Source organism: Heterocephalus glaber, unplaced genomic scaffold (assembly GCF_053883595.1).
Source record: "Heterocephalus glaber isolate CG9 unplaced genomic scaffold, H.glaber_assembly_v1.0 deba00001606, whole genome shotgun sequence".
In the NCBI taxonomy this organism is placed as follows: Eukaryota; Metazoa; Chordata; class Mammalia; order Rodentia; family Bathyergidae; genus Heterocephalus; species Heterocephalus glaber.
In genome coordinates this window covers 29,523,127-29,627,225 of record NW_028258377.1, presented here as the reverse complement: position 1 = coordinate 29,627,225, position 104,099 = coordinate 29,523,127, and the positions used below count along the sequence as shown (strand labels likewise).

General features: G+C 38.9%; 2 protein-coding genes and 1 pseudogene across 5 annotated transcripts; 2 read left to right on the top strand and 1 right to left on the bottom strand.

Moving 5' to 3' along the window:
* The first annotated feature begins 28,892 nt into the window (after positions 1-28,892).
* Positions 28,893-29,621, top strand: LOC110345538 (large ribosomal subunit protein eL30 pseudogene; annotated as a pseudogene).
* A 6,334-nt stretch (positions 29,622-35,955) lies between these two features.
* On the top strand, positions 35,956-73,061 carry Ublcp1 (ubiquitin like domain containing CTD phosphatase 1). Of its 4 annotated transcripts, none has more exons than XM_004836471.3 (11): positions 35,956-36,108; positions 39,127-39,323; positions 40,117-40,208; positions 40,653-40,738; positions 40,818-40,933; positions 42,028-42,126; positions 44,649-44,686; positions 45,110-45,208; positions 47,704-47,820; positions 53,191-53,318; positions 54,955-56,043. In XM_004836471.3, the coding sequence occupies exons 2-11, from the start codon at positions 39,170-39,172 to the stop codon at positions 54,980-54,982; spliced, it is 957 nt and encodes a 318-aa protein (XP_004836528.1). In that variant the 5' UTR covers positions 35,956-36,108; positions 39,127-39,169; the 3' UTR covers positions 54,983-56,043. The 4 variants fall into 4 exon arrangements, with proteins under 4 accessions (XP_004836528.1, XP_021096056.1, XP_021096065.1 ...); XM_013078651.3 differs by lacking the exon at positions 35,956-36,108 and adding an exon at positions 36,316-36,492; XM_021240397.2 differs by lacking the exons at positions 53,191-53,318; positions 54,955-56,043 and adding an exon at positions 70,889-73,061.
* Positions 73,062-81,725: 8,664 nt separating this feature from the next.
* Positions 81,726-91,950, bottom strand: Il12b (interleukin 12B). Its single transcript, XM_004836470.3, has 7 exons — positions 91,804-91,950; positions 88,862-89,137; positions 88,189-88,306; positions 86,468-86,685; positions 84,857-85,014; positions 83,354-83,485; positions 81,726-82,790 (listed from the first exon to the last, which is right to left on the bottom strand). The coding sequence occupies exons 1-6, from the start codon at positions 91,889-91,891 to the stop codon at positions 83,354-83,356; spliced, it is 990 nt and encodes a 329-aa protein (XP_004836527.1). The 5' UTR covers positions 91,892-91,950; the 3' UTR covers positions 81,726-82,790.
* Between the last annotated feature and the right edge of the window lie 12,149 nt (positions 91,951-104,099).

Below are 104,099 nucleotides of genomic sequence, written 5' to 3'. Positions count from 1 at the left end.
TGAAAATACTACTTTATGTTCTGTTTAAAACCCTACCTCAGTTCTTGCCTCTCCTTTTTTAAAGGGGTAAGAAAATGGCTTCAAAGCTATATTACCATCGCTGTAAGTCCTCTGGACTTGTAAAGGTGGGAAAACGTATAGGACTTTTTAACTTTGAATTTTACAGCAGCTGTCTGTAATGCTGAGGTCCAAAACAACATATAAAGAAAGTTATTCTGGTAATGAAAGGGTTACTGTTATTATATTGCTACTAATCCAGTTTGGGGAAAGCCAGAAACAGGTAATCAAAGTGAACTCAGAAGAAGCCAAGGAAAAAAAGAATTGGGGGGTGGGGGTTGGAGGGAAGGCAGCTCAAGAATGGAAGGCAGCCCCAAAGTAGAGAAAGTACTTCCTGAACGCACCTAAGCTCACCCAAATCAGGAAAAACCAGGAACTAAGCTTACCGTAAATGCCTGGAACAAACTCAAGGAAATGCCCAAATGCTACAGATTGACCAAGAAGGGGCTGGCCTTATGTGCTAGAAGGAAAGTAATGTTTATGACTGGGAAATGGCAGAGCATGAAGATTCTAAAGGTCACCTTCTTTTCTTCACGTGTCCAACTTTAAGCAGGAATTCAGCATAAAGTTTAATGCAGTGCCTGTTACAGTTCTAGCCATTCCAAAAGACTTGCTCTTGAATTCCTTATGAATCAACTATTGCTAATAAATCACACAGAAATAGCCTTTTGTTTCAAATGTGCAGATGATTGATGTCCGGTTCAGTATATAATGGGTTCTAGATCCAGAGACAGGATCTCACTGAACAGATTTCACATGATAAAGCCAAAATGCAAAGACTGTGGATAGCGTATGTTGGGATTATATCTATCCATTTTTTAAAAGTACGTATTCAACAATATCCAATTCAGTATTCAACTGTCTAGGTTGAATTGAAAATTCTGTTCAACCTGGCTACCTCCACAGTTTGATTTGGGAAGCCAGTTCTACAAGGAAAACTCTGGTTTTGTTAGGCAGCTTAGTGCATTAAGGAGAGACTCCCTTTTTTTCTTAGATATGTAACTACTTAGCTCACGTACCATACAATCCCCCTATTCTAACCTGCCCAATTCAGTAGTGTTTAGTATGTTCATTGAATTGTATGACTGTCATCACAATGAATTTTTGAACAGTTCATCATAACCTCCTCCCCCAGGGGAAAAATTAATGTACACATTAGCAGACACTCTTTCTCTCCCCACTTAGCCCTAAGCAACCACTAATTCTTCTTCTGTCTTCATAGATTTGCCTGTCCAGGACATTGCACATAAATGGAATCATACAGTATATAGTCTTGTGCCTGGCTAGTTTTACTTAGAATAATGTTTTTGAGGTCTATCCACGTGTAGTATGTACTGGCACTTAATTTATTTTCCTTACCAAATAAAATTTTATTGAATGGATATTCCACATTTTCATCAAGTGGTGGATATTTTGGATTTTGCACTTTGAGGCTTTTATAAATAATGCTGCAGTGAACATGTACATGTAAACTTTTGTGTGGACAAATGTTTTCATTTGTCTTGGGCATATACTTATCAGAATTGCTAGGATATATGCTAACCCTACATTTAACTTTTGAAGACCTGTCACCCTGTTTTCCAAAATGACTGGTCTGATTTACATTCCCACCAGCAGTATGGGAGGAAGGGTTCCCTCAATTTCAGATGGCTTCTACCCATTCACTGTGGGGCTCTATGCTAAATGTGCATAACTTACAAACAACTCCATTTGCCATCTATAAAACAAGAAAAAACATCATACCTACTTCAGAGTTGTTATGAAAAATAACTGAAGCCACCTGCCTCGCAAGCACATGGACCCGAGTTCGATCCCCAGTACCAAAAATAAATAAATAAATAACTAAAGTGAGACATGCTAATATTTCTGCTACAAAGTAAGCCCTCAATAAATGGTCCTAGTCCTTCTCCTGTCTTTTATATTTAGTTGATATTTATTCCATAATAAAGTCAGATAAGGATGAAATTATAGCACCCTATTAACAATAAGAGATGTTACACATAGCAGATGCTGAATATTTTTTATAGATAATTGGAAAAGCAATTTTTTGATCTTTCAAATTTTCCTGAAAACATGTTGTTTTCCCATTTTGTTTACAGAAGAATTAAAAGAATATTATAAGGACCACACATATATACACCATCTAGACTCAACAATTGTTAATGTTTTTTGTATTTGCTTTATCTATATGGGTATGTGTTGCTAAACTGTTTGAAAATAGGCAGTATATGTCAACACACTCCACCTGTAAGTACTCCGGCTTTCTTCTAAAAATAAGAGCTTGGCCGGGAATTTAGCTCAGTGGTTTTGCCCCCTGCTCCGCAAGCACAAGGACCCGAGTTCGATCCCCGGTACCAAAAAAGTAAATAAATAAATAAATAAATAAATAATAAAAATAAGAGCTTATGCCAGACTTGGCGTTGGATGCCTGTAATCCTCACATTCTGGGAGGCTGAGGCAGGAAGCTCAAGGATTTGAACCTAGCCTGGGCAACTTAGGGAGACCTGTCTCAAAAAAATAAATAAAATAAAATTTTAAAAGGTTGAGTATATAGCTCAGCATGAAAGCCCTGGCTCTCTCTCCAATACCAAAAAAAAAAAAAAGCTTTCTCCAGTATTACCAGTTATCAGATTATCATTACCTCACCTAAGAAAATGAAGCATTCCTTAAATTCCTTCTGCTCTCTGTATAACTCAAAAATGTCACTTACAGATAGCTTTTGCTTCCAGTGAAGAGACAATCAAGTTTTACTTATTGCCTTGGCTCTTAGGATGGATAAGACAGTTTTGCTTTTTTTTTTTGAATTCCAAACTCTATTGTGTGGCTACAAAGTATGCAGATTGGTTTTGTGAGTCTAGACTTGGCATGAAAGACATGTTGTCCATTCCCTGGGCTCTTCAGTGTTTTTGTTGGTTTCACAGTGCTAGGGTCTGCATCCTTTATCTTACACGATGAGTTTTTGGAAATCAAAAAGTTCCACTGGTTTCAGCCACTCTGATAGAAGAGGCAGACAGGAGGGAAGACATCTCAGTGACAAATGGTATGGATCAGTGACTGAGGACCAGACAGGATGTTGGGCATCTCAGAAGATTCCTTTCTTTCTTTTCTCCATTTATTCTTTTTCTCTCCTTTCTTTTTCTTGTTTTTTTCCTTTGGTGGCATCTTTATAACTGGCAGGCCTAGTATCTTCAGGACTTTTTTGTGTGGACTTGTCATCCATGTCTATAGAACCTGCCTGCCATGTTGGAAGCCGCAGGAAAACAACTGTTCTGGCCTGGCCTCACAGCCCAGGGTGCTTTTCCTTTTTTAACAGTGCTACCATTGCTATTTCTTTTTCTTTTTTTGGTACCGGGGATCGAACTCAGGACCTTGAGCTTAGCAAGGCAGGGGCAGTGTCACTGAGCTAAATCCCCCGTCCTGCTACTCATGCTTAGCGTAGACTAACACTCTACTGCTAAGCCACATCTCCAGCCCCAAACTGCTTTTAATTAATGTGAGCACTTCTGACTATCTTGAATCTCTGACATCAGCAGGAAAAAATTATAAATGCATTTTTGTTGTTGTGTTCAGATTTAAGCTCAGTTGGTGTACTCTAACCTACTTAGCCAGATTCTTTGTCTTGGTTCTGATTAAGCCCGAGACAGAGTGGTGCAAAACTGTGTGTTTCTTTTCACACATGATGAAATTTGACTAAATAGAATAGACCTTGTTTGCCAGACATATTTTAGTTGCTTCCCTGTTACTATGATTCTTCTTCCCCTTTTTCTAACAAATACCTTGAACCTGGAAGAGCCATGTGGTAAACTGGCCACTGACCATGAGTGGATTAACCAGTTCATCTTATCTCCCTTAATGGTTACTCTAAGGAAGGGCTGGTGCCTCATATCAAGACAATCAGAGTGGGACTAAACAACAGAGCTTTTGATCAAACTGTTGGGAGAGCAAAGTTCTTCTTTCCTGGTAGACCTGAAAGAGGAAACCTGCACTGATGTTCCACGTGTTATGACGAGGTTACATACCAATAAACCCTTTGTAAATTCAAAATATTGTACTACGCTTAATCTATCAAGTATTCTAGCTTAGCAACACAGTACGTGTAGAGTATTGGCTGCTCCCCATCTTGAATGGTTGACTGGGAGCTATGGCTCACTGCCACTGCTTACCACCATGAACACTATTGTATCTACCGCAAATCACCAGCCCAAGAAAAGATCAAAGTTCCAAGTACAGTTTCTGTTGAATGTATATTGCTTTCATTGCATCATAAAGTCAAAAATTATAAACTGAACCATTTTAAATCAGGTACTGTCTGTAATCTTGAAACAAAAAAGAAGCCAAGTCCTGGTCACAGTTACAAGTCCTGATCTAAAGCCAGCATGCCCACTCTCCTACTCTGATTGTATTAGCTAATAAATTACCTTTTTTCACTTATGCTGGTTTGAGTTGCACTTTCTGGTATTTGCAGTTAAGACTCCCAAGGCATTCAATCCTTTTAATTTGCTTGTCATTCATTCTTGAACATAATATGTTACAAAGATGAAGAAGTGGTAATGATAATGCTAAGTGCATAAAAAAATTGTACAATTTAAGATGCTATTATAAAGCACAGCCATGTAGCCACTATCTAACACCCTGAGACTCCCCCCACACATAGTCCCTTTTCATTCACAACTGTTTCACTAATCCCCAAAATAACCATTTCCCTGCATTTAATAGTTACTCTCGTTTCTTTGCTTGACCACGTAAGTATGAATTCTAAAATACTGTAGTTTTGCTATTCTTAAATATATTAATGGAATCAAATATCATATGGTGTTTTGTGACTTTTTTCTTCTTTAATGTTGTGATTCAGTTACGTTCCTATGTGAAGCTACAATTCATTCACTTTTATCACAGTATAGAATTCATTGTATGAACATAACAGTATTTATTATTTACTGTATTCGTTTTACTATATATGAACACTAGGTTCATCAACACAAAAATTCCACTTTTGAACTAATATAACTCCTGTTGTTATCAACACTTTTGGGCTTGTCTTCCTGCTGTGTGGTCATGTGCACAGGTTTCTCTTGAAAAGAATTGTTGGGCCACAGAGCTGCACGTATTCACCTTTCTTAGATAACTCCAAACTGTTTTCCAAGGTGTTTGCACTAATTTGTACTCCCTGCAGTAATCTCTGAGAGTTGTTGCTGCTGTACCCTGTGACTGGCATTTTCAATCCTTTTAATTTTAACCATTCTCGTGGTTTTTAGCTTGCATTTCTCTAACTGCTAATGAGGTTGAATACTTTTTTATGTTTACTGGCCTTTTAGATTTCCTCTTTTGTGAGTTCCTCAAGTGTCTTACCCAATTTTCTCCTGAGTTGTTTCACTTTTGCTTTGTTCTGTAGCTCTTTGTATATTCTGAATGCAAGACTTGTCAGTTATAAATGCTGCAAAATCTTCTGTTCTATAGCTTCCTTTTTCATTTTGAAATGGTACCTTTTTATGAACACACATTCTTAATTTAAGTGTAACATTTTAATTTTTTAATGATGCTTGTTTTAAACCGCTTCCCTCCTTTTTTCACAGTGCCATCTTTGTCATGTCAAGTGTGCAGACTTGATTGAATCTACTTCTGAGCTCTTTATTCCACTCCATGGTTTGTGTCTATCCTGTGCCAGTGCCAAACTATTTCAATGACTCTACTTAATCATTTTTTATACTGCTGGATATCAAGCCCAGGGCTTTAGACATACAGGCAAATACCGTACCACTGAGCTATATTCCCAGCCCCTAAGCAATCTTGATCAATGGCAGACTACACCCTCCCACTTGGTTTTCTGGGTTTTTGAGAGGATTTTAGCTCTTTGCATTTTCATATCAGTTTTGAAATCTGCTTGTTGAGTTTCCCAAGATCCTGTTGGGTTATTTAGTTTTCTACATAGAGATCTTGCTCATCTTTTCTTACATGAATACCTATTAACTTGATTTTTTATGCTATTGCTAGTGGTAATTAAAATTTTACCTTATGTGAGACTTTGAGGATGTAATAGTAATGTTCAAGAGTCTTTGATCCCAAGAACTTCCAACCTCTTGGAGTACAGGGACAGATATATATGTGGTATGAGTTGAATATGATAAGTATACTAGTAATGTGGATTGGTTATGATAGAACTAAGCAAAAGTTACCATTAAAAAAAATGGTGTGAGTAGGGGTATTTGCCCATTCCGGTGGGGGGGGGGGCTCATGGAGTGGAAAGGCAGAGACACTCTGAGTGTTAAAAAAAAATACAATGAGTCAGCAAAGTGAATAAAGAATAGGCAAAGGTGGGGGTGGGCTAAAGTGTCAGCATGGCTGTGAGCCAAAGGCCCCAGGTGGACAGAATTTACATAGAAAATGAGGGAATGTGGACAGACTTGTTCCAAGATTCTTGGACACTTTAACCACATGGAGTTTATAAAGTAGCGTGAAAGTATAAGCAGGGAGAAAATTTGGGAAAAGGTTTCTTTGAAGGGAGCTATTGCTGTCAGTACTGCCAACCAAGGGAGCAGTCATGGTAGATGCCGCCTCCTTCCGTTCCAACCTGACTTCTAGGGTCACATGTGATTATTACATGCATTCACCCTGGCTCTAGATACAAGAGTTAAGAATCATTAGACAACCCATGAGGGCCACCAGCTATAGTTAGTTATGAAAGGTCACCCACTGAGATATCAGTAGCAAGGGGGTGCTGATCAAATTCTGTAAACTAAGTACTTTGTGCTATATGTTCTACAATATAGAAGCAACCTGTGCAGCCTGCCAATAAGGATCCCTTCTCAGTCACTATGTGGAGTGTGTTCATGGAACAATCAGAGAATTGTGATGTTGTGGGTTCTCTGAACCATCTGTGTCACTTTCTACTACATATTCATATATCCTTTTAAATCAATGGCCATGAGAGAGGAGGGAGAGAGAGGAGAGAGAGAGAGGAGAGAGAGAAAGAGAGAGAGAGAGGGAGAGAGAAAACCAAGAGAGAAAGAATAAAGGTTAGCCAGCTGCCCTTTGTGAACTTCCTGCTGCTGTGATCTGATGCAGAAGTTGCTAGTACATAGGGAGAAATGAGTGGGGAGAGAAAGCAAACGCCCACAACAGGCCTCCTCAAAAGAAAGAACTCTTGAATTTTGAATGGAATTCAATTGATATCTTGACAAGACAAATTCTAATTACCAAATCAAGACCATGATTTCTGACTTAAAGTGAGGAGGACTTTCCACTGGTTAAGAATTCTTGGTATCTGTCCCATTTTCCATTAAAATTCAGGGGAAACTGACCCCCTTCTGAACAAAAGTGTGAAGAGATTGGGGATGACAAAATGAGGTTGTGTTTTGATTACATCACACATCTTGCTAGTTACCCCAAAAAGTAAAGTACATACAAGAAACTACAAGCGATACAGTTATGACTGGGGGAATGGCAAGAAAGGTGAAGTACACTAGGGTCTTTTAGCGGTCAAAGAAAGACTTTCCAAACCATGCCAAAGAGTTTAGACTTTAATAGGACGTGGAGAAACACTAAGGAGTTTATTCAGAGGAGTAATCTTTTTTGGGCATTCACCATGTTCTAGCTTCTATACTAGGTGGTTTACAGGAACTATCATATTTAATCCTCACTAAAAGAATAAAAAAACCTATGAAAAAGATAATATAATTATCTCCATTGTAGGGTACTGTGTTCTTTCACACTAGTTGGCTCTAACATTGTAGTATACTACTTTTCTTATTTTTACTTGGCCCAAACTCGCTCTGCAGAGCAGGTCCCTTTTCCTAACTTTAATAAATGTAAAACCTTCCTACTTTTTGTGCTTGTTTTTTTCAATTCTTTGTTCAAGACAAGAAGAACCAAGAAACTACCTCTGAAAGGAGACCCCAGAACCCCCAAATCCTGTAACATATTTGTCAAGCCAACCAGGAAAAAATCAGGAAATCTAGAAACATGTGCCTGTCAGCCTGAGCAGAACAAAAGAACAGCCAGTAAAGATCAACTCAAGTAGCTGGGGTTTTTTTCTTCAACCCAGCTGGTGAGCCACAACACCCCAAAGAAGTTAGGAAGCACAAGTAGGTAGGGCCTTCAGCCCTTTAAGCAGGAAATGGCTCCATCAAGATGGAGACCTTCACTCCCTCAACACCCCATAAAGAATTATGGGGATTTGTGTCTTTCAGAGGGAAATGAGGCAGGAGATGAAGGCAGCCTTCTGAGAAAGAGGGCGTCATCAATTAATAGCAAAGTTCCAGGACACACGCACAGAGCAGTTGCCAAAGCCCTGCATGTGGACCTCCTGTGAGAACTCAGTTTTGGATAAGATGGCCTAGACCTGAGGTCAGCCTGACAAGTGACAGATAGAAAAACACATCTCCATTGAGCTCTGGGCTGCTGTGTTCTTTCACAATAGTCCTCTCTCGTGCTGTAGTGTACTCGTACACACTCTGCAGAGCATATTTGTTTTCTTACCTTTAATAAATGTAGAACCTTGCTGCCAAAAAATATTATCTCCATTGTAAAAGTGAGGAAACTTGGGTGTAGAGAGGTCAAATAACTTGCCCAGAGGCACAAAGGAGCAGTACAGATTCGTTGCAAATGTCCCTTAACACTCTCTACCCAGCTTCCTCTCACAATGACCGTCAGAAGAACTGATGGGTTTGTTCACAGCGCCACAGCTCTGAGTCTAAAACTCAAACCCCACTAGTGTCTCCTTGATAATGTATAGAATGTTATTTGACCTGACATGGCCATATAAACCCCAAGGGCAGTGACACCTGGGATCTTTCGTGTTTCTGCATGGTTCCACAAAATGAGATTTGTTCTGCCTCCTAAGCTTCAGAGTACAGCATGGCAAAATGCCTTTTCCCAAAATGTAAACTACACTTATTTTTAAATGATAACATAAAACCATAAAATTATACGTATTAATGGTGTACCGTGTGATGTTTTGGTATATGTATACATTGTGTAATATTTAGATTACATTTAACATTTGCATCCCCTCAAACATTTATCCTTTTTTCAGTGGTGAAAACATTCAAAGACCTTTCTTCTAGCTTTATGAAATGTGCAACATATTATTGTCATCTAAAGTCACCCTACTGTACAAAGCAAGATGCTTTTTCCTAAGTAGGGAATAGAGGTAGCGGCCCAGAGTAGAGTCCAGAGTGACTTCAACTGAGTTCAAAGCCTGTTTCTTCCACTTTCTAGCTGAGTGGCCCTGGCAAGTTACTCAATCTTTCTTTCCTTACTTTCCCATTCTGTAGCACCTACTTCACAGAATCTTATGAAAACTAGATGAGTTACTATACATATAAAGTACTTAGGAAGATTCCCGGCACCAGGGAGGCATGGTTGCTATGGTCTGAATATTTATCATCCCCAAATTCATGTTCCAACCTAATCTCCAAAGTGGTAATATTGCAAAAGGTGGAGCTTCTGGCAGGTCACTAGGTCATCACAGATCTGTTTCTATAAATGGGATTTGTAAAATTGGTTTGAAGGACCTTGTTCACCCTCTCTGCCACGTGAGGACACATAGAAGGTGCCCTCTGTGAGGAACAGGATCTCATCAGACACCAGCACTGCTGGAGCCTTGATCCTGAACTTCCCAGCCTTCCAAACCCTAAAGAATAAATTTCTATTGTTTTTATATTACCCAGTCTGTGGTATTTTATTTTAGCAGCCCAAACAGACTAAGATAAGCATCCACTATCACTATTGTTATTACCATTGTTATTTGGGCTTATCACTCTGATATGTTTACTATCTAGAGATACTAATGGTATTAAATGTCAGTCAATATTTATTAAGCACATACATTTATCAGTGCTTAGGTGCTAAGTACAACGTAAGTGAATTGGAATACACAATTCCTGCAGATGCTCAATGTAATATAATAAATGAAACAACATAACATCTGCCTTCAAGTCTCATGACTCAGATACACTAGCTTATGCTGGTTTGTGTAAAACTATGTTGTACAGAGGAGGTGTGATAAAAAAGTATGGTGAATGTTTTAAAAATTTTTAAATTATTCCAATAAAAGACACATTACCATTAATTCCCTTCAAAATACTCCCTCCTCACTTCAAACATACGCCATCATTCTTGCCAGTTTCTGAAGCAATTCTGAAGTCCTTTCATGACTAATTGTACTGTCATGGCTGCCTTGATGTAGTAAATCAATCCAGTTACCTTTCGTGGTCATTTTAATTTTGAGGAAGAGCCAGAAGTCATGCAATGACATCTCTTGTGAGTAAAGCAGATGAGGACACATGGTAATGTTTTTATTTAACAGACATTGCTGTAAATAATTGATCAACAACGGGTGATCAACAAAAATGGTGAATGTTTAAATTTTAAAGTTATTACAGTAAAAAACACACTGCCATCAACTCCTTCAAAACAGCCAAAATACTCCACCTTGCTTCAAATTGAATCATTCTTATTGAATCATTCTTGGTAATATGTATTTTGCTGTAATAAGATTTTAAAAATGCAAACATTCACCATAGTTTTAATCACCCTTTGTATTTTCCCCCTTGATTATCAACTCTTTATGATATGAGCCGCAGTTTATTTTTCTTTGAATTTCTCACTGCCTTTCCCTTCCGTGTATATGGTAAGTCTTCAGTGAATTTGGTTGAGTGTTCATGAAGTAAATGAAGAATGAATTCACAGGACTACACATTGGTGCATGGTACAAATGGAGCACAATCATGCTAGTCACTCTCCCTCATTTCCTGTAGCTTTACCCCTGCCACTGATGCCCTCTCCACTCATGCTTATGTCCTCATTCTTTTTTTTTTTTTTTGGTTAATTTGTGTGATATAAAATTAACAACTAGGGGGTGGGGAATATCAGGGATGGAACTCAGGCCCTTGCGCTTTCAAGGCAGGTGCTGGAACCACTGAGCTAAATCCATGGCCCAAAATTAACAATTTTTAAATGAATAGTTTTAAAGGATTTGAGTGGGATTAATTCACAAGGTGTATCCATTCCTGCTATCTACTTCCAAAAACATTCTCATTATTTAAAAAAAAAAGAATCTTGTGCCTGGAAAGCAGTTGCTCCCCATTCCCTCTTTCTTCCCTTAAATGATCTTTTCTTCCATTCTACTTACATAGCCACCTCTCAAACTGCCATCATCAACTTCTAAATGCCTCATTTTCAAGCATCTTTCACTCCGACCACCCACTACAAAGATTCTGCCTCTTCATTATTTTCTTTTTAGGGCCTATACTCTTGAGTTTGCCACATAAAGCTTCTAATCCACTACCAACTCTGCCTATTCCCCTGTCCTTACAACTGCCTTTACCCACCACAGGTTTTAGCCTCTGTCATTTAAATGTGTTGCATCTAAACATTTTTAACTCTCTTTCTCCCTTATCTGTTCAACACCTGGACCTGCCCTTGAGCAGCTGATATGGTTGCACAAATGGCACAACCAACCAACCACAAATCATAGTTTGTGGCTGTTGGCACTACTCCACAAACCCATTGCATTATCCTGATGTTTGCTTTCTACCACCCAAGTGGCCAGAATGGCATGCCCTGCTTACTTCTTAACCCTTCCACACCACCATCTTGTTTCTCCTCCATACATTATCAGCTCTGTGAGTAGCTGAGAAAACAGAAATGCTCTGTAACATTCCTCACATTTCCACGATGAAATGGCCAACTGTTGTGATATTCTGGGCATTATTTTTTCTTATACAGTGGGAAAGTTTACCATACTCAGACCAAATATCAGATCTGTCATGAGCAATCTAAACCTCAGCCTCCCTTGCTTTCTCAAGGATTTAGAACTTCCAGTAACACTTTTTCTATCATGTACTGTGAACTTTGCCTTCTACTGGATAATTTCCAGTATCACACAAACATGCTTAGAATGGCAATCTTTCTTTTTAAATCCTCACTTAGACTTTATGCCTTAAAATCATCACCCCCAACACTGCAAAAGCCTTCTGAAAAGTTGTTGACAGGCCGTGTCTCAACTTCTTCATCGAACACTTCCTCCTTGCCAGTATCACTGGTCCCTTGTCAATCCTAATCTTGTTCTACTTCTCAGCAGCATTTTACCCTAATCCCAAGGGTCAATCGTTTCCCGCCTTCTAAAACTCTCTGCTAAACTGGGCATGATGGCGCGTGTCTGTACATCCAGTACTCGGGAGAGTGAGGCAAACAGATCACAAGTTTAATCCCAGCCTAGAGACTTAGCAAGACCTTGTCTCAAAATTTTAAAAAAGGCTGGAGATGTGCAGCTCAGTGCAAGGGCCTTATGTTCAGTCCCAGTACCACAACAAACAAATACCTCTCTGGGTGCTGTGTGGAGAATTCTGGACAGGGTTTGGGAGTGGTGGTGGTGAGCAGAGCAATCCTTTAAATGGCTAACACAATTTCCAATAAAGTGACCTAATACAATATTTGTGGTGAGAGAAAAGTAGAAAGAATGATTTTTTTTTCTGTTTCTATAATAGGCAGTAGAGGTTCAAATTGATTTCTGAATTAGAAGGTAGGCTGATTTAGGTGGTACTTGAGAAAAATTAATTTTCCAGCCAGTGAGGTGCTGGAGCTGACATCCTGCAGCTGGCATTGGCTCATGAAAGCCAGTGGTATCTGCCTTTTACCAATTCCCCATTCAGTGACATCAAGTTGAGAGCTCAAACTCTGCCTCAGTGGCATTATTTACACCATGGCAATTGGCAAGTGATACTAACAAAGCTTTCTCCAGAGAGTCTGGAGGCTGGGATTAAACTTGTGATCTGTTTGCCTCACCCTCCCAAGTACTGGATTTACAGGCAAGCACCATCATGCCCAGTGTAGCAGAGAGTTTTAAAAGGCGGGAAATGATTGACCCTTGGGATGAGTTGTGAAACATTTACCAGCACACCAGTACTTCTAGCCTTTCCTGAAATTTCAGCACTAGAATACTACATAAGAAAACACTGCGAAAGACATGACATGGTGTGATGGGACATTCAAAACATTGTTATAATTAAAACAAAGGAATGGTTATGAGAGACACTGGGAAGAAAGTATCTGTAAGACTTGGTGGGGGGTTGTAAATGGTGGTGATAGGAAGAGAGAATCAGATTATATTTTCCCTGGAATGGGAATTGTCTTAGAGTACATCTCTTTGGTGATTTCAGAGAGAATAATTCACAATTTGGTTCCCTGTCATGGGTATTTTAAATGTCCCAGCTTCAGCTGTCATGAATTTCAAGTGCCTTTTTAAAGTTCCGATTATTTTAGCTCAGATTTCTGAATTCCTTCACTATTAACTGGCAGAGGTAAATGAATATAATAATAATTGAATCTTAGGTTCTGTCATTTTCTTAATGAAACAAAACGCCCTGCAGAGGTTCGTAGAAAGACATTGTTTAAAACTCAAAAATGTCTTCTACGTTGTGAATGTTGCAGAATCAAGGTGGAGACCAACCTCCACATTAAAAGATATGTGGAAAGTTCACAAGAGTTTCTAAAGGGCCACAGGAAAGAAAAAAGGAGGAGGTACTAAAGGCATGCTCCATCCAAATATTATTTTTCCATGAAAATAAATGTTTTTTAAGAATTTAAACTTTATGTCCCAACACAATGTAAATACCTTTGCCATCAGGTCATACTGTTGTAACAAGTACAGATGGTCTCTGACTTAAAATGGTTGGCATTGCCAATGGTGCAAAAGCAGTACACAGTCAATAGACACATACTTCAGATTTTGAATTTTGATCTTTTCCTGGCCTAACAATATGTGGTAAGATATTTTTTTCATGATGCTGGGCAGTGATAGCAAACTACAGTACCCACTCAGCCACTCTGTTACAAGGGGAACCACCTGATACTCCACAGTGTACTGTGTTGCTAAGCTGTGCTATTCTGTAGGCTGAGTGTGTTAAATCCATCTTTGACTTCTGATATTTTCAACCTATGATAGCTTAATCACAGTGTAGCCCTGCTGTACATGGAGGAGGATCTGTATTTCCCTAAATTCTGGAAATATGAAACTGAATAATACTGCTTTGCACACAGTAACTGAGAGAGATAGACTCATGAACAGAGTAGTGGCCAATGCAGGAATTCAGTATTTAGGAGAAATCCAAGGAGGAGCACATGACTCAACCTTAAGTGAGAAGAGGAGCTTCCTGGGGAAGGCTGTACTGGGCTGAATCTTAAAGGGAAGAAGTAAACAAGATAAAGTATGGTATGGTGTGGGAGGGATTCCAGGCAGAGGGAACAGCATTAGAAAAGACAAAGAACTGAAAAATAAGAGTGATTTGGTCTTTGACTTTTGCCTGAAAGGCAGCTGAGATTAAAGAGAGGATGCTGGAGATCTTCAAGTTTTCAGTGGTGTACACGGAAGTAGGCAATAGTGCCTGGTACAGGCAAAAGACAGGTGTGCTGTCAGGAGGGTATTTGAAATTAATAAAAGTGACAGGATGGAACAAGACACAACTCAAAAGATGTCACTGTCAAGGGTAGGAATATTGCTGGGTTTCATCCCCAGAATTGAAAAAAGTCTGTCATTGTCTTAAGACATGAGATATATAGATATATCCCTCATGTATTCAACATCGCCTTAAGATACGAGATTTATAGATACAGCCCACATGTGTTCAACATTACGTAAGCCTCCACCTGCCCCTTCCTCCACTAAAACGTCACTTCAAATAGAAAGCTCACAATGTTTGAGGCTGTTTTTACCACTGGGAAGGATAATAAAAATTAAATCTAGACATAGAAAAATAAAGTAATATTTCTTGCATATTTTAGTTTGAACTGAAATCTACAGAGTTTATTGTAGAAAAATAATGTCACCTCTATAAATCCTAGTCATTTCTCCATGTAATGTGGCATTCAAAGAAGTATAATTCGAACAGGTAAATGTAATAAAAAATGAAATTGTGCTTTAATTTGGATTGCTCAAAAATTTTTTTTTAAAAAAAGAATCCCCCCCCCACTAGGAAAACCTTTCCTATGCTAATATTCTCTTTCACAATTCTCTTATACCCTATATCATTTTGGAGCATCTCTTTCATAACTCTACCTCCCAACCCTTTTTCTTAGAGTTCTCATTGGTATTTTGTTTTCTAAATTCCCTAATATTTTTTACCCTAGTATCTTTATAGATCAAATTAACTTCCTTTTTTTCCTCTCCTTCCTCCTCTCCTCTGACTTTTTCTTCCTCCTTCACCAGGTAAGAGGGATTGTGAATTTCATTAGACATTTTGTGGGGAGAAGGAAAACAAGCTACACTTACAGGTTAGTTTTTTAACCACATCTCAAGAAAATATGGATAAGCAAAACTGTGAATTAACTAAAATTCTACTCTTGTAAATACATTGATATACTTTTAGACTTTTTCTGTGCATTTATAACATACATAAATACAATCTTCCCTAAATAGTTTCATAATATATACTTGTCACTGTTTTGTAGTCCCTTTTAAGTACGTTAAGTATACTGTAAATATCTTTCTTCTGCTTTATGCAGACATGATTATATTGAAAGCTAGGTGACTTTCCATTGCTGAATATACTGTTATATATATGAACTTTGTCTCCTACTATAAAAATGGCTATTTCTCCTCTTGTACGATCATAAACACTATCGCTGTCAACGTCCTTGCATGAACTCCTTTGTTCTCTTGAGCAATTATTTTCATAGGAATTATCGCTAGGTGTGAAAATTCTGATCAAAGTTTGTATATTGTATTATTCTCCTAGGGCTTATGGAACCACAACCTACAAACTGAGTGGCATAAAAACCAGAAATTTATTGTCTCAGAGTCCTGGAGGCCACAATGTATTAGAGATTAAGGTGTCAGCAGGGCTCTGCTTCATTTCCCCAGTCTCTACCTTCATCTCCATGTGGCATTCTCCCTGTGTGCATGTCTGTGTCCAGATCTCTCCTTTAGGTAAGGATACTGGCGATACTGCATTAGGAGCTTAACATACTCTAGTACTACCTTACCTTAAGCTAACTACATCGACAATGACCCTGTTTCCAAATAAAATCACATTTTGAGGTGCTCCTCGTTCAACATGTGAATTTCAGGGAGACACAGTTGAGCCAATAACACATATTATTAACACTTTAAGATGTGTTGCCAAATGTTCAGAATGTATCTTTAAGAGATGTGACTGAGGTAGCATTGACAGGGTGTGATGTGACTGACTATAATTGGGGAAGGGTCAGAAGAAAGAAATAGTTGTGGGAAATTTCTAAATACTGGCCATGGACAGCTAAGCAGAATACAGGAGAAGCTGCTGGGAAGGGGAAATTGGGTAGGTGATGAGTTAAGTTTTTGACATGCTGAGTCTGAGACACAATGGAACATGCAAGTGGAAATGTCTGATCAGTAGCTATATACATGGGTCTGAAGTTTCGGAAAGACACAAATTTGTGAATCATTACCACTGAAATGGAAGTTAAAAATCATGGAAATAGATGAAATCACCTGCTGAGATCATCCAGTAACATGAGATATGAAGAGGGCCTAGGATAGAAGCCTAGGAACCCAAATACTTAAAGGGTGGTTGGCAGGTGAGAAGCTCACAAATACCACATAATTAAAACCAGGCTTCATGAAGATAACACTGGGAACAATAGTAGGGAGTACCTGGAATTGGAAATAAAAGAGAGACATGTCCCATCTCCCAGCTGAAGAGAAAGATTGCCAATAGCCCTGAAGCATGTTGTGTGTCCACTTCTGACTTGATATATCTCCTTCCTTCCCTATGATAATCACTGCTTTGAATTTATTATTAACCATAGTCCTGCTTTTCTTTACAGTTTAATCACATGTACATGTATCTATAAGTAATATATTATTCAATTTTGTCTATTTTTGAATGTTGTAGAAATGGAAGCATACTTATGAGTTCTATAGCCTGGGTTTTTTTTCTCAAAGTAAAATGTTCTGGAACAATTTATTGATTTGGACATGTGTTGCTATAGATCTTTTATTGTTAATGCTATATGGTATGCTATTTTAGACACACATACCAAAGTAATTTCCCACTATATTACTCATGGGTATTAAGGAGCATTTCCAGTGTTTTGCAAATAATGTTCATACATTTCTCCTAGTTCATATGTCCAAAACTATCTTTCTAAAACATATCCCATAGAGTAGAATTGCTGGATTTCCTACCTCCAGGCTTGTTTTACATGAGAGATAAACATAGATGAAAATGAGTTTCTACCTCACACTGTATTCAAACTTAAAGTCATATAGATCAGACATTTAAATATGAAAAGTAAACCTTAGAATTTTTATAAGAAAATATAGAGTACTTTTATGACCTTAGGTTAAGGAAAGATTTTTTATGACACAAAAAGAATCCCTAAAAAGATAATAAATTAAACATCATCAGAATTAAGAATTTCTGTTCCAAATGCATAATAAAAGGAAGAAAAAGAAAAGTTATTACTTGGAAAAGATACTCACAACATGTATACTGTACAAAATATTGGAGTTCATAATATAAAAGTAAGTCCTACACACCAATATGAAAAACACTTCAATTAAAATTGGGCAAAAGGATGCTTCACAGAAGATGAAATTAAAATCCCTAGAAATATAGAGGAAAAAGATTCAGTATCATTAACAATCAGGTAAGAGCAAATTAAAGCCACCATGAGAAACCAATTCAACTCACCAGACTGACACCAAGGTAAAAATAAGACAATAGCTTTAAGGAGAATACGGAGCAGTGTAGATCATATATTCCTGGTAGGGCTGTAATTTGCTACAGAAACAGGAATGCATTTTGACACCATCCAATGTTATGGCTTGAAAGTCTCCTCCAAAACTTATGTTGAAATTTAATTACTGTCATGACAGAATCAAGAGATTGCACCTTTAAGAGGTGATTAGGATTCATTAATGCCATTATCTCAGAAGTGGGTTACTTATGCTGAGTAGGCTTGAGAAAAAAGGATAAGTTCAGCTTCCATCCTGTCTCCTGAGCATTTGCTTGCCCTTCTGCCCTGTTATGAAGCAGGCCAAAGGCCATCACCATATGTTAGCACCATGCACTTGGATTTTCCAGTCCCCAGAATTGTGATCCAAATAAACTTCTATTGTTTTTAAATTACCTAGTCTGCGGTGTTCTGACATAACAGAAGGAAGCAGACTATGACACCCAGTAAAGTCAAACAAGCGTGTGTCCATGATAAGCAATTTACTCCCAAATTTTAACTAAAAAAATAATTCTTTGCTTATGTGAGGTGCTAGATACTTAAGAAACTTCATTGCCAAGTAGCTCTTAATAGGTTGTAAGATGAAAAATACACTGATAAAATGGAAATTTCTGTTAACATTAAAGATTAGAAAATTGCGCTCTATTTGTATCATGGGATTTTATACTGCTGTGAAAATTAAGACACTATAATCACACATAATTAATGGATGAATCCTGAAACATGGAGGGAAAACTAAGAAATCACAGAAAGCCACATGCGACCTAATTTAATTGACATAATTTGAAAAACAGACAAAATTGAATAATATGTTGTTTAAAGCTACTGACATGTACAGTGAGCTCCAAAGAAAACAAAGACAGCCTTAACACCAGGTTCAGGATAATAACTACCTCTGGGTGGAGATGTGATTATAAACTACGTCTTTGAAGGGAAGGAGCAGACCTCTTTGGAGTTCATAATTAAGGAGCTGACCTAGGGTGTGGTGTTACAAAAGCCTCCCTGAGGAAAGGGAACTTCCGCTGGTGTCTGGGCCTTGAGAGAGTGAATTAGAGCCATACCTCTCAGACCTTTGTGTAGGTCACCACAAACTGTTCTGGATACAAGGATATTTTCAGCCATAATAAGGTTATTAATTATTAAATCGAACTTTAAACACAAAGAACTGGCCGTTGGAGTTTCTGTCTTCCTCCAGGAGAAGAATTCACCATACAAATACAATTTCAAAGATTTCAGTCTTTAATGTAAGCCAGATTTGAGAACAATGATCATAAATGCAAAACTAGTGGTATTTAACAAAAATATGCAAATATCTAATCCTTTACTTGAGGGCTAAAAGAAAGATTTTGAATAGAAATCCATTTATTTGGAATAGGTTGAGCTGATGATTGACAAGATGACACTTGGTATTTGGAACTAAATAGTCTTTAGTTGCAACTAAAACAGCCTTAAAATACATATCAGATAAATGAAGTAAAACTTAAGATGACCATAAAGGATGGTTTGAATAAATGCAAATCTTCATGAAAGCACAAACCTGCATTCACAGGAAGCTAAAGGATGAAAAGGAAGTGAGTAAACTGTATAAACAAACAAACATGGCTGGGGATTAGCTCAGTGGCACTGCACCTGCATGGTAAGGTCCTGAGTTCCGATCCTTGGTACCGGAAAAAAGAAAAACAACAACAAACAAACTTACAAGAAATGAGAGGCTGCTGTTTTTGGCTAAGAGAATATGAACAGAATCTTGGATCAGGACTCTAATTAGTGCATCAGAAAAGGGATATTGTGTAGAAAATTAGTAAAATAGAATTTTTCTGTGGATATAGGCTGTAATTATGTAATTCAGGCTGGCTTTAAACTCATTGAGATTCTCTTACCTCAGGCTCCCAAGTGCTGGGATTACAGACATGCATCACCATGCCTGGCCATAAAATAGAATTTTTCTTACTGAGGTGAAAAATTCATCACTTTAACCATTTTAAAGTAAAAAAATCAGTAGTTTTTAGCGCATTCACAGTGTTGTGCAACCATTACCACTAACTGATTTCAGAACATTTTGTCACCCCAAAGAAGCTTTGTGCCCATTAATCTGTTACCCCTCATTCCTGCTTTCCTCCACCACCTACTTTTCTTTGTCTCTGTGGATTTGTCTACTCTAGACATTTCGTATAAATGGAATCATGCATTCTGTGGTTTATTTGTGTAGCTTCTTTCATTTAGCATAACGTTCTCAAAATTCATCCATGTTGTAGCATGGATGTACTTCATTACTTTTATGGCTGGATAATATTGCACTGTGTGACTCTGCCACACTTTGTTCATCCACACTCCTCCACTCATGGATTTTTGGCTTGTTTCCACTTCTTGCCTACTATGAATAATGCTATGTTAACATTCCTGTGTTAATTTTTTGTTTGAACACATGTTTTCAGTTCTTTTGGGTATATGCTGAGGAATGCAATTGCTGAGTCATGTAGTAACTCTTTAACACTTTAAGGAGACTTTTCCTCAGTGGCTGCACTATTTAACATTTCTACCAGTGGGCTATGAAGATTCAGTGTTTTCACATCATTCTAATACTTGTTATCTTCTATTTATTAAAGTAATTATTGTGACAGCCATCCTGAGTGAGCATCAGATGGTGTCTCCTTGTGGTTTTGATATACATCTCCTTGACAATTGATGATGTTGACAATGTTTTCATGTGCTTATTGATCATTTACATATCTTCTTTAGGGAAATGCCTATTCATCTACTTTTTCCATCCTTAATGAGTCTTTCTGCTGTAGAGGTGCAAAAGTTCTTTATATATTCTGGATACTAGGCCATTATTAGATCTATGATTTGCAAATAACTTCTCCCATTCTGTGAGTTGTCTTTTTACTTTATTGATAAGAGTCCTTAAATATAGCAAAGTTTTTACTTTTGATGAAGTTCAATTTAACAGTTCTTTCATTACTTACACCTTTGGTGTCACACTTAAGAAAGCATTACCTAATACAGGGTCATGAAGATTTATATCTATTATTAAAATAGAGTTTTAAAGAAATTGAATTAATGTGGCATAGGAAAATGTGTCTTTGAAGACTCTTATAGGAAAAAAGCAATCAAATATAGGCTAAATTATTGAAGAAATTAAAGTAACAAATAAACTTATAATATTAAAAGTCTCAAAAATATTCTAGCTTCATTGCAATCAGAAAAATTCAGTTTGAAAGTGAGATCCCAAAGCTTCAGCAGAAACTTAAATTTATTACTAAGCTGCCTTATTAAAATAAAGTTTTGGGGCTGGGGATTTAGCTCAGTGGCATTGCACCTGCCTTGAAAGTGCAAAGTCCTGAGTTTGATTTCCAGTACCAAAAAAATAAAATAAAATGATGATGTAATACTCAATTTAAAGTGATTTATTATGGAAAGAAAGAGAAGAATTCTGTCTTGGTTACTTTTTTTTTGTTGCTGAGACAAAATACCTGGCACCCAAAGTTAAAGGAGGAAAGGTTGATTTATCTCACAGTTTGTAGAGGTTTCAGTTTGTAGTTGGCTGGCTCTAAGGCAGGGTGGCACGGCAGAGGGGCATCACAGAGCAGGCAGAAGGCACCAAATAGCGAACAACAAGCAACAAACAACAGCATCCCTCTTTCTGTCTCTTATATTTTATCCATTCTACCTGCCCTCCAGGGAGCCCTCACACCCTTAATCCTGGCATCACACAGTGAATCAATCCCAGCATCACTTCCTTGATCCCAGCAACATACACTGTAGATCCTGTCAGCTCTGAAAAGTCCCACATAGGACTATATGAGGCTTTGGGGGGACATCTAGACATAAGTCATAACAAATACCTTCCAGGCAGATAAAAAAACATTCATGGTTATGAAGAACTAGATACCTTCAGAATATAAGCCAAAATTGTTCCAGAAAAATCAAAACAAACCATTGGGACATACTCATTTTCATGAAAAAAAAATGTCCTTGACATTTGGTTAAGAATGCTACTAGCTGAGAAAAATTTCGATTACTTAAGGAAATAAAATTCATAGTTCAGAGAAATTGTGATTTAGGAAGAATTTAAGTTTTAACCCTGAGAAAAGTATCTTTAATGTTCCTGATATTTCAGAAAGGCCATTTGGCAAACGTTAGAGAAATACTGGGATTCCCCACATACAAAGGAAGAGGAGCATGAGCATGGGATGACTCAGGGATTCAGGATTCAAACTGGGTGAAACCAGACTCCTCTCTTAGGCTATTTCCATTCCAACACAGAAATACCTCTGCAACAGCAAGACAGAACTCTTCGTGCTCCTCAGGCTGAAAGATGCTCAGGACCTTCCTTCAATAACCCTGAGACACACACATCATCAGAATGGAGGGTAATAGAAATGACATCACTGTGATCTTGATCATTGAGTTATGATGGATTCAATCCTTCCACTTGGATGGGAGGCAGCTGCCTAGGTTCTGTTCTGCTTCAAGAGACCAGCTTGAGACTGAGCTGGGCAGATTATAAAATATTATTGAATTGGCTTATAAATTTGCTATTGATTAATTTGTGAGTCAATTCAAGGCCTATGTGACTTGACAGATGAGCCTTTGGCTGGCATATGGAAGCAGAACTCCCTATGCCAATGGTCACAATTAAGATCTCGATGATCAGTGATACTGTGATGTCTCTGATGGCAAGATGACACTACAGCTAAGGACTTATGACTTGTGCGGTTGCTCTCCCACATCAAATGTTAGCTAAAGATACCACAGGTGGCTTGTTAACTATGACCTGTCCTTTACAAGAATGCACAAGCCTGGCCTTACCCTCCCCTGTTCCCTGCATCTGCCTTTATGCCCCTGCCATGTTGTGTGATCAATAAATACTAACAAGTTTGGAGCTCATGGTCTTAGCCAGGAAGAGCTAAGATCAAGTCCTGGACCCTCATTTATGTAAGCCTTTTGTCTTTTATGTATTATTCTTTCATCCTCTGCTGTACCCTCAGTCAGGTGGTGAGGCATCCCCTGATATTCTGCCTCATATTCCTCCTAGGAATACGGAGTTGCAAAGAATATGGAGGTCAGATGTCACAGATCAGTCCTTGGAGGAAGGTTTCTGACAGGAGGACCTCCTATCATGCTCTGTTCTCTAAAAAGCCAGTATGGACTCCCCAACAATTCTTTCCTCAGATGATGTCGATGCCCAACAATATATCTTCACAAGTGCTGGATTTTGTCTTTTGTTCACACAACTTGAAAATAGAAGTGATGCATCTTCAGAGTTGATCCAACTTTCCAAGGAGCTTATTTCCAAAAATCAGAATCATAAGAAAAACTACATTTTTGTTTTCTTCTAAAGTAATTCTGATATTTTCTCTCAACTTCATTGCCATTAGGTGATCATTTCATGCAGCAAATGAAAGGTAGAATTATAATTCTTAAAATACTGTTTTATAACTGTGGATTACTTCAATGCAAATTTTAAAATTGTTTCCATTTTTGTACTTATTGACAGAGCAATTACAGTATTTTTATTCTTATGGTTACCAACAAAACAACTTAAGTTCACTGAAAGAATCCAGCAAGAAATTTGTCTTCTAAAATAATTTTGAACATTATTTTTAGTTTTTGTTGTTTTTTTTTAGTTTTAATGTGACTAGTTGAATGATTATGTCAGTGCTCAGATGGAAACGTGATACAATTGTAATTATAAATCTCAGGATAGTATTTTACAAACATATAAATGGAAGTTTTATTAGTAAATTGATTCCATTTTATTCAATTTCTACATAAAGTATATTATTTTGATGTTGCTATTTAACAAGTCTCTCCTATTGATCCAGAAAAATAGCAACAATTTTGTCTCCTAAAGTGTTTTTCAATTTCTCCTCTTTAGTTTTTCTGCAGTATTTATTTGATAACTCAATTGCTCAAATAAAAAAGCCTGATATAAAAATTTTAGAATAGTTTTTATAATTTTACTTGAAAGTGAATTTCACTTTCTTTGACCTCTAAATAACATAAAGATAGGATTTCAATTGCTGGTGTTTGACAAGTCCTCAGTAACAAGAACTGTAGTGGTAGTAAGAGTAGTACGTGAGCAGTTATAGCATGTGCAGAGAACTGGAATTCAAAGTCCATTTCTGGATCTAGGGGCTGAATTTACTTAAGGATTAGTATGTTTACCTAAACAAATTTAACTTGAAAAACTTGTCAAAGTAATTTTCTCTTCTGGATGTCTTAAAAGAGACAATCTAGAAGAAAGATGCATTCTTAATTTTCTTCTGTTCAACATGTTATAAATCTTTAGAGATATGGGCTTTCTTTTAGACGTCACTATCATACACCTATTGAAGGTAAAACATACCTTTAAACTAAAGGCCGAAAAACCCCACACCTGCCTACAATCAATCTACTTTAAGTCTTCTGTGAGGTGGTATGTACAATGACAAATAAGACTGGGGTTTCAGTATTGAAGGCAACTGGGAAAAGAAGGCAACTCTCACATATATAGATGGCCCTTGATTTAGGACAAGGTTCCCTAACAAGCTCATTGTAAGTTAAAAAAATGCATTTAATACACCAGGGGACATTACAGATTAGCAATCAGTACAGAGCTCTCCTGTATGATACAGTGCCACCAGCCCTGTGTGGCCACTGAGCATTTGAAATATGGCCAGTGAGCTTTGAGTATAAAGTTCACAATGGATTTAGTAGGACTTTCTATGAAGAAAAGTGTTTGAAATCTCTCTCTTCATTAAACTCTTCTTTCTTTTTGGATTCCCAGAGGCAGGGGATGCCTCAAACTTTGGGAATGCCACAATTTAAAGCAGTCACGTAGGCAAGAACTTAAAGGAAGCACTACAGGAAAAGATATTCAGCAAGCCCTAAAAATTTAAATGATCAACAACAATATTAACCTTCTCTTTTCCAGGAGAAGTAGGAAGTAAGAAACAGGAGGTACTGAGACAGAATATATCAAAAACTGTGTCTTGAAAAACTCCAGGTTTTATGACTTTTTCATGACTGGCAAGTTTTCCTTGATTGCCACAATATCATGCCATTATTGGAGATCAGGTGATTCTTAACTACTTGTCTTACTTTCCAGTCTTTGAAGATAATTTCAAATATATGCATATATATTATTTTATGCCTCTCATGTAAAAAGTCAGAAGGACTAGTTAGCCCATCTCTGTCAACTTGAAAACTCTTCTCCACATCCACCCAAATCAGTCCAGTCAATAAGGTTTGATTTGTTGATATCTGAAAGAGACTATGATGACTAAGGAGCTATAGATTTCAAAACAATCCTTACATAGTGACGATGAAGGTTCTGCCCTCATTCTCCCAATTGTATACACAATTTTATGTATACATACCATCGGGGCAAAAGAGCTGCTGATTGAATGGGGTGGGGGGAGTGAGGCAAAGTGGAGAAATAATCAGCTGTTAAAATAAAATAAATTGTCTCATCAACTGTTAGCCCTAGGCAAGAAAACCCCCCAGAAAACATTATGGAGAACATTCTTAACCACTAGGCATTTCTAGGAATTTTAGAAAAAAAATATTGAGACATTTTTTTGTAGACTCTTTTTGTAGAACAGTTTTGGGTTAATAGCACAACTGAAAGCAAGGTACAGAGATATCTTGTACATCACTTCCTTCCTCCCATGCATAGCTTCTCCTATTATCAATGCACCCTACCAGAGTGGTACATTTGTTAGAACAGATGAACTTACATGGACACATCATTATCACCCAAACACAATAGTTTTTACCAGGGTTTATTTCTTATGTTCTATAGTCTATGGATTGAACAAGTGTATAATGAGACGTATCCACCATTTCAACATCATGGTGAGTATTATTGCTGCCCAAAAGTCCCCTGTGCTTTTCCTATTCATCCCCCCTCCCCAACCTAGCAATGATGGATCTTTTTACTATCGCCATCATTTTTCCTTCTTCAGGAAGAAAGAATCATACTTGGAATCATACAGATGTGGCCTTTTCAGATTGGTGTCTTTCATTTAATAATATGCGTTTAAGTTTTTTTATGTCTTGTCAGGGATTGATAGCTTATTTTTTACTCTAAATATTATTTCATTGTCAGGATATACCACAGTTTAGCCCTTTGCCCTGAAGGGCATCTTGATTGCTTTCAAACTTTTAGCAACAATAAAGGTGCTATAAATAACCATGTTTTTGTGTGAACATAAGTTTTCAACTCTTTTGGGTAAATATCAGTGTGATTGCTATATTATATTTCAAGAATATGTTTTGCTTTGTCAGAATCTCACTAATTTTCATATTAATCAAATATTGAAATATTTTAGGCATACTTGGCCTGAAGATAATATATTATTAATTTCTCCCGTTATTGTTTTTATGGGCTACTAGAAAAATTTAAATTGCACATACATGAATTATATTTCTACACTTGATCTTAGCCAAAAGACTGATAAGCAATGATGTCTTGTATTCCTGTTAGACAATGCTACCCTAGAATCAAATTACTTGGGTATAAAATCCTCTACCAACTGCGGTGCGACCTTAAACACTTAACATCACCATATCTCAGTTTCCTTATGTATACAATGGTTGTAATGATAATATTCCAGCTGAGTGAAAAGCATTTCTTAGACATATTGATCTTAGCACATGTCAGATTAGCAACTTGAAGCCAAGATAACCCCAGCAAAAGGATCAGAGAATGAGCCTATTCAGAGAGAGAGAACGAGAGGAATACAGTTGAAAAATGGAAGGATAACTGGAACAGTTTATTAAAATGTATACATACAGTAACCTAAGGCACAAAGCAAGCAGCTGGCTAATGAATGATTGCAGTTTCATTTCTCATGCTCATGAAAGCATCATGCCCATGTCCATGACTACAGAGAAAATTAGGAATTACCACTGATTGGAAATAAAATTCAATACATCTATTATGGACCAAGGGTCCATGGGTTAGAAGCATGTAACTCTGGGTGGTGGTGGTGAAATGGTGGATCTTTAAGTGGCGGGCCTAGTGGGGAGGTCTTTAGGTCACTTGGAGGGCATGTCCTTGAATTGTATGGCCGGATGCTAGACTTGGCCTTCCTGTCTTCCAGGAATGTGATCACTTCCTCCTGCAAATCCCATTTGCCACAATGTGATACAGCCGTCAGGACCCTCACCAGAACTGAGCCAGTGCCTTTGAACCTCCCAGCTATGACCTAAATACTTTTTCTTCAGAAGTTAGCCTGCCTAGTATTTGTTGTAGTCATGAAAGGCTGACTAATACAATGTCTACAAGGCAAGAATAGTAATACATCTGTGGTTTTAGTAGGAGTCTTAATATTTTATTTTCCAGGCTTTGAGAAGGCAGAAACGGAATTATACTGACATCAGATGCAGAACAGCAAGGAACAAATTGTAATTTTTAAAAGATGGCTGCCAATGATGTTCTCAAACCACAAGGAAAACAGTTTGCCTGTTCTTTTTCTTTTGAGCAACAAACATCATTTAATCTGATTTCCATAATGTTGTTGTAAAAATAAAATGAAGTACTACATCCATGGTGCTAACTGTAATTATTCATATTAATTAGGAATGTTATTATGAGGGTGTCATGAGGAGAAAAATAAGTTTTGGGTTAAATTTGCCATGTCAAAAAAAGAATATTTGTGACATGTAAAAATTGGAAAAGTATAAGGAGCAATTCTAAGAAAAAGATCAATGTGGAAATCTGTGTTAATTTAAAATATAGTACATTGTCTTCCAGATTTGAGTGTCATGAATTATTTGGCACTGCTTGATACTTTATATATATACTAGTAATAGGGACACCCAAAATACATGTCCAGGAGGTAATATTTATTTATCTTTGAGACAGGGTCTCCCTATGTAGTTCAGGCTGGCCTTGAACTCACTATATAGCCCCAGCTGGCCTTGAACTCACAGAAATCCCCCTGCCTCAGCCTCCTGAGTGCTGGGATTACAGGCATGTGCCACCACACCTGGCCAGGAGGTAGAGTTTAAAATCAATGTAAACCCAAAGAGCTGAAATATGGATGGAGAAGAAGAAAATGAGTGATTTGCTTATGGATAAAATATGGCAATAATTAAAAAATAGAGGGTGCAAATGAATAGCAAATTAAATAAAATATTAAGGAGAGAAAAAAGAATAATATTGACACCTGTCAGAAAGAGAATTAACAGTCAGTGTAAAAGACACTTAAGAGTGGCTTTTGGTCTACAGAGAGGCTGTCATCCCTGAAGTCCCTCTGCAGGACACACGGCAAGCTCAGGCAGGAAAAGATCGCCCTGTGGTTCAAAAATAGACATGACCTGAGTTCAGGGAACAAGACTCCTTATCAGGATTTGAGGATCTGGAACTAGCAATACAGAGTTTGGGAGTCAGAGTCATATTAATGGTAGTAGCCTAGTGTCTTACTTTTCTCTCATTACTAAGATAAAATACCTGACACCCAAAGTTAAAGGGGAAAGGGTTTATTTAGCTCAGTTTGTAGAGGTTTCAGGCCACAGTCGGCTGGCTCCAAGGCAGAGTGGCACATGGCAGAGGGGCAGGCATTGCAGAGGAGAAACAGTTCATGGCGCCCACACAGTAGCAAAAGCAACAAGAGAAGATAAGCCTCTTTCTGTACCTTTTATTTTATCCAGACTCCTGCGATTAGAGTGGTGCCAAAACAATCAGTGGACTGATTTAGTAATCACACCCTTAACCCCAGCATCACACACTCTAGATTCAGCCACTTCTGAAAAAGCCCTGTGACTGCATGGGGCTTTGGAGGGACATCTAGACACAAACCCTAACACCTAGGAAAAAGATCTATGGATTTATTGTTAAGAAACTTGAACTTGCCTTGGTTTTTTGGTTCAGTGACATTCAAAAATAACCTGTGGCAAGTCCTGTGTTCTTCTCATATCTCTCCACTCCCCTTATCCCACTTTTTGTGTTAAAAATAGCCGGATCAGATTCCTGTCATTTAAAACTACATACAAGTAGAGCGGGGGATTTAGCTCAGTGGTTCTGCTGCCTGCCCTGCAAGGGCAAGGTCCCGAGTTCGATCCCTGGTATCAAAAATAAATAAATAAATAAATAAATAAATGAATGTAAAGGAGCATAATTTAAAAAAATAAAACTACATACAAGTAATAGTTCAAAACAAATCACTATAGTGTCCTGGTGTCCTGGCTCTGCCATGAAGAGCTTCTTGCACTGTGAGAATGAACTTCTTCCTTTCTCGTTCCTTGACCATCTTGGTGGCTACTCTTGATTGGGGGCCATCCTGCACTGAAGACAGAAAGATGGTGGCCACGAAGAAGATGCAAAAGTCTCTGGAGTCAATCAACTCTAGGCTCCAACTTTCTATGGAAAGTGGAAAGTATGTGCTCGTGTACAAACAGACTCTGAAGATAATCAGACAAGGCAAAGGAAAATTGGTCAACCTTGCCAACAGGTGCTCAGCGTTTGAGGATTTGAGGAAATCTGAAATAGAGAACTATGCCACATTAATCAAAATTATCATCCATCGTTACAATAGCAATGGCATTGAATTGGACATAGCATGGGGGAATACAACAGACTATGAACATGAGCTGTCACTGATCCAGGTGATTGTGCAATAATTAGAAACATGCCAGAACAGACTGGTGAAAATCAAACTCTGCAAGATTTTTCCTTAATAAAACTTGCCAGGACTTGTTTAGAAAAAAAAATCACTTGAATATTTATGCAGTGCCAAGAAAAAATTTACCATTTTAATGCTAATGATATAATTCTAAATACTTAATATAAAGTCTCTCGGAATTTTTTTTCAGTATGAACTAAGCTTTAAAAATTTCAGGAGAAGGCCGGGGATTTAGCTCAGTGGTTCCGGCACCTGCCTCGCAAGCGCAAGGTCTGGAGTTCGATCCCCGGTACCCCCCCAAAAAAAAGAATTTCAGGAGAGATAAATGCAGATATCAAGAAAATGAAAATAATTACCAATAGAAAGGAAGAATATGATTTTCCATTTGGCTTTCTGAACAAGGTACTATATGATCCTCATATATCTTGTTTTGCAAGTGGAAAATTGATGGAAACTATGTCAAAATAAAGCCTGAGTTCATAGGCTATTATTTGAGAACTACTAAATTGAATCATAAAGGTTCTCAAGTACAGACTTTATTTAATTTTTATCTTTTTGTTATTCAAGTAGTTCATTTTTACAAACAGAAATTGAAGTCAGGGGTAATTGATTTCCTTAAGATCAAAAAGATCATTTGGGGCAATACTGGTTTTAGAACCCTGCCAAGAGCCCTTTGGAAATAAATGCATTGCTAAAGAAAAGTCTCCTGAAGATGGAAGTACTATGAGTAAAACAATGGTAGCCTATTCATTACCAATAGCTTATTAGTGTTTAAACTTGCTACATCATGTTATAATGTGTAGATTGCTACTGTCTAGACATTTCATTAATGTTTCTGGAAGCATGGAAGTTATTAATTTATCCACTTATGGCTCACTGTGGATATAAAAAACAAATGAAATTGACCTCATAATGTGAAATGCTGCACTATAATAATAACTTGTTGTTCTGGTTTATTATTTCAAATTGTATGTTGATTAGGCAGCAATATATTATGACAAAATTTTCATTTCAGAAATATTTTCATTGGTCTAGAATTTGTGGAAAGGGACATTTGTAATTATTACTCCTGTGATTAAGAAGATACTATCTCCAATATACATAATTTTTGGACATAAACAAGAAACACAAGCTTAGTGAACACTGTGCAGGAGTAACTGCCTATAGGGCCATCAATGGCAGGGGATGAGTGGGTCCTGTTCTACTTCTAAACTTCAACTGCAGGAAAATTTCTACTGTTCTTGGTATTTTCCCTATAAAATGAAGGTGAAGTTAAATGAATCTAGATCTTCTGCTACCCTGAAGTCATTATGAACTTTGAAATTTTCATTCCACTTAGCAAAGAAAACTAACATATTAACTTTGGTCAAAGTAATGTAGAATCATCTTTCATAATGAGTATATATTATTTTTATAATTGGGGAAAATGCACTTATTTAGTACAATCAAATCATGATAACGTTTTGTTCTCCTGTTGATAATGTGTGGACCCTATACTTAAGTTAAGCTTGCTATGTCATATATAGGTTTTGTTTTCAAAGTGAAAATTTAAAAACTACTTGCTTCCTAAGTATAAAAATAAAAGTAATAGAAGAATCATACCACAGTGCTATATGTGCACCCATATTTATAGCGGCACAGTTTGTAATAGCGAAAGCTTGGAAACAGCCCAAGTGCCCATCAACTGGAAACTGGATAAAGAAGATGTGGTTTTTTTATAAAATGGAGTACTACTCAGCCATAAAGAATGAGAAACTAGAGACATTTATAGCTAAATGGATGCATATTCAGGCCATACTCTTAAGTGAAATAAACAGGACACACACGTGTAAATACTGAATAGTTTCTCTAGTGTGAGAAACTGATAGTGTAAATAAGGATTAAAATGAATAATTGATAATGTGAAATAGGAAGAAAAGGTCCAAAGTAGTAGGGGAAGTAGGAGGGGTAGAGGAAAGGAAAGAAGGGAAAGGAAAAATTATGAGAAAAGGAAAAAATGGAAACAAAATCTTTGTAAATAGGGAAGGGTGGAGGGGGCGAAGGAAGGACAGGAAATGGGGAAAAAAATAAGAACCAAGATGCATCATGTACAGGTACAAGCACCCAATGATAAATGTAAATGTATTGTATACCTAAAATATACCAATAAAAGAATTTAAGGAAAAAAATTTTAAAAAAATAAAAGTAATAGAGAAATTTCCAGTTCTGGGACAAGAGGGAGTAGTACTGCTAAGTACAAGTAAAAACCCTGGATAGCATATGTAAAACAATACAAAGGAGACTTGGAAAGGTAGGGATAAGACAGACAAGCTACTTATTAGAAAAACATCGTAGTAGGTACACAGGGCTTTTTATTTGCTTCAAATAGTCCATATACCTGGGTGCTGGAGACACAGGGAGCCTGGAAATACCAGTGGGCTCAGACAAAAAAGCCTCTCCCACCCAAAACACTCTCTCTCTAGATCAAGGAGCAGCAAAGAGACAGTCTAGCAAGGGAGAAAACATTTAGTTAATCTGATGGTTGAGGAAGATTGTCAACTTGATTGGTTTGTGATCTGCCCACAGGATTAGCAAAAGACATGTCTGGGTGTGTCTGGGCTGGTCACAGAGGTGTGACCTCAGGATCTGTATCTATTCCCTTGTCCCTTTCTCTCTGGTGTTGTTTCCCTGCTGTTTTCCTGCTCTTCTTCCCAGGTGCTATGAACTAAGCATTTAGCTCTGCCACAATTTTTCCATGATGTTTATGCCTTGGAGCTAGCCAATCCTAGACTGAATCCCCTGAATCCGTGAGGAAAAACCTTTCCTTCTTTAAATTGTGGGTGTCAGGTATTGTATCCCAGCAACGGAAAAGCTAATAGTTAACAATTGCCTTTGCAGTAAAGTTAACATAGGAGGCTTACAAACTCATGCTTTCAAGTTGGTCTTTGTCTGGCATCTGAGAACTTTCTACAGTTCCTACATAGGTGAGAAACTATCCCTAAAGTAATAAGAGTGACTCACTGTACCTAGACTGCTTGCAAACAATATGATTTAACCACACACCTTGATTCCTTCTGGGAATCTGCAATTTTGGTACATGCAAGGGAGCTTGTACCCACATGACGAAAAAACATTGAGCACTGAGTCTTTCATGAACTTTTTCGCTAGACACATTTGGTAAATGTTGCCACAATTTACTGGTGAAGAGATTAAATGAATCTTGTGTAATTCCACTAGGAAAGAACTCTTAGAATCTTGTTTCTGGTTTCCTCTGGACTTCATTCCATGAGGCTTTTCTGTTTGCCAATTTTGTTTGTAACTTTTTGCTGCAATAAATCTTATCTGTGATACAACTGTATGCTGAGTCCTGGGTGTCTTCAAAGAAAATCACTGAAGGTGATCATGATATTGGAGACCCCTGACACACTGCCATACTCCAACCAAATAACTGAAAAAGTTGTGGCCACTGTCAGGTCACCCTGTTTGTAGTACCTGAAAAAAGTATACAAAGAGATATACTAACAAATAAAACTGGGGTTAAAATGAAATCTTAAAATAATAACCAATCACAATGCCAAAAAGTTTATTTGAAAAGTGAAGGGTGAATGGGTATGAAACTAGCTCTGCAAATTGAATTTGGGCAGAACAAGAGGAAAAGAAGGCAAAATAAAAAATGAAAGAACACCCTGAGTCTGAGAGACACAGTGTGGGCTACTGTGGGAATTCATGACAGTGGCTTCCTGTGGCATCCACATGTCATGGGAGCTCGTGAGAAGTTCCACATACAGGGTCTTGAGAATTATTTGGCACTGTTCTGCGATCTTTTAATTGACAGGTTCCGCTCATTTCCCCAGCCAGCTTTGCCAAACCCTATCTCCTATATCATTTCCTCACAAAACTTATACTGAGAGACTGTTCCTCCACTAATACTATCTTGATGAGATTCATAATTACACAGTACTTCAGATTTAGACAACTGTAAACAGTGCTTTGAAATATTCACCTGTGAAAACAAAGGCTGGTAGCTACGATGGCAAAATATCAAGGCACATTTATCATTAAAGGAAATGAACCAGTAGAATGAAAAATGTAAGAGCAAGAGGAGGGGAGACTGAATTTATAGAAAGCTTCTTGAGAAGGAAAAATCCAGCACACACGTATAAGGGTTGGCTTCAGGTGGAAGGGAGCTGCCTCAATTGAAAGAGGAGCAAAAGAAGGGAGGATGAGTAAAGATACAGTTTAGTGACTAGATTTAGAAAGGTTTGAAGAGGAACTGCAAAAATACAAGACAATGTCATCTGCCTAGAGCAAGGAGGTAAATTCTACGGTTGGTCTGAGGTTTGAAGAGAGTGGAAGTTTTAAGTAGTTGTTTTGGGAAAGCAAATGGAATAGAGAAAGCCAGGCTCAGTTAAGAGCCTGTAGAATCTGTCCTCTGGGACAGACAGAGTATTTTTAGCTCATTCATTGGAGGCAAGAAAAAGGCAAGGGAGTGCATATAAAAGAGAGAAATACAGTGCTATAGTGAACTAAATTAAAAAAACAAAAATAAAGGAGGATTGTTTTCCAACTGGGAAAAAGAAAGTTTTACAAGAGAAGCAGATCAGAGTTGGGCAAGAGAAGGTGGTTGCTAAATGAAGAAAATGATTTGAGAAAAAAGAATAAACAGGTGTGGGGAAATAAAGATAAAACCATGGTAGCAGTGAATTCCTGTCCCAGGACTAGGGATGGCCTTTTGGTTTCTAAAACAAACATGGTCACACTGCTAACTGCAGTTGATTATCTGAATTTATGAGATTGGTTCTATATGTCTTATCGTCTCTTAGAATTGGCATCATATCTACCATGTCTCCCAGGTATCTTTAATTGCTGCCAAGACAGGAGAGAAAGACAAGCATAATATTCTCTGTGCCTTAAAAGAATGGATCCAGAGAGCAAAAGGAAAGAAAAATTTAATTTTTCTCTTCTTTTTGGCAGTTTTGCATTGCCATGAGTCTTTCCTAGGTCTATTTTATAGTCATTCTTAGTTACTGCGTCTATTCCCTTCTTAATAGCTTTTGATCTACTCCAAGTGTTTTCTCAACATTATTTTTTATCCCATGAATGTTTAATCAAATAGAAATTGACCTGGAGGAACTGAGATATGGGGAAAAGAAAACTTGAAATCATCCTTTAGATGGGCTATTTGTTATTCTGCTACCCTAATTCTTTGAGAAACACTGTTCAATGCTTGGCAACTATTAAATAATTTACACTGAGATAATACCTAACTTACAGATTCCCTGTCGCATGGCTTTTCTACCATAAACGATTGGAACTTCTGCATGATCAGTGTTGTTATATCAAAATTAGTGAAGCTGAAGAGTCTTAGTTGACTACAGTGATCAACATACACAAGCTTCTCTCATCACAATAGGAAAAATACAGAGTAATGAAACACCTACTATAAAGTGAATAAAGCAAAGAGAGATCGGGTTGAAAAAAAAAAGGCCATTGTTCATTCTGGAGACCAGTCCCTTGTTTTTTGACCTACAGTACTACAAACGTGATTTTTGTACATTTTTAAAATTTACTATTTCCCCTTTTTTTGTTGTTGTTGTTGTTGAAGCGGGCAAGACATTTGCATTTTTTTTGAATGAACAGATATTCACACATAACTGGTGCAGCTATAAATTACCAAAAGAGGGAGAGAAGGATGTAAAATAGTATGCCTTTTAACTAAAGGACTGCTGACTCTTTGCTTTCTGTTACTTTCAAAAGGGGAACATGAATCTGTCACATTGCTGTCAAGCAGAAGCAAGAAGGACTGGTACACATTCGATGCCGCTTTTATTTTTCCTTCCTTTTCAAAACCGAAGTTTTATAAGGCATCATATACACCAATCCAGAGGGCAATGACTCTTTAAAATTTTTATTATTTACAATTTTTTTTTTGCATGACAGCAAGTGTTATCTTAGGAGCTTCCTGTGCGGACTATTGTGAATTTCCATTAAAAACCTAAAATTCTTTCGTTAGGGCAATTGGCTTTCCTTGTATTCAGAGGGAAGATGATGTAACAGAAGTGGGGCTGGGCAGGTGGAGATATGATACAGTGCAGTAATCTCAATCGCCACCTCTCCTATTCAGATTTGCTTCCTGGGCTCTCTGACTCACTTCGCCTTGCTCCTCTTTCCCAGCTCCCAAGGTTCCCCTAACCCCCTGAAATTATTAACGGTGGTGGCCTCTGCAGCAATAATGCGGTTTCAAGGCCTTATTTCTTAAAGGTCATCTTTTAGGCCTCATTTGGAACATGATCCAGTCACATCCTCGAGGCCCAGGAAAACCTCGGATCTCCGGGAGAAGCCAGCGCCCACACCTCAACCAGTTCCCACTTTGGCGAAACAATACAAGCAACGTCATGGGGCCCGAAGACCCGCCCCGCTCCAAGCCCATCAGCATAGGCTCAGAACAGACAAATGGATGTTCTGGGATCGCGGGCATCTGCACAATCTCACAGTCTCGGAAAGGACTGAGTTCCTCCTTGCCTGGTGGAGATCGCTGGCTGTAGCTAATTAGCATTACCGCCTAATTCGGAAAAAAAAAAAAAAAAAGGATATAGTTGCTCCGTCCCCAGCGGGTTTCCGTTTCAAACCACCCACTTCCGGTTAGCCTGCCGGTTCCGGCCCCGCCCATCACTTCCGGTCTCCTTAGGTTCCGCTGCAGTCGGTTTGTGCGTCCGCTGCAGCCGGTTCCACCACAGTCCAGGTGAGGGGGTGCGGGTCCTCCTGGCGCGCTGCCCTTGGACACGTGTCCGGGCTGGGGGACGCGAACGCCCGCGGCGGGATGGGGACCTTGCCTGTCGGTCGGGCGCCCAGACCCTGGCCCCGGCCGGGTACGATGGGGCGCAGCCTTCCCGCCCGGCCTTCTGTCCCATTTCGAGGGCTTCCCGCGCCCCTGTCTCTTCTGGGTCCCCAGCTTCACACTTCCTTCGTCTTGCTTGCCTGTCTCCTCTCTCTCCTTGTTGAAGACCTACCCTCTCTCTTGGTACCGGCCTTCCGAAGCTGCCCCATACCAGTCCCTTTGTACAGATCTCTCTGCACCCTTTCGCAGTTCCTGTCGTCGATGTGCTGCCCCGGCAAGGAGTCCACGGTACTTCACAGTTACTTTTCGATAGACTTGGCGAAAAGTTAACCCCGCCCCCAGACCCATCCTTTCAATTCCAAAAGTTAAATATTTGCTGCTGTGCTTTCTCAGTCCGCGTGGCAGCAGGCACTTCTGGCTTGTGGCTGTGCTTTCAAACTGCCACCTTTGCTACTTTTTAGTTGTACGTTCTTGGCAAGTTATTTAACTTCTTTTTTCAGGTTTCTGGTCTGTATAATGAGGATAGTTGTTGTTAGTTCAAGATTGTGAAGAATAAATGAGGTGATTCAGTTAGCGTGGCACATAATTCTGTCACTACCTCCATTGTTTAGCTCTTTCTGGCTTATCAAGTGCTGTCACAGTGTTGTTTCCTACCTTAACGCTGTTCCTATCTAATAAATACAGTATCGATTGCCTCACCTTTCCTCGAGAAGACTGAGGCCCAGAGTTAGGAATTGGCTAGCAAAGTCAACCCAGTATGTTAGACAGTTATTCTTTGGGTTTGGGATCCCCTGCCCTACACCCCCATCATTTTTCATATATTTATATCGTACTGCACCATTAGTGAGCATGATTCCTCCTTCCTTCCCTCCCTCCCTTTCTCTTTTTCCTTTTGTGCTAGAGAGTGAACTCGGGGCCTCAGGCATGCCGGGCAAGCACTGAGCTGCCTCTCCAGCCCTTTTTATTTTGAGACAAAGTCCCACTCGAGTTACACAGGCTGACTTGTAACTTGTAATCTTTCTGCCTCAGCCTCCCAAGTAACTGGAATTACAGGTGTGCAACACTACACCTGGCTATGCATGATCTCAACAATGATGAAATAAGGTTCAGTAACTTAAAAATTGTCTTAAGGACTATTTTAAGACTGAGAACACTAAACAGTCTAGGGAAGTGACTCTCAAATTGTAGCACGTATTAGAGATGGTGGGATGAAGCCAGTTAAAACACAAATTGTTAGATTATTCTCTCGATCTTTGATTACATTTCTAACAAGTTACCAAATAAGATCGATCAATTCTGTTGATTAGTCCAGGGCCACACTTTGTGAAGCACTAGACTAAAAGAGAAATGTCTTGTCCAAGGTCCTAGAACCCAGGTAGTTTCACTCCAACCTGCTCTGCCCTGCCCATCACAATGTGTATTCGTGCTGGATGCTTTCCTACTTCCTATAAATAATCATTTTTATTCCCATCTCTTACTTAAACCATATTTCAGTTTGACTCCAAAGTCCATTTGTCTTTTTATTGAAGACCATAACATTTGTTAGAGCTTATTCTAAAATGGAGTATGTTATCTAAATTAACATACTGGTTTTAAACCTTCAGTAGAACAGATTATAAACATGAGAGTAAATATAAACCAGTATATAAATATGAAACATGAGTAAATATAAATATGAATTATATGAGTAAATACAAAAGAGAAGTTATGGTACTCTCTTCTACTAATGGGCATGTGGGTAGAAGACATTGTTCCCAAATTATTCTTGCATATTGAGACTCAAAATTTGCCTTCTTTCTTAGCAGTGGGTGCAATCAGTGCATGAATAGTGCAGTCAAATGTTTCACCAGATAATTGAAAGCGTTTGGGAAAAGCAATAGTTCAAGATTAGGAAACTCAGATTTCTAACCTGTGGTGAAATGAGCTTATGAAAAGTAGAAAGCTTTGTGGGGAATAAACTCACATTTCATTGTTGGTAAGAGAATCTGCTGTGTAAAATTTGTATGCTTAGAACTGTGCCTGTGGGTTTTGTACTTATTGAAACTTTGATGCTTTAATTCCTGTAGGTCCAACTCAAGAGAAAAGACAGGTGTGGGAGAGGCAGGGTATGCAAGATTTATCCGGAAGACCTGTTACCAACTATGTACCTACGAGCAGTTTATGTATTTTCTCAGATCTTGTTTCTTTAAAGAGGGACACTCTTATCAGACAACCTTGTTAAATGAGAGTGTGTAAAACTGGCCAATTCTTAAAATAATGAAACATAAGGCTTATTCCGTATTCAGCATAGAGCCTGGAACATAGTAAACATTCAGCTTTAAATTTATTTAACCAATACTTACTTACACAGTATTTACCATATGCAGGGTACTCTGCGACTTCCAGACATTAACAAATTTGATCCTCATAAGATGCCTGAGAAGTAGGCATCATCCCTATTTTACAGATGAGGAAATCTAGGCTCTAATAGACAAGTTAATTTCCCAGAGTCAAACAGCTAGTAAATGGGAAATCTGAAATCTGAACCCAGGTGGTCTGGCTCTAGTCTGTGCTCCTCCTAGTAATTAGAACACACTGCCTGTCAAACATGAAATGAAAGAGGATATTCTGCCATGGTGGAACTTGCCTATAGTCCTGACCAAGTAAACCAGGGGGGAGAAGTAGCTCATTACTGTACCTTCCCTGATGAATAGCAGGGAGAGTCTGATAGAGTATTAGGAAGTAGTAAGTGTAAGCCAAAAATTGAGATGGTGGGATAATTTTTAGTCTCAGTAACTTGTACTGTTTTGGGGAGCCCTTCTGTAAGGAGAAACTTCCGTTTCTATACCATCAAATTGTAAAATAGAACTCATGAGACAGTTACAAGTTTGTCTTTGATATGTCAGTTTTAACTTGTTTCTTTGTGTATGCCTGCCATTCTAGGTATTTTTTCTGAAGGAGAGCTGCCTCTTCCTATGCTTCCAGAATGGCTCTCCCTATCATTGTAAAATGGGGTGGACAGGAATATTCAGTGACCACACTTTCAGAGGACGACACTGTGCTAGATCTCAAACAGTTTCTCAAGACCCTTACTGGAGTGCTGCCAGAACGCCAGAAACTACTTGGACTCAAAGTAAAAGGTAATTCTCTCCCCACTGTACATCTTTTGCCTTGATAGTTATGAATTTTTCTATTTGCTATTACCTGTTTTAAATAGTCTTTACTTTTTTTTTGAGATTTCTTTGGTAGGAATTTTTCTCAAATCGATTTAGTGGTAAAAATGGTAATGTGAAAGGATACTTGAGAACACCACCAGTAAGACTACTTATTCCTCTGACAGTTGATGTTTGCTTCTTAAAGCTTTGGCATAGAAATCTCAGGTGAAGTGTCATTTATTTTCTAACATCTGCATTGTAGTGCAGTGTTTTCATTACAGCTTGGGCCTTATACTCTCCATGAATAATCTCTCCTGTTTCAAAAGTAAAGGTGATACTTAAAATTCATAGGCAGTTTCATATCCAGCTAAAAGGGATTTTTGTGTTGCCTACATTTGTCTTACCATGAAGGGTGAGTTTTGAGGAACTTTAAGTCTGTAGTTTCATTTTAGGCATTTGATCTTCAGAGCTTCACGACAAAGCATTTTCTTCACCCTGAACCACAAATTAAAACATGAATTTATGTTTAGTTAGTTAAAGGTGTTCTAGGATAGAACAAGGGAAAGCAACCCTTGTATTAGTTGTGGCTTCTTAGTATCCTAGATGTGACTAACTCAGCAGTAACAGTTTATTAATGTAAGAAAACAAAAAAAAAACAAAATCCCAAAACTACTGTGACATCTGTACCAAACCTTTTAATGTTAGGGTTTTGTATAATGGAATAGTGAAACTAGCACCTGAACTTTAGTGAGAAAACAGTCATTTGCTTGTATTGTAGGCAAACCTGCAGAAAATGATGTTAAGCTTGGAGCTCTCAAACTGAAACCAAATACTAAAATCATGATGATGGGAACTCGTGAGGAGAGCTTGGTAAATGTTTACTTTTGTTACCATTTGTCCCATTGAACATACTATGATTTATAATTTTAATTGTGGTAAAATTAATCAACCTCCATGGTCAATGAAAAAAATAAAAGCTGTACAGTGAATATGGTATTGACTCAGCAGAAAATAAATGCCCGGGAGCTTTTTAGTATGTAGTTAACTAAGTGTAGTAGTAGCCCAAATGGTCAAATTGAACATGGAAAATCTGTCCAGGGGACACATGTAATAAGTTATTAATTGGGGAAATTTTCCCACAGTTTGTGTTTGAAAGATTCTTGAATTCAAATTGTACTTCATGTGATTTTTATGCTGTGCATGTATTTGTTATGTTAAAGTTAGTATGGTAAAACTCTTTTCTGTGATTTTTATGCTGTGCATATATTTGTTATGTTGAAGGTAGTATGGTAAAACTCTTTTCCGTCTTAATAGGAAGATGTCTTAGGTCCACCTCCTGACAATGATGATGTTGTTAATGACTTTGATATTGAAGATGAAGTAGTTGAAGTAGAAAACAGGTAAGTGCCTTTTCCTTTAGAAGGAATTGTCACCTGAGAAAATGTGAGTGCTTCATTTGATTTTATTTTTTTCCATTAGGGAAGAGAACCTGTTGAAAATTTCTCGCAGAGTCAAAGAGTACAAAGTGGAAATACTGAATCCTCCCAGGGAAGGAAAAAAGCTGTTGGTACTAGATGTTGATTATACATTATTTGGTAAGTCAGTTAATAATGCCTTTGATCTTCTGTTGCCCACAACTTTTGTTTTTCTTTTGTTTGTTTTTTTTTCCAGCAACTCAGGGTTCACATGAAATATTTGAAAGCTTTTCTTATTATTACAAAAATAAATCATTCATTGTAGGAAATACAGATGAGGAAAAAAAAGTCATTTGTAATTTCAAGACCCAAAGATGACCACTCTTAATACTTTGGTGTGTATCTTCTAGTGTGTATGTATGTATGTATGTCTTTTTTTTTTCTTTTACTTAATTATAGATGGAATGTCATTGCAGTCATTAAATATTTGTTGTGAATATATATATATATATTTACACACACACACATATATACACATATATACCATACAGTATTCTACTTTGTGGATGCATCATAATTTAACTTAGTAGTTTCTGATTAACACTTAAATTTTTATGAAGAATATTTAAAGTGTAATTTTGGATAATTTATCCCTTGTTTCTGTTTAATTATATTCAGGCAGTTTCTTGAATTTGAAATTTATTGTGTCAGTTAAAGAAGAAAGATGTTCATTTCATCCTCTGCTATTGGCAAGAAGTATTTAACACTGATAACGGGAGTTTATTTACTTCTATTTCTAGTCTTTAAATATATTTCATAACTTGACGTATACTTATTTTACGATTTAATAAGTTAATTGGTCTTGTCATTTTGGTTGAGTGTGATAATATCTGCAAGGCAATGACTAAATGTGAATGTAGGAAGCCTAGTTTTTCATTTTCATAAATAATATCTAAACTTGAGAGTAATGAGAAAAAAATTTACAATATAAGCCAGAATTCTCAGTATTGCTCTTCATACTTTGAGCAAAACTGATTAATAAAAATTAGACCTCAAGCCAGGGGTGTAGCTCAGTGGCTCTGCACCTGACTGGCAAGCGGAAGGTCCTGAGTTCGATACTAGGTTGTGTGCTTTGAAAGATATATCTGTCAGCCAGTCTATTTCAGCCTGACGCAGTGTGCAACTGAATGTTTATGTTACATTTCATAATAATTTCATCGTCAATTTGTCCACAGTAACAAACTAATACTCATGTATGATCAATTCTGTTTTAGACCATAGGTCTTGTGCAGAGACTGGGGTAGAATTAATGCGGCCATATCTTCATGAATTTCTAACATCTGCATATGAAGATTATGACATTGTTATTTGGTGTAAGCTATATATATATTTTTAGATTTCCATGTAAATAAAGTTGTTCCTTATATTCTGCTGTATAAAACATGAATTAAAAAGACTTAAATATATTTTCTTTTTTTAAGGAAAATTGACTTTCTTGCATGTGTATAAATATACTGATATTTGTCACGTAACACTGAGGTAGTTTTAGTATAGGACAAAAATAGATTATGGTGTCAGAATGAAAATGGCCTTATTTTCTTAATGTCCTAACTTAGTAGAAATTTTTCTGATCTTTACTGTGGAATCCTTGATACCTCAAGATATTGTTGTTTTCTTTCTTCCTCACTCCAGTTTCAAAACACTTGGAGAAAGATAAGTTTTTTTAAAACCACAGTGATGTAACTCTACAAAAATAAAGGGCAATATAAGTCACATAAGGAAAATTAATATATAGACTGAAGCAGTGTTACTCAAATTGTGCTCTGTGGGTCACTCTAAGAATTTATAGGTCTGTGATAAGATAATGCTTGTTCTCCAAAATGTAAATCTACCGTATTACTGAGGGCACCATTTAGTTCAGTTGATGTTTGTTTTTACCAAGAGTTTCTTGAAGAATGAAGAAATGTATTGATTTACATTCCATGTTTGTACAAACATTTAAAGTTGCTTCTTGACAATGTCGTAAACAGAGTTGCATTCTTATTGTGAATTAAATAAAATACCATCCATTAAAGGTGCTGTACTCTATTTAGTTGTATGAGGTCTTGATGAGAAGCCAGATAGTAGGTAACAGTCTGTAAATTTCCTTTGTAATTACCCTTATGAGTATTTTTATTGTCCAGTGATAATAGAAGTTCACAGCTGTTAAGATTAAAAGCATGTTAAAATTTTGATAATTTTATCTGAGCCTTGTGGTGCATGTTTGTAATCCCACTTGGGAGGCCCAGACAGGAGGATCAAGTTCTAGGCCAGCCTGGGCTAATTAGTGAGTTCAAGGCCAGCCTGAACTACAAAGTAAGAGCTTGTCAAAAACAAAATATTGATAGTTTTCTGGTTTAATATGATAAGAGGGAGGAAGCTCCCTGCTTAGCAGATTTTTGTCCTGTAACTGATGTCTGAGAGGACATTTGAGAAAGAGTTTATCTTAAAAGTTTAGAGAACCTTTAAATATATTTAAATAAGTTATTTTTCTAAATTATGGTATTTTGTGGCAGTATGTTGACAAGGGCACTTCATTTGGGAACTAAATACAGTAGGATTTTAGTTCTGGCTTTGTCTTTACTATGTGACATTGACAGGTCACTTACTCTGTCAGAACCCTAGCTTCCTCACTTAAACATAATGATAAACCCAAAATACAAATAAAGATGAAAATAAAGACTAGTAGGAAATGTGATGTAGACTTTGTAGAGATGGGAAGGGAATCTGGGGAAGAGAGAGAGGAGGGTAGGAGGAAGGGGAAGTAAAAATGATTGAGATACAATATGTACCAGTTCCTCAAGATGAATGTGGTTATGTATCTCCAAGCTATACCACCATTAAAAAAATAATCAGTATTGCAACTAGTTCCTTATCTGACTTCTAGTAGTTAATAATGAGAAACTGTTAGTTGAGTCTCTTTCATCTGGGAATTGTAGACACAGAATAGATAGTAAATTGAAAAAAATCTTTCCCTCTTTTGTTATCTCTTTTGATTGTAGATAACAGTCTCTAAAATTTTTGTTCAGTTGATCAGTTTTGCATGTCAAGGTAATTCTCTGGCTTTTCATGTGTATGTGTTAATATTTTTTTCTTGAGAACTCAGGTTTCCCCTTTCACCTTTACATCTATATGCATACACATACTTTAAATAGTTGAAATACTTTTTCCATCTTCTTAAACACTTTTCCTGTTAGTATCTATATAGTTTAGTCCAGTAATTGGGACCAGGAGAGCACACAGAGATGGTTAGAAATTTAGTATCAACAGCTGCAAAACTGGTCATTGTCCGTCAGTGAGCAGATACGCAACACAAGTATACTTTGTACATTTGTCTCTTTTTTTGTTATAAGCTGCTTCATTCAGTGAGCATTAAGTGTACTACACCTGACAAATGCAGATTTTCATTGGACCTCGCTAATCTTCAGCATAAACTTTTGACACCTAACCTTAATGTGCTTATATTGACATACATACACACACATGTATAGATATATGCATTTCCTGAAATTAGGACCATGGAAGAAAGTTAAAATCCAGACATCTCAAATTTAAGTTTGGAATTGGTAGAAAATAGTGGCAGGGCTGTTTTTAAAAGGGAGTTTGGGTCTTACCAGTTTCCTAGGTTCAGAGTTCTTTTGGGTGCTGGTTACTTGTATCTTGTAGGTAAAAGTTGTTTAAGCTTTTTCTATCCAGTAGACAAAATTTATTTTTTAATATTTATAAGAAGATTACCATAAATATAGTAAGGATATTATTTGTGATACACTTGCTTTGCTTAGAAAAATTTATTTTTAAGGATTTTAAAAGTAAAATTTAAACTTTTCATATGTATTGTATATTCCTCATATTTTAGCTGCAACAAATATGAAGTGGATTGAAGCTAAAATGAAAGTAAGTGTTAGAAACAGCCATTTTTAAATGATTTGAAAGTTCGAAACTAAATCAATTTCATTCTTACCAGTGGACATTTAGAAGATAAATAAATGCAGATATCAGGAGTAGAAATGTCTTAAAAGTCTGTGTCATGGTGGTTTGTAATGAGTACCTAAGCTGTTTTCAAGAAAAAGTAGAGCTAGACTTTCCCTTTTTTTCCTCTCCATTTTACAGTAACACTTCCTTTGTTTCTGGTTTATTTTCCCTGGACCACCATTTGTTGATTTAACTAAGTGAAATTAAAACACTTGGTAGTTGTTTAGTAAGATGAATGCCACTGGTATAGAAAGTTGACATTTTTGGGAAATTGCGTCTGGAATATTAAATCTTTGAATTTTCCATATTATTATATTTTAACCTCATTAACACTTATGTTTACAGGAGCTGGGAGTGAGTACAAATGCAAATTATAAGATTACCTTCATGTTGGACAGTGCTGCTATGATAACAGTACATACCCCAAGGAGAGGACTGATAGATGTAAGAACTTGTTTTACTTTTATTTAAAGACATGTTCATTTTCTAGTGTACTTTTTGTGTTTATACTGATGGAATAAATTACAGAGTTTAGAAATCCATCTGAGTGGATAGTAAAGTGACAGTTTTGATGTTAAAATGAGTATTGTCATATAATTTGACATAGAAAAATGAATTTAAGTTTAAAAGATGTAAATTTTAATGAAGCAGGACTGTCAAGAAAGCAACTGGTGGTCAAGGATAATTGTTTTGTGATGATGACAGCACAGTTTTGCCTGAGAGTAGGTGAGAAAAATACTGAATATCATCAAGGAAGGTACTAGAAGCAAACCAAAACATACTTACTTTGCCCTGTATGAAAATGCTAATAAAAACAGGTGCTTCATAATACGTGTGCTTTGGGGTGATGTTTGTGTAGCCCTATCGAATAGGAACAAGAGCCATCCCAGAAAAGGATTGGGCTAAAAGATTAGGGGTTTTCACTTTGTTTGCTCCCCAAGTAACTATTTGTAGGCTTGAAAACCAACTATCTGCACAGCTGCGAGAGGCACTGTTGGTAATAAAGAGACGAGTGAAATACAGTCCCTGCCTTTTGGAAGCACACAAGCAGCAACTGTGGAGAACTTAGCGTACTCGAAAAGCTTAGGTCAAAAAGACAGTATTAACGTCATGAAATTTATAAACAGTGATTTAAGTGCATGGAGATTCGTTCATAAAAGAAATAATGCATACATCGGGAAAATATACTTTATTACTTACTAAAGTAATATATTTCCAAAATCTAAACATCAAAAAGAAGTTTAGACAGTGTTAAGCATAGCAATGTTTGGAATAGTGAAAAATTACAGTAATAATCTTCAGTTTCCAGGGATAGGGAATTAGATGTATAAATTGTAGTTACCCTTAGAATAAAATGCGTCATTTGGTATAGATGATAGCTATGTTTTAAAAATTTTATAATTTTCATGACAGTGAAAAGTAGTTTAGATAAGAATGTCTACAAGCTGTTAGAACATGGTTTGGTCCAGGATTTCCTACTTTAACGAAGAATCTGTGAACTCTCCGAAGCTACTGTTTAATCAAAAAGCCTGGGATAAATACATCAAAATACCTAGTCATTTTTGGTGCTGACTAGATTATAAGTGATTCAAAATTTTCCTTTGTGCTTTTCTGTATTTTAAAATTATTCTGAGAGGGCCGGGGGTTTAGCTCAGTGGTTCTGGCATCTGCTGCGCAAGCACAAGATCCTAAGTTCAATCCCTGGTACCAAAAAAAAAAAAAAAAAAGAGTGAAAATTATTCTGAGAAATCAGTACTTCAGGTTTTGAGATAAAAGAGTGCTTGACCTAATTACCAAATGACAGCATTTTTTAAGAGGATACAGAACTTCTAATCATAGGTGTCAAAGACTGATCTCTGAGACTCGTTAGCTAAAAAAACACTCAACAGTCGGGCTTACTGTGTCAGTTCTGATGTATTTGCCTTCAAAATAATTGGCAATTTTTTTTCTAGTAGCAAATAGTGAAAAAATACAGGCAGTAAAATTTTAGTAAAATGAGGACATTGAGAAGGAATAAGTCCCCTTCATATTAAAATAAATTATAGAAAAGAGAAAAATAAAAATGACAACCTTTGTCAAAATTTATTGCCATTTCTTCTCATATACTTATTATCATAAATGAAATTCGTGCCTTCAGCAAAAAGTAATTTTCTTTAAAAATTTTATTGATTTAGAAAAGTTTCTGAGCTTATAATATAGTGACACAATTCACAAAATCATAATGAAAATTTCATCCCAGTTGGGCCCCTCAGCCATTTATTATCCATATAAGGAAGTATTGTTACTTCTTGTGTGGTCTCACAGAAACTTAACACAAGCACCAATAAAAGCAGCTATATAAGGAATCATCTCTTTGAAGCCTTGACTTAAGAATTCTGAAATAAGAGCAGGAATTTACAAATTATGGTGCTGTTGAAGATAAGTTATCAAATGCTCTAGAAAATAGAAGCTTGGGCCATTAAATTTGAGACAAAATCAGTTTCTTCTCAGTAAAATAGTTAAAGTACCAAAAGAGCCAGGGACATTTTCCCTCACTATGTTGTTTGGTTTTGTAAATAGATCCGCTGTAACTCTTAAGCTCTGAGTGGATGTTCCCTAGCCCAGGAAGTCACGTGACTGCTTAGCAGACATTAAAAAATGGCTTTAGATCTTTTTAAAACTAAATAACTTCTCTTGTCCCATAATCTTCATGTTAAAATTATAGAAAGTCTTAGAATGTGTTTAGTTCAATTACAACATGAACAGACTTTTCAGAAATGTAAACATTGCAAGTTGACATCATGCTTTGAAAGTGTGCGGTCCAGGATCAGTTCACATAGTCATCAGTGTCTTAGAGGAAGGGAACTCTGGCTTTGTTCTACCATTTTGTCGTAGCTCTGCTTTTAAGAAAGGATTAACCATTGATAAAATTGGACTTAAATCTAAACTTTTATTCTAAGGTAAAGCCTCTTGGTGTTATTTGGGGAAAGTTTTCTGAGTTCTACAGCAAGAAAAACACCATTATGTTTGATGACATAGGAAGAAATTTTCTAATGAACCCACAGAATGGACTAAAGGTAAGCCATACCTTTATATGCTTTTGTCATCTGGACTTTGTGGTAGAACTTTCAGCACTGTTAAATTTCATAAAAAAGCTCAGTGGTGCCACCACCTGCCTCGCAAGCACAAGGTCCTGAGTTTGATCCCTGGTACCAAAAAAAGAAAAAAGAAAAAGAAAATGCAGTCGAGTGCCATTGCATAATTGTGTTTTTAGTCATTGATTGACCACCTGTCTGAGGGTGGTTCCATAAGATTATATTGAAACTAAAAACAATGCCTTTCTCTTAGTATTTTTACTGTATCTGTCTTTGTTTAGATTTATACTGACCATTGTGTTACAGTTGCCTACAGTATTCAGTATAGTAACACGCTGTACAGGTTTATAGCCTAGGAGCAATAAACTGTACAATAAAGCCTTGGCCTGCAGTCGGCTGTAAATCTAAGTTTGTATTAGGGTGCTCTGTGCTTTGTAGTATTCAAACAGTGGTGAACTTGCTTAAGGACAAGTTTCCTTGTTATTAAGTGACACATAGTCACAGGTAAGAAAAATTTAAGTATTTAGAGAAGTTCATATGAATGTGAACAGTCTGACTTCTACATTGATATCTCTTTAGCCAATACATCCAAGTGTTTTTTTTTTTAATTATCTGTTTATTTATTTTGGTTGCGACAGGGTCTTGCTATGTAGTTCAGACTGGTCTCCAACTCAAAGCGAGCGATCTTCCTGGCTTGCTTCCCAAGTTCTGAGTTTACAGGTGTCCACCTCCTATAGGCAGCCCCAAGTGTTTTATTTTTAGTTAGATTTGTGGGAGCACCCTGAGCTTACTGAGTTTTAGCATCAGAAGTGAAATCATTAGATGCTTTATAAGGAATACAAATCTTATAATTTCTGGTGTTCTGGTTAACTGGATAGCTGGAACTAATGGTGTTTGTTTTTCTTCTTAAACTGAAACTTAAGAGGTTTTCAAAATTCATATGGGCCAAGTACAAATTCTAAAACTGTAAAATGTCAGCGCTAGAAGGAACCTCAGTCATCTTGTCTGCTTTCCTAACTTTAGAAACAGACAGAGGGTGAGAAATTCATGACTGCCCAAAATCATGTATGTAAGGTTAATAACACAGTTTGGGTTAGAGTCTAAGTGACTTGCTTCCTGGTTCAGTGATGATCTTGGCATCCAGTCACATGAAACTTGTGGAGCTACGATAGTGACATTCTAAACCTGGTAGCAGCATCATATTGGGAAGAGATAAACTTGAAAATTAAAAATTTCTGGTACCCATGGTTGGTTATATGTTGGGACAATACAAAAATGGAAAAGATATTTCTATATCATAATACTAGTGTGAATGGAGCCTCCATTTGAAGTGAAAATCTTAATGCTAAAATATTTTAGTTTCAGTCCTGAACTTTTCTGCCAGTTAAGTTCTTTGGTAGTTTTAAAAGACAAGAGAAAAACTTTAAGTTCATTTTTGAGGACTTACAGATTGATTTGGTCTTTAATGTATGGCGAGTATAATTTAAGGGACAAAATGCTAATTTAGGTCCTGATTTGCTACAAATATAAAAGCTTGTTGACTTAGAGGGAAAATGGTTATTTTACCCTAGCAAAATGTTTTCTGTTGGAGGCTTTGGGAGAAGTGGCTTTCCTGTGTGTAATTCACCAGGTTGAGGGTACAGAAAGGTACACTTGAGTCTGGACAAGAGATTTGATTGACTATTGCCAAATTTTTATGAAACTCATTGCTATTACCTGTTCGTGCAAGGAGGGGTGATAATGGTGTTTAAGAAGTGATCTTTGTGGAAACTTTTAGCTTTTAAAAATGTACAATTTTTTTTTATGTGTTTAGAAGACACTTTATGTTCCCAGCCAATATTTGGATCCTATTCATCTCTCTTACTGCAGGGAGAGATGATGTTAAACATTTTTAATTCTTTATGTTACTTTACAGCAGGGTTTTTAAAACACTGGATTACTCAGATTCACTGAAGGAATTCCTAAAAATACATAGTTCCCACCCTCAAAAATGCCAATCAGGAAGTACTTTTAAGACATGCAGGTGTGATCTCTTTCATATGTCCTTTTGAGAACCTCTTTTAAGGTAATTATTGATGATCTGCCCACATTGGCATTGAAGTTTTGAAGTTGAGGAATATTCTTAAATACTGTGCTTTGTTATCACAGTTTTATAATATACTTAGGAATTTCAAAAAAGATTCATGCAAATTTGGCTAAAAATAAGTATTTTTTAAATAGTTAACTTATAGGCTTGCCGCCTTAAGATTTGAGATATGTTGTAAGGGATTGTGAATATGAATATAAAAATGAACTAAAAATGTGGATGTTGGAATTATGGGTAAAGCAATTGGTGTGAAAGCTTCATTTTTGTTATCTATATAAGGAAATCATGATATAAGAGAATTCAGCTAATCTCAACAGTGTTAAGTTTCTAAAATATGTTTCTTTGACATGAAACAAATTGATTATACATGTTGCCTGCCCTGCTGGTTAGCAGGTGGTTAGATGGGTGGTAAAAATGTTACACTGGGCAATGTTTATGCTGAAACAGTGCCAGGTAAAATCCATTTTTTTGCCCTTAATTAGTTTATTTTATCCTGTCTGAAACGGAATCATTGGAATCAGTTTTGTTGCCTAATAATGCTTAAGACCAAATGTTTAGAATGTAAAAATAGCTCAGCGGGGCCTTGGGTTGAAAATCTTTTATACCAGCCATGGAACTTGTACTTTCTCTTTCTGTTCTGAATCCCTTCCTGCTCTTTAAGCATAAAAAAATCTCTTTAATGTATTGTATCTTAATAGTTTAAAAGTGAACACATTGCTTTTACATTCTTCAGGAGTTGAAGGAAGGTATACTTTAGCACTTCCCCATGTCACCCAGGAATGTGCAGAACCCCGTTTCCCTGTGTCATACATCACACCATGCTTCTGTTCACTCCCAGCCCTGCGCCTAAGCAGGGTGCAGGACAGCACCTTCTGGATCCCCACAGTCGCTGCTGCTGCTGCTGGGAAATAACATTGTCTGTGATGCTTTCCCTAAGGAAAGTCTCCCACAAGTCCTTGCATCTGTTTGGACTTGTTCTGCTGGCCTGCCTCAGGTTCCCCCAGGCAGCAGGGGAGTTCAGCTGACAGTTGTGAAGATGTCTATCCAGATGTTTTGGTTTTTTTGTTTGTTTGTTTTGTTTTTGTACCGGGGATTGAACTCGGGTCCTTGCACTTTCGAGGCAGGCGGCGGAACCACTGAGCTAAATCCCTGGCTTGTATCCAGGTGTTTAATGAGAGCAGAACATTTGGGAAATTTTTCTTCTATCCACTTAAGGATGGTAGTCTGCTGTTCTGGTGACAGAAGAAAAGTATATTTAAAACCTCTACTCTTGATAGATATAGTAGTGAACTCCTTTGAGCTCAGTGTTCCTGCTTTTTAGTAAGTGGCAGTGATTAAATGTTACCTGTCTTTTGATGTTTTGTGGTGCTGGGGTCCAATCCAGGTCTTCAGGCATCCTAGGCAAGCACTCTACCACTGAGCTACATTCCTAGCATTACTGTGTACAGTAATTGATTGTTTCCGTAAAGAATAAGAATAAATTAGTACTTTACTAAGTATGACTTTTCAATTCTTACATCATGTGTGCTTGAGGAGAATGTGTATTTTTGTTTGTTTTGAGATAGCCTCTCACAGTCCTCCTGCCTCAGCCTCCAGAGTACTGGGAATAGAAGGATGAACCACTACACAGCTGTGTGACTTTTTTGTAGTTTTGGGGGGTTTTTTTTTTTTTGGTATCAGGGATTGAACTCGGGTCCTTCTTGCAAGACAGGCGGCAGAACCACTGAGCTAAATCCTTGGCCTCCTTGTTGTTTTGGTTTTTGATAGTGCTGGGGCTTGTACCCAGGCTCTACCACAGAGCTACATGCCCAGCCCTCTGTGTGTGTGTGTTAAAGAGATGAAACTCAAAAGAAAAAAATATATTTATATCAAAGTAGAAACTGGATGGGAAATAGGGAGAAGTTCTAAATCCCCAAAATGTCTATTCCATTGTTTCAAAAATATTTTATAATGCATGTTGTTTCATTTATGCTACTAGTTTCTTTGTTCATTGAGAAGAAAGTTTTGTCCTTTTGTTTGTTTCTTATTTGTAGGTCTTTTTTTTGTCTGTGACTTGTACTCTGAGTAATATTTTGACCATTCTTTTAAGATCATGATACCAATACAAAATACTACCTTTTGTTATTCTCTAGTTGTTTTGTTGTGAAATTTTGTTTTATTTTTTCATAGAAGAGTGCCTTTTTATATTTTTAATTAATATCTACTTGTATTATAGTAAAATAAAAATATTTTTTAAAAGACAATTCATAACTGAAAAATTTGAATTATATGCTACATAGTACTATATAGTACAGTGAATCCTATGTATGCTTCATCTAAGTAGCTTATAAATTCATGGATAATTTTGTTTGCTCTGTCCCTTCTTCTGTCTCCTGAATATCTGAAAGCAAATCCCAGACATATCATTTCATTTAAAATTAATTAAAAAATTTGAAAGACTATCTTAAATTGTATGAAGATATTTGAGTTGATGTCTTTAGAAGAAAAGCAACACTCTTTATTGAGGTGCTAACATAAAATTTACTGTTTAACAAACTTGTAAAGATAACTCATGTAACTGCCACCCAGGTCATCATATACAGAATCCTATACTTTCAGTCTCCCCACTGTTCTGATGTATAGTTTGAAGTAATGCTTCTTCAGAAATTCTTTCATTATAAGGTATATCAACCTTAAAAATTTGTAAAATGTGAGAAACTTGCATAATTAAATGATTTCTATGGAAACTTGTATAATTAAATGATTTCTGTGGAAATTTAATGACAGAAAAATGCTTATGATTATACATGGCAGAAAACAGGCAATTTATGAATATGTATAATGATATTTCAGGTATGTAAAAATTTCATGGAAAATTTCTAACATGAGAATTACCATTTAAAATTTGTCTTACTTTCCAATTAGATCAATCTTGTATTTGGTTTAATTTTTTTTATAACTGAAATAATATAAATGAAATTAATTAGTAAAAAGCACCTAAAGTGGTAGATGGGAAAAAAGTGTAAACAGTTTTGCAAAGTAGAGTAACCATGTAGGGTTTCAAGTGCTGTGAGAAAACTGGTAGCTTCAGTTTCAGACTGAAAGGATGTAGATAAAGTAGGTAGAAGAACTCTTAATTTGTTCTATAAACGTTTTATCTGACTTTCTGTTCACTGTACTTAGGCTAATATAAAAGTAATTTTTAGTATTGATGTCTTTGGTGATATTTTAGCCTTAAGGGTTTTTTAGTTTTCCTTATCACGCTGTGAAATTTTGTTTCCGAATAGATAAGGCCTTTTATGAAAGCACACCTAAATCGTGATAAAGACAAAGAACTTTTAAAATTAACTCAGTACCTCAAAGAGATAGCAAAATTAGATGACTTTTTGGAGCTAAATCACAAATACTGGGAAAGGTAAGTGCTTGTTGCTTTTTAGTTTCTCTGTACACTAATGAGGGAAAACATTTAGTGACCCTAGAATATATATGTCTTTTATTTAAAATGGTAAGTTCTAGAAATATTTTCCAATTCATTGACATACCACTGCACCTCAAAACTATTTTCCCCTTTTGTCTTAACCTCTAACTTGTTCATAAATCAACATCTCATAAGCTCTTTAATATTTCTAGTACAGAAGACTTGAGAGATGCGTTCACATTTATGATGCTACCTGAAAATTATTATTATTATTTTTTTTGGTACCGGGGATCGAACTCGGGACCTTGTGCTTGCGAGGCAGGCACTGGAACCACTGAGCTAAATCCCCAGCCCCCTGAAAATTATTTTGTGACATCAGTTAGCCCACTCCCCTGTGAATCACATGGCAATTTAACCCATATTCTTATACTTTAAAATAAAATCAGGATAGACTATGTTAAAATTTTTCTGAATAGTGTTAAAAATTCCAAAGACTTCTGTTTGTAGCAGAATACTTTATTCCACTGAACAAACATCTAACTCAAGATTTTCTTTTCCAAAGATAACCGTTATTAATTATCATCTTGCTGTCTAATCCTTCAGTCTTTTTTTCTAAGTAAAGAGATATGTATAAATCCAATATAGATCGCATAAAAACCTCTGGTGAAATAGAAGGGATTACTGTAGTATGCAAGAAATGGTTTGGAATTAGATCTTCAAAGGTTGAGTTCCAGGTTCTGCTGCCTGCCTCGTAAGCACAAGGTCCTGAGTTCGATCCCTGGTACCAAAAAAAAACAAACAAAAAAACAAGCTTCTAAAGGTTGAGTTCCAATAATATAGCAACAAAGGAGACTGTATATTAACACTTTGGCGTTTCAGCTCACTTTGCCACATAGCTCCTTAATTACAGTCTCTCAATCCTACTTGGAAGGTAAAGCATCCTTTTTTTCTTTTTTTGTTCCCTATCTTCAAATTGCAGATGATATAACTGAGTCATAGAGATAAATGCTTAGCACACTGCCACAAAGTAAACAACACCATCAAACATTGAATTTTCTGATTTTAGGAAACCTTTCCCTACTTCTACACTGCTAATTATAGTAGTTCATAAGTGTGAGAAATGGAGATAAATTTTAAAATTTTGTGTTAGATTCCTATTAAATAATATGAATAAAATGTTTGTTTAGTGAATTAATGTCTTTGTATCTTTTTGATCTCCTGATCAGATTTCTCTAGTATCTTTGGGCTATTATCTTTATGCAAGAAAAATAGGATCTTTAAGTGGAATTTGAGTTATTTATAAGTTACAAGACTAGTTAACATTGACTCTCAGATTTGAAAGTAGGCCATATAGAATGACAGTTAATGAATGCAGCCTCTAGAGCCTTAAATTGGGCAAATTGGTTAACGTCTGTGTGCCCGTGAAACAGGAATAACGTCTAGCAGAAACTCTTCAAGAAGCTGTTGAGGGGTACTTTACAGTGCATGGTACATAGACAGTGAACAGATGTTAGTGAATGTGAACAGTACTCATCTTGAAAGGTTTTATCATTTAAATAAACCTTTGGAAGAAGAGTTATAGTATTTCCATGAATTTAACATGCTATAGCTCTGACATGTTTACTTCTTGCAGGTATCTCTCAAAGAAGCAAGGACAGTAGTTACAAGTTATCCTGGCAGTTATTGAAGATATTTGAGATCTATGATCTTTTTGCTTTTATGCTAGAAATCACGATAGTGCTGGACACTGAAGCAAATACCAGACTGCTTATTCTTGGTCTTCCAGTTTTTGTAAATTTAATTTTATATTTTTTGAAGATCATAGCAATATGCTTTTTAAAAAATCCTTTTCCCCCTATATGAATATACTGTTATTCTTGAAAAATATTTTCTCTGGCATTGATTACAGAGGTGTTTTTCCACCAAAAAAAAGGAAGAAAACATGGAGAAAAATGTTTACTCACCAGTGTCATTTTATGACTTTAGAAACAAGTTATGTCTTGTGTTTTTGTCTCATGTTATCAACTCCCTAAGTCTAAAACCAAACCCATCTTGAAATGGGTTTTTCCCTTTAAAGCAAACAAACAAGTTTTTGAGTAAAGAACTTAGTTTGTTACGCTTAAAATTACCAATATTTTTTATTCCTTTGGCACAGACAAAATTTCTCTACTCTAGTTCTGTGAATTCTGAGCTGTCTCAGCTTGATCTCTGTGTGTGTGTGTGCATGTGTCAGTGTTCTTTAAGTAAAACCAGCGAACGCCAGTTGTGATACAGCGATGTTACAGTATGAGAAATAAAAAACAGAAGACCGAGGAATAATAAAAGGAACAAGAGTGCGCTTCTCTTTGATGGCTAGTTAGAAGCACTTTTGTCTAAAACTTGACACAAAAGCAATTAAAGGCAATAAATTTTAAAATGAGACATAGCACCAGTTCAACCCTAAAAAGCATGAACAAAGTGATTTTTGTTCTTTTCCAGCTATATCTTAAGTGCTAACGCCGTGTGTCAGTGAAAACATTTAGCCATAAGATTAAAAATACTATATATTATTTGCAATGCTTACGCCTGCAGATATGTAATGTGACCCACAGTTTTGTGTTGACAGTATTGCTTTCTACAGTTGTTCTATTTGAAAGGAATCGATCCTTCTAAATAAACATGGTGTATATTGTTCTTACAGGACTATTTCAGTGGTGTAAATAATAAATATCTTTTCTTACAACGTTGGCTATCTGTCCTGTATTACTCCAGTTATTTTACTTCTTTGTTGAATCACAAGCAAACATTGGATTCAGACAGGGACCTCTTAAAAACTTTTAAATGGTTTGGTGTTAAAAGTGTATTTCATTATGTATTCAGAATTGTATTTAGCAGCTGATTAGATACGTTAAAGTACTTAATTCTAATAAGTACCCTGATGTTAGGAATATGTAGTATTTTCTTTCTGAAAGGTAGTTATAAGCATTAGGAATTTGATTTTGTTTGTTTATAGACAGACAGGATTTCACTATGTAACCCAGGGTGGCCTGAACTCGTTTATAGATCAGGCTTGGCTCAAACTTGTCCTCCTACCTCAGTCTCCTGAGTGCTGGGATTACAGGTATCCACTGTGCCTGGCAGAGAACTCCTCAGTAATTAATCTGATTCAATTAAAATGTGTTTTTTAATTATAAGGCTAAATTTTCTTAAGATATAACAAAATTTTTTATTCACTTCATTGGTACATTTTTCTACTGTGTAAGTTTATTATCCCAAAGTAGACACAGAAAGGGGGCCTCATCTTTTTCAGTGAACTGAGCACTTTATTAATATAGGTCAAGAATTAACAGATACTTCCAAATTGATATAAACTAAAATAAAAAGTTTAGCAACCCCAGAAAGCAAAGTAGGATTTTATAAAACATTTCCTGCCATTAGGTGGTGCCCAAATCAAAGTTTATTTTTTAGTATACTTAATGAAGCCGCTGTGGAAGAACAGTCATTCTTGGCTTATTGAGTCACATGTGGTATGTGTGATTTCTGAGTAATTCTTTAATAGAGTATGGGAATGTTGATAGATCTCTTGTCTCATAACTTACTATACATGTATGTATATATTAAATTATTAAATCTTTAATTCAGAGGTAAGTTTGAGATCTAGGAGCCCTTCAGAGTCATGTTGTGTAAATTAGTTACTGAACTGGGTTATTTCTAGCAGCCATTCAGGTTGATAAAGAATAAATAAGCTACTATAGTAAGCCACTGATACATTCATGTGAAGTAAGTTGTTTTTTAAGGGGAAGAGAGAACAGCTCAGGAATAACTGGCAAAAACGGATATGCAAAAAATAATTTAGGTTATTGTTTGGTTTTTAAATTACAATTAGTTAAAATAGCAATAAAATATGAAGTGAATAAACCTGTTGAGAATTCTTATCCCAAGTAACCAGTGGGTAGATTAGGAGTTTCCACTGAAGTATTTATATGTCAAAACTCATTAAACTTTTTAGTTGGTAGCTGAATCTAAAGATTAAATCCATAGCTACTTGTGTAAGAAGGAAGTTTTAAAACACTTGACGCTATGTGTGTCTTGGTGGGAATGCTGAATATTTAGAACTTTAAGAGAGCTCCTCAAAGACTTCCGACAAAGGGTTGTATTATAAATTGGGGCAAGTCCTGTGGGCTGCATTGCTGACCCTTTGCATTTTTTGAGACAGTCTTACCAAGCTGCCCAGGCAGGCCTTGCACTTGTGATCCTTCTCCCTCAGCCTTCTAGAGGAATTACAGGCCTGTGCCACTAGGCTTGGGTGAAAGTAAGCCTTAAGTATTCCACACTGATAGCCCGCCCCTCCCTTTTAAAAGCTATTTAGAAGTCAGCAAGGACTTCTTAAATGCTAGCGTCAAGATGTTCCCTGATATGCACTGTTACTAAAACATTGATTTCCTTCTGCAAAGCTCTAAAAGTTGAACCTATGCCATGCCTTTGAAGACTAAATGTAAAGATCAAGCCTTACAAATACCGAAACTCGGAGCCTGGGATTTAGCGCAGTGGCACCGTGCCTGCCTCACAAGCACAAGGTTCTGAGTTCAATCCCAGTTACCACAAAAAACCAAAACACAATTGCCAAAAACCAGAGTACTAAGCATCAGTGATGTTTCCATGAATCAACATGACTAAAATGAATATGTTAAATCGAGTAAGTACGTAATTTGGCACCGTAAAGACCACAATGGACTTCAGGTATATACAGCTTATTAAAGTGGCATAGTGAATTTCTAGTTAAATACAAATCTTTTCCTACTGTTTCCCACACTTTTATTGATTGCTATCATTTCTTGTTTCATAATCTGTAAGGATAACCACTTATTCCCAACTAAGGCTTTAAGAAGAAAATGCAAATGATTTGCTAGAAAAATACTTGGCTAGAATCCCTTTTTACTGGCAGTAGGACCTTGAGCAGGTAGCTTCAACTGAACTTTGGCTTCTTCCTGCTTAGAAAAGTACTTTTTAAAAAAAAAGTACCTGAGCTGTCTTTGCTACAGACTGTTGCAAAAGCCAAATGAGACTGTGTATGAAAGTGCTTTGAAACAGCTGACTTATGTGAATGTCAGATGTTACTAAAAGTAGTTCAGAGCATGCAGCTATCATTAAGCTATATTTTTGAATTTGTAATTTCCAAGAGTAGAATATTAAAAGGAAAAAAAAATTTGGTACGAGGGATTGAACCCAGGGCCTTTTACATGCTAGTGGGCAGTTCTGTATCACTGAGCTACATCCCCAGGCCAGGAAAACTTTTTCACTGAAGTATATACATTATAAATATTACCTTGCTTTTCAGAGTTCAAAGTAGAAAAGGAACATAGAAGGAGGAAATACCTCTTAACGGCCCAGATCTTTTTGTAGGTATCCAAATACTTTGCAGAATTGTATTCTGCAAATACTGTTTAGTAATGGTCTAATTTGGAAAAACAGCTCTCCCTCCTCCCTGTTCTAAAGCAGATATGATTAAAACTTCAGCATTATAAATACATTTACAGCCATTATAATATATAATAGAATATTAACATTTTATTGTAACTGGAAACCAGCTGTTCAGATAGAAGCTTGCAAACTTTGTTGTGCCATGTAAAAATGTAAAAATAAAAACAGGTTTTTACCCCACAAAAGCCTTTTTTAAAAAAAAATAAGGTAAATGTCAGCTTTGTTCCTGACAAGCTTGACAGAATAAACTGCAGAAACCAAGCAGCATTTTACATACAGTTTTTAGTACCTTCAGTATCTGAGGCACCCTTCTTCAGGAGTAAACACAAGATTGTCTAGCCTCACAGAGCTTATAGATGAGTGACAAATAGAATTTTAAATAGAAGTGCTAAAAACAACAGGACAGAAAGTGATTGCTCTGGTGCCATTTTAGGGTGATAATTCACAATAACATGCATGACAGTGGGAAGAAGGACATATTAGTCTATTTCTCCTTAGTATAATCAAACACCTGAGGTAGGCTGCTTATAAAAAATTAAGAGGTTCGTTTAGCTCAGTTTGGGAGGCTAAAATCCAAACAGCATGGTACAAGATCTGGCAAGGTCCGCTTTGGCTGCATCACTTCATGGCAGATGGCAATGGTGGATCACTTGAGAGAAGGAAAGGTCATATTGCCCAATAGGAAGCCAAAAAGAGACTGGGATCCCACAGTCCTTCCAAGAGCACACCTCCAATTGACTTAAGGCCCTTCTACTAAGCCCCACCTCTTAAAGGGCCCACTTCCCAACCTCACTACAATGAGTCTAAACTTCCAATACTATATGAATCTTCAGGGGACACACTTAAACTATATCCAAACCATCGCAGTGGCATTGAGCTGAGATCTGAGCCATTGTTCAAAAGATTATGGAGATTACTGTAGGCAGAGCTAAGAGAAAATGCAATATCTTGACAGGAGCAAACTGGCAGATGCAGGTATTAACAGAAGGTAATTGATAGCCTGGTGGGAAATGAGGTTGGAGAGAGAGGTAGATACGTCCATAGGAAAGATAGAATTTTGCAGGTCACAGTGAGTTGTCTGGTGAATTCTAACTGAAATGGAAGGAACCAGTAGAGGGTTTTAAATGTGGAAATGATAATATAATTTTTAGTAATCTTACTGAGATAGAATTACATACCATAAAACTCACCCATCTGAAGTGTGCAGTTTAATGAGTTTTTAAAGGATCATTCTGGCTTTTGTGTGGAGAATAGATTGTAGAGGAGCAAAGGCAGAAAGGATAAGATGATGAGGCTGTTGACATCATCCAGAATGAAAAGTTTCCAGTGTGACCACAGGAAAGCTTGCATTCCTTTCCTTCATTTGCATCATTTACCAACTACTTATTAATGTACTAGATATCATGCAAGATGCCAGATCTTCAGTGGTAAGACAGATGTGATCCTTCCCCTATAGGAGCTGGTAGACATGTAAATGTGCACCACAAGTAGTCCTCTCAGCTTCCTCATTCAATAAGAGATTGGATTTAAAGGATATAAAAACTTAGCATATCAAAATCAACATACGAAAAGCTTTTCTTATTTACCTTTGTCCACAGTGAAAAAACCCTGCGTGACTTAAGCCAACTGTGTTCAGCTTTTCATTGCTATGACATCTGAGAAAAATCAGCCTTTAAAAGAGGAGAGATTTATTTTGTCTCACAGCCTCAGAAGTATAGGATCAGCTGGCTCCATTTCTCCTACAGTTGTGGTGAGGCAGAACATCAGGCAGGGAGTGTGTGGGTAGAGGAAGACTTCTCTCCAAATGGCAGCCTGAAGCAGAAAGCAAGCATGTCCTCTAGTGGCTTATTTTTCCACTTTCCTTAGTCTCTTCCAGCCTCCAGTCAGTTGGATGATGCCACTCACATTTAGGGCAGGTTTCTCTAGTCCTACATGCCAGTTCTCTGGAAACACCCTCACGAACACATCGGAAATTGTGCTTCCCAAGTTTCCTAGGCATTTCTCAATCCAATCAAGTCGACAAGATTAACCACCACACCAGCCTTTCTGCTCAGAGGTTCCAAAATGACGTGTTCACCATGGGCATGTGTGGCCAGTGACACGTGAGGCAGAACAGAACTCTGCACACTCAGGAAGATGGATCAAAGTTCTTCTGTTTCTTCCCTTGAAAATGTTGCAGCACAAACATTCCCTTTACATTAGTCAGCTTTTCTGTTCCTGAGACAGAATACCCATAGTCACAACTTAAAGAAGGAGAGATTCAATTTGACTCACAGTTTCAGGAGATTCAGTCCGTGATCAGCTGGATGCAACAGAAACATCATGATGCAAGAGCATAGTGGAGGAGAGCTGCTTAATTCATGGCATCTGGGAAGCAGAGCAGGAGAACACTGTGAGAGAGGAAGAGGTGAGAGACCAGATACAATACCCAAGGTCACGCCTCTTTGACCACTTTGCTAACTCTGTGGCAGCTCTGAGGTCAATCATAATGATATAATTAAGATTAACCACCACATCCTTCTAGGTGTTTCACATATGGATAGCTGGGAAAGTGATTTAGAGAAAGTTTTACATTTTGCTCTTTCACTCATATGCTGCTACTTCTTTCCCAGTATCTAATGGTGGTACCGTGTCTTCCCTAATTCTGGCTGAATTCTGCTGCCAGATGTTCCCTCCAATTCCCAGTCCCCTGGGCCCCTCCCCCAGCATCCCCAGGACTCATTTTCTGCAAACTGATTCAAAGATGCTCCATTACCATAAGATGTTTCAGGACCTGCACATCTATGCAAGTTTTGAAATTTTAGTCAAAGCAAAAACAAAAACAAAAATAAGCCTAAACATCCGTTGAAGGGAAAATAATGAAGAAGCCCTTGTGTACTATTGCAGATGGTGCTCAATTTTAAGAAGTCATTTTTTAAAAAGAATAGCAGCTATAAACATTATTATTCTTTAATTGGTTCTTTGATCAAAGAAAATTGTGCATGTGTTTTGGTGGATTTGTTGGGTTGTTCAGTTCATTTTAGACCTATTACTTTAAAAGATATTGCAGGACTGAAAAGGTATAATACTTTTTTCTACTCATTTCAAGGTCTACAGCCAACTCTTCTATAACAAAAGAGATTAGCCAGGAAAAAGTATATCACATTTAGTTTTACAAAATTTATGTGGCATAAGAACCTTTGCAAATAAAGACCCAAAGACTCAGGGAAGGCTATGTGTGTGTGTGCTTATATTTGAGGAGGAATGGACAGCTTTGTAGAAATGTTACTGGAAGCAAGGGTATAATCTAATGGTGATAAACTGGGGCAAACTTAGCAAAGCCTGTTTGTTCAGATTCATCTTGGTGTCTCCATGTACATAACATCCTTTACCCCCAGGGTATTAGACAGGACTCTTCTGAAGTGAAGGTCTTATGGTCTGCTTTTAGGGGAGGTAGTGAATGCTGTAGGTTTCATGGTTTGCCTTGGGGGAGAGGAGTTCCAGTTTCTCTGAGCCCCTCCACCTTCTTGAGGAAGAAGAATTTTTGTTGCTATGTTCTCTTAGAAAGATCAGCTATCTTCAATTCCAGTCTCCTTCAGTTCAAAGTACTCAATATGACAAAGGATCCTACTTTGGGGTATCATATTCTGAACCCACCACATCTTTAATACTATACATAATTTTTATTTTTAAGAGCTATTTTTATTTCAGAAACACAAATACGTTTTCAAAGTTACATGTAATTTCATACCTAGAGGTAACCATGTGATTACATTGTAGTCATTGGTAACATTGGGATATACATCCTTCCAGACATTTTTCTATGCACACGGGCACTAATAACATACGTACAAGAAGAATATAGATAGTCTCAGTAGTTCTTGGTGCTTAAATTAGTCCAAATAGATTAGAGATCACTTGTATTTCTTTTGCTTTTCTTCCGGTCACAAAGTAAGTTTCTGAACTTGGTAGGTATATGACAAATAGGAGTTGAATTAACAAGTGAATAGGTGAACAACCATAAATGCGTACTTGTTTAATGTCATCATTTTAAACATTTGGTTCTTTAAATGCCTCCAGCTGTGCTTAGACTAATGACAAAATATTACATATATTTTTTTCCTTTTTCTTTTTGTATTATTGCTTATTGATTTTTAATCCATCTTTTTTAAATTTTGAGACAGAATCTCTCTAAGTTGCCTAGGCTAATATTGAATTTGTGATCCTCCTGCCTTAACCTCCCAAGTAGCTGGTGTTACAGGCACATAGCAATGTGCCTGGCTTCCATTGACCTTTATAGGAGGATATATGAAATAAAAATATTTTCATGACAGCTTATTGTAAAAGAAGACATTTGTAAATACTCATTACTGATGTGGTGTTGGATGGGTAAACTACTAGCAGTTTTATGTTTCTATGATGTGCAGGAAATATTTTAATCCATCTCAAATACGTTCAGCCTGGAGTGTCACAGTAAATTGATTCATGTAGTTTACAATGCCTTCACAAGATAATAATAGAAGTACACAGTACCATATCTAAATGCCATACTTATTTCTATTAAATTGATAGTTTCAGAGAGTTCTGGGAGCTCAATGCTAGATTGATCATTCTGATTAATAGGACAATGGGAAGTGTTGTATAGATACTACCAAGCAGCAAATCACCTAAAGCAAAGTGCTACCATTTCCATGCTGCCATCCAGGTCAGAGTGAATAAGCATCCACACCATACAGGCTGATGGGGCACAGTCAATACAGGTGGGAACCACATACTTTCAAGTTTCTTCCAGAGCCATAGGCCCCTCAAACTTTTCAAATAGGGCCCAAGATGAACTCACATTGTTGTTCCTCTGTCATGCAATTCTGTATACACGAAAAGTACTGTGATTTGCTAGGTGACAGGTAGGGGAAGACCCTGTGGTATGAGTTTGGGTGAGTCATGTGTTAGGATGTGGGCTGGAGCCTAAAACAGTCTTAAAAGTAGCATTTGGAAGCAATGAACAGAGCATGACCTCAATGACAAACTTGGGCTGGGCATCCAGTTGCACAGATTCTGTGAGGTTTAGGGTTAGAAACTCAATGTCCTTGTATTAGTTTGCTCTTGCTGTGTAACAGATTACTACACATTTAGTGGCTTAAAACCGCACATTTATTATCTCATACTTTCCATGCTCAGGAGGAGTCCAAGTCCAGCTAGGTTGGATCCTGTGTTTCAGGTCTCACAAGGCTGCATTCAAAATGTTGGGCAAGGCTGGTTCTTGTCTGGAAGTGTGACTGATGAAGATTCTACTTCTAAATGTAATCAGATTGTTGGCAGACTTCATGTTCTAAGGCTATGTGAGTGAGTGCATGTTAAATGAGCCTCAACTTTTTCTTGGCTGTTAGCCACCTCAAGTTCTGGAAACTTCCCACAATCCCTTGCCACTTGAGCTTCTACAGTATGGCCGCTTACTTCATCAACCCCTCAGGAGAGGCTCTGGCCCCAGTCCACTGATACAAAATTATCTTATATTAAGTGAAGTAATCACGGGAGTGACACCTCATCCCATTTGCCATCCTCTGCTAGAGGTTTGCTATAGTTTGGATCTGGAATATTCCTCAAAGGGCTGTGGGTTAAAGAGTTGTTCCTCAGTGTGGCACCACTGGGAGATGGGGAGAACATTAAGAGGTGGAGCCTAGTGGGAGGTTTAAGTCACTGGGTGTGTACCCTCGAAAGACACTGTGGGACCCTGTCTCTTTTTGGTCTCGCCAGGAGAAGAATGGTTTTGACGTGCATCGCTGCCGTGATGCACTGCTGCACCACGAGCTCCATTGCAGTTGTTTCCAAAGTCACACCTTGGTGTTCAAATTGTAATATGGCTTTGATTTGTAGGGTTAGATGAGTAAAGTCAAATATCCTTGTGGTTTATATCTAGAAGTCCTCTCAACGCCTCGTGAAATCATAGGCAAGGCTTTATGAAATCAGTAAAAATGACTTGCTCTTAGGAGCTGGGGTCTGGTCTGAAGAGGCAGGTCACTGGGGCTGTGACCTGGAAGGTCTGCCTTGGAGCCAGCCGACTATGGACTGAAACATGAGCTGAAATAAACCTCCCCTCCATTAAGCTGTCGATGTTGAGTATTTTGTCCCAGAGATGAGAAAAGTGGCTCAGACAAATACTATAGTTTTATATATTTCGAGTAATTTTTTAATTATTTAAAAGTGAAAGCTTTCCCTTTGTGTGGAGCTTGGGCTGAAAGAGAGTGAGCAGAGGATATCCCTTTGGGGAGAAAGTGGTCAGTACTTTTACCTAGCAAAGTTTCACATTTTACAGAATCAAAGTTACTCAGATTTAAATTTTAAAATTTATTTGTATAACTAAAAATATAGTAAGATCTTTTGAAAGCAGTGAAATTTCCTGAAAAGCGATAAGACCTTTGCAGCTTTTAATATAATGATCCAGTTAAATCCACTTGCTGTTTTCCCCCTGCTCTGCCTTCTCTTCTTGTCCATTCTTGTTTTGGGAAAAAGAGCTGACTGCCTAAATATAAGAGGCAGGTTGCTTTTTGCTCATCAGCGTCAGAAGTAATAAAATTCAGTTGCTGAATCAGCCAAGCATCTTTCGAATTCTGACCTCTTCAATATAATAACATTTTTGCATGATTAAGTCTGTACAATTTGTTCCAAAACATTACCCTGCAAAGTAGGCTGATTTGTGCTTCGACGGCCACCTTGAGCTTGGTCCTACTGTTTGTGGACAAGGATCTAGGTCACTGAGGAGTTGTATAGGGAAGTCCACAGTATGGATCAAGTACAAATGACCATACCAGAAATGTACTAAAGGGCTGGGGATTTAGCTCAGTGGTTGTGCTGCCTGCTGTGTGAGTGCAAGGACCCGAGTTTGATCCCTGGTATCAAAAAAAATAAAAGAAATGTACTGGAAAAAAAAAAAGGGAGCTAGCCACTTGGGTTTGCTATCATCATAGCATATCAGTTCTGTGGAGCAGGGCTTGTAGGCCAAGGCACAACAGTGCTTTTGCAAACCCTAGAGTCACCATTAGGGCCATTGCCTGCAAAGCTGTCTGTCCCTACAGTATATGTGCAGTGTTAAAACTTTAGACAAATTAAATCGACCAGAGGTTAATTGGTCAAAGAACAATACAGGAATCAGGCAGCTCTTAGAGCCGGTAGAGGTTCAGAGAACTCTATTCTGCAGCTTGGGCAGGAAGCATTTGCAGACAGGAAATGAAAGTGAGGTACAGAGAAACTTGACTGCTTATAGCTCGGTGTTTACCTCATTTAGATGTAGTCTGATCAGTTGGTAGTTTGTGATGGACAGAAACATGGCCAGTTTGATTGGCTGATTCTCAGCCATTTGCTACAAAAGTATATCCTTACATTGGGTTGCAGTTTATTACATAGAGATTCAAGGTAAAGAGGTAGTCCTATGTCAAATTTAGTTTAATTGAATAGCAGATGTCAGTTTTAGAATCCTGAATGAATGGAAAATGTTTTCACTTTCTCCCTTTATTTGCTGGTACTAGGGACTGAACCCAGGTCCTTACCCACACTAGGCAAGTGCTCTCTCTCACTGAGCTACACTTCCAAACCTATATTCTGGACTTACTGAGCAGATGACTTCTCCTCCTCCATGTCTCCAGTGGCTTCCTTACCTCCAATGAAGTGTCTGGTTTTTTGGTGGTTTTTTTTGGTACCAGGGATCAAACTCAGGACCTTGTACTTGCAAGGCAGGTGCAGTGCCCTGAGCTACATCCCCAGCTGAAGTGTCTGTTTTTAAATATACACTTGAAGAAAATAGAAAAGCCAAAACAGGAATTAAAAAAGAAACAGAAACAAAGATATAAGCATGATTAATACTTTGGTATATATTAGTACTATCTAAAAGAAGTGGAAAGTGAATGACAAATATGAGTCATATATGTAATTTAAATAATTTTCTTGCCTCATTTAAAAGGTCAAAAATTGATTAAATTTTAATAACTTTCATTTAATATATGCAAAATAGGATTTTTGACATCCACCTCAAAAAAGTGAAGTTTTTTTCCATTAAGCTATAAGTTAGATGATTATAGGAATCAATGAATATTTTACAGTTCAATCCTTTTTACTTTAGCTAGAATAGCACAAATCAAAGACAGTAATCTAATAAGAAAAGATGAATTTAGTACCATATTTTCAGGGTTACTAATATATCTATATAATTTTTTTGCTTAAATTCTTTTATTGGCACAGTTTAGGTGTACAATATGTTTACATTTATCATTGGGTACTTGTACCTGTACATGATGTATCTTGGTTCTTATTTTTTCCCCATTCCCTGTGCTCCCTTTACCCCCTCCACCCTTCCCTTTTTACAAAAACTTTGTTTCCATTTTGTATAATTTATCTGAAAATTTGCTCTTTTAGCCCTTCCTAACGTTAATAGCAATAATAAAATCTAACTTCTGGCTACAGAGCTGATGAAATTTAAGCACGAGTTACCTTGAAAAACTAACATATTATGAACACATTAGTACATACGTAAATTAATTATTGATGCAGAAACTATCAATTGTTATATTTTTCTTCATTATCAACTTTCACTTATAAACAATTTGCTATTTGTTTCCAGGAAAGAGAGCAATGAGGAATTTTGGGAAACATAATATTTTAGTATAGTAAAAAAGGTATACTTATGCCACTCCGGAGGTCTCAAAATTTTCATGTACTCTTAGCATATTTACTATTGGTTACATTCCATTTCTTTATTCCTATCTTGAAATTATGGGTGTAAATAGATATTTTTTAATTAAAGAAGAAAGGACCAAGGTAGTGTACCTTTTGAACTTGTTCTTGAACTTGTTTCAAGTTCATAAAAATTGATGATAGAGTATCCTGGATAAAGGAACAAACCAAAAAGGCAGAGAATGAAAGGACGTCTGACCATTATGGTCCAGGAACTTTACCTGATATTCTGTATTCATATGTATTTGCACATTGAAGGTTCAGATTTTGTAAATTGAGATTTATTCATAGGACATTTTTACATTCTTCTATACTATCTTCAAACCCCACAGAGCATTTTACATGTACAGCATGTTTCCCCACATTTCAAGTGCTCATTACCCTCCAGTGGCCAGTGGCTATTGCGTGGATCACCACAATGCATGTGTAGGGTGAAACTTTACCCACAATTCGGTTCAATGTTACACCAAAGGAAGACACACTCTGTCTTTCTTAACAGTTTACCTAGATCTGAGTATAGGACAGAGGATGACAGGGTGGTCACCAGACATTTAAAAAAGTCAGACCTTATATATAATAATTATTATATTTTATTAATACACCATGTCTATCTCTATAAAATATATATAGTACTTTTCCACCTGAGGAAATATATTCAAAAATTCATGTTAAAAAATTAAATGGAGGAGATAAGGTAGATTGGAAGGCACTGAAATCTTAAAACGTAGCAAAGGAAGGCTCTGTCTACACAGTGCACATGGTCCATTCTGGGGACAAACGCACATACCCCTTCCCACCAGCACATGCAGCCTGACTGCTGCCCTTTAATAGAACCTTGCCCTCACTATTCCTTGTCCTGCAATGTCCTCCCCATCCCCAAAGCCACAGCACTTTCCTCTCCCTTCTTTCAGTTCTCCATTCTAGTCTTACTTCTTCTACTTCATCTGAGGGGGTCATCCTTGCTCACATTATCTAAACCACAGTCCTCCCTGCCCCTGTGATTCTCTGTGGCCTTATTGTGCTTAATGCTTCTGCAAAGCAGCTACCAGAGACAGACAAAATCTGTCCTTTTGCTTGTAGTCCTCATCTGATGAAGCTTGAGAGGGTAGAAGTTTGGGTCTATTTTATTTACGATTTGGCCCCAGCATTTAGAGAAGAGCCTAGCACACAGTAGGTTCTCAATGAGTGGTTGTTGAATGAATACCTGGTTGATTAGGAGAAATAAGGAGGATAACTGGACAAGAGGAACAAGAAACTCCCATCACAGCTACAAACACATGTTTGTTTTTTGTTTTCTTTCGTTTTGCGGTACCAGGGATCGAACTCGGGACCTTGCACTTGAGAGGCAGGGAGCTGACAAACACACGTTTTTATAAAACACAAGTCATGCTTTTCCTTTTTAAGAAAAATAGCTTTGTTTTAAAGTGCCTAGAATAACATTAGGATAAGGATTTCTGAAGTGCTTTGGGATTTGTTTTAATGAATAGATGAAATTGTATCTAATTAGCATTAATTTTGATGTGTAAATGGGTACAAATAAATTGTATAAAAGCTGTTCTCTTGAATAATTTAAACATCCTCTTCACCCTGCAAAGCATTTGGCACACTTGTTCCTCAAAGATTCTATTAATGGGAACTAAAATCATGAGGTTTAAATGCAAAATAAAGGAAGTTTTTGCCTTCATACAGGCATGTAGAGAGTACTTGAGAAATAGGCAAGCCCAGGAATCAGACACCATGGGTCCTGGGGAGCCAACGTGATGGTCTTTGATAGTATCAACAGTCAGGGAGGTTTTATTACGAAGGATATAGGAAATATAAATAATGCTCTTTTTCTCACAGTAGAATTCCAATTAATGGATGTAGAAAGAATGATGGAAGTAAAACAGGCAAATAAAAATTGGACAAAATAATTGTTGCAAGTATCTTCCATGTATACCCAAACTATTTTTTGGAAGTATGGTAGGAAGGAGGGTATTAACATATTTTCTGTGTTTCTCTCTATAAGGTATATTAATTCTGCAGTGAAAAATAGTTAACTTTATGGTAGAGAACCCTAGAGAAACATCTGAACCACATCATCAAAGGTAATATCACCAGTACCTAGAAGTATTGACTGCATGCCCCTCCTGATAGGCTTCACCAAGAAAGGCACAGTAAGAGATGGTTTACAAAATAACTGGTTAATGCTTTTCAAAAATGTCAGGGCAGTGCATGCCTCAAGAAGATCAAGGAACTTTTCTAGATTTGCGGTGATTATAGGGACGGGAAGCCATTGGATCCTGGATTAGATCCTGGACCACAAAACAGACATTGGTAGGATAACTGGCAAAATTTGAATTAAGGGGGCTGGGGATTTAGCTCAGTGGTTCCACCGCCTGCCTCAGAAGCGCAAGGACCCAAGTTTGATCCCCGGTACCAAAAAAAAAAAAATTGAATTATGATCTATGGATTAGGTAACAATATTGTATCAATGTTAATTTCCTAGTTTAGAAATTGACACTATGATTATGTTAACATCAGGGAAAGCTGGGTGATGATTATATGAGACCTCAGTGAATTATTTTTGCAATAGTTTTATAGGTCTGAAATTAATTTAAAATGAAAAATTGAAAAGAAAGATATGTATATTTACTTGGTAATCTGACAAGAGTAAAAAGTAGTACTAACCAGCTGTTATGGGTTGGAGTGTGTCCTCCTAAAATTCATATATTGGAAGTTGTGGCATCCAGGGCATTCAAATGTGCTAGAAATGGGGTCCTTGTGGAAACAATTAGTTAAGATGAGATCCTACTGGAGTAGGGAGGTCCCTAATCCACTATCACTGGTGTCCTCATTAGAAAGGGAAATTAGGACCCAGACAGGCACACAGAGAAATGGAGGCAGAGATCAGAGTGAGGCTACAGAAGGCCAGGGACACGGAGATTGCCAGCAAAGCTCCAGAAGCTAGGGGAGAGGCCTGGGGCAGATTTTCCCTCATGGTCCTCAGGAGGAACAATCTTCTTGATACCATTTCTGTTGTGTAAATCCCGTGTGTGGTGCTTAGTTATAGAAGCCCTAAGAAACTAATACACTAGCTAACATTTGTTGAGGATTTACAATATCCAGGGCCCTATGTTGAGCCCTTCACAAGCACTGTCACGTTTTATCTTCACTCTAGCCCTTTGCAATAGGTGCTGTTATTGCTCCCAGTTTATAGTTGAGAGAATTGATGCACAGAGTGGGTGAGTAACTTGCCTGAGGTCGCACAGGTAGAAAAAGGCAGCGTTAAAGCCTCTTTAGTCTGACGTGTGCATTTTCTTAATCACTGCACAACGGCTTATTCCTCCTGGCTTCCAATCCCAAAGATTGTTTCTGGGATTTGAAATGGTTGCCTGTGACTGATTTTTTTTTTTTATACCTAGGGAAGGAAAATAATCAAGTCTACACGTGGATGCCATGTTCCCTACCTTTCCACCCTTGTAAAGTCACATGTCTGCTTATTTGGAAACACTGAACGTCAAACTTGTGAGTCCTAAGAAAGCGCGTTAGTCATCAAGGGGGAAGATCCAGTTTGAAAGTGAGCAACTAATTTAAGTGAAAATTAGAGATGAAATGCAGGCATCCAAATAACGAAGGACTGTATTCGGAGTCAGGAGAACTCCTTAAGAAAAGCAGAGAGCAAAAGGTCTGAGAGAGAGCTGTCCACAGGGTTTCATTCTTTTGCCTTCTGGAGTCATTTCTTCATTCAGTTACCTTTATTGGGCACCCCTGAGTTTCTTGGCCCCAGGCTTAGCCAGTATGACTCAAAGACATTCCCAGTTTTCGGTTTGTAGCTCTTTCAGAGTCGATCCTAAGGCAAAAAGGTGGAAGCAAAAGCTTTTGAAAGCAAATTCCCATGTCCCAATTCCTTCCTTCCTTCCTTCCTGCCTGCCTGCCTGCCTGCCTGCCTGCCTGCCTGCCTTCCTTCCTTCTTCCCTCCCCACTTTCTTTCTGATGCTGGGGATTGGACCAAACATGTGCTCTATCATTGAGCTGCACTCCAAACCCCGCTTACCCTGATTTTTAACCCCTCTCCCCATAGGCTTTATCTTCTGACTCTCTCAAGATTGCTTTCTTATATGTGCTAGTGATCTCCAGTCCCTGTCTCTAGCCCAAACCTCACTCATGGACTCTATCCAATTCATAGTGGATACTCCATTGGTTGTCCCATAAATTTGTCCAAGATGTAAAGTAGAGCTCATTAACTTTGCTTTCTCATCTTTATTCCTTCCTCAACTCAAGCTGCTCCTCTTCTGTCAAAGACCACAATGATATCAAGTCAGTAGTCCCTAAGTTCTTTGTAAGTAGGGACTATGCTCCCCCACCCCCAGACAATGCCCACGTCTAGCTTGAGCCTTAGAACATGAGCTATGGAAGGTGCTAATAACCAAGGGTGGAATGAATAAATGAACTGGTTTTATTCTTGATTCTTCTTCACCACTCTTGTCCAGTCAATAAATCCTGTCAATCCTCTGCTTTGTTTCATTCAAAATAGTCCATTTGTCTCCATCCCCATCAGATCTTCCTGTCCAAATCATAATAATCTCTCTTCTGGAGAATTATCATGCCCTTTATCTGGTCATCTTACCGTCTTTCTTGCCATATTTGAATCCGTTGTTCATGTGGCAACTAGAATCATATGTAAAAATAGAAATAGGACCCTATTACTTTTCTACTTAAAATTTCTCAGTGGCTGTTGAGCTGCCTGCTAACAGTCATGATGAAGCCCCATCTTGACATTAGAGAACTCACCTGACTTAGTTACTGCTTATTTCCCTGTCCTTAGTTTTTGAATTTCTCCTTTTCTTTCTCCTACGTTGTGCTTCAGGTGGATGAGCTTTTTGGTCTCCAAATATTATATATTTTTTTCTCTTCTAAATTTGTGCTCATTACAACTATGTACAGTACACAGTACTCGATAGTGTGATAAATGACTGTTACTGTTTTAGGTACTCATCATAACATGCTGTGTTTTTCATCCTTTAGATCATAATCCTATTTATATAAAAGAGTTTAGTGTAAAACAGCGTGCTGCTATGCCAGTGGTAGCCTCATGTATCTCGTGTTTAACTGCGTATTTGGATAATATCAAGGGGCCATCATAGGTGATTGACGTATACCTTTTCAGTTTGCACTTAGAAGTTGGCACTCTGTGTGGTACTTTGTGAAACACATGGATGAAATTGCCTAATAACATATTTCTCAGATTATATTTCCATCACATGTCACATGACTGTATTGAAATTTAAATTAAAAAAATTTTGGCCTATGTGGAGTCTACTAGTTCATTAGAATTTTTTCACCAGACCACTACTTGTCCAATATTACTTTTGAAAATCTTTCTAAAACAAATCACATCTTCTGATGTCTTGTTAATGCTTGAGATTTTTTTTTTAAATTATATGGAAAAATGTTTAAGTACTTTTCAGTTTTGCTTTGGTTTAGTTCTATTATATTTGAATATTATTATAGTTTTTTCCCTTGCATTGTTTTTCTTTGAATAATTTTAATTTTTGTATGTGTGTGTGTTTGGTGAATGATAATAAATTTATACATTAAAAAAATTAATTTGTGCTCATGTTATTCCCTTTACCTAGAAAATCCTCTTAATTCTCCAAGATGAAGCATGGATATGTTCTCAGTTGGGGTCTTTAGTTTCTATTGGTACTACAACAAATTGTCACATATTTAGCTGGCTACAACAATAACCAATTTGAGATCATTAGCATAGTTCTGATGGTCCCACATCCAGGTGGGGATAGCTAGATTTTCTGTTTGTGGTCTTAGGGTTTCTGGGGATCAGAGCATAGACATTACGGGGGGCTATCTTGCTCTCCATAGTCACCCACCTTCACATCTGGGTTCCAAGTTCCTCCTTTGTGCTCCAGTGGCAAGCACCCTTGTTCACCTAACCCATAGTTATTTCCCACCCTCAGAGCCTGCCTCCCATGGTAGAGAGTGAAATACCAGGTTCTCATTTCCCAGCTTCCCTGGTAGTTAGGCCTTGGCCATGTCTGCCAGGGAATTCTGGGAAAGTTCTCTTCCCTGATTAAAAATCAGTCTTAGAGGCAAACTGCCTTTCCAAGTTTTGTGCATAGTGACATAAGGAGGTACAGCAGCCAGCTTGTAGGGTACATATAAGGACAAAAGCCAACATATGACGTTATTGAATTTCTGAATTAAGTAATTTTGTCATGATTTACTGTACTTCTTGTTGATTATCCTTAATGTTCCTTATTGGTCAAAACCAATTTGAGTAGGCATTCTCTTATTTGCAACACAAAATATCTCAGTTGATAACTTCACAGACCTACGCAAACACCAGAGAATTTTTTTTGGTACCAGGAATTGAACCCAGGACCTGCTTGTGAGGCAGGCTCAGCACCACTGAGCTATATTCCTGGCTCGCCACACAGAATTTTTATTACTAAGGATATTGTCTTTAGTCTTCTCTAGGCTGTAAAGTCTTGAAAGGTTGTTGACTTACCTGCTTTGTCCATGCATTCTTTTTTGCACCTAGCATAGTGCCTGGCACAATAATTACTAGCAATTATTTACTCAATGGATGAATATACAAACAAATGAATGAAAGCTCTCTCTCTCTCTTTCTATTTCGTCTTCAACAACACTTATTTCTCTTACTATGAGTAGACTGCCATGCACAGATGGGTAGGTTGTGTCCTGCACAGGGGTGGCAGATTGAGGGAGTAAACGGGGCTGAAATCTGGTCTGTTCTCCACTCAGCAAACCATGTACCCTGGCATGGGGCTGTGCCTGCCTGCAGGAGGTACAACTTTGTTTTATTCTTTTTTTTGGTACTGAGGATCGAACTCTGGACCTTGCACTTTTGAAGCAGGCAGCAGAACCACTGAGCTAAATTCCTGGCCCAACTTTGCTTTAATTAGCACAAAGTTGCCATAGGATTTTTATCCTGACTTTACTAGGCTGGTAGGATCCTGCACTTGCTGGTTCTTTTCCACTCACCCATGGTGGGAAGCAAAGGATGCTTTTCAGTTTCTGGACAGCATGTTCCAGGAGATGGGCAACTATTTTGAGAAACTAATTATACTAAAGTGCTTTGGGGAGATATTAAGTTTTAATGTGTGATAGCTCTTTGGTCCTAGACTGGTTGTTTTCATGCTAATCTTCTGGGAATTATGACTTAATATAACAGGAATGGCCAAAATGGGAATCCGGAGACCCAGGTTCAAGTTTGAGGCCTGGTGCTAATCAGACTCCAAGTGCTAGGGCAAGGCACCAAACCCTGCCATAAAATCAGAGGTTCTCAGATTGCTCTGCAGAGCCCAGGAGTGCTGAGACTCCTTAGGGTGTTCAGCAGGGAACAGGGAGGCAGAGTGAGTGGGTAGAAGCCTTTAGTCACAGCAGCTCTGCTTCTGTCTGCTTTCCATATGGGACATTACAAAAATTAATTGTTAATTATGAAAGAAATATACTAATATATTCTGCTTGTAAGGGATTAGAATATTGCAGACATTGCCCCTTCGTACACCATCCTCCCCAGTCCCTGTGTATGCTGGGACTTCATTTAAGATTTTCATTTGAACAAATGGATCTTGGCTCAAACTACTTGGGGATTCGTTGGCCTAGTTAGGCTCTAAAGATGCCAAACATACCAAAAGAAGTGGAGTTCAGGGGGAAAGGTTAAGCCATGGCTGGAGAATGTTCTACAAGGTTAAACCGAAACCTATGCCATGGTTTGCTGATATGGGAATTGTTCTGGGTGCAGAAATTTGGGGCATCTGTTGCTGCTCTTTGCCAGCAGTGTGCTCAGGAGAGCTGTGGGCTGGTAGGCGGGAGGACATAGCTCTCTCAGTTAAGACTAGAGAGCTGTGTTCATGTCCAAAATCTGCTCTAACCTCCCGGGGAGGGAAAAAGAGGCAGGATTAGGATTGCTTCTCCTTAGGATAACAGCAATCACAACTGACATGTATTGTGCATTAATTAATTACTTAATTAATTTTGATACTGGGGATTGAACTCAGGGCTTTCACACTTGAGCTACATCCAAGCCCTTTTTTGATTTTTATTTTTTTGTTATTTTTTTTGGTACCAGGGATTGAACTCGGGTCCTTGTGCTTCTGAGGCAGGTGGCAGAACCACTGAGCTAAATCCCTGGCCCTTTTTGGTTTTTATTTTGAGACAGGGTCACATCGAGTTACTACACTGCCTAGGTTGGGCTTGAACTTTTGATCCTCCTGCCTCAGCCTCCCAGAGTGCTGGGATTATAGGTGTGCACCACCACAGTGGTGTCATTCGTTGTACTTTGTCTTGGTTCACCCTTAGTGCATCCCTGGGAACTGGTGGTGCTCTTAGCATTGTTGTTTTTAAAATGAGGAAACTGAGGCACAAAGTGATTGAGGAATTGCCTAAGAGCACGTAGCTACTAAGAAGGGAGTAGACATCTGAACCTAGGTCTTGCTTCACGACCAGATACACATCCTTGAGGCCTGGTTCTCCCCGTCATTTCAGCTTCATTACACCTCTATTCCTGTTGGGTTGGGAAGAAGGAAGCTCACTGAGCACTGTGGTTTGCCCACGATTTCCCCCAACTTTCTCTGTCCTCCACACCCCAGGCCACCTGCAGAATCCCTAGATAGATCCCTCATGTTCCGTGCTCGGATCAGCTCCTTCTGCAAGCGGCCAGGGAAGGCGCCGGAGAGCGGGGGCTGAGAGCCGGGGGGGGGGGGGGGGGGGGGGGGGGGGGGGACGACACTGAGAGCAGGGGAGAGATGGTTCGCGCTCCTTTTGAGCGAGCAGCTGCAGCGCCCTCTGCCCCTGACACGTTGGCGTCCACTAGGTGGATAGGGCGGGAGCTCAGGCCTGCCTGAAGATAAATGCAAATCAGCCCCAAGGAGCGTGCTTCCTGCCCAAGGAGGCTTTTCAGTATGCGCGCCTGGTTTCCTCAGCCTTCAGCTAGCATGTTGATATCATTTTTGCATTTTATGAGTCTGAGTGAGGGAATTCATTTCCTTCGTATAATATGACCCTTTGGAGAAAGACTTGTCCAAATGCATTTTGCTCACAAACGCTGTCCTGGAAGAAAAGCTGAGCTGAAATGAAATAGTAAAGAGATGATTAACGTCTGATTTATAGGGAGGTGAACTGATAGGTTTATGCCAAATTATTATACCCAGAGAAGGTGACAAGGACTGAAAGGGCGCCTCTGAGGAGCTGGAAAACTTGTAAAAAGAAATATCCATGGTGCACATGCCTTTATCTCAGCCAGACTCTATTTTAATGTATTACCATGTTTTCTTCTTTTTTCTCTTACCAGACTACAATCCTTGAGGGTAGGGGCTGGGTTCACTGGTCTCCATATCCTCCAAGTGGGAATGTTTTTGCAATTTTATTTATAAGAAAGAGGGCTTTACCCTAAAGAGGATTTTAAGTCTCAATCCAGTAAGCCACTTCTTTCTTCCCCATTGGCTGATTAATGATCCCCCCATCCCACTGCAGTTCTCAGGGGCACCAAGGCCTGGTAACATCTACAACACCATGCCATCCCTTGCAAAAAGCACGGTCTAGAATTAGGCTTCTTTCAGACTCTAAGTTGTATAAGAAGTCTTATAACAGCAAGCTGTTATTTAATGCTTACCAAGGACCAGGTACTTTTCTAAACACTGCTGTGACTCAAAAAGCATACTTCACGGTACGGCATTTTGGTGTACTGAGTAGTTTGAACTAAAGAAGGGGCTCAGAAACAGTGTCCCTCTGACCTTCTGCTTCTGTCCTGTTTCCCAAAGTGAGCCTTCGAAACTAAACTCTTCTCCAAGGTAGGTTTCAGAAACTAAAGTCTTGCTCCCCAAAACAAGCCATAAAGCCTATAAAGGTCATTCTCTCCCTTCTACCTTCTCTTGAAAATCCTCATTCCAGAGGGGTCCTGCCTCATACCTGAGGGGAAGGAATGCTACATGAAGAGGCCAAGAAACATATAAAAGGATAGGTTTTGCTGAGTTTTCCCCTCAGTCTATTACCATTAGGCCATGCCCTTTGGTCCACTCCATTTCTCCACTGATCCTGTTTGTTGAAATTAAACATAAAAACAGAGAGTTTTGGGCCGGGGATTTAGCTCAGTGGTTTCGCCGCCTGCTGCGCAAGCGCAAGGACCCGAGTTCAATCCCCGATACCAAAAAAAAAAAAAAAAAAGAGAGAGTTTTCAGGTCTTCATTTCTGAAGATTTTCACATCCTAAAGAACTTTAATTCAATACGTTTGTCATGTTTTTCTCTTGTTAAACTGTCTTTGTTACAAGAGTGTCACCCATGATCCTTATGATGGATGAGGAGAGATATCACATGTATCACTATGATATATGTTATATATATATATTATATATATGATATGCCATATATCACTTGCTTAGCATCATTTCATTTAATCCTCACAACCACCCTATGAGATAGATACTATGATTATCTCATTTTAAGGATGAGAAAACTTAGCCTTGAAGATGTTAAGTAATTTATTCAAGATCAAAGGATTAGCCAGTGGACATAGCTAATATTTACTCTGCACTTATCACATTAAACTGATTATCTCATTTCATAGGGCCCTTAATGCTTAAGAAGTTCCAGTGCTTAGGGTTATAAGCATTTGGTCCTCTGAAGGTTAGAACTCATGGGAGTGTGGGATTTGGTCTTAGGTACTTTTCTTGTTGCTGAGACAAAATACCAACATCCAAAGTTAAAGAAGGAAAGGTTTATTGCAGCTCACAGTTTGTAGAGGTTTCAGTTTGTAGTCAGCTGGCTCCAAGGCTGTGTGTGATGGCAGAAGGGCATCACGGAGAAGAAACAGTTCATGGTAGACAGAAGGTGGCAAGCAGCAAAGTAGCAAGCAGCAAGCAACAAGCAGCAACAATTTTTTTCTGTCCTTTATATTCTATCCAGGCTACCTGCTCTTAGCACTCACATCCATGGTGGAGCATCTTTAATCCTAGCATCACACCATGGATCAGTCTCAGCATCACATACTCTAGATCCAGCCACCTCTGAAAAGCCCCCCTATGACTGCATGGGGCTTTGTGGGGACATGTGGACACCCAAGATCCAAGAAGGATCCAAGAAGGTGAGGATGGTGTCAGGGACAGAGCGGCAACTTTAAGCATGTGGCATGAAGTAACAGCAGAGTTGCCTTTCCCAGGAGATCCTCCAGCTTGCCTTCCCTCCTTGCCCTTCAGGTGAATCCTACTGATACTCAGCCTCCCTTGGAAGAAAGGCACTGGCCAGTTTCCTCATCCGTGTCAATAGGAATGCAATGAGAATACCTTTTTCACAAGGTGGCCTAGGGTGTAAAGAGACAGCTTCTGTGACTGCACTTTCCCCTTAGTTGCTTTTCTTATTGAAAATGGGAGGTGAGAAAGAGACCCTTCCTTGTTTGGCTCATACAGATCTCAAAGGGGGCCTGCATGGGATAAGAAGGCAGAATGTTGGGTCCCCACCCAGAATCATTGGAAATTGGGTGTTCTAAGTCTTTAACAAGCTTGTGCCAGTTGTGAGAGGCAGAATCAGATTTTCTGATGTCATACCACAGAGTCCTTTCTGTACTTTTCTCCTTTTTCTGACTTGGCTGGGAGCCTCTCTTGTCTGGATTTTTAGAAAGATGTCTTTATGTAATTTTTGGTGTATTCATTTTCTATTTTAAAAACAAATATAGGGGAGTTACTGTTTAATGGGTACTGAGTTTCAGTTTGGGAAGATGAAATAGGAGATAGAGAAAGCAAATATAAGTCTTTCTCACCTGCCATGACTTGAATGTGTCCCTCAAAAGTTCATGTGTTGAATATGTAATCCCCAAATGTATGTATCTTAGTCACTTTTCTTGTCTATGACACCGTATTTGACACCCACAATTTAAAGGAGGAGAGGCTTATTTTGGCTCACAGTTTCAGAAGTTTCAGTCCATGGTTGAAAGGCTCAAACTGAGAAACAGAATGGTGGAAGGGTCTGCCAAGGAGGGAAGCTGCTCTACTCATGGTAGCCAGGAAGTAGAAAGAGAAGAGAGGAGCCTGGAAGGGAGACATGCCTTTCTAGGTCATGCCCTCAGTGAGCTGCCTTTTTCAACCAGACCCTACCTGCTAACAGCAATTTAGGAGTAGCACCCCCATAATCCAACCACTCTCCAAAAGAGCTACCTCTAGTGCACAAGAATTTTGGAGGGTGTTTCAGATCCAAACTGCAACAATGTGTTATTTGTATTGGATTTTGGAGACAATAAGGATTAAATGAAGTCACGAAGGGTACCTATGAGGGCATTAATAATTAGAAGAAGAAGAGAGACCCAAGCTAGCGTACTTGCTGTATTTTACCATGTGTTGCCCTCTACCATGTCATATGATACCACAAGAAAGGTCTCACCAGATGCTAACACTTCTCAGCCTCCAGAAGCACAAGCTAAATAAATCTCTGTTCTTTATAAATTTTATGGTCTGGGGTATTTTGTTATAGCAACAAAAAATGGATTAAGACATCACTCCATGAGAAATCTGGGGTTATGTAGTTATAGGGATTGGTTTAGCTGCCTGATAATGCCACTAGGCCCAGAGTCTTTCTTGCTGTGCAGTTTTGTATGATGGCTTTCATTCTGGCTGCAAAGTACCTTCTGAAGCCTCCCAGATTTTATCTACTCAAGAGAGGAAGGAGGGAAATGATTGCTGGTCATGGCTCTGTCTTTTCTCATAAAACCAAATCATCTCTGCCATTCTCCAGTGGAATTTTCTTACATCTCATTAGTCAGAACTGGGTCTCTTGGCTTTGCTGAGCAGCAAGGATGGCTGGAAAAGGAACTGCTTAGCTTCCCAACTTGTAGAGCTGAGGAGCAGCATCAGGGAGAAGGAAACTGGGAGTGAGTACTGTTTGGACAACCTAAGGCTGTGTCCAGGGTCCTGCTCAAGGTCATATGGGTACATGGAGGTCTGGCCAGGCATAGGACCTGCTTGTCTGATTCCTAGCCTGGAATCTTGCTTGGACATTTGATGCATCTCATAGTGGCTAGATTTTCAACAAAAACGAATGTCCTGAAAAATATTTTTTAAAAGAGAAAAGCTTCCCATTGCTTGTATTGAAATTAATCAACACTAAGAGATTACGTCCAAAAACACTGGGCACAATAGGAGCCAGAATATCTGAGTTCTGCCCCAGACTGGCTGAAAGTTTTGGGAAATATCCTAGGTCTTTGGGCTTATGAAGTGTGATGATTTTTTTCCTGGTTAGTGTGGTTTGTTAATTTTCCGTTAAATGTTTGGATATCTCTAGAGGAGAGACTTTGTAGGATACACAGCTGTCAATAACCATGTATGTGCTGTCACGTGTGGGCTCATAATTCAAGATGGGATGTTTCAAAGATTGGAATGGGATGACAGAAACTTCCCACCATTCCTCCAGGCCAGGAGCAGAATGGAATAAGGGCTCCAGGGGATGCTTAAAATCAGGAATTCAAACAATCCCATTTAATTACCCAGCCCAGATGTGCACATTTGGATTTTCAGGATAGGTCGCTATTCTGATTCCATCACTGGCTTTTTTCATAGAAGGCACCAAAGGGAAATTGACAGGGCTCACTCATCCTCTGAGTGCAAAGTTGACACCTTCTCTTCACTACTGAGTCTTCCTGGATGACTCTAGGTTCCATGGGTCCTTGTCTTTCATTCTCATTCCAGGGTATCATATATACTGAACATTTCAGAACTTAATGGTATTGAAATCAACTTCTCAGTTGTTTTACAAGGAGTGCCAGGAATGTGCACTGTTTGGGGGAGGCTATGCACAGTTGATTGGGACTTCTCAACCCCAAGGTAAAGTTCATGTCCAGATGCATGGAGAACTCTCAATAAATACTGGGGCTGGACCTATGAGATGGGATACCCAAGGCTCTGCCAGGTGAGTTTTACTTCGCAATGTTGGAGAAAGCATAGAATCAATCCCATGATAGAAGGTGGAAGAAGCAAGGGTATCCAACTCCTAAAGAGGGCACAATGCATTCTGGTGCCCTTGCAAAGAGTCCCTGCTGGTCAGCTGCAGGGACATTCTGTGAGCTCAGCAAGATCCTGACTTTGGAAATACTATAAAAGGAAAGAACAGTTCTGCAAAATTGGAAATGAAATCACTTCAAGGAGGGGCAATTCTTAAATGATAGGGGGAAAATGTACCCCAGGAGACTCAGAAACAGAGTCCCAGAATCAGCTGAGAAAGCCCAAAATATGTTTGCAAAGTAGAGTTTTTATTAGTTTGGCTTAGAATGCATAAATAAATAAATAAATAAATAACCAACCAGAAATCAAGCATAATCATTTTATGGAAAGCGTGTTCATTACTTAAACTAGCACCTAACTAGAGTGATACTTTCTGGTCCTATCAGCACCACAGATTCACACATGCTGATGGGGAAGTTTTCTCTGCTTTTACGTGTCACTGTTAAGAAGCTACTGGCAATTCTGACAGTGTTATGTCCTGTGCCAGAACTGAACTGTTTTCCCTCTTGAATCCAAAGAGCTTTTTATCTTCCAGTCACCTATGATATTTCTGGGCCACCCTCTTGTGTCTTACAGAAGTGGGGGTGGGGACTCCCAGGGAGGTGGAAGCTGAAATTCAATTTCAATCTTTTTGTTGATTTGTTTGCCTATTTAAAATTCAGGCATCTAAGGGCTAAACTTGCTTGGAAGTGCAGGTGGCTCTGAATTGCTTATTAATACCACTTCTAGGAAGTCTTCATTGGAACTATTATTGACTTTTTCAGGCTCTCCCCCATAGCTTCCTGTCTCTATGTTTCTATTTAAATATCTCTTGTCCTTCCATTCATCACAAATACATAATAGTGCTGGCATCAGAACATTGTGTTCTTTCTAGTTGTCATAAAACCAATGTACCCGAAGTCTTGCTTGAAAAATTGTCAATATAAATAACACTTAAATTCACATTTTGCATCAAAGAGCATGATCCATATAGATCAGGTCGTGAACGTATGAAACACTCAATACATCTTGGCACATAAACATTAAATAACAGCAATAAATTAATAAATACATATATTACTTAAATATTTAAATACAATTAAGGTCAGTGGCAATTAGAGTGTCAAAAAACCTATAAATAGATGAGCTCATTGTGTCAGTGTGCATTTAGCCTCTAAATATAAAAAGATAGCAAAGATCCTAAAATTTTTAAAAAACAAATTAATAAAATGTCTTGTTCAGTCTATTCCATCATGGCTTTAAGATCTTTTGCCTAATCTCTTCCTTTTTTCCTCTGAAGTTTCGTTCTGGGATTGGAACCTGAAAAAGAATGTTGGAAATCCATGTGGATTAGAAAAGTGCCACACCCTTCTCATTTCTTACCATCCATCCTCCCAGGCTGTGGGGTTTAGGGGAGCCATGTGAGAAGGACTAACATTAGCTTGTGTAGTCTAAAATGTGGCTGTTACCATGCTGTCTGGAAGCTCTCTTGAGGGTTTTTCTTAAAGGAATGTCTGATAGGGTTATTTCCTTGTTTAAAACTCTTCAGTGGCTCCACAGGGCCCCCAGGATAAGGTTTTAATGCCCGGAAGCTTCTAAGTCCCTTTTGCTCTGATGCCTACTTCTCTCCCCACCCCCGTCTTGCCTTTTATGAGGGCAAGAACTATGTCTGTTTTCTTTACTGCACTATCCCTGGGCCCAGCACAGTGCCTGACATAATAGAAGCATCAAATCATTGTCTGTTAATGGACAAATACGTTTCTGACTGTTGTCTCCCTGGTGAGCACCCCATTCTTCCTTTCCCTCCCCCAACAGCTCCCACCCAGTCATCACTGGCCTCCACCCAGGGCACTGGGTGTGCAGTACTTTTCAGTCTTACTCACCTAACTGCAGGACACAGAGGCCCATTCGCTCCAAGATGAGCTATAGTATCGGTCCCGGGCTTGCACGTACACCTTCGCATTCTTGTGGCATGAAACTGTGGCTGAGGTCTTGTCGGTGGAGAGTCTATCTTTCTGTAAAGAGGAAGGAAATCTTAAGTCCCCTTGCCCATGCAGTCATGGGGCAGGCCTAGCCTGATTCTACAGGCGTGGCCTGCCCTTGTGACATGTACAACCTTGTGATTGACAGGAAATCGAGCAGAACTTGCACCACCACAGATGTGACTTTGCTGCTTTGCAAACGCGGAGAGAGAAATGGTTTGGTCCTGCTTTTATCATTCTGCACAGGTACCCTGTCATCCCAGCACTAAGCAGAGACGACTGTCTCTAGCTGTCCCCTGGGTATTTAGAAACACCGTATGCTGATCCTTTCAGCAACAAATCCTTCAAATCCTTCTGCTGTTGTTTAATTGCTTTGGAACCTCAACAAAATATCTTAGGCTCTCTGTATCTTTCCTCATGTATAAACAGGGACAACAATGCTTATTTCCTAGAATTGCAGAGGTTGAAAATAATGATCATGTAAAAACTCTGAGCAGGACTTTAGTACCTAAAAAGCACCCACTATCATATATTAATGATGTATATATTTCTTAAATAGGAAAGCACCTCTAAGATTTTAGGTAATATTTAGGTATTCCAGACTATTCCAGAGTAGACCCCCTCCCTTCTTCCTCTTTTTCAGGGAGTGATTGTCACTGAGTTTCTGCCACATGCTAAATGCTATGCTGAGCAAGGCCTTTTCTGCTGATTTTAAAAGTGGAGTTTAAGAAGGCTGGGGCCTAGGGGCCAGAGATTTAGCTCAGTGGTTCCACCGCCTGTCCCACAAGTGCAAGGTCCTGAGTTCGACCCCCAGTACCAAGAAAAAAAAGCAGAAGGCTGGGGCTCTATAAAAGTGTCTCTGGAACTTTGCAAGAGGCAAAAGAGTATGGTACTAAGGTGAACAAGTTGAAAAGCCATTGTTTTGGCCTATAGTGCAGTAATTCTACAATACTTGGAATAGCCATACTGGGTGAGACAAGTGTGAATGCTCCATTACTCATTATATTCAGCCAGCTGAAACAATCATCTTGGGTTCCTGGAGCCTAGATCTCCTATAGAAGGATCGATTCTGCCACAAGGATTAATGATTGGCCAGACTGAAGGCAGGAGGGCGGGTAGGTTTCTGGTTTTTGTGTCTGGCAGACTGAGCCTGTGTCCTAGGTCTGTCACTTCCTCTCTGAACTTCAATGTCTTCACTTGTCCAGCAGTGATGGTAGTATTAGCTGCTGTCCATAGGTTACCTGTGTGGATTAAATGTGATAGACGTGGAAAGCCCTTACCACATCCCAGGCACATAGCAAGTGTTAACACATAGCAGGTGTTATTATCATTCCTCTCTCCGATCTGGGGCCGCATACACCCACGTACAACCACAGCATATACTGCACCTGGATCACACCTTACCTTTTCTTTCTTATTCTTGCCGTGGACCTGAACTGCAAACGTCAGGGAGAAGTAGGAATGTGGAGTGCTCCAGGTGTCAGGATACTCCCAGCTGACCTCCACCTGATGAGAATTCATTAATGGCTTCAGCTGCAGGTTCTTCGGTGGGTCTGGCTTGACTGTGGAAGAGGACAAACACGGTTTATTTTCCTAGTGGGGCTTTGGAATTAGATGGTTTTGGCTTCTGACACCCCTTGTCCCTGTGACCAACTGTGAGTAAAAGGGTAGTTTCTTAGCTTCTCTGAGGACTTGGCCAGCATGAGGGAGACCCCTCTGCTGCAGATGCTCCTGTTGGTGCTCATGGGAGGAGGTCATTTTCAGTGGCCACAGCCTTTACTTTGGAACCCGAGGGACACTCAGAATCCTTGTCATCAGTGCACCACCAGATGGGCCCTGGTGGTGGCACTGCCCCTGCGTAGTGCTCAGAAGAGAGCTCTTAGTGACAAGACTCTCCTGTCTGGGGTCTGCAGTGAAGGAGCACCCTCATCCCGCTTAGTCCCTCACTTTGCACTACACACAGAACTGAGCTGGCCGAGTCGCTCACTGGGGATGAAAGGAGAGATTTTCCACTTCCTGCTCTTTCTTTGGTCTTTTCATAGCTGCTGTCACTGATTTGTCTTGTAGCAGAGTCAACTGTCTCTCTGCTCATTCATTTTTGCCATAAATAATTACTGAGCACCCGTCACTGGACTCTAGCTGGAGGATACAGCGATGAGTAGCAGGAAGATTCCAACCTCCAGGAGGGGATTTTCTGCTACTTCAGGGGGAGACTTTCCATGGAATGCGCAGGGGCTCTGGAGGCCGGCATTGCTCCATACAAAGACCATGGATCCTAGCAGGTGCTTGGCAAATATTCTTCCCTTTGTTCTTAATACAACTGACATCTTTCCGTTAGGTCTCAGCTAATGACATCTTCTCAGAGAGGATTTCCCTGGTCACCTTGAGAGCCACATCCCTCCCACCTGCCATGTATGAACTTTCCACAAATACTAGAGCAAGTTCTGTGATCCTGATCCTATCACAGTTTGTCATGATGCCTGTTCAATGAATAAATGGTGAAGAAAATGATTAATGATGAAATTTCTATCTGCCAATTAAAAAATAAGTGTCAGTTTTGGAGGACTTTATATAAATCACTTTCTGAATACATACATATACATTATCCTGTATGTATCTTTTGGGTGCTAGGGAAAGATGATTGCAATTAATAGGGAAAGTTCTGGTTCTCTATATAAATACGATCAAGACACCCTTGGATCCATTGTGTCATCTAATTGGGTAACAAGCTAGGAGTGTAGTAAAGAGCATGCTTTCTCTAGTAAGGCAGATATGGATCTGAATTGCCAGCGGTGAGATCTGAGATCTGGGACAAACAGCTTAACATTTCTAAGGTTCAATTTCCTCCTCTTTAAAAGAAATGTAGAAAATCACATCCACATTGTGTGTTTTGGGGGAGGGGTGCAGAATCAAAGGGAATGCATGTAGAGCCCCTTATCCAGCCCCTGGGGCACTGTAAACAAGTAACAAATGGCATCTTTCCTGATGAAGGGCAAATAAGCATTTCAAACTCACTGATGTCTCTGATGTAGAAGCTGCTGGTATACTTTTCATACTTGAGCTTGTGAATAGCGTCCACCACCACCTCAATGGGTAGCCTCTCCTCTGCGGCGGGGCAGGTGCTGTCCTCCTGGCACTCTACTGAGTACTTCTTATACTCCCTGTGGTCCACTCTGACCCTCTCTGCGGACAGTGTTGCTGCTCCACAAGTCACTCCTGAAGGCTCAGAGGAGCTGAAGACAAAGACAGAAATTAGCTTGTGTGTGGTGAACAGGTTCCTAGTGATTATAGAAACAAGGCAGGTAAGGCCTCAACAGTCTGCCTATGAACACAGTTTGGCCAGCGGGGCTGATTTCTCCCCTGGAGTAAGCAACAACTCTCCCAGGGAGAGCAAGCTTAGCTTTCAAGAGCTAGGAACCTATACTTACATACCTCGGCCTAAATGAATCTGGAAATTTTTTAGATCCAGAGTATATGATTGTATCCCTTATTAAATTTTAAGTTATTTTTTTCTTACCTTAATAGAAAAATCAGCACATATACACCAAGTATAAAAAGTTAAAATGTTAAAGATGTGTTTGAAGGAAATACTATGTGCCTCTATCCCCTCTTCAATCCTAACCTCATTCCCTGGATAGAAAACTTCCCCAGTAAGCTATTTATAGATTGTTGATTCCTCCAGACTTATTTCAATTACTATTCAAGATAATCATGTATCTACTTGCATACACACACGTATTATTTATATATAAACAGATTTTTTAAATAAAATAGGATCAAATGACATACATATGATATTGTAACCATGTTTTCCCCCTTTGAAAATGTTATTGTAAACTCTCCATGACAGAACATATAGATTAGGTTATTCATTTTAATGAATGCCTATTAAGCCAGAGTATAATGTAGTATATTCTATTTAAGCATTCCTGTGCTGATTGCATAAAAGGTTACAATGCACCTCAGACAGGTGGCTATGAATTTGAGCACTGGTGTAAGAACTTCGGTAGTAACTGTTTTCTTTTTAAACGTGGGAAAGCAAGATCCCAATGCTTAATCTACTTATTCAAAGGGTGGCAAAGCCAGATGACCACCTAAGGTTTGCTCCATTGTCCTGCACTGCTCAGGAATTTAGATGATGATTAAATTCAGTTCCACAGAGGGCTCCAGATGAGCTCTGTATCCATGGAAATGCATTTCTTAGGGAAAGTTTTAAGTGTGTTGGACAAACAGTGGTCATCTCAGATGAGTTGTATCCTCAAAAGAAAAAGGAGCTGAAGTGTCCCTGGGAAAATTTCAGGAGGCTTCAAAGAGTTTTGGCGTCTGTTTCAGGGCTTCCAGGATCTACAACCTAGAGCACTTGTTTCTATTTTTGACTCAAGGTACACTTTTGGCAAATCATTTGTAGCTTTGATTTCCCCTTTTTATTTTCTCTGTGGTGCTATTGGCCTTAATGAAGCCTTGCCAGGCAATTTGGATGAGTAGGTTCAAACACATCAGAGACTATTCTCAGGAATCTCTAATGTCCTGCTCTAACACGTGCATTTGTTTAGCGGATAGGCTTAAATATCCATATTCTTTCTTCAGCTTAGCCAAAAGGGACAGTAGTTGAAAAAATGTGGGATTAAATTTGTTGTTCTCTTATCCTGAACTGAGGGATCACTGATAGTTTGCTCTTATTTTCTTAATGAAATAGTTGCATCAAAATACTGCTAAGCCAGAGTGGCCTCACTTACCCTCTGCTGCCCTTGACACTGAATGTCACATCAGTACTGATTGCTGTCAGCCACCAGCAGGTGAAACATCCAGAATAACTTGTTGCCTCACATTTCAGAAAGGTCTTGCTTTTGGGTTCTGAATGTGAAAAGAAAAAAAAAATTGAATATTTAAGAGGTTTTTATTTTTCCAGAAAGATTTTGATTATAATTAATCATTGGCCATCAAATGGTACAAGGGTGATGTGCTTCCATTTAGTTCCTTGAAAAATGATGCTGCTTCCCTGGCAGGTAGATCAGCAAAAATTTGGAGTATCCCAATCAGATGCTGATTCTTCCAAGTGTACTACTCTACACACTTGAGATGTCAGTATTAACTTTGTTCAAGGCCATCACCCCAGTAATGAGTTACGCACCATACACATTGGATAATTTTCATTAGACATCCAATGCTATCTCCATTACTTGAACTAAACCTCAGTACAAGCATTCAGACTGATAGTTTCTTGATATATTTTGTTATGGCTGATAATCCAAGATTTTCAGAAAGCAAAGGAAAATGAAGGTTCTGGGTAGTTTCAGAAAGGGACTTGCTGTTCATGCATTAAACATGCCTTCCCATTTCAATTTTTAATTTTTGTATTTTTTGAGGATGAGGAGATAAAAATTACACTATCCCAGGAAATAACATTACCTTTCTGGTCCTTTAAAATATCAGTGGACCAAATTCCATCCTCCTTTTTGTGAAGTAGCAGGAGCAAATGGCTCAGAACCTCGACTCCTTTGTGACAAGTGTACCGTCCGGCGTCTCTGAACTCTTTCACTTGGATGGTCAGGTTTTTACCAGAGCCTAAGACATCACCACTCTGGTCTGAGGTCCATGTGATGCCATCTTCCTCAGCAGTGTCACAGGTGAGAACTACCATCTCTCCAGGAGCATCAGGGTGCCAGTCCAACTCCACGACGTAAACTGGGGAGCAGAGTAGAGACCAGACTGTGAGCTGAATGAATTTCCAGAGTGTGTTTTATTCACTGTCTGGGCATTTACCCTCCCTAAGCACAAACTCATCCATAAATATTTGGCAAATGCTTCCTGAGAGGATCTTAGAACCCTGGGCTCCACGTGGGCTCAAGGTCATGGAATTGAGAAGCAAAGAGTTTTATAGGTGCTACCAACTCATTCACTGGCAGGCTGCTTTTAATAATTAACCTCTAATTAGTGGGTACATAGGGAAAGACCTTGATATGTCAAAAAATGCAAATAGCACAACATTCTTTGCCAAAGGTCTGATGGAGATAAACTTCAACACAATTTCAGTTTCACAGGGGAGGATACAGTATTGAGCAGAGAAAAATAGTGCTTAGAAGCACTGGGTGTCCCAAAACACTGATTAGATCTGAAATCCTGTCACTGCTCACTGGCAGGGGGCATCTAGAGTAAGGTGTTTAACCACCATGAGCCTCTGTTTCCTTATCTGCCAAATGATAATAAAAATGATAATAATAATAGTATCTATGTTTTAAGCTTGGCTCTGAGGAGTAAGTGAGAAAAGCATGTAAAGCAATCAGCACAGAGTCTGCCACAGGATAAACTCTGTTAGTCGTTATTGTTATTGGCAGACAAAAGAGTCAGCCAGCTGCACTGAAAAGCTCTTAAAATTTTCCATGGGGATTTGAGTATTTAGTTCCTTGCACATGAAACTCAGGAAGGGAGAGTTTCATTATCGCTATCATTTTTTAAAACCATCGTACATTCTTATGAAGCAGTCAGGTAGATCTTCGCCTTCCCATTGTATAGAGGAGTGGACTAAAGCCAAGGGGGCAATCCCAGTCCCACCCGTCCGAAGAATGAGAGCTGCACCTCAGATCCTCTTGTCTCTTAGGTTGTTCAGTGGCTATCTAATTCCAGTTATCTAAACTGACACTTGAGGAATGGCTCTGCACAGTATCACAAAGAGTGTGTCACATCAAAACTCCACTCGCTTGTTTACCCATGCTTCAATTATTTACTCAGTAGACCAGTTTAGGGCAGTGGCTCTCAAAGTCTGATCACCCAACCAGTAGCAGCAGCATCTCAGAGAACTTTTAGAAATGCAAATTTCAACTGCTAGAGTCAGAAACTTTGGGATGAGCCTAGTGATCTGGCTTTTAAACGCTGCTCTCCCCCAGGTGATTTTGATGCCTTCTCAAATTTAACAGCCTCTGCAGTGAAGAAAAGAGCATGGATTTTGGAGCGACACAGGTCTGGATTAGAATCAGCTCTGGGCCTTTCATTGGCATATGGCCTTGTGCAGGGAGCATTCAACTACTTTAAGCTTTGATGCCATCATCTTCAAAATGAGAAAAGCATTCGTACTTGCTTTAGGAAGTTATCATGCGGATTATGGAAGCTAATTCATATGAGCCTTTCATAGTGCCCTTAAATGCTCTGTAAGCAGGTGGCTCTTGTTACTACACTTGTCATCCTAGTGTAAAACATTGTGAAATATAAAGTTCTCATATATATATATATATATCAATGGGATTTATAACCACTGAGCAAGTAATAAAGGTAAGAGTCAAAAAGTGCTCAGGGCCCAACTCTTTGGAAATGATTAGCTGTGCTGACATAAGACGACACAGAACCTTTGCCTTTCTCTAGTTCTGCTTTGTGCCCCGGGCAACTGAAAAGCATGGTTATTTTCCTATCACAACTAAGATTCAGAAGCCCTAGAAGACCATGGCCCAAGAGCAGAGAAAGTTGCTTCTAGAGAAATACTGGTGAGGAGCATTCTGAAGCCAGCAGTTGGCCGGGACCCAGAAGCTTGTTCCCACACCACAAGCTTGCTAAATGTTTCTCATATTGACCTTCTGGAATTTCTGTGGTTTACCAAATCAGAAGTAAGGAAGGAGTTAAATGTGCAAGGGCCACTGTGAAATACTAGCAGAATAGAAGGAGCCCCTTATTCTACTAATACCTGTTCTATTAAGCTACTAATGATTCTAATTATCACTGGGATAATAAAAAGTTCATAGTATTTTAAATAACCCAAATAGTGCTAGCTAACTTTTACTTTCACTTCACTATCTATTGCATTGTCTTCTATATTCATTAGCACAATTACTTATGTGGTAGGTTTCACTTTTTAAACCCAGTGTATAGTTGAGGGAACTAAGGCTCAGCAGTGACCCAGGTCAAGTTTACAGAACCAGTAACTGGCAGAACCAGGACTTGAACCCAAGACATGTGAGTTCAATCCTATCCTCTCTCCAAAGTGGTCAATCAGAGTGAGTGGTCAGAGTGCCAACTGAGGATGCCCTATGGTGTGAAGTGGGAGAGGAGAGAGTATAGGCCTAGTACTTGTACAATACTCTGGAATTTCAATTGTATAAAACACCTGGAAAAGGCAATGTCTCTTTTCCCTCTCTGGTCCACACAGAGCTCCTTTTCTGGCACCCAGAATGAAAACCCAATGATCTAGATGTCCTGAAAGGAAAAGGAAGAAATGTGGCCTTGCTCTGTCACAGATGATGGCTCTCACGAGGAGATCCCAGTGCAGGACACCCCATTTCAGTCTGATTTCTCATCAGCGCTGCATGAGAGGGAGGTCTGGCTTAGCATGTTGGCCCTCAATAGGGATAAGGAGGGCTGGTTACCATCTTTCTCCAGTTCCCATATGGCCACGAGAGGAGACACTAGCATCACCAGGGAAAACCAGGAGGTGATCAACTGCCGATGACACATCTGCAAGGAGCGGGAGAAGGAGGAAGAGAGAGAGAGCAAAAGAGAAAGAAGGGGCAGGAAAAGGGAAGAGATAATATCAATCGTTATTCAGTTAGCTTTGGAAAACATGTTCACATCCTTTCTACATGTTTAATCTCGACTTTCCCCTTTCTCACACTGTTAGGATAAGACCAAGTGGATCACATGGGTCCCAGTCCAATTTCTGGGTAAGAATCTCTCCAAAGAGAGAACATAGGCAACCTGGTGCTGAAAGAGACAGATCTAGCTATCTGATAATTAGCTAGATAATAGCTAATCTTCTTCTTTTTAAGATGAGAAACATAAGATTACAAAAGGAAAATGACTGCATTGAGCTAGGAGAGTTGAGAATGAAAAGTAGTTTTCACTTACATCCTGCTTTCTAGGAGCAAATATTTTCACTCAACAAATATTTATTAAATCAGTGTATTAACTGCTTCCCCTGCAGTTGGGGAGATGAGCCACTACATGTATCACGGTAGTACAAGGCAATATGTGTTGAGATGCCCAGGGATATAAAGGACTTGGGTTAATAAAAGAAAAGGTAATATAGAGATGACTTTTCAAGCTCTGGCCATAGCCTGTAGAGACTTAGTTTCTCTTGTTTTGCCAGGAATTGTCACAGATTCCCAAATACTCCCTCCCATGTAAAGTAACTCAGCAGTTCTCAAACTTGAGCTTACAGTAACAGAATAACCTGAAAGACTTATTTAAAAAGATTGCTGGGTTTCCCCCCCAATATTTGATTCTATACATCTAGGGGTAAGGCCTGAGGATCTGCATTTCTAATAAGGTTCCAGGCGAAGCTGCTGTTCTGGGGACCATACTTTGAGAAACAAATGGTTTAAAATACGTTCAGGTTTCAGAATTCCTGCAAGCCACAGTGTTTCTTGGGAGAAGACCATGAAACATTGCTATATTCGCCATGAAATAATAACATTCACAGTTTTGTGTTCACCCAGCTGCCACCTTATATTAAAGCTAAGTATAGATTATTATCCAGGGTGTATGGAAATCTTCATATTGTGAAAATTATGCCCCACTTATAAATTAGGTTGAGATGATTATTGTTTAATTTCCTTCCTTCCCTCCATCCATGTTGGAGAACAGCAATGCACAGCAGGAACTTGATTTCCAAGACTACTGGTCTAACAAGGATTAAATGCTTCAGTCAAATCCCTTGGTTGGGTACCATGGCTTTGTGAGAACTGCTGCTAATTTCAGGAGGACCTTGCTGTGTGCTTTATTCCCTTATATGATAAACTCATGAGTGGCAGAAATGGGAGTAGAAGTTAGACCTGGGATACTGCTAAGTATAGTCTTGTCACTTCAGATGGAGTGTCAGGGACCTGGTTTTCTATTCAATCCACATTATGATTATACCAAAGTACTGGAAATTGATCGGTACACACATAGGATTGGAGTCAAGCAGAGATAGGCTTGAATTTTGGTCCCACTTCTCACTAGCCATATGATATTGGTCAAGTTATGCTGAGTCTTTTCATCTATAAAATGGACATAAATAAAAGGGCTATGTCATCTGAAAGTGTTTCTGGGAGACACAATCACATGACATAGTATAGAAGGCAACTAATAACATTAGCTTGTCCCCAGCAGAAGAGGTAAAGGAAAAATAGATCTTTCTGTTGTTGATACAGTGGATAGCCAAAATGTCATGCTAGACTGTAGGGAAATGCCCATAGAGGTACTGCAATTACATGGGTCAATAAGTCCCAGATGTCAGCACTCTGCAAACGGAAATGATGGAGATTCCTGGCATCTCTTGCTGATTCCTTTATAGTCTCTTAATGGCAGGGTTTTCCCTTGGGCCGTGTGCCAAGCACTTCCTCTCTCAGCCTCCCATGGACCTGAGCATTGCAGGTGAATTACACTCCAGGGTCAAGGGAGCCCTGGCACTGCTCCTAAGAAACAACTCTGATTTTGGCATCACTTTATGACAAGAGGTGAAGATCAAACTCAGAAAAACAAAACAAGGTGGAGTATGTGATCATTCTTTACCTCCCTGGCTGATCACAATTGGAAACTGCATCTCTCACCCCATGCTTCCGTGGCACAGGAAGTTGGAGAGTCTTAAAAATTAAACATTTTTTTCATGCAGTTTTATAGGTTTTCTAAACTCCTGAAAGCCCTGCACAAAGGACAAAGGTACCTGAGTTAAGCATTCCTTCTTCCTGGGATATGCCAATGCTCCCTAACACTGATGCCAACATGGGTGTGCCAATGACACTTGATGGGCATCTTTTTTGCAAGTTTCATTTTGCTTGTTACTTTTAATTCAAAAAGAGAATTACTATTTAAAAATAAAAGACCTAGTCACAGATAGCATGGGTGACACATGTATAGTACTCCAGTTCTAGAACCATGTAGATCTCTGGGAGGTAGTTGGGTGACCCTGGGGAGGTCATAGTGACCTCTGTAAGCCTCACACTCTTAATCTGTAAAACAGACACCTTGTTGGAGTGAGGAGCTAATGAAATAATTTATGCAACATGGTGCCCAGATGAAGTCAGGATCTCTGACTACTTGCTCTCTTTCTTCCCTAGAACTGATTACAGCCGGGGATTTAGCTCAGAGGTTCCGGGGCCTGCCTCGAAAGTAAAAGGTCCTGAGTTTAATCCTCAGTACCAAAAAAACAAAAAAAACAAAACTGATTACAGTGACAATAATGTGGTTGCTTCTTTAACTTTTGTCTGTTCTTTGATTCTCAGGTCTCTGATGGCAGGGCACATGTCTGTCTTGTTTTACACTCTATGCCCAAAGTCTAGCCTAGATAGATTTCCCACATTATTAGTAAACTGAATGTGTAAAAGTCACTTCAGAGCCCACTAAAATGAATTTTAAGAGGTTACCCAAATTCTGTCTGTGATTTTAAAATTCCTTATTTGAAAAACATGAGCCATGAGCTAGGATTTGGTGATCCCATTGTTGAAATGATCTTATTGTTGCACACAGTTTTATCTGGACAAGCATAAGACATCAGTACAGTAAAAACTATTTTTCCCCTTCTCATAGGTTTTGAAACACTTCAGAAAGTAGTTTTAAACATTGCCACTGCTTTTCATTTTCGAAGTAGGGCCACTGTTAGTTATTCCAAAAGAACCAGAGAACCAAGCTATCCAATTTAGTTGATAACTGACTATAAAGTCCATCAGAAATATGAGGACAATTATGGTCTGAAATAGTCAGTTATGAGGCATAATAAGTATGAATTTAATAAATTTAAGAAATGCATGAAAAGCTTTTAAAAAGTTTTTGGTATTAAGGCAAGCACCATTCACATTAACTCTACACAATCATTTTTAACAGATGGACAATAATACTTAGGAACATACTTTTATATATGTATATATGAAGACAAAATAAACCTTTCTATCCAACATATTCTATCAAACAAAAGCATTTGTTCACAAGCCTACCATCATTACAATCATTATTAGCTGATTTAAAAAGCTGACACTTTATACATTAGCCATCCAAGTATTTAGTGTTCGCTAGGGTCCCAGCATGTTAAGTCCCTAGGGACGCTTCTAGGAAACCATACCCCCACCATGCTTCCAGGTGCAAGGGTGCCCTGCAGGCTGAAGGAAGGGGGACAGACAGATGCTTACCTTTCTTCGGTGGAAGCTGCAGGGTCCAAGTAACCGTTGTTGTCTCTTCTGCTCTTGTTGCTGCTACCGGAGCTTATATACTCTACTCCTACTGAGCTTTCTGATGGAAAGCCAAACTAGAAACTGACTTGTTGGAAGTTGCAACATGAAAAACTATTCTCAAAACCTTCTGGGGGAATTTCAAGAAGTTCCTCCCCCACCCCCTCTGTGTGTGTGTGTGTGTGTGTGTGTGTGTGTGTGTGTGTATCAATAATACTCAGGGAAAGTAGACCTCAAAATCCCAGGTAGGAGGAAATGACTTTGGGGTGGAGAAAAAGGAAGGAGATTGGGGATGCTTATTTCTTTAGGTTTACATCATGGCCAAGATGCTTAGGGAGCACTAGGCAGCCTCCCTGGGTTCTACAAACCGGTGAATAAGGAAGGCCATGCAGGAAGCTGAGTTTGCATCAGGATGGAGCAACTGTGTATGCTAAGAGCCCAGGAGCAAAAGCCATGGCTCTTTCAAAGTCAAGGAGATGAGATACGGACAAAGGCTTCAGTGTATCTGGGGCACTTGTCCCTACATTACTCCATCAGCATCTGGATTTCAGACCTTGCACTTACACAGGCACCTACATATTCACCTAGGCACAGTCCTGGGAAACGACAGAAAGTGTGTACCACAGAGAAGACTCCGCGTGTGCAGAGGCGTCCCATGCTCACAGGGACTTGTTCACAGACAGATGGCAGCAGAAAGTGAAGTAGCCACAGGCAAGCACACAACCTATGCCATTCAAGTGTGCCCTCCGGGACCCCAAACTGCATCCTCATTTCACTGGCGCACATATCTGACCTGCGCAGACGCACAGGATTAGCAGAGTAAAGATGTCTCTTCTAGCAGAATTTAAAATTGCTAAGAGGTGTGCGAAGGTGCAGGCTGGTGGCAGACACCACCCCGCCGCCCTGCGCCCAGCATCCGCATACACACAGGTTTTCTCACACCCAGTGCACGCAACCAGATGCGGGCTTTCCCGAACCTCCGACAGAGGGCGCTGCGCCCCGGAACGCCGCCCTGCCGCCAGACTTCAGCCAGGCCCGGACCCGCCACGGGGGAAGTTCCTGAGGCAGAGGATGGACCAGACCAGGTTTCGGGAGAGCGCAGGTTTCCGGGCTAACTTTCGTGGCAGTGTCAGTGGGGGGAAAAAGGGAAACCCTGGCGACAGCGGCGGGGCTTCCCGCTTCCTCCCGCCCGCTGTTCGTCCAGCTGGAGGCAGGGGCCGGGGCTGGTATCCCCAATGGTCAGCGAGCTCAGCGCTTCTGTCCGCTCTCTTCTCCGGGTCTCCCGAAACTTAGTCTCATAGGCTTCAGATAAAACCCAAGTTTGTATCTAAGATACATTGTTAAGCAAACAAAGCAGGTTGCATTGTATATTAGTTGTACACTACTATTTGTGTGTGTGTGCGTGCGCGCGTGCCTGCACTTTTCACAATTGATTTTTCCTGCCGAGAGGGCAACTTCCACACTTTGATTTTTCTTTTTTGTTATGTATAACGGTATACATACTGAAATATGTAACAACTAGGGGGGGTGTCTTTCAGTAAAAATGTAATAATTTCCCCCAGTCAAACCTCAGAGGGTACTGAACAGGAAACTTACTATGAAATTGTCCTGAGATAATTTCACTAATTAATACACAGTGACTCCACCACTATAGATAAGCCCTTGTGCCCCCCGTAAACACAAATACAAAATATTACAAGACCTAGAAAAGACAAGTATTTTATTCATGTGTTCATAAAAGCATCTTCAAAATTTTAGAAAATGCATGATTTGTAACCAAAAAATCTTGGTGAAAATAGTGTACTAGTTATGCAAAAGAAACCGGAAGGTGAGCTCTCTTCCCAGGATTGCAAATTCGGTGTGGGGCTACACTGTTCACCTGCTCACAGGAGGAGCAAGTAGAAGGTGTTTCAGAGGAGACAGAGAGCTGGAGTCCAGGCCCTGCGCTGAGCCTCATGTCTGTAAAATGCAGTCAATCATCTGGTCCCATGTGTGCTGTAACTAGGATTTGGTGGGATATACTTAGCATAGAACCCTGGTAAGTTCTTAAGAATGGCCACTTTTACTTATTTTATTATTCTGCCCTATCCCAGAAAGATTTCTGTAGCTCACAAGGGGACATCAAAATGACAAAGGGAGTGGACAGAGCGAATTAGTGGTGAGGAGCAGCAGAACTCCTAACGTTCCTTACACAGTTGAAGCTACTTGGCTGGGGCTGAGCCACTCATTTAACTGAGCATCCAGGCATCCAGAGTGAGAAAGATGAATTTGAACCCACCTGCCTCTGCTCCATGAGCCTATTTTGGAGTCCAGTTCACCCATGGAAGATGTATAACTACATCTTCCTGAGGTTTACCTTGCCTGAGGTTTATCTGCATGAAACAACATCATCAGTCAAATGCAGGTTCTCAGAACCCACGCTCAGAGACTATGATTCAGTGGGGCTGGTGCAGTTGCAGGAACGTGCACTGTAACTGTGAAGGCTCCGATGTGGTCGTGGACAGGCAGTTCTCTGTGGGGACTGCTGCTGATACTTTGAGACACTCTGCATATCTGTGTCCCACCAACTAGAGATGCACGCTGTGCCTTGCTCATCTCTGGACACTCCACAAGGCCAGTCAGCACTGGCAGTATCGGCCCACTGACTTATTTCTCAGAAGAGCTTTATTAATTTGTCCCAGCTCACAACTCACACGGGACCCCAAGGAAACTGAACCAAAGCTCTCCCCATGGGAGGGGAGGGGAGGGGAGGGGAGGTCTGCTGACCTCCAGCCACATGCTGAGCTGCCAGGCTGGGATGACTTGTGACTAAGACCATCTTCCTTGAAACTGAAAATTACTTGATCTTTTTGACTACAAAAAGTTCTTTTTTTCCCATACAGAACATTGCTTTGAACTTCTAGTGCACATTTCCAATAAAAGAGAAGTCATATTATTTTTAAACATTAAAATGTTTAGAAAATTACACAAGAAATGTATGTATGCAGGTATTACCAAAAAAATACAAAAAATACAAATGCATATTGAATAAGAAGTTGAAGGCCTAATTCGAGAGGCTCCTAGAGGTAGCCGTTGACAATGTTTTCTGTATCTTCCTTTAGAGTTCCTTGAAACTTCTTTAGATATTGATATCTATCTAGCTATATAAATGGGATCATGTATTTCAAATATAATTGGCTGTGCTCCATTCAATCATATAACTTTTCCAAGTCACTGCTGAAATGTACTGTCACGGTAGTGATGGAGAAATGTCTGTCATATTTGGAGGCAGCAGACTGCCTTAAAAAAGTGAGCTCTTTCAATTTTTTTAAGTGCATATTTGTTGTTTGACGCTTTGAATAAGACTCTTAGCATCTTCATTGATTAAGGGACAGAGATGTCTTCATGTATCTCCTCCTCCTCAATGGTGACTCTGGTCACATTTCTTCAGTGTCATCCTTCCTTTCTTGGCCCATGAGAGGAAGGCAGAGGCTGTTAGATGCAGTCACAGCTTCATTTCATCATCCAAGTGGGCACCTCAGCCTGCGCAGCTGGACGGACTGCAGGGTGAGACAGATATTCCACTTTGGCATTGACTTTGCTATTTGCATATGCAAATCTTTGTTTTTTCCTCTCTGTAATTCTTTGTTAATCCCAGTGAAAGGAATGAGTGTGCTGGGGCAACCGGAAGGAAGTGGGTGTGTGTTAGAAATGCTTGGGCTAGGGAGGTGTGGGAACAGTTGGCCTGGTCTTGCTGTGAGTAGAGACAGGTAGAACAAGGCAAGGGAGGGCAAGGTGGAGAGAGCAGACATGTGGGGTGAAGGCCTATCCTGGACTATCTGAGGCTCCCCTTTGCACATCTACTCCACCCAACAATGACTGACTTATTAACTGGCCACTCCTGCATTTGTAGAGGAATTGTTAAACCACCATACAGTAAATGGTTCTCCAGGTGAGAAGTAGCTTGACCAAAAATCAGGACCTTGCCGTTTGAGCACTTCCACTAAGATTATTAACCTGGAGCTCACAATTGAGGCTGCATTTGTTTCTCTGTTTGTAGAGAATTTATATTTATCCAGGACTCTATTGTATCTTTCTCTGGAGATCTGCTCTGAAAGATTACTATGACTCCTGGTCTACTGCCCTATCATTTTGTCTCTACTCTTTGGTTTTGAAAATCCGCGCCCCCACCCATCTACTTTAGTAACTCATCTCCTTGGTTGAAGGAAAAGAAAATCGGGTGAGGTGATATATGCCTGGAATCCCAGCTACTGGGAAGCGTGAGGCAGGAAGACAGAGTTCCAGGCCAACACTGGCAACAAACAATAAATAGCACAAAGGACAGTGACCTTTCAGCCATGCTGCTTGAACATTGGAACCCATGAGTCCCCCAGCACCATCTGTCATGCGAGGCAACCTGATAATATGCTGATAAAGTGAAGATGACACAGGCTGACAGGAAAGGAATTATCCTTAGCTAAGCTGTGTGTAGGCACCAGAGGGACAAATGGTCTTCTAATATGTGAGTATTTGAGAACTAGAAGGTGATACAGCTCCTTGGAGGAGAGTGGTGTGTGAATGGGGCATCAGACCTGAGGCCTAGGAAGGAGAAGCAGTAAGCTGGTGTGACTACTGTTTTTGCTTCCTCCCTCAGAGAAGAGAGCCGTGGCATTTCCTCTTTGGGTCTGTGAGTGACCTCAGGCCTGCAGGGCTCCACAGATACTTCCGGAGAGTTAGCAGGTGGCCCTGGGCTTTGGGTTTTACACCAAAACCATGAAGAATGCTGGTTGAAAAGGAGCAAGCAGAGGGTTGGGAGGACTCAGCAAACACCCTCAGCCATGTGCTTGAGGCCACAGAGCAGACCAACCCTGAACAGATGGCAAGAATGCAGCTAACACTCTTCTTTTCTGCATCCAATCGGATGGTCAAAGCTCTGTACAGATTCTTTCTGGTTCCAATCATGACTTGACTCGGGAACACTGACAGATGTGAGACTTCATTGCCTATGCATTGCCGTTGGCAGTACTCTTGTACTCTTAAAATGAGCAAGTCATTTGGACCCATCAGTTTCTGAGGCAGAAACTTCCCCTGGGAATGGTGTTTGGACATTCATGGGGCAGACCCTGAACATGAGCCTAATAATAGTAGCTCCCTTGCCTTATAATGCTCATTTCTTGCCAGACAACACATAAGAGCCTTACAGTTAGGCCTTATGATGAGGCTTTTACAGTCAAAGACAAGGGAGGGGATGCCGAGATAGATGAGTAACTTGGTTAATGCCTGCCAGCAATAAGGTGGCAGAGCTGGGATTCTTGATCTCAACCACTGCCCTTCACTTCCTTTCTCCCAGTGCAGAGATGCGATTGTCCTGCACTTTTATTGGTTAGGCTGTTTGCCAGAAAAGCCATTTGAACTGCTTGGGCTAATCGGGACCACAGTCAAATACCTTTGCATGATTTAAATTGACATTTGTTTACTTCACAGTTATTTGTGGAGCGATGATTACACATCATGCACTGTGCTAGGGTTCTGTGAATATGATTATGAGCAAAGCAGCCCCAGACTGTGTTTCCAGGGAGCTAAATATAAACAGTTTTCTCTCTGTATCCACGGGTTCTATATCCGCAGATTCAACCAGCCTGGCATAAGGTATATTCGAGAAAGAAAAATGTGCATCTATGTATGCTAACATGTACAGAACTTTTTTATTGTCATAATTTCTAGAGAATGTGATATAATAATTACAGCATTTATATTGCATTAGGTATTATAAGTAATGTAGAGATGATTTAAAATATAGGGCAGGGTAAGTATAGGTTGTATGCAAATACAAAGCCATTTTACATTACAGACTTGAGCATATGTGGAGTTTGGTAACTAACCGTGGTGGTCCTAGAACCAGCCTGCCTTGCATACTGATGGATGCCTATATATGTGGAGGACCAAATACTATGAAGGAATGAATGGGTCACCACCATTCCAAGAATAACAGACAGAATAATGAGAAAGATCCACTACAACAGGATAGTAGAGGCCTATTTAAGAAGGTGGCACTTAGGATGAGTCCTAAAGAGAAACCAGGATAAGAACAAGAGAGAAGACCTCATGCTGGGTGTGCTGGAGGAACTGAAAGGAGGCCAGTGTAACTTAAAGCACAAAGAACAGAGAGAAATATTCCAAGAGAGGCCAAGGCAAGCACTGGTGTGTGTTTTCAAAGATCCTGTGTAGTGGACATGCTTAGCATGGAAAGATGGAAAAATCACTGAGCTGAGACGCTATGACCCCCGTACACATTGTCGTAAGGTTGGTTACTGATGAGGTTCATGGGAGCTACAAAAAACAACTGATTCAACCAGAAGTTTCCAGACTTTCTCAGTTCATGGAGCCCTTAGTGCTTAGGTAATTTTTTTTCATGGCACCTAGAAACTAAAAGAAATATCTGACTGTTCCATTTTTAAGTAGTTAATACCAAACAACTTAAAAGGTCTTTGTATTCTTAAAATGTATTTGTAGCTCATTTGGAAAAATGATATCCATAAACCTTGAAAGGAAAAAAAGCCTTGGTATTTTTTATTGCATTCTCAGATTACTGCAATTATTTGTTAATGGGATGTTGTGTGTCAGGTACTGTACAATTCCTTAAACTTTGGAATCTGAATGTATACTGCCACCCTCATTTCTGGTTCTACACTGATTTTCTTGTGGATTCCCCAAAGTATGCCATTATTGAAAGGAATGTAGTTTGATCTAATGTTGAAACTGTAAGCAACACTGTGTTTGTGTAGTGTTCAATAGACATTGTGTGCCCTGAATTTACCTTGGAGAATTTCAGATATCTCATAGTCCTGTAGCCAAATAGTGAGCACTTACCATGGAACCCTGGGGTGACCTGTTACATAGTTTGTGAACCACAGAGCAAGACATATTACTTATGCCTCTGTACAATATTGTTCTTACAGTATAATATTTTGTGTGCATAGTGCTGGGGATTGAACTCAGGGCTTCACACATGCTAAACATGCACTTTACCACTGAACTACATTTCTAGCCCAAGGCCATAATATTTTTAATAGAGAAGATACTGTCTTGATTGTGGGAGAACAAAGCAAATTCAACTAAATGGAAGATATTCTCAATTCTATTGTTTTCTGTATTGATATGCAAAATTAATTTCAGCTCAGAAATTTTCAGAAATAACATTTTTAGCCCTCATTCATTATTTTTATTTTTGAGACAGGGGCTTGCCAAGTTGGCCAGGCAGCACGTGAACTTGCAGTCCTGCTGCCTCAGCCCTCCCAGAATGGTAGGACTCCAGGCATGTGCCAATGTGCATGACATCATTGTGTAAAACAACATTTATGCTCAATCCTTCTTCAAAATTTGAAAGTTTTTAGATCCATTGTTAGATGGTATTGGTCAATGAATTAAGAAGTTTGTTTTTATCTCCACTATACTGGGGATTGAACCCAGGGCCTTCACACTGAGCTACATTCCCAGCCCTTTTGAAACTTCTTTTATTTTGAGATAAGTTCTCACTACAGCTGGGCTTATACTAATAGTCTTCCTGCCTCAGCCTCCCAGAGTACTAGGATTATAGGCATGGGCCACTGTGTTTTCCTGAAGTGTATTCATTATAGTATCACAATTCAGAAAACTATTTTGGTAACCACGATCCAGTTTAGTGGTTTCCTTTCACTTATGCACCGTTATTCAGAGAGTTGATGTGCTTGAATGAAGTGCCAAAGAGGTCTGTGGCATGAAAATGGTGAAGAATTCTTGCCCTGGGCAATTGTGAAGACACAGGGTGGGAGGAATCAGGGCCATTTAATGACTGTGTGAACAGAACCAGCAGAAAACTTGGTCCAATCATGTCAGGATTTTACATAGGAGAACACTAAATAACCACATTTTGCATATGGAGGTTTCTCTTCTATAATAACTTACCTCAAGAAATAGGGCATAGGTGTTACGGTTACATCTAAAGCAATACACTTGTAATTTTGACATCTGGATGATTAAATGGCATGAGAAATATGCAATTGTTGGAGTTTTGCAAAAAAAAGATTATCCTGGAAATTGTTGTATGCAAATATGCGCACAGAGACTTTTTAACTGCGTTGCATTTCTTTTTTTCTTTTACGGTAATCTGTTTCTCATTTACGATCCCGAGTGTAGGTGTAGTTTTTTTTTTGGATTTTGCTGTGCACCATGGTCTTCAAGGTATGACTTTAATTCTGGAATATTCTATTACTTCTTCAAATTGTAGCTCCCATGGAAGCATCGCTTCTCTTTTCCTTATTATGAAGGTGACATGTGAACAGCCAGATGAAGAACGCCCAGGGTGAGGTCAGAGAGGGGAGGGTCCGTGTGGCACGCCTCTTTCCCGTGAAGGCAGAGTGTGCGGTGTTCCCAGTGCATGGACGTGTGGCCAGTTGGATGCTCCCCGAACTCTGTCTTTTAGGGTATTTATAGACCTTCATTATTTAATTTATAGATTTAGGTATTTATAGATTTCATTACTGAGCCCTAACTGTGGGTGCTGG

What these genes read in the sequence shown, in the direction of transcription:
- Ublcp1 (XM_004836471.3), top strand. Translation starts at nt 39,170, where the DNA reads ATGGCTCTCCCTATCATTGTAAAATGGGGTGGACAGGAATATTCAGTG. An exon ending in GTAGTTGAAGTAGAAAACAG is followed by an intron (nt 40,739 to 40,817) that starts GTAAGTGCCTTT and finishes TTTTTCCATTAG; the next exon opens with GGAAGAGAACCTGTTGAAAA. An exon ending in ACCCACAGAATGGACTAAAG is followed by an intron (nt 47,821 to 53,190) that starts GTAAGCCATACC and finishes GTTTCCGAATAG; the next exon opens with ATAAGGCCTTTTATGAAAGC.
- Il12b (XM_004836470.3), bottom strand. Translation starts at nt 91,891, where the DNA reads ATGTGTCATCGGCAGTTGATCACCTCCTGGTTTTCCCTGGTGATGCTA. An exon ending in TATTTTAAAGGACCAGAAAG is followed by an intron (nt 88,307 to 88,861) that starts GTAATGTTATTT and finishes TTTCACATTCAG; the next exon opens with AACCCAAAAGCAAGACCTTT. An exon ending in CTTCTACATCAGAGACATCA is followed by an intron (nt 85,015 to 86,467) that starts GTGAGTTTGAAA and finishes CCTCTTCCACAG; the next exon opens with TCAAGCCAGACCCACCGAAG.